This window comes from Desmodus rotundus, chromosome 4 (genome assembly GCF_022682495.2).
Source record: "Desmodus rotundus isolate HL8 chromosome 4, HLdesRot8A.1, whole genome shotgun sequence".
Classification (NCBI taxonomy): domain Eukaryota; kingdom Metazoa; phylum Chordata; class Mammalia; order Chiroptera; family Phyllostomidae; genus Desmodus; species Desmodus rotundus.
Window position 1 is genome coordinate 101,790,609 of NC_071390.1, and position 140,906 is coordinate 101,931,514.

Consider the following 140,906-nt stretch of genomic DNA (forward strand, 5'->3'; position numbering starts at 1 on the left):
ATATAAATGGTTATTTTTATCTGTACCAGGTCTCTGCCATATGACACACCAGAAGGACCAAATATTTCTATAGCAATAAGGTTGGCTTCAACCTTACGAATACTTTCAAAGTATAATAGTAATTTTCAGTGCATATTATAAACAAAGTCCAGGAAAAAGCTTAATTTGGATTTTATGCTTGTTAATTTCTAATGAAAACATTAAACATTATTTACATACTCAGGAGAAATTCTCAGTTTTTACTCAAGATGAGTCCAGACCTATGGGATAGACTTTGAGCATTGGTGAAATGACAGAACATACTACAGGGAAAGCATAAGGACATAGAGATTTATTTCTTTTAAGTTTGAAAAAAAGGAGTCTTTGACTCAAATGGAGCTTCTGTTTGTTACATACATCACCATAACCAAATGATTGTAAGTTACAATTTAACTAAAAACCAGAAGGATAAAAATAGCAAAGACTAAACATATAATATCCTTCTTTCTCCACCCTTGCTTCTGGAAGGTGTGTCTTTCCTGAACTATGAGTCACCGCCACAGACCTTGCAAATTTGTTCCATAAGAGGGAAGTACCAGAGCAGCAGTAATGGTCTCATTGTGAGCTTCGCTGCCCAGGAGGGAACAGCTCACAGCCTGCAGTTTGCGTGACTCTCTTTCCCCATAGGTTGCAAAAATCAAAAACTGATGTTAAATTTTTTCCTTTATTGATTTGAGAGAGAGAGAGAGAGTGACAGACAGACAGACATCGACTCGTTGTTCCACTTATTTTTGCATTCACTGGTCGATTCTTGTATGTGCCCTGTCCATCAAACCCACAACGTTGGTGTATCAGGACAACACTCTGAGCAACTGAGCCACTCAGCCAGGGCTGGAAAGTAATGTTAAAAGAGATACATTCCACATTGTTTCATCTTAACCTTTCTATATCACTGTGGTGACTGTATCAATATAAGGCAAGATCCTGCTGCCTCCTAACCTTCTTGGACTAGCCTCGGGTACTGCCAGAGCCAACACGACCACTGAATTTTCGACATGTCAACCCTAAAAGGTAATTGAAAGCATGGTTCATAAAACTTGAAGCTTCTACTTGATATTTTGGCAAATAGCACCTTTCTGTAAGCCTGAAAATAAAATGAATAAGGCTTGAATTTTGAACCAGAATCAAAATTAAGTGTTTTACTTTCCTTTAAGACTTAGCTTGATAGTTACAGAATTTTACCAAATTTCCAGATTAATAATTATTATATAAACCAGAACTTGTTTAATATTGTTAAAAGCATAACATTGTCAAATGTGTATGTGAGCACTTCATCTCTGGTATTTTTTCATTCCTTAAATATTCTATTTTTATATATTCCTTTTGGTTGTTTGATTTAAAAATAAAAATTAGTATTGATTTTTTAGCTTTTCTCCTAAGACATTTTTCTTTCCATATATGAAACAAAAGTTGCAAATGACATTGTCTTCAAAATTATATAATAATAAGTTATGTACCACTTATTTTCTTATTTGCCTTTCCAATAAAAATTGCTTAAACAATTATGATAATGACTTTGTGGGTGGAATTAGTGTTACTTTTTAAGCACTTTTGGCTAATTCAGTGTACAGCAGCAACACCTAGTGGACATTCTTGTACTTCTCAAGGAAGAATCATTTAATTGCCTTTCAAAATATGAAATTGTCTTGTGTATAAGAATGGAAATTGTATGGATATTATTGATGATTATATATCTTAATATTACTCTGTAAGTAAAAGTGTGTATTTACAGTTCTTCTAACATAAAGAATGATAATCAGCCTCAATTATTGAGTATTTAAAGCGAAGAGTATTTGAAGTAAGTGTAAATGTATAGCCTGTGCTTCCAATTCAGTATGCCATATTAATTATTTTCATTTTTAAAATAATATACTTTATTGATTATGCTATTAGTTGTCCCATTTCCCCCCTCTATTCCCCTCCGTCCTGCACACCCCCTCCCACCTACATTCCCCCCCTTTAGTTCATGTCCATGGGTCATACAGATAAGTTCTTTGGCTTCTACATTTCCTATACTATTCTTAACCTCCCCCTGTCTATTTTTTACCTACCATTTATGCTACTTATTCTCTGTGCCTTTTTCCCCTCTCTCCCCCTCCCACTCCCCTGCTGATAACCCTCCATGTGATCTCCATTTCTGTAATTCTTTCCTGTTCTAGTTGTTTGCTTAGTTTGCTTTTGTTTTTGTTTTCAGTGTGGTTGTTAATAACTGTGAGTTTGCTGTCATTTTTACTGTTCATATTTTTTATCTTCTTTTTCTTAGGTAACTCCCTTTAACATTTCCTATAATAAGGGCTTGGTGATGATGAACTCCTTTAGCTTGACCTTATCTGGGAAGCACTTTATCTGCCCTTTCATTCTAAAGGAAAGCTTTGCTAGACAGAGCAATCTTGGATGTAGGTCCTTGCCTTTCACGACTTGGAATACTTCTTTCCAGCCCCTTCTTGCCTGTAAGGTCTCTTTGGAGAAAGCAGCTGACAGTCCTATGGGAACTCCCTTGTAGGTAACTGTCTCCTTTTCTCTTGTGGCTTTTAAGATTCTCTCCTTACCTTTAATCTTGGGTAATGTAATTATGATGTGCCTTGGTATGTTCCTCTTTGGGTCCAGCTTCTTTGGGACTCTCTGAGCTTCCTGGACTTCCTGGAAGTCTATTTCCTTTGCCAGATTGGGGAAGTTCTCCTTCATTATTTGTTCAAATAAGTTTTCAATTTGTTGTTCTTCCTCTTCTCCTTCTGGTACCCCTATGATGAGGATGTTGGAATGTTTCAAGATGTCCTGGAGGTTCCTAAGCCTCTTCTCATTTTTTTGAATTCTTGTTTCTTCATTCTTTTCTGGTTGGATGTTTCTTTCTTCCTTCTGGTCCACACCATTGATTTGAGTCCCAGTTTCCTTCCCATCACTATTGGTTCCCTGTACATTTTCCTTTATTTCACTCAGCATAGCCTTCATTTTTTCATCTAATTTGCGACCAAATTCAACCAATTCTGTGAGCTTCCTGATTACCAGTGTTTTGAACTGTGCATCTGATAGGTTGACGATCTCTTCGTGGCTTAGTTGTATTTTTTCTGGAGCTTTGATCTGTTCTTTCATTTGGACCATTTTTTTTTTTTGTCTCGGGGTGCCTGAGCCACGAAAGGTTAAGTGCCTAAGGCAGGTTCTGCTGAAAGGACCGATGCGCCGGACTGTCTCTGAACGTGCAGGTAAAAATGCTGGAAGCACTTGTCCCCGTGTAAAAAGTGTACCCGCATCCACACAACTGCAGTTCCTTGGAAAAAAGTACGTTCTCGGTGGGAGGGATCACTGCTCTTTTCTTTCCAAGTTTTCCACCTGCCGCATTCCTTCCCTCCCATATATTAATTATTTTCTAAAATAGACATTTTCAGGGAAGCAGAACCAATGCCTGAATTGTCAGTGATAAACTTGCTCACAGTTAAGCCATTCATTCTCACTTTCATTGTCGTGTACCTGTGGAAAGGTACCTCACAGAGATCATTCATTGATGCTGTTGTGATGCTGTCCCAGGAGCTGATATGTAGAAGCAGTGAGCAAGGGAGAAAAGCTATGCTAATACAACCATTCTCATTTTCTTTTGCTACAATAAGGTTGGATCTGTCAGACATCCAGTTAAAGCCAGTGTGGGAGAGAGAACCTTACACAGCCGTGGAAAAACATAAATAGCTCCCTTCTAAATGCAATAGTGTTTAATATTGCTCTAATACTCTCGCCACTCTCTTCCCTGGAGTGATCTAACCTCACTGACTGTGTACAGCTCCCTTGCTGGATTGGATTAGAGATGATCTGCCAACCCAGACAGGCACAGCTGGGTGAAGGGGCAACTCACCGCTGGCTCCCTGCTTTGGGGCTTCATCCAGCTTGTTGTAGGATCAGACACACTGGAAATGTTCTGGACTCTGAGTGGTGCAGGAGGGAAGGGTGCAAACCGGAGTCATTTGTAAAAGGTAAAAAAGAACGGAGGCACTCAAGAGAAATTAATCTTGTAACCACTCATTAATTAATCACAGAACTTCTCAATTAACTTCTATGACCCATGAAGCACTGACTTGGGCACTGTGAACTACGCAGCAGAGGTCTGCAAACTGCAGCCAGTCTACGGTCTGTTTTTGCATGGCCTGTGAGCTAGGGATGAATCTGAACATTTTCAGAGGTTACTAAAAGAGAAAAAATAAAAGCAAAACAAAAGAAAAAGAAGAAAATGTCAGTATTTGAAAAAACTCCATTCTTTACTTCTGAGTCCTCTTTACATTCACACTATTACCACACTCAACACTTCTGGCACCAAGAGTGTGGATATTTCTCCACACCAAACAATTCTCTGCAGAGAACTGGCTGGTGTCCTACAATTTAACTCAGTTTTGACTCTCTTGACCCAGAGATAGTGTCAGATCCCATAGGCTAAGGGCTCAGTTAGTGAGACTGCCTTCCACTCTGGATGCCAATCACAAGCAAAACCCACCTAGGTTACCCACAATATTTATCTGGTTTGGCTACAAATCGAAAATTTCCACAATCCCTCCTCATGTTTGTTTTATTTGTTAGAGAAACCCAAAGAACTCAGAAAAGTGCTTCCTTACATTAGTTTATGAAAGTATATGATAAAGGACACAGGTGAACAGCCAGGTGAAGAGAGACACAGGGCGAGGTCTGGGAGGGTCCTGAGCACAGGAGCATCTATCCCTGTGGAGTTGGGGTGTGTCACCCTCCTGCTGTGGCTGTGGTCGCCAGCCTGGGAGCTCTCTGAAGCCTGTAGTGTTGGGATTTTATGACAGTTTCTTCATGTAGATATAATCAGTTATTAACTCAATTTCCATCCCCTCTCCCATCTCTGGAGGGTGCAGGGGCACAGCAAATTCCAAGCTTCTAATCTGGTGACCAGCCCCATCCAGAAGCCCACCCAGAGTTGCTTCATTAGAACAGGAGACACTTATATCCCCCAAGAATTTACAAGGGTTTTAGTAGCTTTGTGTCAGGAGTTGGGGTCAAAAAACAAATGTTGGAATAAGAGGTGTTGCTAGAGCTCTTACCTGTTAAGAAACTACAGCAGTATTAGTAGCCCTGTGCCAGGAACCAGGGAGAAGGAAGGAAGCAGAGATCAATATATACTTTTGTCCTGTTATTCCACTATATGCTACTGAGATATATGTTGCCTGCAAAACCTAAAATACTGACTGTCTGGTCTTTTGCAGAAAGGGTTTGCTGATGCTTGCTATACATAGAAGTAACCCTCAAATAAGTTAGAGTCTAGGAAGGAAATTAAAACAATAAAAATAATAAGCACAATACCATCCTTTTGCCATTTCCTATGTAATAAGCACAGAGGTAAGTGTATTACATTCATTGTCTCATTTAATCTTCCTCAGAAAAACCTATGAGGAAGTTACAGTTATTATCAATTTACCAAGGAAGATCCCAAGACTTAAAAAGGTTAATCACCAAGACCACATTAATGACCAGACCTGACATTAAAGTCCACGCTGGCTGACCCAGAGCATTAAAGCACTCATTTTGGGCACACAATTGAGAGTGACAAAAGATAGGAAGTGGTAGGTATCTCAGAGAACACAAAAACACCACATGCTGTAGACAACACAGAGGCAGCAGATAGCACTCCCAGAGGGGTGTTCAGGGAAGAGTCCATGGGCAAGGCAGCTTTTAAAGTGGGCCTGGAAAGATGGGCGTGATGTAGACGTGTGGCCTGATTGTGTAGGACAAGCAGCTATGGGACAGGCTGGAGGTAGAAGCATTTGAGGGGTGTTGGGGAGCAGGGATTCCCATTCAACAGGAAGAGAGTGTGCAGGAAGGGAGGCCTGAGGGAAACCTAGAGTAGGGGGAGATCCTAGGCAGTGCTGAATGCTGAAGGGAAAAGAGGGAATTTAGATAAACGAGACTGAACATTTATGACTAAACAGTTGGCACAATCAGTGTGATGTTCTGGGGAGATTACTCTAACAGGAACGTGTTGGGTGAATTGGAGGAAGGAGAAATAGAGGCAGAAAAGTGAATTAGGAGACTACGAACAGTAATCCAGATCCAGGACTAGTAGAGAAATAACACAACGTGAGAGAGAGATGGAAGGAGTGTTGTTAAGGTCTCTACCTACCTTTTGTCCAAAATCAATACGTGACGCGAGAGGGAAGTGTAAATGGCCTGGCAATGACCCCCTTTCGGGCTAAATAGTGCTTTTTCATGGCATCATCACTCTAATTCTCCAGCCTGGGGCCGACACACGCACGTACACACCAGTTTTACTAACTAAAGGTTCCGGTGTTGGTTCTCTTGATAAAGTCATTACTCGATATTTGTTTTCATGGAATTTTACCTGACTAAAAAGTCAGTGGTCTGGGGTTAGGTGGGGGGTGCAGGCATTAACGCCCACACAGTGTGATTTACCAAGTCTACAACCCACAGGGATCGTCCTCTGAAGGGCGGTGACATCTGTAACAGATCAACAGCTCACACTACCTGACTTGGAAGTCAAAACTCGAGTTTTAACTCGTATTTTGAAGCTCCTATGCCAGACCTCCTTTTCTATTGTGAACGCAAATGGCCCAATCGCCAACAGCAAGCTTGGGCTCCTTTCCGCCCTATTGTGCCTTTGGATCCCAAGTCCCACCACCCTCAACACCTGAGCCACCAATGAGCCCAAGAGGAAAGACTTGAGTAGAGGAAGCAAGCAGGGTTGTCAGAGGAGCTATTCTGGGCCTTCTTGTTATTCACTGGGCACCGCTCATTCCGTTTGTGATTCACAGTGCAGCAGCTGTGTTTCGGTTTCTCCTGTAAGGCGAGCTGCGGAGAACTCTCGCTAATTAAAATGGACAAAAGAGACCACAAATGACTTTACCAGTTACCACCAGGTTGACAGTCGATAGATTACAACTAAATCTCGGTCAACTGCATCATGCTGTAGCTCTTCAGTGTCTATTTGAGGACCTAAAGCAGGTGATGTTTTCAGCCCAGATCCAGAGTTTAAAACTTGTGTAATATAATGTAAGCCTACCTACAGTTTTATGAGAATTTCTGTTAAGTTTTGGGGGGCTTGGCCAGAATGCTGTCATATTTCATTTTCAAAGAATATATTTTTGGGGGGAATGGTGTTTCCTATATATACTCCCCATCATCAGCAACATCCATATGAGTTATTTATAAACTGCTGCCAAACTCTCAAAACTTTTGGACTTATGGCATAATGAAGTTGATTCTTTCCCCTCTCTTTCAGTCTCACTGTGGATGGAGGAACAGGTAATCACAAAGCTTCGAGAGGCCCTTGGTGGGTTTGTGTGGTAGGAGAGAGCTTGTGAGAAGAAAGGAAAAACTGGAAAGTTGAGAAATAAAAACAGTTCCTGGCAAAATGGCTGAGAACAGGAGTCACTCCATCATGTGGTGATTCTGTGCAGGCCTGTAGGGAGGGAGGGCTGGCAGCGCACCCCACCACAGGGCTGGTCACTGGGAAAGAGCGATGGTTCCTCAGGCTGTCACAGGACTGCGCCCTGCCTCTTCAGTATGCTGTCAGGACACTTACTGGCCCACGAAGGCGTCCTTGGGCCACTGAAGAAGAAGTGAATGCACATGTACGACTTCAGGTAAGAGGCACAGAAAAAAGGTTTGTTTTCTTTCCCCTGTATGTTGGAGACCTGGGCTCTAGTTTTGATCTTAACTAGCAACTAGATGTGTGGCCCAGGATGAAATCACTTAGCATCTATGAATTCCAGTTATGTTTTAGGAATAAAGAGGGAATCTGAGGAAGACATTCCCCCTGGCCTTAAACTTCCCTGGGCCTATAAGCTACCAGTGTATCTGGTAGCAGCGATAGATGGGGAAGTCTGGGGCAGTGGTTCTTCTAAAGTTTCTCCTGTCTAGTCATGTCTATAATCGGGCCAAGTCTTGTAGCCTGTGGTATTAACACGAGGCACAAAATAACTGTGTGTCATCAGAAACAGTTTGGAAAAGACATTTCCCCTAACTAAATTAAATTTCACTGCTCAAAAATAATAAAATGCTATAGAAAGAAAATATCAACGCCACCACAAATCAGCATTGGAGGAACAGCTCCAGAAAACATCTGGAAAATAGCCTTAAGTTAACAAACCACTAGATAAAATGTTTGATTTCCCAGTCACTGATGCTACTAACTGCAAAAGCAGTTAAAAGGTTTTATGAGGAATAATATCTTGGCACTGGATGAACAGCGAGAAAGCCAGCTGTTTGCACTTGCTGAGGAACAAGTGCCAATGTACATGCTATAATCCACACTGTGTGCAGAGGATGGACTGGCCAAGCGGACAACGTCAGGGCAAGTCCCGACTGGGCAGGAGTGATCAGACCGCTGGGACTAAATAACAGGCAAATGCCTCTTTTTACAACAATAGCTCACTTCCAGGGCAACTTCCTTGTGAAATGTTGTTTCTTGCTATATATTCGTTCATTTGCTTTTACTAGAAATTTATATCACTACCTGGAAAGAACTTCTATTTCCAGGCAACAGTCCCTCTAAACCATAACAGATGTTGGAAACCCTCTGAGACCAGCCTAATGAGAAAAGAAGGGGGTGGGGGGGGGTATCAGCAAGGACTGTATTAGTGACAGACAGAAAAGGGACCCAGAGGTGAGTGATGTGAAGAGAGATAAGCTGATAAACACACTAAAGCAAGATAACATTAAGCCTTCAAACTTCTCACCTTAAAGAACTGGAGGGTTATATCCTTCCAAAAGACATTTTGAAGGAGACTAAGGTAAATTTGCAAACAAAGGGAAAAAGAAGGAGTGTTCAGACATCAGGACAGCATGCTGTTTGCAACGCTACTTGGGCACTCATTGGAATCAGCACTTCCGTGGCATTTAAAAGGAAAAGTCTGATCAAGTTTGCCATCATTCATTCAATGATTATTTTTGAGCTCCTTAGTATGTTTTAGGAAAGCTTTTCCCTTTTTTTTTTTAATTTTATTTATTTATTTTTAGAAAGAGGGGAAAGGAGGGAGAAAGAGAGGGAGAGAAACATCGATCGGTTGCCTCTCATACAGGGATCTGAACCCACAACCCAGGCGTGTGCCCTGACCAGGAATTAAACCAGTGAACTTTTGCTTTGAGGGACGATGCCCAACCCACTGAGCCACACTGGTCAGGAGCCTTTCCTTCTCTTAATGGTGACCTTCAAAGACCAGAAGTCTTTAATTTTCACAAAGTCAAATCATTTAATTCTTCTATGTTACTACTTGTGCTTTTTGTAGTCACCCCAACGCCTCCCTCTACCTCATTATATTGGCCAGGTCCAACCAGGAAACAAAAACCACACCAGTTTATTTAAACAGAAAAGGGTACTAGAAACTATTTTAAGTAGTAAAATGTGGTGAACCAGTAAGAGAGATAAAAGAGGATTCTGAGAGGTATACAGAGCCACTACTCCCGCTAAAGCCAATGGAGAATGAACAAGGAAGGACGATCTGAAATTTAGAGGAGGCATCTCCCCACCAAGGATGATTTTTCAGACCTCCAAGGAGATGTGTGACTGCCACTGGAACCTTCAGCCTGCTGGTGAAAATGGGACTGCTGGGGGACACCAGCCACAGTAGCCCACTGCTGGGGGACAGAGACATGTGGCAGAGGTCACTGACCTCAGCTCAAGTCTCAAGATATGTGCTTGTAGTTAAAACACTCTTAGCAAAGGATGCTCTGAGTAGTGTAGTGCAGTGGGTTGGGCATCACCCCACAAACCAAAAGGTCACCTGTTCAATTCTCTGTCAAGAGCACATGCCTGGGCTGTGGGCTTGGTCCTGGTTGGGGGCGTGTCAGAGGCTCCCAACCGGGACCAGAGAAACATAGATGTTCCTCTCCCTCTCTTTTTCCCTCCCTTCCCCTCTCTCTAAAATTAAATACATAAAATCTTTTAAAAAAAAGAAAAAAAAAAAAAAGGAAAAGAAGAACACTCCTAGCAAGGGAATGAGGAAAGGGAAGGGAAGGGAATTCAGGACCAAGAAGACAGAAAGAGCCCAACAGGTAGGAGGTAAAACAGAAAAGCAGAGTAACAGAACCTGAGTGCTAATGTCTAATGGGACTAAGAGAACTGCCTTGGTCCTGGATTTTTACAATATATTTGCAGTTTCCTCTATGAGATTTTTTTCTTCTAGCCCATCCTCATCTAATCCCATTTAACCTTTATACCTCTTTTTTAATCAATTTGTAGTTTTGGGTTTTTTTTCTTTTTTTATTGTTATTCAATTACAGTTGCCCTAATTTTCTCCCATTGTTCTCCCCTGCCCCGCCCTCACCCCAGTCAGCCTCCACCTTGTTGTCCATTACCGTGGGTCCTTTATACATGTTCCTTGACTAAACCCTTCCCCTTCTTTCCCTGTTATCCCCCTTCCCCATGCCCTCTAGTCACTGTCCGTTTCTTCTTTATTTCCACGTCTCCGGTTCTGTGTTGCTCACTTGTTTGTTTTGTTGATTAGGTTCCATTTATAGGTGAGATCATATGGTATTTGTCTTTCACTGACTGGCTTACCTCACTTAGCTTAATATTCTCCAGTTCTATCCATGCTGTTGTGAAGGGTAGGAGCTCCTTCTGTCTTTCTCCTGCATAGTATTCCATTCTGTAAATGTCCCACAGCTTTTTGATCAACTCATTAACTGATGCACACTTAGGCTGTTTCCAGCACTTGGTTATTATAAATAACATTACTGTGAACACTGGGGTGCATAGGTTCTTTTGAATTGGTGTTTCAGAATTCTTAGGGTATAATCCCAGCAGTGGGATTGCTGGATCAAAAGGCAGTTCCTGGAATTTCTGAGGAAATTCCATACTGTTTTCCGCAGTGGCTGTACCAGTCTGCATTCCCACCAACAGTGTACTAGGGTTCTCTTTTCTCCACATCCTCTCCAGAAGGTGTTTGTTGATTTGTTCATGTTGGCCATTCTAATTGGTATGAAGTGGTATCTCATTGTGTTGTAACTTGCATCTCTCTGACGTCTTGTGATGCTGAGCATCCTTTCATATGTCTCTGGGCCCTCTGTATGTCCTCCTTGGAGAAGTGTCTGTTCAGGTCCTTTACCTATTTTTTAATTGGATTCTTTGTCTTCCTGAAGTGGAGTTATGTGAGTTCTTTATATATTTTGGAGATCAAACCCTTGTCTGAGTTGTCATTGGCAAATATATTTTCCCATACAATTGGTTCCCTTTTCACTTTCCTGATGTTTTCTTTAGTGGTACAGAAGCTTTCAAATTTGATGTAGTCCCATTTGTTTATTCTTTCCTTTATATCCCTTGCCCTAGGAGACATATTGGCAAAGATATTACTGCATGGGATATCTGACATTTTCCTGCATATGTTCTCCTCTAGGACTTTTACGGTGTCACGACTCATATCTATCTGGAGTTTATTTTTGTGTATGGTTTGAGTTGGTGGTCTGGTTTCTTTTTATTTGGTTGGTTTTTTGCATATAACTGTCCAGATCTCCCAGCACCATTTATTGAAGAGGCTATTTTTACTCCATTTTATGCTCCTGCCCCCTTTGTCAAATATTAATTGACCATAGAGCCATGGGTTCTCTATTCTGTTCCATTGATCCATGTGTCTGTTCTTATGCCAGTACCAGACTGTTTTGATTACAGTGGTCTTGTAGTATAGTTTGATATTAGGTATTGTGATCCCTCCTACTTTGTTCTTCTTTCTCAAAATTGCTGAAACTATTCAGAGTCATTTATGATTCCATATAATTTTTTGAAATATTTGTTCTATATCTGTGAAATATATCATTGGTATATTGTTAGGGATTGCATTGAATCTATAGACTGCTTTGGGTAGTATGAATATTTTAATATTAATTCTTCCAATCCATGAACATGGTGTATGCTTCCCTTTATTTGCGTCTTCCTTACTTTCTTTCTTCAGTGTTGTGTAGTTTTCTGAGTATAGGTCTTTTACCTCCTTGGTTAAGTTTATTCCTAGGTACTTTAGCTGTCTTGTTGCTATAGTAAATAGGACTTTTTTTCCCTAGCTTCTGTTTCTGATATTTCATTGTTGGTGTACAAAAATGCCTTCAATTTCTGAATATTGTATCCCACTGCTTTGCCAAATTCATTTATTAGGTCGAGTAGTTTCTGGTGGATCCTATGGGGTTTTCCATGTACACTATCATGTCATCTGCAAACAATGAGTTCTACACCTTTCAATATCAGTTTAGCTATATCCCCTTCTGGGTGCCTTCTCACATCTGCCACCTTCCACTCCTGCCACCAGCACATAGTCAGGGGTTCCTTTGACTGCCAAATGTACTTGCACTTAACCTTGTGATCAAACCTGAGGTCCTTAGAGATTATGTTTTGTTCTGCACCGTGCCTCCGGATCATAACACAGTTCTCAGAATGCTGTTAGCATTTCAGCAATTGATAAAGTTGTTTTTTTTTAATCTAAGTCCATTGCTCTCTTTTCTGTATTCCAAACCACTTTACTCATACTTCTGCCATGGAATTTATTACTTATTCTCATTTTTGTATGTTGTTTCCTTTCCCAAAGAAACTATTAGCTCTTACTAATCTTTGCATTCCTATGGTTGACAAGTGTCATGCATTGCACAGAGTAAGAACATTTTTAATATTTGCTATATTAAAGGCCACCAAACTCGTAAAAGGTGGTGATAATATAATAAAACTATTTTGGCTTATGAACTGGTTCCAAAGACATTTCCTTTTATAACTTTGTCAGAAAGCATGCAGGAATCTTGGGGATATTGGTTTAAAGTCATTTGGCTGCAAGAAACAAATTAGTTTAAATAGAAAACAGAAGCGTTTCTTACTATAAGGAGTAAGACTGCTGTTGAAACTCTGGAATGGGTTAGACTCTGGCACTCAGTGGACCCCCAGTCTCTTGCAGAAACAGCCTGTGTCACTCCTGTCTACTTCCTCTCTGCTTCAGCCTCCCACTCACCATGATCTTCCATTCTTTCCTTCATCCTTTTCCTTCTTTTCTTTGCTCATAACAACGATGACATTACAAGGCGTAGGAGGGAAATGCTGTTGATAGGCATTCCCTAAGGTTGAAGATGGCCTCCTACAGCTCCAGAATTTGCAGCTCCCCCGTTCAAGAGAGATTCCACACTGAGACTGGATTATGTTATTCAATCCCAAATTGAGAGTAAAGGGACTCTGATTTATGCAGTTTGTGTTGAGTGCCTACTCCTTGTTCAATCAACTAGAGGGTCATGCAGCAAAAGTGTAGCTAAGGGTCATCCCTGTAAATATGGGGTGGGGAGTAGGGACCAGAGGTTAGGAAGGAAAGGAAACTAAATGGAACTAGATAGAAGGAGGCTAATACATTATCCACTATACCAAGCCCCCCCAGGAGGAATCCAGGTCAGTGGCAGGGGGTGGGGGATTAGGTGGGGAGGGAGGATCCCATACAACTATAGGGCTGGCCTTAAGTTTAATAGTCAGCGATACAATGTAGGTAGGGTAGTGTCAGGTTTGATGCGACTTGGCAAACATGAAGGGCCTAGAACTCACCCCTAATTGCATCAGATACGACCATTTATGGGTCTGGGCTCCTTTGGCAGATCCAATATTGCTCAGTGGTAGCTTGTTAAAGGGTGAGGTTTGGCCAGCAGGTGAAGGTATTGGGGCTGGGGAAAACGGAGGCTCATGACTTCTAGTGTTTTGTGTACCAGCTGAGTATCATCACCCAAATTGACTGCTTGGAAAGGCAGCACTTATTTATGTAGTTAAATGTGTTTTGGTATTAAAAAAATGAATTTCATTATATTCTATCACATTCATACCACTTGTCATGTATTTATTATAGAAGATGACATTGAGCAAGCTGTACATTCAATGTCTTGTTTGCTTTACTAATGGAAAAATGACAAAGGAAATCAACAACAACAGCAAAAAAACTCTACATGTTCTTATCTACCCTGCTGCCCATTGTCAATAGTTAACTACCTTTCTAGAGTCGTGTGGACTTTTCTAATTTGAACTCACAACTCATTGACCAGAAGGGGTCCCACGGCCGATCTAACCGTGTGCTGAAAGGCGGTGTTAGGACTACTTAGTGACCGGCACTACAGACTGCTTGTCTTCTGTCACACCTGTCCCCCAGCCACATCTCTGCCTCAACACTAATGGTGTGTTATATCCATAAGATATTTTGAAATTAAAGCAGATAGGATAGTCTTATCAGAAAAAGTAAACACTTAATACTGAAATTTTAGGTGTAGGAGAAGTGGGATCATAGAAACAGAAATGGATGTAGATACAGAACTTCCTGTCCTCTCAAATGAGAATGCTAGATAAACATCTTTATTTAAGTTGGCACATTGTGCTGAAATTCTTTTTGAAGTGTTGGGTACTACGGAATGTGGATGAGAAAAGGGGTTCTATGGAAAGTAACCGCACAGAATCATAAATTCCTAACTGGGCAGGTCCTGGTGGGTAGGCATGCCCCAGGCATACAAGTCTTTTTTTTTTTTTTTTTTAACTAAAAGGCTTATCTTTGCCTTAAGCTCCCTCTGCCCACTGTTTCTGTGTATCTAGGTTAACAAACCTCTGAAATGCACCCTTTCAGACCCCTTAAGAGAGCACTAATCTTAACTATCCTGTAATCCCATCCCTACTGCTTCCTCCCAACTCCCTGTAATCTTTCGTACATTCCCTCTGTAATCTCAAATGCATCTCACAACTGTTCTTTTCCAGAGTGTTTGAGATCTTGCTTCCTGGCATGTGTAGTCAGTTTAGTTCAAATAAACTTTTATAAAAATTCTCTAGGGGTCTGGACTTTTCTTACGTCAACAGGGATGTAAAGTTGAAGGATTGTAGCAAAATTAGTTAAGAAATATTTTAATAACTTTGGTTCCATATCCAACACCTAAAATTTTTTCCCTTCTAATTACCAAGAAATAAACTATTCTTTATCCATTTAGTTTTTAAATTCCCATGCATTCCTCTCAGATTAATTGCATGACTATTAAACTCTTCCTAAGCACACTCCTCTCCTAGCCGGGTAGTCTTCTGCAGTCAGAGCGCAGCTACCGTCCACAAGATGGCAGTGAAAGCCCACCGACACGTCCCACCACAGCAGAGAAAAATTAGTCCAGAGAGATGGGGGAGGTGGAACTTTCTAATCTGGGGCTGTTATATTTTAGAGCCTCAGAAATTGGGCTTTGTAAAAAGCTCAATTAAAAAAATTTAAAGATGTATTAATGACAAAGTATTTTCAGTAATCTAACTAGATTACATTTTCTGGGGATCTCTCCCCCCCTCCCCCAATTACAAGAGAAACTTTATTTAGATCAGAAGTAGTACAATAGAAGTGAGCCAGCGGGGCTGTGTATGCTCAGGAAACAAGTTACAAGCAAAAGAAGGGCCCTTGGAGCTCAGGAGAGAAAAAGGCAAAGCTAACAACGCACCTGGGGGAAGATGAGGGGGACGGCAAAGCCACGGGGCGTGCTCCAGACAGGGAGAGTGCACTCTGGTGATTCTTTTGATAAAACAGCATCATTCTGAACACCACTGCCTGGGTGAAGCTTGCTAAGATATGTTTAAAAGTTCTCAGTCCCCTGGTTGGTGTGGCTCAGTGGACCGATTGTTGGCCTGTGAACCAAAAGGTTGCTGGTTCGATTCCCAGTCAGGGCACATGCCTGGGGTGCGGGCCAAGTCCCCAGCAGGGGGTGTGCAAGAGGTAAGTACACATTGATGCTTCTCTCCCTCTCTTTCTCCCTCCTTTCCCCTCTCTCTAAAAATAAATAAAACTTTTAAAGAATTAAATAAAGTAAAAGAAGTTCTCAGTAGTCTTTTTAGTGAAGTTTCTTGCCTGGGAAGGGAATAGAAAGTGAAATTCCTCAATATGCTTGAAAACCCATACTGTTCCATACCCAACGAAGGCATACAAGAGAAAGTCCTCTCAATGCACATGGTCAGCTGCTGGCAAACGGATCAGCTTTCTGCCTTTGCACCTGGATACTGGACTCCTACCGGCGACCCTCTCTTCCTCTAGGACCTCCTCCACTTCTCAGCCCACTCCCTGATTATTGAGATAATTGTGATCTTAATCTTTTGGAGTTTCTGATTTCTCAGGCATACATTTTTTAAATTTTGATTATTTTATGGAAATAATGTGTTAATTTACTCAAAACAATGCCTGCTATGTAATAGGTGTTCAAAATATCAATACTCTTACCTCCAGCTGTTACTTTATTTTGAAAGTGAATATGTGGTTGAATTGCAGTGATTTGTGTCCTGTTCTCATCATTTGTGCCAAATCATCACGGAACAAAATTATATCTATGACTATTGTTTATATACATGCAGAAACTATCAAAATTTCTATATTTTGTGTCTAAAACTCATGTAATTTCAGCCATTACAATTTTTGTTGGTTTAGCCTTGTTGGCTGGTTACAACATAAAACACACATACAATACATATTCACAAAAAAACAAATGTTACCTAAGTCCACAGGGTGTCTGAATGCACCCAGTTTTCCAAACTTTGGTTGAGGGGGAAATGAGGATACCACACCTGCTGACTTCCTCTGTCCTTTCTTATGGAGAAAGTACATGGATTATATACCTGGTTTTAGCTATACATCTTATAGCTCCTTTGCAGTTCCATGGAAAACAAACTAAGATCTCCTTTTGTCTTGGAAAGTAGACAAGAAATCCCTACTTCACTCATATATCATAGATCTAGACCTAGGAAATACAAAGAGCCAGGCCTAGAAATGCCTTCTGAATTAAGTTTGTACAAACAGTCACTGGGTACCATGTGATACAGCATCTGTGGGAGTCTCATTGAAAGATAGTGAGACTACAAATAAAATCAGAAATGAAAGAGTAGGAGTTACAATGGACACCACAGAAATACAAAGGATTATACAAGAATACTATGAAAGGCTATATGACATCAAATGGGATAATCTGGAAGCAATAGACAAATTCTTAGAAATCTGTGATTTTTCTAGACTGAATCATGAAGAAATTGGAAAACATAAATAGACCAATCAATAGTAGGAAATTGAAACAGCAATGAAAAACCTTCCAAAAAAAAAAAAAGACCAGGATCAGATGGCTTTACTGGTGAATTCTACCAAACATTCAAAGACAGTATCACAAACTCTTCAAAATCAGTAGAAACTTGCTAGAATTAATTCGTTCTGGAAGGCTGTACAAGAAATGATTTGTTCGAAAACCAAATCACACCCGAGAGACGTGGGACTGATTGTACAGGTATCAGCATGAAAGGGTGGTCAGGACGAGAACTGAAGTTTTGCTGAGGACCAGGTCATTTTGTCCATGAACAGCTTGGCTGAGAATCAAGTTGTTTGATATGGGAGCCATTCCAGAACCAAGGCTTGACTGTAAAATGAAGACCAGGAAATACTTCCTAATTCATTTTATAAGGCCAACATTATCCTGATACCAAAACCTCGCATGGACAACCCAAAAAAAAGAAAATTACAGACCAATATACTAATGAACATGGATGCATCAACAAAATATTAGCAAATCAAGTACACAGCAACTGTGTGCAGGAATCTGTTGGATACATCTACTTTGCATTAGTGAAGAAGATTTTACAAGAGAAAATATTTTTGAAATAGATTATAAACCAAAAAATTCTACTTCCATCCTTGTATAAAGTACAGAGGAAAGTAAGGATCCCACAGGAAGGGCAATTTATTAGTTTGCTGGAGCTGCATAACCAAATACTACTGACTGGGTGGTGTAAATAATAGAAATTTATTTTCTCAGTTATGGAGGCTAAAAGTCCAAGATCAAGGTTTCATCAGGTTTGCTTTCTTCCGAGGCCTCCCTCCTTGGCTTGCAGATGGCTGCCTCTGACTGTGTCCTCACACAGCTCTCCCTATGTGTACACATCTGTGTCCTAATATCCTCTTCTTATAAGGACAGCAGGCATATTGGACTAGGGTCCACTCATCTGACCTCATTGTACCTTAATTACCTCTTCAAAGACCTTATCTCCAAATATAGTCACATTATGAAGTATTGGGGGTAGGGTTTTCACATATGAATTATATAAGAGGACACAATTCAGCCTATAACACAGACAATTATATTGGGATTATAGTTGGGTACACCTTTGAGGACTTTAAGGAGAGTAATAGTAGTTTTTGTAATTACTGAAGATACTGAGCTAAATGAAATCCCAATGGCAAACAGAATGACAGGTTTGGAATCTCGGGTTGGGAGAAAGCTTAGAGTACAGGAAGTTGAGCTTCCTTCTCAATCTGGGGATACCTTTTTCAGGATTCCCAGCTCCTTCTGTTTGAACATAACTCATCTATCAAAATCCAATCAGTTGTCCTTGTTCTGCCATCTGAAGGAACATAGTTACCACTCTTCAGAGACCAGCATTCAAATATTTTAGGACATTTGTCATTTTCCCAGGACCTTATCTTCTGTAGTCCAACTTCCCCCAAGAATGCCTTGACATTTTTTATATGCCAAGATATTTAAACATCTTGCCATGACAGTGGTTTTTAAAAGTGTATCCTCTCTAACTGAATTCATACGTTCAATGTTTTTTTGACTTGGCATTTTTTGAAAAGAGAATTGTGTTTCACACAATTGATTTTTTCCATGTACTTAAAGGTTATCATCAACTAGTAAAAATATATATATATATATATGTGTGTGTGTATATATGTATATATACACACACACATATATATATAACTAAATTCTCTATAGTACAGAAACACTCCATTCTTAGGACATTTTAACTTACAGTTTCATAAATAAAAATAAATGCCATATGGATGGACAGTGTGTAAACTTCGCCTGCCTCCAACAGATGGCACTGAAGATGTACACAGAAATGTTAGTGTAAATTAGAGCTTTCCAGCTCTTTGTGCCATTTCTGGCACAGGGAGAAAGTGAGAGTATTTTTGTGGGGTAAGTAAACAAGGCTGCAGTGGCTGAAGACTAGCCTGGGGGTCACCCGAAGGGTACCCCTGGCTGTCCCAAAGTCTGAGGAGGACTAATATTTTGATACATGATTTAATGCACTTCAGCCCACAGTGTGCCCTGGTATCTTGGTCAGGAATTTCTGATCTAGGTTATTTTTTTTTACTAATTTGGAATCTATAATAGTTTTATGTTTTTTAAATGTATTTTATTAGGTTTTTAAAAGATTTTATTTATTTATTTATAGAGAGAGGGGAAGGGAAGGAGAAAGAAAGGGAGAGAAACATCTACCGGTTGTCTCTCACACACCCCCAACCAGGCCCCTGACCCACAACCCAGGCGCGTGCTCTGACCGGGAATTGAACTGGTGACCATTCAGTTCCCAGGCCAGTGCTCAATCCACTGAGCCACACTAGCCAGGGCTTTAAAATGTATTTATAAATATTAATCCGAACATTTATGTTAGTGCAAGAACAGTAAGAATTTTGAAGATATTTTGAGCAAGAAAGATTTAAAGATGATGATAAAAGCAGTGATTTAAAAATGGAAACTCATAAATATACAGTGAAATGGGAAAAACACTTGAAAGTAGAAACAATTCGAAAGTGCAAAAAATAAATCATGCCATTGAGTAAATGCCATTTACAATGGACTGAGGCGTGTTACCCCCAAATTTCGTATGAAGCCCTGATTCCTCATCTGACTATATTGGACATGAGGCCTTTAAGGAGCTAACTGAGGTTAAATGAGGTTATAGGAGTGGAGCCTTGGTCTGACAGATCTTATAAGAGACACCAGAGAGAGACACATCACTCCCTACCATGTGATGACATAGTGAGAGGGTGGTCATCTGCAAGCCAGGGAGACAGCTCTCTCCAGAACCTGACCGTGTCGGTACCCTGACCTTGAACTTCCAGTATCCAGAACTGTGAGAAATAAATGTTGTTTAAGCCACCCTGTCTGCGGTATTTTGTTTTGGCAGTCCAAGCTAATACACCATTTTTATACAACAAACAATAATCAAAGTAATTCACAAAACGGAAACACTGCTGAATGTGTCAAGATGACCAGTGTCAATATCCACCTCCCATTAACCCATTAGGAGGTGGTTCAGTATCTTAAAGTCCTAAGAAAGCACCGCTACTGTAGGAAGCTAGGGCAATGGCAGGCCCATTCTCACCTGTACCGCATCGACACCAGCGGTGGTGGGGTTTGGGAATACACTGCAGCAGCTAAGAGGCTCCCTTATGATCATCAAGAAGAGGCATTTCTTTCTCAATAGACTTTCATATATAAATAAAAGTATGCCATTGGGGCCCTTGCTACTCAGAGTTTGGTCATGGACTAGAAGCAGCAGCATTAGAAATGCAGAATCCCAGGCCTTTCCAAACCTATGAAATCAGAATCTGTATTTTAATAAGATACTCAAGTGATTCATATGCACATTAAAGTTTGAGAGACACCCCTTTACAACTTATATCAGAAAGAAAAAAAAAGGGAGTAAGCTTGGTTTTAAAGCTGCAGAGAACTGGTTCGTCTTTCTGTTTGGTAGAAATGCAGATGTGGCCTAGGAAGGTAACTTCAACTTACTCTAGACTCGTGAATATTGGGACTTGTAAACAACGGAGCTTTCGGAACCTAAACTATTCATAAGTAAAAGTGTCTAAGTTTCAAAAAATAGGTTGTACAGCCCTGCTATCTTCCGAAAACAGAGTGCAGAGCATAATTTAGTTTCTCTTTGTAATTAAGGGCCAAAGCTATACATATCTGTGTATTGTTTGTATGGAAAAGAATACAATAATTAATAAATAATAAAGCAAGAATAAACTCTGTTTTGCTTACAACTATAAATTATTTTGCCACCCTGTAATTGGTGCTCGGTAAATATGCATTCCCTTCACTCAATTCCCTTCAAATACCAGTTAGAAATCCTCAGCTGGCAGGGGCTTTGCCCTGTTTATCATATTCCCCGTGGAATACATAGGGTTGTTCAACTCGATTGCTTCAGACTGCTGTGCATTTTCAGTTCTTCCATTTTTCCAATTTTGTTTTCTTTCTTGTACTTATTCTGCTAATAGTGACTATGGCTCTCAACGTGTTTACATCAACAGCATTTTCTTCCCCTGCGTTGTGATTTATTCCTAACCTGCTGTGAGCTGTGTAAGTGGATGACTAAGGAAATTACAGTATATTTAAAATAACAGCCAAATATTGTGAAAACTTTAGATAATGTCCTGTAAGTGCATGCATTATTGTGCAGAGGTTGGCTCTGTGGTAACTATTTGCCTAATAATCCCATCCTTTCTTTTTTTCTTTTAGGATCTTAGTTGTGTCATAGACAACTGAGACTTAAATGTCATCAACATAAGTGATCAAATTATTTCTTCGCATCATAATGTAAATGGCGAAACTCAACTTAGAATGCCTCACTGAAAAATCAAAGATTCACAATGAACAGGAAAAAAAATAATATAGCAAGTTTGTAGGAATAAAAATCAAGAAAAACAAATATAAGATGCAGAAATGTATCCTCATAGGATCTTTGGGGACAGATATCTTATTTATTGTTGTAACCCTAACCCCTGGCCCAGTAAAAATGCAATGTGTAAATAGAACGGATAAAGGAGATGAAAGACGAAAATTATTCCCTCTCAATGGGAGAGGGAAACCTAATAGGGAATACCACTGAAAGGTATGAGGTGCAACAAAGGTTGAATGCGCAAGCGCAGCTCTGCTCCCTCACTAGCAGTCTGCGTGCAGGTGGGCGTGCCCAGGACACACATGCCACGAGCATCTCCACGTTACCTGGCTGGCAGGCGCCTAGAGAGGACCACCCGCCACCATCCCTCAATGTGTGGCCTCCTGAGAAAGTGCTCGTCTAGCCAATACAAGTGTTGACACAAAAAATTACCCGTTGGGTATACACATTGCACAAGAACAAGAATGTTTCCCTTGGAGTGAAACGCGGAAAGGCTGGTCAGGTTAGAGCAGACATGTGAGGTGCTGGGTGAAGCAGGCACTGTTATGGCTACCGCTGAGTCCGCTCTGAGCCGTGGGTCCTTTCAGGTAGGAGATCCTGGATGACTGGGCATCCGCTCACCCCCCATGGACCAGCTACCTATGCCGGGCCCTGCAGTTTAGTGTTTCTCTGCTTCTGAGCCCTCTGCTGCAGTCATCCTTCGCCTGATCTTCAGTCAGGCCAAGAAGTATCCAAGCGTGATCCTCTTCGTTGTATTTATTGGAGCAGGAGGTACTAGGGCAGCGCTCAATTCTTACACCTGGCATTGTTCAATACAGATGTCTGTTGGGACAGAGAGAATAAACCAGAACCCTGGAACGAACTGGGTCCCAATGATCAATATAAGTTCTACTCAGTGAATGTAAATGACAGCAAACTGAAGAAAGAAGGTCCAGACTTTTAAATGCAATGTTGCACTATCAAGATGCTTGGAATGAGGTCTTCCAGAAGCCATTCGCTCAATTGTCCACTTTACTAGGATATATTTCTCCTCCAAATGCATGAAATCATGTTGGTTATTGTGTTGGGGTTTACACCAATTAATAAGTATGTTAAACTTGAAAAACAAAAGGTCAAACGTAACTTAAAAACTAGATAATTTAAAAACTGGCTGAGAAAGATGTGAAGCAAGGTTACAACAGAATAAGAACTGGACTACCATTTTTTGAGATAGAGATGGGTGTTCAGTTGTCTGAGTCTTCCACAACTTATGTTACAGAGAATGTGTCCTAAGTTGGGGATGACATAGTGGCATGCGGTCACAAGTTGACACAGAAGAATGTCCCTCCTGCACCTGTGGCAGGAATTAATTTCGAAGATTTCACTTTCCCATTGAACACAGACTTGGTCTTGCCATTTGCCTCAATATTGCCTGTCAATCAGAATTGACACAGGAATGATTATATTTGACATTGTTGGTACTTTAATCACACATCTACAAACTATCACTTTCAATGACCAGCAAAAGATTGGAGAGACATCCTGAAGAAAAGGACCACCATGTTTCAATATTAAAAAAAAAAAAAAAAAGGAAGCAATTGAGCTTAACTTTGCTATTCAAAAGCAGTGGCTCTCAAAGTTTCCCGTGGATCAGAATCCTCTGGAAAGCTGTTGGGTCCCACCTCCAGTGTTCAGTAGATCTGGCGTGGCACCTGAGAATTTGCATTTCAGACACTCTGAGATCCACCATTCTGAAGAACACTGGATCATATTCTAACTACGTAAAACTGAAAATCCTTTGAAGCAAAATAGTACATCATGTAAATTAACCCACTATAGTTTGTAATGAATAGAGCAATGGTTTGGGAGCTAAATAGAGCTTGGTTTGATCTCTGGTTCTGCCATTACAGGTTCATGATTTTTACTAAGATTACTTGAACTCTATAAGCCTTAGTTTCCTCACTGGTAAAATGGAGATAAGAAAAAAATCCCAGTTATTGTGAGGACTAAATGGGAAAAAAACATTACCTAAAATGACTAGCACAGTGCCTGGTACGTGGTAAGCATTGGATCCTTCATCCATTTCCTCTTTTTCTTCACTTACGGTAGTCATGGAACGTAAAGCAATAGAGTGAAATAACATTTTCATAAAGGTTGTGGGATCTGTCAGGCAAATCATTTTTATAAACTTGCTAGAACAATACAAGGGCCAATTAGTGGACTAGTGGAAGCAGTTAAAGTGATAAAGATTGTGGGGAAGATCTGTTAATACTGTCTCAGTCCTTCTCTTTAGGAGTCTCTCCAAAAGAGATGGGAGGCTCACCTTCCCTCCACACATCTCTAATTAAAATGGGTTTCTTACACTCAGGAGGATACATTCCAGGGGCAGAAAACCAATTGTCTAGGCACTTCCTTATGCCCGTAAGGGCAGCCAAAGCTTTTTTTCTTAACTATTTTTTCAAAGGACTCCTGGAAAGTGTTGGAATTTGTAATTGTGTAATCTTGATGAAGCAGAGTGTGATCTTTGGTTTATACGGGCTTAGGTTTCCGTGAATCTGGAAAGCCTGTGGGAAAGGGCTTGCCCTTTTTGTATATATGGAGCATGATGTAGTGTTGAAATCCTAAAACTCAAATGTTTTCCAACCACTGAAATCCTTTTGTAATTCAACCAAAAGGAAGCTTTGAGTTATTCTAAGATGATCAACACACTGTGTTTTGCATAGTCATTCGGTTATTTAGACTTATCATTCCAGAAGTATCATTTCGCTAGATCCCATTCTGAATGCGATGTTTCTGAGCAATCTCGTTTCTAATACAGAATAATGATGGCACTCTCCAAGATTCCAAGACTGCAAAACCACTTGGGTAATTGTAGTCCAGAGGTTGCTTGCAAGTTAGCATGCAGGACTGGCCAGAGATTCAAAGACTTCACTAGTGTAGACAAAGCAAACCGACTTCTGGCTTTAAATGTTACGTCTTCTGAACACCAAACCAATGAGCCAACCCTTGACAAAAACCATGAGGAAGATAAGTTTGTCTTCTAGTTTCCCTTACTCCATTTTCCCCTTTCCTTTCCCTAGAGTTATGTCAGTGGGAAAAGTTTTGAATAATGCTGTTCTGATTGAGATTTCTGTTTATCAATTTTCTGTTTATCAAACCAGGGTAGCTCCACTGAGTAAGGGTGGGTGAGGTCAATCTGGTCTGGGCTCCGGATGTCACCCCGCAGCCGGCCTCCGCCCCCGGATATAGCCTGCCCCAGTCCCCTGGTCCTACCGAGCTCCATCCCTCCAGTCCCGGGCCGGTTGCGAGGCCGAGGCCCGGCCCCGTCTCGGGCGTGGGCTCGCGGGCTCCGGCCTGCAGGGGGCGTGGCGGCGACGGGGCTGGCGCAGAGCCCACGGGGAGTCGCCGGGTGTGGGAGTCCCGCGGCTTGGGGCTCGGGCCGGGCGTGGTGGGCCAGGTTCCCCGCGCCCGCGGTGGCTAGCAGATCTTGGCGGCGGAGCAGGACCCCTAGCCGCGGTCTGGGGCGACTCCCTCGGTGACGCCGGCACGTTCCTTCCTCTTCCTCTCGCCTCTCCGGCCCCGCCTTCCCTTCCCTCCGCCCACCTCCCCGCAGCGGAGCCGCCGCCGCCGCCGCCGCCGCCGCCAGCAGCGCCGTCATGTCGGCCCCCGCCGGGTCCCCTCATCCCGCCGCCAGCGCCCGCATCCAGCCCAAGCTTGGGGGAGCCGCCGCCTCGGGAGCCGCCGCGGGCCTGGCTGCGGGCCCGGCGCCGCACCAGCAGAACGGTGAGGCAGGTGGTCGTGCGGGGCGCAGGGCCTAGGCCGGCTGGGCGGCCTGCGCGGCCGCATCCGTCGCCCCGGGCGGGGCGGGCCGGGGTGTCCCGGTCCGGGCTGTGGAGTCGGGGGCACGGGGCGGGGACCAGCAGGAGGAGGGGCGCCCTGCGCGGGGGAGGGGCCGCCCGGAATGCCGGGGACGGGACTGTTTACGTAATGTAACCCTAGGCCCGAAGCCGCTGGGGGCCTGGCGTTGCCTGGTGCGGGCGACCCTTCCCTGAATCCCGCCCGGGCACAGCGAGTTGCCTAGAGCGACCCCAGCCCGGAAAGACCCGGTCGGAGCCGAGGCTGCCGAGTGCGCGGTCTGGGGAATTCTGGGGTGGCCACCGAGCTGGGGGGACTGTGCCCTTCCCGACTCAGGAAAACTCTGATTTCTGCGGCCTGGCGAGCACGCTGCCTTGAAAGGAGCTGCAGTTAGAGCTCAAGTTTGTGGACAAAAGGGTGTAAATATGCAACCTAAGTGTAACCGTAAGCCTGACCCAATTTGGCCTCTAGATCAGTCCTTGCTGCTGCGGCTGCTGCTCCAGAGGTTGGAGTTCGCTCGTCATCGTGTTTGAAAGCGAGCAGGTGTCAAACGGGTTTAAACGAATGCCCTTAGATTGGGTGGGCTTCCCCCCCCTCCCCCAGTTGCACTTTCAGAAATACAAAAGCGTGCCGGAGTTGGCCCTGCTTTGAGGCCAGGCCTTCTTACAGGCGGCAGCCAAAGCAATGTGAAAGCCGCTTTCACACTGAGGTCGTAGGCGGTGAGAGTGCAGGAGTTTCAAGTGAAGACTCGTCACGTCTAGGATATCCATTTCCTAGTTTTGAGATGTGGAATGTTCATGGATGGGGCAGGGAAAGGCGAGACTCTCTTTATAGACTTGGTAATATTTCAGAAGAGAACCCTCCAAAGTAATTGACTGAAAACTTTGGAAAGATATCTGTCCTGTGAAAACAAAGCTACACCGGTACTCTTGAAAGAATTGTAGGACCCACCTATTTTATCCCAGTTGTTAGTGAAAATTTGCTGGGCTTTATAAATCAGTTCAGCCAACCCTTAATTTTTATAACAGATGCTTTTCAAACGTGAAGTGTATCGATTATCCTGGGAATTAGAGGTTAAATTTTTTTTTTCGTAAGTCAAAAATGATGGCTTAGCCTTAATATCTTTTGGGTCAGCTATACTTGTCAATATCGCATGCTTTACCTCCAGTTGCTGTTTAATGGGTTTGAATGTGAATAGTGCTGTAGGTTTTGTACCACTCTCTGGAATATGCATAAAGATATTTGTGAGCGGTTTTTGTTTTTTGTAAACTTGATGTAAATTATTGTTTTTGTTTCTAAAATAGCTTTGTGTATGAAGGAACTGAAACACGATAATTTAAGAAGAGATCCCAAGTCTTTTAGAATATTGTAAACCCATGTGATCTGAGGATGGTGTCTTTTCTTGATTTTTTGAATATACATTATTGTCTTAATGAAAAATTTAAAACATTTTATTGAATTTATTGGGGTGATATTGGCTAATAATGAATGATCTTTTAAGTGGCAAATATTTACCTTAGCCTTACAAATTTTATGAATGCTCATGGGATGCCAGGATATTAATTGTAATTGAGATATTAAATCTGTAAGAACAAATCAATTAATATATTTAGAAGTCAAATATAGATGATGCTTGATTTCTGCTGTTGATATAATCATTCCATTAAGGTAATCAATCCATTCCAACATTTTTGCCTGTTTACCAGTTGTGAACTCAAGATTAGCCTAGTAGTTAGGACAGAATCTCTGCCTTTTTCCTAAATTGACCCGTATTTTGGTGACAGTTGAGTTGGTTACGATCTTGAGGGATTTGATGGGTAGGGCTAGGAGGGCAAGTATTATCTCCACAGAGTTACAACATGAACAAAATGGAAATATGAAAGTGCAAGGCAAGTATAGAAACCTAGCATTCAAGAAGCGAAAAGGGTGTGGTGCTGAGTGGTAGGGAAAACCCAAGGCATTGGAGTTTAAAGGAATACTTTAAAGGGACCAGATTGAAGAAAGACCTTAAATTTTATTGTACAGAATTTGAAATTAAGATAAAGAACTAGTGTCAACTTTTTGTTGTCTTTCTGGTGGAAGAAAGTAGTTTTACCCCAGAAATAAGAAGATCAAGTCTGTTTTTGTTTTGTTTGCTAATCTTAGAAAAAAAGAGTTTTTGCTACTTAATATTGGCATCTGTAGATAATGATTAAGCAGTTATTTGCGTTGTGATTTCTTCTTTACCCTACATAAACTAGTTTGGCTTTTCATGTATATCTCTATGGAATTCCAGACTTGGTGAAAAACAAATAGGTCAGAAGTATGAGCACGAAATATCATAGAAAACAGAATTATAAAACTGGAAAGGTACCTAGAGAGCACTTAACTGGTTATCAAACCTTTTAAAACGTTTGTTTTCCCAAAGGAAATTGGGTATAGAGCCCTGACTGAGAAAGCAATAAAAAGCAGAACTGATGTGGTTAAAATAGAGGTGGAAGTCCAGGTGTTCTTGGAATGCAATCTGAAAAACACCTAGTCCACTTCCCTGATTTTACAGATTAAAATCATGACCCTGAGCCCTGACTGGTGTGGCTCAGTGGATTGAGTGCGAGCCTGCAAACCAAAAGGTCACCGGTTTGATTCCCAGTCAGGGCACATGCCTGGGTTGCTGGCCAGGTCCCCAGGTTGCACACATGTGAGAGGCAACCAATTGATGTATCCCTCTCACACCGATGTTTTTCTACCTCTCTTTCTCCCTTCCCTTCCCTCTAAAAGTAAGTAAATAAAGTCTTTAAAAAAACCATCACCCAGAAAGGTTAGTGATTTTTTCCTGTGTAAGCTGCATGAAAGAAGCAGTTTTGTCTGTCTCTTGTTCACTGCTGTATATTCAGGACCTTGAACAAATTCTAGGTGTTCATTAAACATTCGTTTTATGAAGACTAATTTTCATCCTAATTCCAAGTCCAGATCTCTTTCGCTCCTTGAAGTTTCTTTTTAGAACTTTGACATTGGAAATGTAGGGAATAGAGAGGCAGAAAACTGAGACTTCATTATAACTTTTACTTGTTTTCCAGGTTTAACTGTTAAACATGCTTTTCCCACTTATTTGAAGATAAAAGTTGACTTCTTTGAATCTATTAAATATTTCTCATAAACATTGTTCCTTGGAGTTGTATTTCTATACTTTAGTTTTCATTTAGCAGAATATAAGCTTTGGAATTATGTGTATTTCCCTATGAAGTATTAGGTGAGTATTTTTTCAGCTTTTACTCTTACTCTGACTTTTGAGAATCCTTCCAAAGCTGAGTCCTCAAACAAGGGAAGATTGTGAAATAATATCCTGGTAATGATGATGTAACTCAAAATTTCTTCCAATAGACTTGAATTGAAAGGGCCTTTAAAATTTGGTGGGGTGGTGGCTGATGGGCCAGCCAAATTTAACGATAAACCATCACTGTTTAATTTTACTTTTAGGAAGTAAATGGTGTTCATTTCTTCCTTCCATATGCCTTTTCTAAGAATGATATAGGCAGCTATCTTTTTTTAAAGTTTGTATTTATTTACTTTTAGAGAGAAGGCGAGGGAGGGAGGGAGAAAGAGAGGGAGAGGAACATCAATGTGTGAGAGATACATTGATCCTTTGCCTCTCACACACCCCCACCTGAGGACCTGTCCTGCAACCCAGGCATGTGCTCTCACTGGGAATTGAACCTGCAACCCTTTTGTTCTCAGGTGGCTGCTCAATCTACTGAGCTACATCAGCCAGGGCACTGGCAGTTATCCTTTTGTCAGTAACGAAAGAAAGATGAGATAGTAGTGGGAGTTATTTGAATTCTTTAGGAGAGATATAAATAAACATCCCATTCACTCAGCAACACTACCTGGTCAGTTAATAGGAAACCCTTCAACTTTGAGAGCACATGCAAAATTTAAAATGATATAAATCTCCCTAGTGTGTCTGAGGTAAAGTGCCTTTTGATCAGAGAGACACTTGTGTCTCAGGTTTCCAGTCTTCCTTTACAGCTAACAAGAGCAAGAGCATTGGGTCCCCTCTTGAAGATATTGCCGTGGTATTATGTAACTATCTGCATACGTAATTTCCTTCTAGGTTGATTAATAGATAGCTATCTCAAGGGACTTAAAAAATGTTCACTCCCTATGTAAACAAGTGTCTTTTGTCTAAGTTTAATCTTTTTGACTGTTGCTATACATATTTGCAGTCTTTTCATTCCCACCTCACCTCTTCTCCCAAAGGTTTCTGAGATTATATCTGTAATAGTGTTTGTAAACCACATTGATTGCGACTGGTCCCAGTATATCAGCTAACTTCATCTTTCTAATTTCATGTACAAACCCTGAAGTGTTGGATTCTAAAGATAGTGAAATAGAACAGATTCTGAGCCAATCTTCAATGGACTTCCCTGGAAATGAGAGCCATCCTCAGTCAGCAGTGTGTGTTAGCACAAATCATGTTAGATTCAGCTCTGGGGAAGCTAGTGTTTCCCATAGGCTGGGCATACTCAGGATTGTCGGAATGTGTGGGCTAGTGAAAAGGTTGTAGGCTTTGATTCAGCCTGGAGAAGATTATATAACATCTTTGAGCTTTCTTGTTGGGTTGAGGGGATTACGATAATTGAAATACTATTTTTAAAGTACCTGGTGCTTAGTAAATGAGAGTCCCTTCATTCAGTTTCCTTCAGAACACCAGGATATAAATTGTTCAGATGGCAGAGACCTTGCGAGTTTTCCTCAACATATTCCCAGTGGAAGCATGCAGTAGGAAATCAAGCGAGCAAGTGAACTTGGCTTCGTATTTATTACTGCTTCTGAAAACTGGCCATTGAACGGATGTGTGTATGGTTACCTCTCCCTACCCTTTTCTTTTGTATTTAAGGTTCAATCACTATTTTAGTCTTTCTGTTATTTTCTGCCCTCCCTTCCTCCCCCTAATCTACTCTTGGGAGGTTTCCTTTAAATAGACCATCTACCTCAGCTAGCTGGCTTGCTGGAAGTTTTCTGAAGTTGTGTACTAAACCCTGCTCGTATTAGAACTGAGCAAAATCAGAATGAAGTAAGGAGGGGAGAGGGTGTAGTAAAATGCTTTGCCTACCCCGTGGCCAAGTCTTAACTCGCTTGTTTTTTCTAGTGTTTCTGAGACACAGGTATTGTGAAATGAGCTTTGGAACCTGCAGTGCTTGGTTTCTGCACTACTTACCAGCTTTTTGAATTTGTATGAATTAGTGAGCTTTCTTTGTCTGTTTGTCTCTAAAATGGCAGTAGTGATACTTCACAGGATTGTCGTGAGAATTATATGGAGTGGTATATAGACGAGCAAGTAGTATTGTCCCTGGCGCGTAGTATTGCAGGAAAGACTATACTTAATGCAGTGAGATTTCATCCAAACAATTGCAGAGGCTGTGTCTGTAGACTGACTGCCAGCGGTGACTGTGACAGTTACCTTCGTAACCATTAGTCTTCCTTTAGAAAGAACGATCCGAGGTATGCAGATGTGATTGGGACTCCCCATTTTTTAAATCACCAAGGTTTCTAATTGCAGATCATTTTCAGTGGTGTGTATATATGTGTGTGTACACACGTGTTTCTTACGCTTGTAAAAAAATCTGTGCTTTAGCAATATTATTGATACTTTATTGGAAGGCGTAGTATACTTCAAAATATTCAATAATCAGTACTACATGTATCGTCAGGATTCTGTAAGCCTGTGACGTGCCAGGCACTCATCCTGTGGTTGCTGGATCATGAGGAGGTCTTAGGAGCAGGGGGCCAGCGTGGCACGGCATAACAAAGAAGCAGGGTCAGTCAGGGCTGACTGTTTACCGACTGGCTCAGAAGTATTTTAGTATTTTATCAGGGATGATTGTTAAAATGTATACTGACTAAATATTGACCTACTTCTTGATAGTTCAGTGATGAATGAATTATTGGGTGGGCCAAAAAATCCGTTTAGTTTTTTCCATAAAATAAAAGACACATTTTTAATTTCCACCAATAACTTTATTGATTTGGATATTTTGAGTGTGTCAGCGACTTCCCGCTATTGGTTCCTAGTGGGTAGTGGCCAGGGGTGCTGCTAACCATCTTCCAATGCATAAGACACCCCCACAGCAAAGAATTATTTGGTCAAAATGTCAATAATACCAGGAAATTTCGCAAACCACTTTTGACACATTCTATCAGTCACAGCTCCTTCTCCACATACTGCACAAATCTTTTTTTGCATTTTGGTTGCGTTTTTACTTTTCTTGAAATAATAAAGCATAATACACTAAGAAGCTGTATTTTCCTCCATCTTCAATATTAAAATGGCTGCACAAAAATTCAACAATTTTGATAAGATTTTTTTAATGCATGCTGATGTGACAGCTGTCACAATAGTCTAACAAAATTGTTTCAAATGAAGTTAAAGACAACTAAGCACTATGAACTTTTTGGCCAACCTAATACATTCTTAGATCTGATTCTGCCTCTCCAAATACAGGAGCTTGTACCTTGCTGACTTTGATATTCTTTTACAGATAATTAAAACCCTTAATCTGACTTTTAAAAAAAGTACTGAAATTTGATTCAGGGAAAAGCTGATGAAACAAATATTCTTGATATTTACAATGTTGCATCTCTGTTAAGTGGTGGTAGGAGTGAGGAAACTCATTGATTTAAAGAAAGCCTGTGACTAATTTTTTGTATAGTGCCTCAGTGTTCCATAAAATACTTGCTTTGTAAATTTTGATATTCATGTCAAGTTTGCTTAAAGCAGGAATAGAATCAGTTTTCCTTTGATATGAACCTAGTCTCTGGAAGGAGATCATGCCACCGAGGCAGACATAACTTTGGGTAGATCTTGTGATTTTAGTCTCGCTAAGCAGACCCATTGAAAAGGTATATAGACTATTTATGAAACAAATTTTTGTTTACTTCTTAAGTCATTTTGGCACCAGTGAGTAGATGCATTAGAACAATCTATTTCCCTCTGTTATACAGACATACCTCCTTTGAAAGCTAAGAATTTAAAATTCTTTCAGAGCGTGTAAATAAGATGACATTCTGTTTTTCAATGATTCTGAGACTTTTTTTCCCTCACATTTTTACCTCTGAAATTGTGGTGCGTGTTAGAATTGATGCATTTTGAAAGTTGGTTTCACTGAAGTGCAAGTCATGATACAGTGTTGTGAAAACCTGCCATTGGCAACACGGCGTGGAGGCTGAATAATGCCCCCTCCCCCATATGACCCCATTCTAATCTCTGAAACCTTTGCAGCTGTGATTTTGAGCTGGGAGATTATCCCGCTTCTGGGTGGGCCTGATAACATCACAACAGTCCTTATTAGAGGGAAACCAGAGGATCACCAGCCAGCAGAGACAGTAACGTGACCACAGGAGCAGAGGCTGGAGTGAATAGCGCTGAAGATAGGGCCTCGAGCTCAGGAATGCAGTGGCCACCAGAAGCTAAAAAAAAGGCGAGGAAATGGATTCTCTTCTCAGAGCCTTAAAAGGAGCCAGCTCGGCTCATGACACCTTGACTTTAGCCCAGTGAAACTGACTTTGAATTTCTGACCTCCAGAACTGTAAAAGAATAAATTTATGTTGTTTCAAGCCACTAAGTTTGTGGTAATTTGTCACAGTAGCAGTAGGGAACTATTGTACTACACCTGGTAAGATTTAGAAGGAGAAAAAAAATGGCAGTGTCAAAACACCTTAGATGTAATGAAATAGATTTTTCTTTTCTTTTGTTTCAGACTTTTTTATACTTGAACTTCTGCGGAGTAAAATGTGTCAAATGCCAAAGTAGAAATACTAGGGTGTAAATTACATAGTGAAAGCTCTTTTAAGTTTTGTGTTCTTTCTGTTTTAGGGGTGTCCAACCTGCAGCCCAACACAAAATCGTAAATTTACTTAAAACATTTTGAGATTTTTTTGTGATTACATGTCACAGTGCATTTAATGTGTGGCCTGAGACAACTCTTCTTCTTCCATTGTGGCCCAGAGACGCCAAAGGTTGGACACCTCTGGATCATACCGTTCTTGTTGGTACGTTGTGATAAGGAAAATGCCTGGTGTAGAGGTATTTGATGATGTTTTACTAGGCTTCTTTTTCAAAAATATAGTAATGGTTTCCATGAGCCAGGCACTGTGCTAAGCCTTAGGGGTATGATAGAGCTGAGAGCAAACTAGACCCACGTTTTATACTTCCAGAGTTTACAATTAGGCAATTATAGTTCATGAGAAAAGTTACCCATAGTGGCTCAAGATACTGCAGATCAGGGCCCCCAACCTCCCTCCTCCTGGCCGGGAGCTCATTACTACCTGAGCTCTGCCTCCTGTCTCCCCCCACCCCCATCAACCCTGGTCCATGGAAAACTTGTCTGCCAAAAAGGTTGGGACTGCTACTACAGATGCAGCATTAAGCGAGCATCCACTTACAGGGGTAGGGAATGTTTTCTAAAAGAAGAGCTGAGCTGATGTCTGAAGAATGGGTAGAAGTTGGTCAGATGAAGGGAAAAGAGGGTTTTTGAAGATTCCAGGGAAGAGCCTGCGTGCAGGATCAGAGGTGAACCAGCATGCCTTGGGAAAGTGTGGTAAGAATGTGTACACCAATGACACACAGCCTTTTCATACTTATGGCTACTGTAGTGCTAACATTTTTGGTGGCTTCCTTGAAAGAATTAAACTTTGAACACCTCTGTTTTAAAAAAAGCAAGTTTTAGAAAAGTACCACATATTTACTGACCCCCTCAGAAGCCTTTACGTGGCAACTTAACTATCTTGTGCCCTAACCAACCTCTTAGATGGCCTCGTGAGGCAGAGTCTAGCATCCACTCTTACCTTTGTGCTGTGTGCATGCGTGTGTGTGTGTGTGTGTATGGGGGTTGTTTGGCAGTTACACCTCTTCTTATCAGGTCAGCATTCTATCACTTTACCATAACAATAGACATCCTGAATTGTAGCAAAATTACATTTCATTTATTGATCGAACTTTGGTAGACTCATGTGAAGGATTTGTAGTATCCATTGTATTAAGGCATACCTGTTGAAAATCTTTGTGGGAAGGAGTGGTGAGGATGAAGCAGGAGAGGTAAGAAGGGGTCAGATCATGAAGGCCTTTTTGCAGTTGTTTTCTCTTTTCAGCTGTAACAAATTACAACAGATTGGTGGCTTAAACCGCCATGAATTCATCCTCTGTGGGTTACAAGTCCGACTGGGCTAAATAAAGTCAAGGTGTCAGTAGGGCTGCATTCCCTTCTAGAAGCTGTAGGATAGGCCCATGTCTTTGCTTTTTCCAGCTTTTAGAGGCTGCCCACATTCCTCCACTTACCCCCTCTTTCCATCTTCAAAGCCAGCAACATTGCATCTCTGAGTTGTCTTCTGTCCCATCTCCATCTTCCACTTGTAAGGACTCTTGTGATTACATTGAGCTCACCTGGATACTTGAAGATACTCTCCCTATTTTAAGGTTAGCTTATTAACAACCCTAATAATGGTCTGCAACCTTAACTCCCCTGTGCCATCTAACCTAACACATTCACAGGCGCCAAGGATTAGGACATGGACATATGGGATGGAGGAGAGGTTATTGTGTCTTCCACTGTCTTAGGCCATGCTAAAGAATTAGAATTAGAAATTCTTTTCTTGATAGCAAGAGCAACCATTAGAAAACTTTAAACAAGGAAGTAAAAATCATATTTGCTTTGTAAAAAACACTCTATGTTTGGTGTAGCCATTTGTCTAAAAAACTCTGATACAATCGATTTAGTAGTTAATTTCCAGCTCTTTTCTGATGTTTTAAAAGCTTATGTTGCAATAATTTTAGATTTGCAGAAGTGATGCAAAAATAGTACAGAAAATGCAATACCCTCACTCAGCTTCCTCTGAAGTCTTATATCTTCCTCTCGTGTCTTTCTCCTTAGTCTGCTCTGGTCTGTGACAGGGTCTTAGTCTTTTTTTGTTTTTTAGGACCTGACAGGACTGGTTAGTTATTTTGGAGACAGTCCCTCACTTTGGGCTGGCTGATGCTTTGTGATGATGATTAGCTTGGATTTACGAATTTTTAGGAAGAATACCACAGAGGTGAAGTGTCCTTCTTATCACCTGATATCAGGGGGCTACCTGACATTAACTTGTTTTATTATTAGTCATGTTAGCCATGGGCACTTGACTGAGGGAATTCCTAATCAACTTGGGCTGCTATGACAACCTACCATAGATTGGGTGGCCTATACCATAGACATCTGTGGAAACTGGAGTCCAAGGTCAGGATGCCACCAGCATGGTTGGGTTCTGCTGAAGACCCTTTCTTGGCTTGCAGATGACTCTCTTCTCTATGCTCATTTGGCTTTTCCTTGGTTCATGCATGTGGGGAAGAGAGCTCTTCTCTTTTATAAGGACACTAAGTCCATCATGAGGATACTACCCTAATGACCTAATTAAAGCCCTAACCCCCGATTGATGGTATTGTATTAAGAGGTGGGGCCTTGGGAGGGGGTAAAAAATTTTTGACAGAAGAGATTGAGGTGGCACATTCACTCCATCTGCCATCTGGGTTCCCTCACTGTAAAGTTGCCATTTTTTTCTACCATTTCCTATTGTGTTTGTTAAGAGTAAGTAACTCACTTAACTCCAATCTACATTTAGCAGAAAAGAATTCAGCTCTACCTCCTAGAGTGTATCCAGTAATTTGTGGGCATATGTTAAAATCACTACAGTATTAATAAATATTTGTGGGGAGAAGCTTTGAAGCCACTATTCCTGTTTCTCCTTAAGTTTTTACTCATAATTTTACCAATTTTCAGTGGCTCTTGGCTGCAGTAATTATTAGTGTGGAATTCTAATGGTGACTTCTCTTTTTCCCTCATTCCTTCTACATTTATTATTTGGAATTTTTCCGTAAGGAAGATTTGTCCCTTTTCTCCCATTTTAAAGTTTATTCAGTCATTTATTTATATTATTATGAACTCATGTATATTTATTTTATTCTTTGGATTATAATCCAATACTGTCATTATTTTTATATGTTGCTCAAATTGTTATCAGCTCTGACCATTGGGAGCTTTTTCAGGTTGGCTGCTGTGTATGTCTGCCCCCGTCCTTTTGGTTTTTGAGCACTTCTTTACTTTCTGGCACAAAAATTCTGCATCTTCTACTTGCCCTACATTAGCACTAGAGTCAGCTCTTTGTCCAAGGAGTCCTACTCCCTTTTGTCGGGGCATGGTATTTAGAAACCAAGAACTGTGCCTGGATGTGCTCGTTGCTATGGGGTGTCACTGCTTCTAGGCTCTCTAGGCAGACAACTAGGAGATACATGTGTGTCTATATACATGTATCTCATATATATATCTCATAACTCATATATGTAAACATGTCTTTAATTATATTTCTGCCTTCCATCTGTATGCATTTTACCTCAATATCTTTCAGGTAGGTTGTCATACTGATTTGTCAGAGTCTGCAGTCCATTCTAGATTTTCTTGGAATCCTGGTTGATTTTTTTAATAAAAATTTGCATATAATAAATTTGCACTTATTCTTTGTAGTGTACAGGCCTGGGGTTTTGGCAATGCACTCAGTCAAGTATCCAGTACTACAGTTTTATCATCATAAAAAAAGTCCTCATGTAGTCGCCTTATAGCACAGGTGGCAAACACAAGGCCCGAGAGCCAAATCCAGCCCTCCCCCTTGTTTTCCTCCCTGGCACCTTGTTTCTACCCGGCAGCAGCACCAAGCTCTTGCCCCTAGTTAAGGGGTAGTTACATTTATACAGTCCTATAATTACATTTGGCCCTTTGAAGGCAAACTCGAGGCTGATGTGGCCCCCGGTGAAAATGACTTTGACACCCCTGCCTTATAGTCCCCCACTTTCTTCCCCACCAGCCCCAGCAACTGTTGTTCTTTTTTCCATCCCTGTTGTTCCACCTTTCCCAGAATGTCATATAAATTGGACCATAAAATTTGTAGTCTTTTTAAAGAGAGAGAGAAACATAATATGTTGTTCCATTTATTTCTGCATTCATTGGTTGATTCTTTTATGTGCCCTGTCTGGGGATTGAACCCCCAATCTTAATGTATCAGGATGATGCCCTAACGAACTGAGCTACCCAGCCAGGGTCAATATGTAGTCTTTTGTGTCTTTTTTTTTTTTTTTTTTCACTTCGCTACATTTATCCATGCATGAATCAATGTCTGTTCCCTTTTATTGCTATGTAGTATTGTTTGGCTATGTAGTAATTTTTTAAAGATTTTATTTATTTATTTCTTTAGAGAACAGAAGGGAGAAAGAAAGAGAAGGAGAGAAACATCATTGTGTGTCCCCCACTGGGGACCTGGCCTAGAGCCCAGGCGTGTGCCCTAGGTTGGGAATGGAATTGTGAGCCCTTGTTTTGCAGGCCAGGGGTCATCCACTGAGCCACACCAGCCAGATCTCTTTTTTTAAATTGGATCATTTCATTGACCAGTCTTCCAGCTTATTGATTCTTTCTTGCCATACCGTTGAGGCCCTCTAACACATTTATTTCAGTTTCATTTTAAATATTCCAATTTTTAAAATAATTTTAGTTTCTCTATTGATATTATCTATTCATTTACTGATTTTTTAAAATTCTTTGAACACATATTTTTTTCTTTTTTTGAACATATTATAATAGCTCATTTGAAGCCTTTGAATGTTAAATTCAACTTCTGGGCCCACTCTGATCCTCGTCTCTCCCTGCCTGTTTTTATGCTGAGCATCTGGTGACTCTCCTGTGTTTGCACAGTTAAGGTGCCAACTATAGGAACCTGACCCAACAATTGTAACTGATAGATTACTTTTAGAAAAGTAAAGTATCAATACATATGATAAATCTACATAATAGAATACTACTTAGACATTTAAAATGATGATGGAAAGATATTTAAGTAATGCTAAATTAAAAAATCATATATAAGTTCATTATAAGCCCACTTTTCTTAACTAAATTAGGCAGTTACACACAAAAAGAAAATATTGGGTACATAAATATCAAAATGTTAATCACAGTTGATTTTTATTTGATCATTTTCTATACTTGTTTCTGAATGACGATCACTTTTGTAATAAGAAAAATACTTTGAGTTATTTTTCAAAAATTTAACTCTCCACCTATGTAACTAATTTATTCTCTCCCATACAACCTTCGTTGCTATTTTAGAAGTTATTAAAATACCAGCTGTCTTTTCATATAGGCTGCAGAATCATTTTAAATCCAAAGAAATATCTGCATCTAAATTATCCAGAAAGCCAGTTACTTTCCCCTTTTCCTTAGAAATTAGTAGCATTAATGAAATTTGGAAATATCTCAAAATACTTTTTAATTAGTGTCTCTGCTAATGTCTAATTTAAATATTTAGGTCTAGGTTGAAAACTGTCTTAATTCCCTTTTCCAATTTATGTTTTTCTGTCTTACAGCAGCATTCTATAGGAAGTTAATGCAAGCTTCATGTGTAATTTTAAATCCTCTGAAAGTTTCATTAAAAAAAAGTAAAATCAATTTGACTTTATCCAATTATCCCACTGTGTAGAAAATGTTATCATCTTAACATATATTCAATATTTAAAATTACTGCGGTCCTTACCCTTTTACATGCTATTTCTTCAAAATCCATTGTGTATTTTATACTTATAACACTTCTCAGTTCAGATTAACTGTATTTCAAGTGCTCAACAGCCACATGTGGCTCGTGTGGGTCTCTAGCACGTCTATGATTTTGCTTGCTGTCGCCTGTCATCATAGACCCAGTTTTCAGCCCTGATTTGTTCATTTCTTTTTTAGTGTATGTACTTCAACTCTTCCCATATTTTACTTACGCTTTATGCTCTCAAATACTATATTCTAGGGAGGAACTAGCATATTTTGCCATGTACAGTGAGCAGCCACGTTACTGTGTGCTTTATGCACGGGATTATTATACTCATTCTAACCATGATATGCAATCATCATACCCATGTATATGTGCATTGTCTTTCCATCAAAAATTTGGGCAAAAAATATGCATTATACAGGGCAAAATACAGTTTTTTCCTAATAGAATAGAACAAGTTCTATTCTGTGTGTGTACTCTGTCTGTATGTATATACACACACGTTATATTTAACTTATTTGAAGATATCATTTTCTTTGGTAATAATTATTAGAATTGTGATATCTAGATTTGTAAGAATATAATGCATTTTTATGCTAGGTAAAGATGGCTGTATTTTAATTTTGGAATCTGAATTCAGATTTTTTTAAAAATTGTAACTAATTGCTGTTCAGGTACTATTGCTACATAACAAATTACTCCAAAACATGATGGTTTAAAATGGCAATTTTATTATGCTCACAGATTCTGTTAATCAAGAATTTGGACAGGGCACAGTAGAGATGGGTCTTCTCTGCTTTAGGGTGTCTAGGGCCTGAGGTGGGAAGAGTCAAAGGTGATTCAGTGGCTGGAGACTGGAATGATTTGGAAGGCACCTGGGCTAGAATCAAAAACTCTGGATTTCACACCAGAGCACGTACCCCTGACCTCTCCAAGTGGTTTGACTTCTTCAGACTGTGGCAGCTGTGGAGTAAATGGACTTCTTACATAGCTGCTCAGGGATCCCCATGCGGATGTTCCATCAACCAGTGTAGGAGCTGAGTTTCTATGCCTGAGTCTGGGAAGAACCACAGCTTTGCCTCTGCCATTCTTTATTGGTGGAAACTGAGTGTCTGCTCATATTCAAAATGAGTAGACATAGACCCCGCCTTTACCCAGCAGAGTATCAAAGAATTGGGGAGTCATGTTTTAAAGTTGCCACAGTTGCTAAGGGAATTATAGGAAATATAGGCAAATGAAAATGTTAACATTATTAAAATTTCCATAATTTCCTCTGCAGACTGTGTATTTTTTAAAATCCTCACTTGAGGATACATTTATTAATTTTAGAAAGAAGAAGAGTGACAGAGAGGAAGATAGAAACATCTATTAGTTGCTTCCTGTATGTGCCACAGCTGGGAATTGAACCCACAACGTAGGGTATGTGCTCTGGTCAAGAATTGAACCCACAACATTTTGGTATACGAGACAGTACTCCAACCAACTGACCCACCTGGCCAGGGCTCTGGGACTGTTCTTTAAAAAGCATATAGGTCTATGTAAACTATTGTAATATTTGTCAGAGTCATCTTTTAGTACAGGCAGAAGAAATAAAACTTGAATATTAGTTTGGTATATTCCCTGAGAGGAAATTAGGAGAGTTATCTAATTTTATTTTATTTTTTTATTTTTAAAAGTAGTTTTATTTTTTTTAAGATTTTATTTATTTATTTTTAGAGAGAGGGGAGGAGAAGGAGAAAGAGAGGGAGAGAAACATCAGTGTGTGGTTGCCTCTTGTGCACCCCCTACTGGGGACCTGGCTGGGAACCCAGGCATGTGCCCTGACTGGGAATTGTACCAGCGACTGTTTGGTTCACTGGCCCGCGCTCAATACACTTGAGCCACACCAGCCAGGGCATCTAATATATTTTAAAGTTGAAGAAAAGAAAACACATTTCTTACTAGGTCACAGTAAGACAAAATTTTTAAAGATACTGTATTTTACTTGTTATGGATACGATTTTCTTTCCATTCAGACTGATTTTTTTATTTTTAGTGCAGGCTTTTAAAAATTGACTTAAAATATTTCAAAGGAAACATTTTGCTTTCAAAGGCGTCTTGATTCATTTATCATTTTTGAGGAAATTATTTTCAGACCCTTCATGCTATTGGAACATTTAGATGTGTAAGCATTGACATACAATGAACTCCTTCACCTTTCCCCTTATCCTCCAGCCAAAGTACGTTTCTTTTCCTTGATGGACTGAAAGTACGCCTCCTCTGATGGATAATTCACTTCTGATGAATTTCAGCAAATAGAACATTTCTGTTATTTTTAGAAGAATGACATTTGAGTAGCTTGGACATGATGATTATTTTCCTGTTCTCAGACATGTAGCATGGATGAGCCAACTAAATTATTAACTAAGTGGGAAGATACTTGAACAGACTCATCCCCTCTGACTTGGATCTTCTCTTGATTGATAAACTTATAATGGCACAATTTTCTGAGACTGTAGTGAATAGTAGCAAATGTATTTTTTAATATATTTAAGTAAAGGGGGAGGGAAAACATTTCGTATTTTGCCATGCTAATGAAAGATTCCTATTACACTTGTTTCTTTTTAAGTAAATAAAGTCTTTCAGGTAAACCATGACCATGTAAAATATACTGCAAGAAAAGTAAATTGGACACCTGTTAGAACAGTTTTGTCTTAGTTTTGGTTTTCTACATCTTAGAATTATAGAAGTGTAGATATTTTTTCCTTATAACTTGATTGTGTAAGTTATCTTTGTGTCTGCCCTGGAATATGTATTTGCATAATCAAAGATCAGGTTCCACTACATTATTTAGTAGATATTGAAAACAGAATGAGGAAATGTTGAGCTTTATTCATACGTCTTTTATAAACAAATATTTTTATATTTTTATACATTGTGGCAAGGAGTACAGTGCCTTGTAAATAATTGTTTTTGTTATCTTTCCATTTGAAATATGACACAGATACCTATGTCCTTTCACAATATTCGAATATTTGACTTTAGGATAAAGTTTGCCCTTAGCTGGAACCAAGTCTAGAATTTCACTGTTTGGGACAATTGACAGATATTTACTAGGCTAAAGAAAGCCAGCAAATTTGAGTGTTGTGAGGGGCTGCAGATTATTGTTTAAAAGTATGGACTTAGCTACATTACTTGATGCAAATCCCAGCCCAGTTACTTTCTATGATTGTGACTGTTAAATGACTTAATGTTTGTGCCTCATTTACCAAGTTTATAAAGTAGGTGTAATGACTCTATTTACTTCTAGAGGCTGTGAGGGAAATTAAAGAAATTAATATATGTATAGCATTTAGAACAGTGAGTGCCACATAGTATGAAATGTTTAATATTAGACATTTAACAAAATTAATGATTAATGTTAATTTTTTAAAAATAGTATTTATTTTTAGAGAGAGGGAAAGGGAGGGAGAAAGAGAGGGGGAGAAATATCAGTGTCTGGTTGCCTCTTGTGTGGCCACCACTGGAGACCTGGCCTGCAACCCAGGCATGTGCTCTGACTAGGAATCAAACCAACAACTGTTAGGTCTACAGCCCGCGCTCAATCCACTGAGCTACAGCAGCCAGGGCAATTACTGTTAGTTTTAATAATGATAAAATAACTACCTTCTGTGGTGATCAAAGATATAAAAATATAAGTGGGAAACTATTAAAAGCATCAGAGGAAAACATGGGTATATAGTTTTATAATACTAGAATGAGGAAGGTTCTACTAAGAATGATTTTAAAATTTATCAAGCACAAAAGACATTACTACAGAATCAAGATACTGTAACAAAAGATACCATGTATAAAGTCAAAAGACAGACAATAACCTGAGGGAAAATATATATAGCAAATAAAAATAACAGGTTAAGGGCAAATAACAGAGGAAGACACGGAATGACTAAGAAATATTTGAAAAGATTTTCAGCATCACTCAAAGTTAGGTACTGCACACTAAAATGTTTTTCACTTATCGGAATGGCAAAGATTAAAATGCCACTCAAGCCCTGGCTGGTGTGACTCAGTGGATTGAGCACCAGACTGCGAACCAAAGGGTCGCAGGTTTCATTCCCAGTCAGGACACATGTCTGGGATCCCAGCCAGGTCCCCAGTAGGGGGCGCACGAGAGGCAACCACACATTGGTGTTTCTCTCCATCTCTCTCCCTCCCTTCCCCCTCTCTAAAAATAAAAAATAAATTTTTAAAAACTTTTAAAAAATAAAATAAAATGCCACTCAATCTTGGGAAGATGAGACATTCTTAACCATTATTGATGGGGAGTACATATTGATAGATATTTTGGAGAGAGATTTTGGCAATAATGGTCAATTTTAAAAGCACAAACTTTGAATCTCCAATTGACCTCATAGATAAATATTAATTAGTTCACTCCCTGAAATAAATATCCATCAATGGGGGTTTAGTAAATAATATATATCTACAATGAAATGCTACATAGATTTTTTAGGAGAATAATGAAAATTTATTTATGCAAACAATGATAGCTAGGATAAGTTATAAACAGGTTACAGAACTGTAGTATAAAACATGTGTGTTTAAAAATATATGTATGCTTATATATACACTACATATTATACATACATAGGTAGGCCTACAAAGGATACACAAGAAACCATTAGCTGTAGTTACTGCTGGGAAGTAGGATATCAAATACCAGGGAGAGAAGGGGACTTGAACTTTCCACTTTGGGGTAATCGTGTTTGAGGGTTTTTTTACACTGGGTATATTGTTACTTTTATAGTGTTTTTATAAAGCTGATAGAAAAGGTTTGAACTTTTTCCATGCTAGGTATGTTAGTTATCAATTGCTGCATAACAATATACCCAAAACTTAGCAACTTAAAACCGCAAATATTTACTCTCATAGTTTCTGAGGGATGTGAGCTTGGAAACGGCCTAGCTGGGTGGCTTTGGCTTAGGGCCTCATGAGATTGTAGTGGTCACCTGGGACTGTAGTTATCTCTAGACTGCTACGTAGGAAGGATCTGCGTCCGAGCTCATTCATGTGGTTGTTGGCAGGCCTCAGTGTCTCCTTGGCTGGTTGGTCAGAGTTTAGTTCCTTACTGCATGGACTTCTCTGTAGGGCTCTTCACAGTTTGACAGGTTCATTCTACCACACTGTGTGATCTAAGAGAGAGAGCCAACACCTGCGGCTGGGCAAACCTTGGAAGTGTTGTATTACTTACTACCTTTGCTACCTTTGCTATATGCCAGTGGTCCCCAGTCCTGGGCCATGGACCAGTACCCACTGTGCCCTGTTAGGAACCGGGCCACCTAGCAGGTGGTGAGCTGTGGGGGGAGCCAGCGAAGCTCTACTCCCTTTACCGCCTGAGCTCTGCTCCTGTGTCATCTCCCCAAATCCCCCACACCCCTCCTTCTCTGGTGCCAAGAAGGCTGGGGACCGCTGCTATGCTCTTGGTCACACAGACCAATTCTGGTACGGTGTAGGAGGGTGTGAATACCAGGATGTCGGGGTCGTTGGAGGCTATCTTGGAGACTGGCTACCATATTGGGTCCAAAACAGTATATATCTTTTCTAATAATTTGTGATTATGGGGAAGTAAATTAATTAGGCAATATTTAGGTAGGAACTGTGCTTTGAAATGATCTCCTTAACAATCTTTATTTGCTTTTCTTTTCAGGCCCAGCACAGAATCAAATGCAGGTTCCATCTGGGTATGGATTGTTTCCCCAAAACTATAGCACTCCCTCAGGACGTTACTCTCAAGGACCTGAGAAAATGACCTCATTGCCATTGGATGGCCAGTGTGGCGACTACTACTCTGGTCTCTACACAGTACCAGCGCAAAATGTGGTGACTTCTAAAACAGCGAACCAACAACCAGGAGCACAGCAGATATATGGCAGGGGTCCTCCTGCCCCTCACATTGTGGGGTCCACTCCAGAATATTTCCAAGGTGCCACATCATCAGCATCTCATTTGCATACGAGTGCCTCCCAGCCATACTCCTCTTTTGTGAATCACTACAATAGTCCAGCCATGTACTCTGCCAACTCTCCTGCTGTTTCTCAGGGATTTCCCTCTACTTGTGGTCACTATGCTGTGTCAACTGTTTCTACTGCTGCATATCCTAGTGTTTCATATCCCTCTCTGCCTGCTGATGATCCATATGGGCGACAAATGTTTACCTCACAGAATGCTTCAACTATCAGACCGGTTAGAGATAATTCATTTTCTGGTCCAAATACCACTCTCAGCCGTCCATCACCACTTCCGCCTCCACCATCACAACAGTACCACCAGCAGCAGAGTCTTTCAGGATACAGTCCTGTCTCATGGTCAGCTTCAGGCCTTCCATCAGCTCAAGACAATCTCATCCGAAACCACACCGGCTCCCTGGCTACAGCCAACAATAACCCAGTAGACACCGGTAGGTTAAATGAAAAGTTCGCCAAAGCATGGCTGAAAATCAGTGCATTTCTGTTCAGGTTTTTATTTGTATAAAAGTTAAAGATGATATTGCCTAATAGAAAAATTGGAAATTAGCTCACCTCTGTAATTAATTTGCTTTATTTCTTGTGGTATTTTACAGCATCTCCCTGGGCCCTTCCCCTTTACCTAGTCACACTTAGCCACCCAACCATCTGTATCATGCAGCCTGACTCCTTGCTGTGATTGGGATTTCATCAATATTTATTGATTTTTTTATGCCTCTGCAGTAGTTATCTTTAATATGAGGTATAGGGCAAATGGACTGGTCCATTTGGGGATATGCTTTGTTAGCCACTACTTTTTTTTTTTTTTTTTAAACACTAGTTCAACTTTGGGACAGTTACTGTCCCAGGCAGAGCTTAATTCACTGTAGGAAAGTTAATGGGGGACAGATGCATAAAGAATACCCTTGTAGTTAGTCTTTCTGACCTTCCTAGACCAAGATCTGGTTAAATTAATAGTTTAAAAATTATGAATGTAAATATGTAGTCTTTTTAGTGTGGGGTTTCCATAGGATATACTCATTTTAATTCAACTTGTGAACTTTAACCTAACAACGTGCTCTTGAACTGAATGAAAATGTACAGAAAGAATGGGACTTGGTAAAGTTGCAGTAGACTTCTGAATGATGTCTTCTGATTGTACTTCAAAGTCTGAATGAATGATAGCTATACGTCAGGGCTGTTGTAGAAGAGTATTCTTTCCTGGGCAATTGTTTATTTAAAGTCAGTGCTTTAGAATATTAGATCTGAACTATATGTTTGAGATCATCTGGTCTTTCATTGCTTTATCATTTAGAAACACTTTCCAGCATCAAGCAACTAGAAGTGATTTAAACGAAGAAGGAGCTGGTGTTTTTCTCACATCACAAGCAGTCTGGGGGAATCCAGTAGATCCAAATCTCCTCAGTGTCTCTCTTCTTCTGTCTTGCCACTCTGCCATTCTTGGCGAGTTTGTTTATAGAAGAACAAGATAGCTTCTGTACCTGTGGGCATCAAGTCAGAGTTAAAAGCATTGACTGACTCTTGCATAAGTCAACTTGAAGCATTGTCCCAGTTCCCGGACCTGGGAATCATACCAGAATCACTTGCACAGATTGTGATCATCAACCCCAGCCTATTGAGCTAGACCAGAATCTCCAGAGTAGTTTCGGAAATCTGTATCTCTGACTTGATCTCAAGGGCTGTGTAGTAACAGATCCAAATTCTGCCCTAGTCCTTTCCTTTTGTTTTACAAATGAGGAAAGCTATCCAAGTTGGGTTGCTTGGGTTCAGTAATGTTAGAAACAGCTTGTCCTGGAGCTCGGTTTCTTCTGACTCTTAGTCAGCCCTTCTCAGGACCAGGGCTTTCCGTCCCCTAGAAATTCTCTTTTCTTTCTCTCTTTTTTTAGCAGTCCTTTTACAGATCAGCTTATCCAGAGGCCCTTCTGACTTAAGGATTTTGTGAGTTTTGTGATAAATGAAGAAGTACAGGCAATTTTGTCTTATTTCTGAGGTGGGAATGGGACCCTGGATGGAACCAATTTATACTGACATGTAGGGTCAGGGAAATATGGGGCCACTTGGCTAATGTACAGAAAACCTAATTAGAAAGAGCTTATTCTTGAAAAAATATTGAAGAGTAGGAATAATTACAAAATTACCTTCTGCTTGAATAACTGTAGTAATTGGTTCTTTAGGCAGAGAGATGAGATATATTTTTACTCTTAATCCCAGTACTGTACTGTGAAAATCATAATAAATACAATTTTAGAAGTTAATTTATGTTAAGTGTTTTTATTTTTTACCTTCAGATTGTTAAGTTACTTTTATAGAAAGAGGTTGAGAAATACATCTGAGGTTAGTGTGACACTTGCACCGTACCATTTCGAAAGAAATAAAGAAATTACTTAAAATCTTTACAATTAAATACTACAGAAGTTCCCAAATTTTGTCAGCTGGTGTATCTCAATATTTTTTTAATAGTACCCCAAGCAACGTAGTAGTAATAGTTCATTAAGTATTTGACAGATGGCATTGTGTTTCTATTGAATATTTAAAACTTCCCTTCAAACTCTGTGAATTTGTTGCAGGTGCAACTTGAGTGCCTGGGTACAAAGTTTGGGAACCATGGGAGTATTGATTTTAATTTTCTAGAAAAATAGGCAACTCAGTTGCTTTGGAACTCTTAAATTACATTGTCATTAAAATTAGAATTTTAGGTATTAAACATAGTTTTGTGTGAATTTTAACTTTTGAGTAATTGACAAAATGATTGCACATTTTAATTACTTGATTATACTCATTTTATTGTCAAGTACAGTAACAGTTCTTAAGCCTTGGCCAGGTAGTTCAGTTAGAGTATTGTCCTGGTACACTAAGGTTACAGGTTCAATCCCCTGGTCAGGGCACAGACAAGAATCAACCAATGAATGCATAAGGAAGTGGAACAACAAATCGATGTTTCTCTCCCTTCTCTCTCTGTAAATCAATAAATAAAAATTAAAAAAAAAAGCTTCTTAAGCAATTTGTAAAGGTTTGAGATCCAAAAGCATACACCTGAGTTAAGTGATTATCAAAAACAAGCCGTTATTGTTTAGTCCATTGGTGAATTCATGTGCAGAAACATGGAATAAAAAGATCTTTAAATGTTATCTCATTTAATAAGACCTTCAAATGTTATTTTCCTCTGTATTTTATTTTTTTAAAGATTATTTATTTATTTATTTTTAGAGAGGGGAAAGGAGGGAGGAAGAGAGGGAGAGAAACATCAATGTGTGGTTGCCTCTCACACGCCCTCCACTGGGGACCTGGCCCACAACCCAGGCATGTGTCCTAGATTGGGAATTGAACTGGCAACCCCTTGCTTCACAGGTTGGCACTCAATCCCACTGAGCTACACCAGCCAGGCCAGCGAGGACTGCCTCTATTTTACAAAAGCATATTAGCACTAGAGCTTCAGGTTGTTTTGTTAAAATCTATCCCAAGAATATATGTTTTGGTTGCTATGTCTGATACTTAACTTAGGGTAAAATTCTGGCTAGTGTTTAAAAGGTGTCATTTCATTTGGCCATTTAAAAATTTTTAAACTGTTGTTATAGTTCTCTCAAGGTTCAGAAGCTCTTTTTAAATTTTAGATGAAGTTAGTTGAGTGTGTGACTTTGGGATATAAATGTGCCCATATTTGACAGCAAGATGAGTGTTGAAACTCTGTAGATTAATTTAAAGCCATTTTCTTAATTTTTTTACTGCCCTTTGTTTTGAAAAGTATATACTTTTTTTTAAAAAAGACTTTTTATTTATTTATTTTTAGAGAGGAGAAGGGAGGCAGAAAGAGAGGGAGAGAAATATCAATGTATGGTTGCTTCTTATGTGCCCTCTACAGGGGACCTGGCCTACAACCCAGGCATGTGCCCTAGATTGGGAATTGAACCAGTGACCCTTCGATTTGCAGGCTGGCGCTCATTCAACTGAGCCACACCAGCCAGGGCAAAAAAACAAAAAAAGCACATACTTTTTTTTTTGCTTTTTTTCAATTTTTTTTTTCTTTTCAATTTTAGTTGGCATTCAATATTATCTTATATTAGTTTTAGTTGTACAACTTAGTGGTTAGACATTTATAAATTTTACTAAATGATTCCCCCGGTAAGTCTAGTACCTACCTGGCACCATACATTGTTATTACAATATTATTGTCTATAGTCCCTGTGCTGTACTTTACATACTCGTGACTGTTTTGTAACTTATCAATTTGTATTTATTAATCCCTTTACCTTTTTCACCTAGTCCTGAAACCCGCCTCACATCTGACAGCCATCAGTTTGTCCTCTGTATCTGAGTCTGTTTCTGTTTTTTGTTTATTTTGTTCTTTAGATTCCATATGGTATTTGTCTTTTTCTGTCTGACTTATTTCACTTAGTGTAATACCTTTTAAGTCTATCCATATTGTTGCAAATGATAAGATTTCATTTGTGTTTATTATGTACCATATTATCTAATCATCTACTGATGGGCACTTAGGTTGGCTATTGTAAATAGTGCTGCAGTGAACATTGGGGTGCATGTATCTTTTCAAATTACTCCTTTGGATTTCTTCAGATAAATGCCCAGAAGTGGAATTGGTGGGTCATAAGGTGGTTCTGCTTTTAATTTTTTGAGGAATCTCTATACTGTTTTCCACAATGGCTGCACCAATTTGCCATCCCACCAACAATGACAAGCGTTCCCTTTGTTCCACATCCTTGCCATACTGCTTTTTGATTTATTGACGATAGCCATTCTGAAAGGTGTGAGGTGATACTGATGGTGGTTTTTAATTTGCATTGCTGATGGTTAGCCATATTGAGCATCTTTCCATATGTCTATTGGCCATCTGTATGTCCTCTTTGGAGAAATGTCTTTTCAGGTCTTCTGCCCATTTTTAAATTGGATTGTTTATTTTTTGGTGGTAAGTTTTATGAGTTCCTTTTAAAATTTTGGACATTAACCCTTTATTGGTTGTATCACTGGTGAGTATCTTCTCTCACTTGGTAGGCATTTATTTTCTTGATGGTTTCCTTTGCTGTGCAAATACTCTTTAGTTTGATGTAGTTCCATTTGTTTATATTTCTTTTGTTTCCCCTGCCCAAGGAGATATATCAGAAAAAAAATGTTACTAGGAGTAATGTGACAGAGTTTACTGGCTATGTTTTCTTCTAGGAGTTTTATGGTTTGAGGCCTTACATTTGAGTCTTTAATCGGTTTTTTACTTTATTCTTGTATCAGGTATAAGAAAGTGATCTAGGTTCTTTTTCTTTCCTTTCTCTCTCTTTTTCTCTTTCTTTTTTTTTTCTTTCTTCATATATCTGTCCAGTTTTCCCAATGCCATTTATTGAATAGACTATCCCATTGTATATTCTGACCCCCTTTGTCATAGACTAATTGACCTTATAGCCTTGGACTTATTTCTAGGCTCTCTATTCTGTTGCATTGCCATTTTGATTACTATAGCCTTATATAGTATAGTTTGATATCAGGTAGCGTGATACCTCCAACTTTGTTCTTTCTCAAGATTGCTGTGGTTATTAGGGAGTCTTTTGTGATTGCATATAAAGTTTAGAATTATTTGTTTTATTTCTGTGAAAAATGCCATTTGTTATATATTAAAGAGATAGGGATATGATAGGGATATATATTAAATCTATAAATTGCTTTGGGTAGAATGTACATTTTAATGATGTTAATTCTTCCTGTCCATGAGTGTATTACACGAAAAGCACATAATTTTAAAAATTAGGAAGATAAATCTTGTTGCCAACAGCTAGAATTTTTCAAGAAAGTAATATCTTTACTAAAATTATTTTTTACTAATTATTGCTTAATAACGATCACATTGATAGCATATCACAAAATAGTACTGTGATTAATGTATAATTTTTTTTAATGTATGTATTTATTTTTTGAGAGAGAGGGGAAAGGAGGGAGAAAGAGACAGAGAGAAACATCAATCAGTTGCCTCTCATACACTCCCCAACCAGACTGCAGTAGGGAACCTTTCGCTGTGTAGGACAAGGCCCAACTGACTGAGTCACACCAGTCAGGGCTAACAATTTCATAAAACAATAAGCAGTTAAAAAGCCACTCATATAAAAAAAATAATAATGACATTTATATAATCATTGTATAAAATCTATAGCATACCTGAAACTAGCTTATAATCACTGATAAGTTAATATTTATATCTGTATTCTCAGGGTGCTGATGTGCCTGAGGAAAAGCAAAATAAATACCCTGTGGGGTATAATTTCTGTACAAAGAAATCCAAGTTAGAAATAAATTAGAAAACTACTTTGGAGGTTTAATAGTACAGTAAAGAGAATATTTTCTGCTTTGAACACTTGTGAGGTTGCAGAGTTGTGACGTGGGGGTAACAATTTTGCTCCTTTACACTCTTCTTCAGTTTTTCCAAAGCTGCCCTTAAACCTTACCATCTTTTCTTACCTTTATATCTACCGCTTGTAAATATTTTCTACTTTCACTCCTTCTCTAAGCTCGGAAGATGAAATGATTATCTTCGGGAACACTTCCTTCAGACCTTGGGTTTTTGGTTATCTCTTTTCCTCTGTGTCAGTTTCCTAGGTTCTAGTGGTCTGTGCCATTACAAAGGTGAGAGGACTTGATGAGGAAAGCATAAGCTTGGTTTTGTACGGTCCAGGACCCATCACCAGTTTTAAGCAAGGTGGTGACACTATCAGACTTATGTTTCAGAAGCTTCTGTGCGTAGTGTGGTAGGTAGACTGGAAGAGGAAGAACTTGAAGACAGACAAGTGAGGAAAGAATTACTGAAATTGTCTAGATGAAGGATAATTTGTGCCGGGACTTGTTTAGACATAAGACAGATGACAGAGGATGATTTTAAGGACTTATTGATGTAGTTTATGAAGAAAATGGAAGAATAAAAGATGCCTTTTAAATTTTCTGGGTTGAACAACTTGAATGGGCAGTGGTGTGTTAGCTGGGAATTATTTAATCTCCCTAGTATTGAAAGAATTGTATCCACAATTACTAAAGTGATACAAGAGCTAACTAGGGAACTACCTTAATAGCCCCCCTCCAAAAAACGTGTATTATTCTTGAATCATGAGTTGTCTCTGAGCATCCCATACACTAACCAGTAGTATTGCATTTCATTTTTCATAGTGCCAGTTGTGTGTTATTTTTCTGTCAAATTCTGTCGTGCAAGGGACACTTTCTGTCTTGACTGGCATGCCTATATGGTCCTTAATGTCCGTAGAATTTTTCTCCATTCATTTGGCAAATATTTGAAACCCAACTATCTGACAGGCATTGTTTTAATGCTGGCTGGGAGATAAAACAGTGAATAAAAACACTTGATTCTTACCCTCATGATTTTTGCACATCTACGTGAGGAAGCAAACAGTATCCAAATAAACAGAAATGAATGTAAAATTGCTGTTATTTAAATATCGTGAAGCAGAGATATATGGTGCTTAGCAAGCATACTTTATGTTACTCTGGCCTGTTAGTCATGAAGCGTAGGGAAGTTTTCCCTCATATTTGACATTTGAGCTACAGTCTAAGGGATGAATTCTCTGCATGTAAAATAAATATTTGAAATACAAAAAGGCAACACTTTAAAATATAGGAAGCTGCCTCCTGAACTTACAAACAAACACAATGCTAGCTATAAAGAATAAGCATGATAAGCTTGAGTAATTCCTAAGTAAGAACTTTTCATCATAGAAAGACAATATAAAGCAAACAAAAAGGCAAACCATTAGCTGGAAGGGAAAAAAATACAGTATTTGTCGAGAATACACAAATAACATATACAAATTAATAAGGAAAAGACCAACAAGCCAAGAATAAAAATACATGAACAACTATTTCACAGAAAATTAAATATATTCAACCTCATTAATAGAGAAAAGCAAATTAAAACCAGAAAGGGATATCTTTATCTAACATCAGAATGGTAAAAATTTAAAAGTCTAACCATACCAAAGGATGACAAAGATGTGTTGAACAGGAACTCTTAGACACTGTTTGTGGAAGGGCTTATTGGTTCAGTATTTTAGAAGAATTTGGCATTCATCTAAGTGAAGTAACCACACCCTAAAATGCAGCCATGCCATTTCTGTACGCTCTAACTTTGTGCGTGAGTCACCTGGGATCTTGTTAAAATGCAGGTTCTGATTCACCGGGTCCAGTACGGCCTAGCCTCAGATACTACATTTTTATCAAGTTTCTGCATAGGTGTTGCTGGCTGGTAGACTGCACTTGACTAGAAAGGCCCAGGAGCACCCTCTCCTGTTTTTGATATGTAGCACTTACAGCAAATGATGACATTTCTGTGGGACGCGGAGCTAAAGGGACTAGTCTGCTCTCTAGGCCAATTCATTTCCCACAGGCTGCTGCAGGGCTAAGAGGATTGCTCAACCCTTCGCTCATACCTACACCTATTCGAGCTGTGTGTGGCACACACATTGAGAAGCTCTTCCCGAGAGAAACCTGCACATTTGCACCAGGGCAATTGTGCAGTATTCATAGCAGTACTGTTGGGGAACACAAAAAATTGGAAATCCACAAGTCCGTTTATAGTAGAATGGATGAATAAAGTTTGTCCTTCCAGTGGACTCCTGAAGAGCAGTGAAAATGATGAAAGAAAACTCTGGAAATGTGACATAAGAAGCCATGGAAGAATACATACAGTGTATTTTTATAAAATTTTAAAAAATAATGTTTAGGGATACCTATATATGTGGTAAACTTTAAAAACAAAAGCAAGGGAATACTAAACAATTTAGGAGAGAGGTAGGGGAACATCAAGAGCTTCAACAGTATTGGAAATATTGGATGCTGAGTTCATGAGTATTTCATTTATTATGCTTTTATAGGTGTATATATACATATGTTCATACACGTATGTATCACATATCCTTTTATTTGTATTATTTTATTCAAGAAAACAGTTTGTAATAGCAAGGGGAGAGTTTTTAAATTATATTCCCCTTTAATAGGAAGGAGCATGGGCAAGTTCAAGGGCTTGAAAAAAGACTGGTGAACCTAGAGGAGAACCGTGTTGAGAAGTTTTATCTTTATCCTCAAGCACTGGCAGAATAGTGCAGGATTACAAGCTAGATAATGCTGTATATCAGATTGGGGACTGGCTGTGACGGGCCACAACAGAGAAAGGGCCTGTTCAGAACTAATCTTACCTTTGACTTTGTGCTTGAAATTGTTTTGGAAAAATCACTTGTGGGAATAATTTGAGGCCTAGGATGATGGAATTGTTCTCCAGAAAGGTTTTGTGTTTCCTCTGCCAGTTGCCTTCAGGTACTTTTAGATGTGATCACATTAATCCAAGTTCAAAACTCTAGATTTACTGGACTGTGTGCGTATGTGTTCTGAACCAAAGCTGCTGGCATTTGTAAGGATTAGTTTCCTAGTTTATACTTCTCCTGACATTAATAACCCTTCCCAGTACTATCTTAAAAGTGGACAAATAGGGTATCTTGCCAGGTACCCTGTCTTTGGTGTGTCTAGCAGTGTGTCTTCTGTTGGCCAGGCCCTGCAAGGCTACGGCAAACAGTGGGTCAGGTTTGCAGCCGACGTCCACAGGGTGAAAGCCGCTTTGAGTGTTGGGCTTTTCTCTCTGAGTTTTCAATTTCTTACAGATTTTGGCCCTAGTATTTGTTATTATCATGTTTGGGTTTTGATGATTTTAAGAAGATATTTTTAAACTTAGTTTTTAAAGTTCTCTTTAGTAGAGCTAGTAGAACTAGTAGATCTAGCCATTATTACCAGAGGCAGAAATATTCTCTATGTTTTCACATCGTACCTTTTAATTTGTGTTGTAAGCAAAGGTACAATTAGTATATATTTATTTTCCACCCTCTCACTTTTCTTCCACCCAATTTTAAATGATTATATCTTTCTTAGTTTTCACTTTGTACTGTTAAATATACTTATCACTCTGTTACTTGAGCAGTTTTAATGATTCTATCATTTAGCTAATGCTGATTTAAAACAAAAGTAACGTGTTATTTTTCATGGTGCTGTGGATTTGTTGGGCAGTCCCTCTGTCCTTTTTTCCCAGACACTCAGTGTGACCTCATTTAGCTGGGAAGATGGCTGAGTAGGAAGATCGCAGGGCTTCCCCCACATGTCTAGCGGTTGATGCAGACCGTTCACTGGGTACCTCAGTTGACTCTCCACTTGACTAAACGTCCTTCCGTGATGGTGTCAGGGCCACATTAGACGAGTGGAAAGACGTAAGACTGCAAGACTAATGAGACTTAAGGGCCAGAACTTGCACACCATTACTTCTGCCGCATCCTGTTTACTAAAGCCGGCCAAGGTCAGCCCTGATTTAGGGGGTGGGGAAATAAACTCCTCTTCTTATTTTTTAATCCTCACTACAGGACATTTTTTTTTTCATTGCTTTTAAATAGAGAGAAACATCTGTATGAGAGAGAAACATTGATTGGCGGCCTTCTTGTACGCACCCCAACTAGGGATTGAACCCTCAATCTGGGTATGTGCCTTGACAGGGAATCAAACCTATGACCTTCCCATCTAAGGGACCAACTAAGCCACACCAGCCAGGATAGACTCCACTTCTTAGTGAGAAGAACAGCAAAATAATGTGACTGTGTTTTTAGTCTCCCTCAGTGTTTGTTCCTCCTAAAAATGATGAAGCAATCAGCATATTTAGGCTACCTTCAACCTTCTTTCCCCATTCTCCATATTTATACCATTTGTACACTATTGGGACACGTTTTATTCTACCACCATAGTCCTACATTTGTTTCAGGCTTAGGCCTAAGTTATACACATAAATATGTATCGTACATATATACATGTGTTTGTGTATGAATGTATGTGCACATACAAGCTTGGGCAAAAGTAGGTTTACAGTTGTGAGTGTGTGAAACAGTTTATTCTTATTATTTATTAATTATATTATTTTACATATGAACAACTGTAAACCTACTTTTACCTCACCCTGTATATGTAAATGTTCAGTATATATTAATGTTTGCTAGTCTTTTGCCTTAGGTTTTTTACTCAGATTTATTGAGCTACAATTAACATACAAGTTCGAGACATACAGCATGGTAATTTGATACACATATATATTATAAAATGGTGTCACAGTAGAATTAATTGATACATCCATTACCTCATGTAATTACGCTTTGTGTATGTATAGTGAGAATATTTAAGATCTATTCTTTTAGCAGCTTTCGACTATATAACACAGTATTGTTAACTATAGTCAACCATGCTCTACATTAGATCCTGAGAACTTACTCGTCCTGTAACTGAAAGTTTGTATCCTTTGACTGACATCTACCCATTTCCCCCACTCCCCAGTTCCTGGCAACCACCATTCGACTCTCTTTCTCTAAGTCCAGCTTTTTAAAATTCTACATATAAGTTAGATCATACACTGTTGTCTTTTTGTCTGACTTATCTCACTTAGCATAATACCCTCAAGATCCATCCATGTTGTTGTCAAGTGGCAGGATTTCCTTCTTTTGTCATGACTGAGTAATATTCTCTGTGTGTGTGCGTGCACCACATTTTCTCTTTATCCATTTATCTATTATATGTTCACACATATACACACTGTGTGTGCGTGTGTGTGCGTGCGTGTGTCTAGCTCATGTTTTCTTTAATCATCCCTCCGTAGACACTTACGTTGTTATCTCTTGGTTAACTGAAGATTGTCCTCTGGGTCAGGCAGTTTGAGCTATCATAAAGGCCCAATGTGAACCACATGTACTTTTTTTTAGAAATCCAACCTAGTTTTACCATCAGACCCTAACTTAGTTATACGTGAAATAAGGCATCTGATTAGAAATAGCAAATAAGAAATGTTTACACTGCACCGATGCAGTTTACACTACAACGTGAGGTCTGAGCTGGATACTAGGAACGATTGTAGAGTTCATGAACCACATTACTGCAGAAGCAAATACTTCTGTTCATCTTCTCATCTGAGGTACCATTGCACAGTACAGTAATTAATAATAGTGATCAGTAGTTAGTTAAGAAACACTGTTCTGGATTTACTTTGTTGAAGAAGGTAAGGAAGCTTGTGAAATGTTTTAGGAAGTTTTCCATAAAGATTATTAAAATATTTGATGAGTCTTCAGTTTTCTTGAAAATTTCTTTGGACCACCTTATTTTCTATATATAGATATACGAGATAAATGTGATGCTACCGAAGTTTTAAGAACTCCAAATTATCTGTGTTCTTTTAGTATTTTACTATATTTTTATAAATTTTATATATTTATGTTAAACTTATATTTAATATAAGTTTATTGCTGTGGATGAAATAGACTGTTTTCCACCCTCTACTTTTTATTTTATTTTTTAATTATATTTTATTGATTATGCTATTACAGTTACCCCAATTTTCCCCCTTGCCCCTCCACCCAGCACCTGCCAGTCACCTGGGCAGTTCCCCACACTATTGTTCATGTCAGTGAGTCATCTGTGGAAGTTCTTTGGCTACTCCATTTCCTATTCTGTACTTTATCCCAATGGCTATTCTGTAACTACCTATTTGTACTTTTTAATCTACTCACCTCTTCACAGATTCCCCCCAAACACCCCCTTCCATCTGGCAACCATCAAAATGCTGTCTATATCCATGATTTTCTCTCTGTTCTTCTTGTTTGCTTAGTTTGTTTTTTAGATTCAATTGTTGATAGATAAGTATTTGTTGCCATTTTATTGTTGATACTTTTGATCTTTTTCTTAAATCCCTTTAACATTTCATGTAATAATAGTTTGGTAATGATGAGCTCTTTTAGTTTTTTTTTCTTTTCTGGGAGCTCTTTACCTGTCCTTTGATTCCTATGATATCTTTGCAGGGTAGAGCAATCTTGGCTGTAGGTCTCTGCTTTTTATGACTTTGAATATTTCTTGCCAGTCCCTTTTAGCCTGCAAAGTTTCTTTTGAGAAATCAACTGACAGTCTTATGGGAACTCCCCTGTAGGTAACTAACTGCTTTTCTCTTGCTGCTTTTAAGATTCTCTCTTTATCTTTAACCTTTGGCATTTTAATTATGATGTGTCTTGGAGTGATCATCTTTGCAACTATCTTGTATGGGACTCTGCTTCCTGGACTTATATGTCTATTTCCTTCACCAAATTAGGGAATTTTTCTTTCATTATATTTTCAAATAGATTTCCAATTTCTTGCTCTTTCTCTTCTCCATCTGGCACCCCTATGATGTGAATGTTTGAACACTTGAAGTTGTCCCAGAAGCTGCTTACACTATCCTCGTTTTTTTAATTATTTTTTTTTCTTCTAGTTCTGATGGGTTGTTTTTTAGTTCTTTATGTTCAAATCATTGATTTGATTCTCAGCCTCATCTACTCTACTGTTGTTTTCCTGTAAATTGTTCAATTAGTGAATTCTTAATTTCTGACTGGACCTTTTCCATGCTCTTGAGGTCTTCACTAAGTTCCTTTAGCATCCTTATAACCAGTGTTTTGAACTCTGCTCTTGATAGATTGCTTGTCCCTGTTTTATTTAGGTCTTTTTCTGGAGTTTTGATCTTTTCTCTCATTTGGGTCATGTTTCTTTTTACCACATTTTATCAGTCTCCCTGTGTTTTGTTTGTTTCTATGTGTTAGGTAGAGCTGCTATGACTCCCAGATTTGGTAGTATGGCCTAATGCAGTAGGTGTCCTGTAGGGTACAGTGGCACAGCCTCCCCTATCACTCAGGCTGGGTACTCAAGGTGCGCTCTTTGTGTGGACTGAGTACACCCTCCTCTTGTAGTTGAGCCTTGATTGCTGTTGGCAGATCAATGGGAGGGATTTACCCAGGCCAGTCAGCTGCAAGGACTGGCTGTGACCACTGACCACCAACCTCCACCCTCCATGGAGGATCAGTTGTGAATGGGCAGGGTGGTGGTGCCCCGATGTGGTCTTTAGCTGTCCACTGGAGTTTCCAGGGTGATGCAGGCCAAGGTCAGCCCCCACCTATGTTTGTCCCAGGCTACTCTGACTTGTCTATAAAGCAATCTGAGGTGGTTGCTACTTGTGCTGGGCTTGGAGATTCCCAAGTAAAGCCAAACTGTGAATCTAGGCTGGGTGCTATTAGTGCCACTTAGCAAGATGTATGGGGCCTGGTGGCTCACTGAGGCCAGCTGTTGCTTGTTTGAGAGAATTTAGGAAGTTGGCAAAGCGTGAGCCAGGACCAGCCATTCATATTGAAAAGTCTCTGTTAACAGCATGGTTGGGCCTGTGAGGTGGATGGGACAGAGATTCAGGGGATCTCCAGGGAAGGGCAAACAGCGTTAGCCAGGTTGATAGAGTCCAAGATATGGCACCAGCCTGCCAGCTCTGTGGCTCTGTGGACCTCTGCCCACCATTCTGTGTAAGAGAAAGCTGTTCCCAGTTTTTGCCTTGATGCCAGACACTTCAGTTTCTCCCTGTATGCCACTGGTGCCTTTCAGGCTGCAACCTCAGTGCTGAAGCTCAGAGGAAGTGAGTCTGAGTAGGTGATCCATGTGCTGGTTCTTTAAGAGGAACTGCTTGGGACACCAGAAGGTTCTTCCACTGAGTCCCTGCCGGGTTTTGCAGCCAGAAGTTATGGCGACTTATCTTTATGTCACTGGGACCCTGGGCTCGAGGACCTGGTGTGGGGCTGGGACTCCTCACTCCCGAGATATCCCTTCTGAATTTTTATCCACCACATGTGGATGTGGGACCAGCCCATTCTGTATCTCTACCCCTCCTACCAGTCTGGATGGATATCGTTTGTTTAATTCTGTAGTTGTAGGACTTCCATTCAACTTGGTTTCTGACTGTTCTGAGTGATGGTTGTTCTGTAATTTAGTTATAATTTTGATGTGGTTGTGTGAGGAGATAAGCCATGTTTGCCTATACCACCATTTTGACTGGAAGTCTGAAACAGCTTCTTATCTTCAGTTGCAGATTCTTTATCCTGTCCTGTTACGCAAAATGCTCAGCCTCCCAAGTCCAGCCCAGTGGTACCCACTGTTGTGTCAGGAGCCTCATCAGTGAGAACTCCTCCTGCTGCAGACCACTTCTCCGAGCCTGTGGCCTCAGTCACACGGCCATCAGAGCTGCCACAACAGAAAGGTATTGGAGAAACTCATTATGTATGCAGCTCACATACACACACGATTCAAATAGGTGATTTTTAAAAGTAAAACTGTATAACCATAATTTTTAGGAAATATGAAAATAGTAATATATAATCTCAGTTCAAATATAACTATTTTGTTTTTCATATATTAACTTTCAGTCTCTCTGACTTTATGTTTTACATAATTGCAATCAGTTTAAATACTGTTTTGTATTTTGCTTTTACATTTACTAAATTATTCACACTTCTTCATCTATCTACAGTCTTTGTAGTCATTTTTCCGGCTAATAATTCATTGAGTCAATGTCGTATAATTATTAGTCCATCCCTCTAATAAATCATGGAACATTTATTGCCTACTTTTAAAAGTTATTATTGTTTCTTTTATAGTAAGTACCCAGGATTCCCTTATTTCATGTATTTCCACATCCTATTTGATGATCTCTATGCTTTGTCATTATTATTACTGGAAAAAGTAGCTTTTGACCCAATTTGGTGAATGAGAGGAGCAAAAATGAAATTGTATCTCACTTTGGAGCATTGACAAATGATACATTTTGTTTGTGTGCTTGTAATAAGTGGCAGGCAACTAAAATGTGTTGTTTTGACCCTGTTTTCCCACATTTTCTTTCCTTTTGGAAGTATTAATGATTATTTTCTGTCTGGCTAAAATTCCAAATCTATCAGTATTTCAGGTTAATATATTGTAGTTTTCATTTGATGAGAGATAACAGAACTGCTTTTAGAAATCTACAATTTGTATTTCCAAATCAACAATCAGTAATAATTTTAGGGACTGCATGCACTAGGTAATGACAACTTCTGACTGCGTAGGAAGAGCTCTCTCATATTCTGAAACTCAGGAAAAAAGCATCATAAATCCTTAGGCTGATTTCACTGCCTATGTCTGCTGAGTATTTATGTAGTCTACAGTGCCTTTCTATCATTTGATCAGATTATACATTACAAATTTTTTATTTGGTTTTATAGGAAAACCAACTCCAGCACCAAGGAGTGTCCATTGATTTCTAACCATCCAGTGGATATATTAGGAACAGAATCTAGTTTTTTTAAGTGTTTGCCTTCAAAGTGAAGGGCTGATAGGAAAGTTTTGCTTATCCTGAGTAAGGGTAGGTCAAAGCCCTAACTGAATGAATGCTGTCTTTTTTGTGTTTTTCCTCTGCATTGATGACTCATTCCATTTCTTAACTATCTTGCTTGTTTGGGCTTTTTAAATTACCTCTACTAATCTTTTTCCTATCATATTTTCTTTTTGATTTTACTTTAAATGCCATGTTGTTATTTTACTGTGTCATTTTGTAAACCACTTTCCTGCTAAACAATCACAAGTGTGTTTCCTTTTTTCCTTACTAAGTAGATTTGAAAAGAGACTTACTGAGCACTTACAATGTGCCAATTACTTTATATTTATTATTTCATTTAATCCCCATATCAATCCTATGATGTAGATATTACTTGTTTTACAAGTGAAAAAAGTGAGATTCACAAAAATTTGGTAACCTGCCCAAGTTATAAATTTAAGCAGAGGAGTGAAAGATTTCTAACTCAGACCTTTCTATCATTATGCTCTTCTATAAAATGAGGCTGAATATTTTTGTTATTGGGTGATAAACTCTTGATTTATTGAATAAGTAACAGAAAAGATAATACTGGAGACATTTGAATTATAGCTTTTCATATTCCTTTTTCTTAAGTAGGAGATCAGGTTCTTAGTGGCCTCTGCCTTTGGATAGTCTGGGGTACACAGCTGATTGTTGGTGTGAGTTAGGGCTACCATGTATATGTTGTACAAGTTGTAGTTTGTGTGAATGGTGCCTCTTGTAGTTGTGCAGTGTGCCGCCTGCATAGGACCTGGTGTGGGTCTGATATGGCTACTAAAATAGCACTACCTAAAGGAGATGAGCCTTTTTCTCCCAGCTTCGGAGATACCCTTGCTTAGTTATTCTCTCTAGGACTCAGCAATTTTTACTGGGTTTTAGAGGAGAGGCTTCATATTTTCACTCCTAATATTTTTTTTTTTTTTAAACTCTGAACCAAGATGGCGGCGTAGGTAGACACACGGCGTCTCCTCCCACAACTAGAACTGACAGAAAATCGAACAGCAAGGAAGTCTGACACCAAGGAAATAAAAAATAAACATTCATCCAGACCGGTAGGAGGGGCAGAGACGGGCACCAGGGCGGAGAGGACTTGGTTGCCGTGGCAGGACCAAGACTGGCGGAGTGTGGGAGGAACAGGGCAGGCAGTCTGACCACTGGCAGACCCTGCGGCCCCACATTCATGCACAGATAAACCGAGAGGGCCGGACTCAGAGTGGCGGAGAACGGGGCGGGCAGAGCGGCAGGTAGCACCCCGCGGCCCCACATTCGCACACAGATAAACCAGACAAACAGCAGGGAGCAAAGCAGACCGCGCAACCCAGGGCTCCAGCTCAGGGAAATAAAGCCTCAAACCTCTGATTGAAAACGCCCTTGGGGGTTGGGGCAGCAGCAGGAGAGACTCCCAGCCTCACAGGAGAGGTCGTTGGAGAGACCCACAGGAGCCTAGAGTGTGCACAGGCCCACCTACTTGGGAACCAACACCAGGGGGGCCCAGTTTGACTGTGGGTAGCGGAGTGAAAGACTGAAATCCGGTGGAGAGGGGAGTGGGTGCCAATGCTCCCTCTTGGCCCCTCCCCCACGTACAGCGCAGCGACCAGCGTTACCCCACCCCAGGGAACACCTAAGGCTCCGCCCCTTAAAGTAACAGACGAGCCAAGACAAAAAAAAAAAAAAATGGCCCAAATGACAGAACACTTCAAAGCTCCAGAAAAAATACAACTAAGCGACGAAGAGATAGCCAACCTATCGGATGCACAGTTCAAAACACTGGTTATCAAGATGCTCACAGAATTGGTTGAATCTGTTCAAAAACCAGATGAAAAAAGAAACAAAGGAAAATGTACAGGGAACCAATAGTGATGTGAAGGAAACTGGGACTCAAATCAATGGTGTGGACCAGAAGGAAGAAAGAAACATCCAACCAGAAAAGAATGAAGAAACAAGAATTCGGAAAAATGAGGAGAGGCTTAGGAACCTCCAGGACATCTTGAAACGTTCCAACATCCGAATTATAGGGGTGCCAGAAGGAGAAGAGGAAGAACAAAAAATTGAAAACTTACTTGAACCAATAATGAAGGAGAACTTCCCTCATCTGGCAAAGGAAATAGACTTCCAGGAAGTCCAGGAAACTCAGAGAGTCCCAAAGAAGCTGGACCCAAGGAGGAACACACCAAGGCACATCATAATTACATTACCCAAGATGAAACAGAAGGAGAGAATCTTAGAAGCACCAAGAGAAAAGGACACAGTTACCTACAAAAGACTTCCCATAAGACTGTCAGCTGATTTCTCCAAAGAGACCTTACAGGCAAGAAGGGGCTGGCAAGAAGTATTCCAAGTCATGAACGGCAAGGACCTACATCCAAGATTACTGTATCCAGCAAAGCTATCATTTAGAATGGAAGGGAAGATGAAGTGCTTCTCAGATAAGATCAAGTTAAAGAAGTTCATCATCACCAAGCCCTTATTATATGAAATGTTAAAGGGAGTTACCTAAGAAAAAGAAGATCAAAAATAGGAACAGTAAAAATGACAGCAAACTCACAGTTATTAATGACCATACCTAAAACAAAAACAAGAGCAAACTAGGCAAACAACTAGAACAGGAACAGAACCATAGAGATGGAGATCACATGGAGGGTTGTCAATAGGGGAGTGGAAGGGGGAGGGGGGGGGAAAGGTACAGAGAATAAGTAGCATAAATGGTAGGTAGAAAATAGACGGGGAGGGTAAGAATAGTGTAGGAAATGTAGAAGCCAAAGAACTTATAAGTATGACCCATGGACATGAATTATAGGGAGGGAATTTGGGAGGGAGGGGGTGGGCAGGATGGAGTGGAGTGAGGGGGAGGGAATGGGACAACTGTAATAGCATAATCAATAAATATATTTAAAAAAGAAAAGAAAATATATATTTCATTGGGCTGAATCCCTCTCCCTTCTCCCCAGCTTAACTTTGTATATCTGAGTTGTATATGATTCATTGTTAGAGTAAGATAAACTTTAGCTAAACGTTATTCGTTGTTATTTTTATACATATAATAGAAGCTTTGTTAATATAATGTAGATAAGAATGATATTTGAAGGGTTTTATTAAAGCAGTGTTTATTCTTTTGGGTTTTTAACCTTCTGAGTTGCATGTCAGAAATTTTTATTGTTGTTTATTAATTTTATTTTCCAGATAGTCACTGACATTATTATTACTTTAATGTAGCGGTTTACAGTTCGAAAATACCTTTCACCTGTCACTGGATCATCATGTGAAGCAGGCATATCGTACTTCATATCCCTTTACAGATGAGGAAATTGTGGTTTAGACAGGTAGACCTCTTACCCAAAGATACACAGACTACCAAGGAGGGGCAAGACCTACTGCCGGTCTCTTGCCACAAAACCCAGTGCTCATTTTACCGATTCAGCAGTTATTCAAAATATTGTGAATTTCATTATGCCATTGCCAGTATCTTAATCCTTTCAATGTATTTTTATCAAAACTTCAAGCTGTGATGTAGGTCATTTATTTTATGGATGATATCTCCATATAACGTAATTGGTAAAGGCAACCCTTATTTTTAAACCAGTGAGACAAATTTTATTCTTTATGAGAAAGTCTGATTTAACTTTTTATTCCAAGGAAATGTTTTCATAGAATTGCAATGGGTATCATAAACTCCTCTGAGAAATAAATTGCAGCATATATCTCTTAAGCCAAGTTACTGTATACAATCAAATTTAAATGTGGAAGATCTAATATGGTAGTCTATAAAACCTAGGCACTGAGTAAATACACTGTTTCTCATTACCAAATTTGAAATAAAGTGGTGTAATGTGTACCTAATATTAAGCTATTTATGAAGAAATGGTTATCTTGAAAAGCATTGTATTCCTGTAGTAAATATATGTATTGTGTGTATCAAACTCTGGTTATTTGACTTTTTACAAATATTTACATTAGGGATCAAGTATAAATATCAGAAGTAACTTAATTTCATCAGTCATCATCATAAAAAAAGGATGTTCCCATTTATATAATAAAAAGAAAGATACACATTGCTAAGTAGTAATAGGTTTATCTGCTAGTAAATATTTGTTAAAAGGAGGTAGAAAGAATTAAATATTGTATAACATGAGGTGGGAAATGATAATAATCATAAATATGTTATAAATGATAAAATAGGTTGAAAAGTACTTTATTGAATATCTCATATTGACTTTGAAAGAAATCACGTAGAATTCTTATCTGAATTTTATCCATTGTATCTTGAAAAAGTCAGTAGTCCTAGAAAACATTCTACTTGTTTTTAGAAGAATAAGCATTACTGAGGATACTCAGGTTAGTGAAGTTTCTTTTTTCTAACTAATGACTTGCCTGAGGAATAAGTATTAACAATAGATGAAAGTAATTGTTTTAAATTAAGTATACACAAATATATTTTTAGATAATAATTAATATTTATATATTAGTATATTTCAGGTACCATTCTAAGCTTTGTACTATGGATATTAATTCATTTAGTCCTCAAAACACTATTTGAGGTAGCTATTACTACCTCACAGATGACGTGGTGAAGAACAGAAAGGTTAGTAACTTGCTCAGGGACACACAACTAATAAGGGGTACTCCTAGAGTTGAACCCACAGTCCCCGTCTTTACCTACAGCATCAGGCTGCTTGTCAGTCAGTATTTCTTAGTGTTTTTGCTTTGTTCTCATCGGGACTTCCAAAAGCAGTGAGTTGTTTGACAGCAGTGATTGGAGACCACATACATGCAGAATTATTAAATAAATATATCACCCTACTTCTCAATACTTCCGAATTATTCAGTGAGAACCAACCCTATTTCTAACATGCTGCATCTTTAACTGTAACACGAATGGCAAGGTAAAATAAAGTCTATAGATGTACAATGCCTTGATTAATTATTTAAGGAAGGAGGACATTTTCCCTTTTGCCTGAGATTTTTGTACCTCAGGGCAATGTGTTACAGTAAGATTTAGGTTAAGTTAAGAATAGGTGTTTCTTTTGTGAAGTGAGGGAAAGAAACACTGTTGTTAACACCAGCGCTTTCCTAAGTAGGTAAGTTTTAGGAAACAGAGTACTATGGAAATTGACTCCCTTAAAACCATTCTTTTTTGAGAACCCTTGGAAATTTTTCTAGTATGTGTATCTAGTTTGAAGACCAACTTAGGATAAGATAACAGTTGCTCATAAGTCAGAACGCTTGAATTTGAAAAAGCTAACCTCCACAAAGGATTTGTTCTCTTAAGACTAGTTTTATTTATTTCCAATGTAGCTGTATCTAGGGAGCAGTGAAGAAACCTTTTATTAAGTAGCCCCAAGGACATGGTCTCCTGGAGAGTTTTGCCTGAAGGTACTTTAATGATGGGTACTTCAAATCAAATGTCCTTTGTAAATTATTGGAGCCCTGTTGGTTGCAAAACTCCTAATAATGTTAAATTCTATGGTTTTATGGTTTCTTGCCTCTTGGTTCAATATAGTCATACCTTTGAAGTTCGAATTAAGACAGAATAAGTTAGGATATAGCATTTCCTCCCCATTTGGTGTTGGTCGTGATTGGGATGGAAGGTACTCCATGTACATTTTTGCAGTGGGTTTTGGGTTAAGCTCTGGAAGACACGTCATGTTCTACCGCCTTACAAATGCAGTCTGTGTTTGTTGTACATAGGTCCTGGCTGTGGAAGTGGATCTCAGTAAAGGCACTTGGGAGGTTCTCAAACCATTCATGTACAACGGAGCAGTAACTTGGCTGAAAGCTCCTTTCTGACTGCAACTCCGCATTTGTTGCAGTTTGTATGTACTGGACCCGGTCTAGAACAGGGCGCTTAAATATGGATTGATTGTTATTCTGGAGCTCTTACTATTCCTCTCTGGATTAACTAAAATGGCATATCCTTGTGCCGTTAGTATTACCAGACTTTCAACAAAGTTTACTTGAACAAGCAAAGGAAGGCTAAAATCTGAACATATTGTCACAATTGAGGAAGGGCTTAAATCTTGATACTTTCATATGCAGCACTTCTTTAAAAAAAATTGCATCTTTTTTCAGGAAAATAAGTTTTGAGTATTTGGGGTGACATTCTGGTAATATAGTACATTGACAAGTATAGTATAATCTGAAATGATATAATAAATAGTAATTACTTTATGCTTTCTTATTCATAAATTGCTTCTAGTGCATTGAGTAGTTCTATAAATCTTTTTGTCATTGTACAGCCATCTCATATGCTTCCAATTAAGCATTGGATATTTTTCTGATAACTGAAAAAGTCCATTTTTATTCATTAAATCTGGAGAAACAGAGGAAAATACTTCTTATAATACATATGGTGTTCCTTTGATTATAGAGTCAACAGCCTGCATATTCATTCAGTCATGAAAAGAATGGACTCTCTTCGGATTTTTTTCCTCATTATTGACCTGTGCTAGCTCAGCACAGTAAATGGAATTTCCTCCTGTTTCTTCTTTCTCTTGTTTCCTTGTATCGTATATATGCATACACATATAGGGTGGGGCAAAAGTAGGTTTACAGTTTTGACTACGTGAAACATGGAGTTTATTTTTGTATTATTTATTTTTATCTTTTATTTTCCAATTACAGTTGACATACAATATTATATTAATTTCAGGTATACACCCTAGGGATTAGACATTATGTAACATACTAAGTGATCATCCCAATAAATCTTGTACCAGTCTAACACCACACATAGTTATTATAGTATTATTGACTATATTCTCTATGCTGTGCTTTACACCCTCATGACTGACTATTCTGTAACTACCAATTTGTACTTCTATTCCCTTCACCTTTTTTGCCCATCCCCCCAAATCCCCTCCCATCTGGCAACCATCAAAATGTTCTCTATATCTGTGAGTCTGTTTGTTCTGCTTTTTCATTGATTTTTTGTTTTTTAGATTCAGTTATTGACAGATATGTATTTATTTCTATTTTATTTTTATTTTTTTATCTTTTTCTTCTTCTTAAAGAAGATCCTTTAACATTTCATGTAATACTAGTTTGGTGGTAATGAATTGTTAGCTTTTTCTTCTCTGGGAAGCTCTTTATCTGTCCTTCAATTCTAAATGATACCCTTTGCCCTTTGCTGGGTACAGTAATTTTGAATGTAGGTTCTTCCATTTCATCACTCTGAATATTTCTTGCCAGTCCCTTCTAGCCTACAAAGTTGTTTTTTGTTTTTTCTTTTTTTTCTTTTTTTTGGAAATCAGCTGGCAGTCTTATGGGGGCTCCCTTGTAGGTAACTAACTGCTTTTCTCTCGCTGCTTTTAAGATACTCTCTTTGTCTTTAGCTTTTTGCATTTTAATTATGATATGTTTGGTGTGAACTCTTTGGGTTCATCTTGTTTGGGACTCTGTGCTTCCTGGATTTGTATTTCTGTTTTCTTCATCAGGTTAGGGACATTTTCTGTCATTATTTTTCCAAATAGGTTTTCAGGTTCTTGCTCCATCTCTTCTCTTTCTGGTACCCCTGTGATGCGAATGTTGTTACGCTTGAAGTTGTCCCAGAGGCTCCTTACACTGTTGGGCACTGTTAGGGTTTTTTTTTCTTTTTTCTTCTTGCTGTTCTGCTTGGGTGTTTTTTGCTTCCTTATAGTTCAAATTGCTAATTTGATTCTTAGTTTCATCTACTCTACTGTTGATTCCCTATTAATTATCCTTAATTTCAGTTAGTTTATCCTTCATTTCTTACTGGTTCTTTTTTATGGTTTCTATGTCTTTTTCATGCTTTTGAAGTTCTCACCAAGTTCCTTGAGCATTATTATAACTATTGTTTTGAACTCTGTATCCAGTAGTTTGCATGCCTCCATTTCATTTGGTTCTTTTTATGGAGATTTCTCCTGTTCCTTCATTTGGGACCTGTTTCTTTGTCTTTACATTTTGCCTGCTTCCCTACGTTTCTTTCTATGTATTTGATTAGAGCTGCTATGTCTCCTGCCCTTGGTAGAGAGACCTTTTGTAGTAGGTGTCCTGTAGGGCCCAGTGGTACAGCCTCCTCAGGCACCTGACTTGGTGCTCCAGGTACACCCCTTTGTGGGCTGTGTGCACTTTCCTGTTGTAGTTGAGCCTTGATCACTATTGGCATTAATGGGAGGCATTAACCCTGGGGCCAAGCTGCTAACCAAGACTGTCTGCCACTAGTGTCAGGCCTGAGGCCACTTAGCATGAGGTACAGGTTACACAGAGGCCAGATGCTATTTGTTTGAGAGATTTGGGGAGAGTCTGAAGCATGAAGGAAGACAGGCCATTTATATGGAAAAGCCACTGGAAACAGCTTGCGTGGGCCTGCAAGGCTGGTGGGGAAGAATCACCAGCTCAGGGCAAAGAGTGATAGCCAGGTTGATTCAGATATCTCACCCACCTACCATCTCTGTGAGGGGAGGGCTCATCAAAGGAACAGTGGCTTCTGCCAGCGTTTTTGTCTGGGAGAAAGCTGCCTATCACCCCACCTCTCACTGATGCCCAGCAATTCAGTTCTTCCCTGTATGCCCTTGGTGCCTTCAAGTGGCCGCCCCAGCACTAGAGCTCTCAGAGAGAGTGAGTCCAAGTAAGTCTATGCATGGGCCCTTTGAGAGGAACTGCCAAGGACCCCAGAAGTACTCCATCTCACTCAGCCTTAATCCCTGCTGGTTTTTTACAGCCAGAAGTTATGGGGACTTCTCTTCCTGGAACTGGAAGCCTGGGCTTGGGGTCCTGGTTTAGGGCTGGGACCTCTATTTCCTCAGGGGGGACCTCCGCAGCTGAGATATTTCTCTCGATATTTATCCAGCACTCATAGGTGTGGAACCAGCCCGTTCCATTTCTCCACCCGTCTTACCAGTCTTGATGTGGCTTCTTTAATTCTCTAGTTGTAGGACTTCATTCAGCCAGATGTCGGCAGTTCTGAATGATGTTAGTTCTCTAGTTCAGTTGTAATCTTGATGTGGTTGTGGGAGGGCGCGAATACTGCATTTACCTATGCTGCCATCTTGACCTGAAGTTATTATTTATTATTATTGTATTATTTTCCGTATGAACAACTGTAAACCTGCTTTTGCTCCATTCTCTATGTGTACTTTTTAAAGTACAATGCTAATTGCATTTTAAGGAAGTACTTCATTTTTAAGGAAGTCCTTAAATGAAATATTTCTTTTCTATAAAAATCTTTTTACTGTACACTTATGTTTAATTGTAAACTTCTTAGTATATTTAACCTCAGGTCTAATATTAGTCAAATTTTCATTTTAACTAGGCTTTCATTAGAGGAACATGATCCTCAGAATTTGGTCTTTCAAGGTATCAAGTTTATTTCTTGTATTTTCTGGAATTGTTTAAATTGATTTTTATTTTGTCAAATGAATTTGTAATAACTGCCACTTTATCTATATTTAGATGTTTCAGTGAAGCTAGCAGATTTTTTCATGACTTTTTCAGTGAGTCAGAGTGTGGAGATTGCAGCTTCACTCCTGTGTAGTTTAAACTTTCTTCCCTTCTAAGCTCAAATTTCACTCTTTAATAGCTTTTTTCTTATTATAGACATAGTTACATTTATCCATGCTATTTTAAAAGATCACCTAAAAAGACAATGAAGAGTGCATCAAGGGACTACCATGTGACTTTGGAGAGGTCGGACTTTATTGTGCTTCCAATTTTGTGAAATGTTCTTGAAAATTCACGCTATGTTCCTGGGTTTTGCTTTTTTAAAGCTGATCTATAAGATTTTCCTTACAGGTGGTTTATTCTTATTTATAAAGTGTTTTCATTAAGATTATTTTATTTTCCCTCTTAAAATTTCTGTGGATGTTAATTTTTTAAGTATTGATTTTACCACATTAATTAAATAATAAAAATTCCCAATCAGATTTATAAAGGGAAGTATTAAACCGTTACCAGCTGCTGTGCCTTTTCTACAGAATCTCCCTTCTTGTGGTGTATCTCAGCGAGGACCACTTCTTCTCCTACTTCAGACTCAACATGCGGGCCCTAGACTGAAGCTGGGATGATTGGCCATCTCAGAAAATACACTTTTCTGTAATTGCCACACTTACAGGGTCACAATTAATAACCCCCCTCCCTTTTTTTTTTTTAAACCATCTACTATGAGCAGAGAACTATGCCGAATACAGTTCTTTTCTTTAACTGTCATTCTTTTTCCGTTATGAGAACTGAGTTACCATCAAGGTGGCATTAGCAGAAGGAAGGTATCAAATATCTGTCTACCTGTGCTGTGTGCTGTATACATTCATTTCAGTATAATGATCACTGCTCACCAAGAAAGCACAGTCCCAAAGGAAGTATACCACAATGGCCCTAAGGTTAAAGAAGGTAAACATTTGTAGAGCTCAGAAGGATTCTCAGAGATTGTCGTTGCAGTTTCCTAGCTATTACCAGTGTAATTACATGGTACTTTTTTCACACTTAAGTCAGCTAGTTCATATTAAAGCTGCTTTTACTAAACTGCTTCCAGAGATTTTCTAACAGTTTCAGTTGTGATAATAAATTTGCTGATATTAATATGCATGCTGGGGTGCTCTTTGGAATGTCAGAGTTCTTTCTCACTTTTAATGCAATGTCAAATTTTATTTCTCATCTTTCCTGTTGGTTTGACTCTTGTGTTTGTGCTTTCCACTTTACAGGCATGCAGTATGGTGAATATGTTAATAATCAAGCTAGCTCCGCACCAACTCCCTTGTCATCAACTTCCGATGATGAGGAAGAGGAGGAGGAGGATGAGGAAGCAGGTCTGCTTTAGCTTTACACCAGTTCTTAATCTTTTCCTACTCAAGGTTTTCTTTGGGGTTTATTTTTTTTTTTTATTTTTTTGTTTTTTATGTCCACAGTCTTATTAGCCTCTTAAAAAACTATCTTTGCAGATTTAGCTCAACGAACATGCTTGGTTATAGAAGGTTGGGATCACTTAAAATGAAGCATTTGCTTGTTTGTTTGTTTTGTTTTTCCTCCTTTAGGCATTGTGCCATTTTTGTTAAATAACAATACCTCTTTCATGGTGGTAGAGTGCTTTCTTCTTTTAGAAATGCATTTCCTCATATCATGCGAAAGAGTGAGTAGTGACTGAAGCCTTTGACTGCTGATTGCTCTAACACCCTTTTAGCAGTAGCATTTTACTTTCTGCTTTGCATGCTACTGTAGTCTAATCAAAATGACCATTTGGATTTCATAACAATGACAGAGAAATAGGACAGTGGTTTCTTTTGAGGCCCTTTTGGCACATATTATATATTTAGAAAGCCCCAAATTTGTAGTTATTTTCCTGCTTCATGTAGTAGTTCACATCTTGTTAGTTGAGGAAATTATGTATATGATTATGTGTTGCAGCCTGTTTAATTTTCCTTCTGCCTTTAATAGAACAGTGCTGAATGTTAAGCAGTATAGTTTCTCCGTTAATTCTAATAGTTTAAGACTGAACCAGTAAGTGGTGACCTTTTGAAGTTATTGTATGTGTGACCATGATCCTCCCTCTGTCACCTTTACTATTGAATGGAAGGGTTTGTTCTGTATGCAGTCCATGAACTGTTTCAATTTCTTATGCATTGAGAGTTCCAGATGAGGAGTAATTTTTCTTACTCTAAATATATAAATGCTCATCTATCTGAACTTTACATAATTTTTATCTTACACAACTTCAATCTTACAGAAAAGTTGGAAAATGAGCAAAAGAAACTCCCATATATATTTTCCCTAGATAGATATTTTTGACCCATTTATTTTATAATATTCTATATATACAGTTCTTCCTACATCATTTGAAAGTAAGTTGGGGATACCATGAACCTTTGCCTCTAAAATCTTCAGTATAATGTTTTTTTTAATCATTGTAGTTTTTTTATGAAATAAAAACATTTATTTGAGCAATAAGAACTGCAGCCCAGGAGAGAGAGATCAGGTAGCAACCTAAATTGTACTCCAAATGAGAGGTCACCTCTTATAGAGAATTTGCCTGCCCGTGGTTCCCACTTTAATCCATTTCTTGTAAATGAGGCTTCCAAATTGTGTGGTTCTGACTTGTTTACATCATGCAGTTCTGATTGGTCAGCATAAATGCAGATGAGGATATAATTTGCATAGTTTTGATTGGAGAGGGCATGTCTCAATCTGTTGATCAAAAGATGAAAACCATGGCTTCCCTACAATATTCAATAACAAGCTGGGCATAATGTGGGAAGCAAAAAGGTCAATCTGAGGTTCTTTCCGGTATACAGAGTAGACAAGGAACCCATCAGCAAATGGCCAATGGACTTTTATTATTCATTAAATTTGGACCTTTGGTTGACCATGGGGAGTCCCCTGTAAATTACTTCACAGGGTAAGATAATGTTTTAAGTAACATAAACAAAATACAGTTGTCAGGAAACTGAACACTGATACAGTAATGTCTGGTACATAGTACATAGGCAAATTGCAACAGTTGTCTCAGTAAGATCTTTTGTACCTCTTTTCATGGCCAAAGGATTCAATCCAAGGTCGTGCATTGAATTTAGTATTCATTTCTGTTTAGACTATAAAGGAACAGTCCTCAACTTTTCTTTCTCTTTTCTTCACTTTGATATTTTTGAAGAATATAGGGAAGTTATTTTGTATAGTGACCCTTAGTGTGGGTTTATCTGATGTACCTTATGATTCGGTTCCAATCATGTGTTTTTGGCAGGATTTTCACTGACGTAATGTCCCATGAGTGCATTCTGTCGGAGGCACATGGTATCAATTTGTTCCCACATTAATGATGTTAATTTTGATGTGTTGATTAAGATGGTATCTGCTTAGGTTCTTCAATTTGTCCTACTTTTCACTCTTGAAATTAAAAATTAATTTGATGCTACGTAAATATTCTGTTCTTTATTAAACATTTATTAAACGTCACTAGTTTTCGCATTCGTTAATGATTTTCTAATTCCAGTATTCTTTATTTATTAGTCAAGGTTTCATTATGGAAGAACTTTTCCTTTTCCCTTATTGATTTCTTTGAGTTCATATTGACTCATGGATTCTTATTTTACACAGTGGGTTATAATTCATTATTGTCATTAGTTATTTTGGTAACAGCTTATCCTAGACTTGGCCAGTGGCATCTCCTTGACACTGTCTTTTTAAATGTTCCCATGAATCTTTAAGCATTTATTTAAATACCTTAGGCCTCAGTAAGGTGTTCCCAGCTAGTCTTGTACTTACACTGCTGCATCCCTGGAGAATGAGACATTTCTCCAAGCAGTCCTGGTTCCTTTAGAGGAGAAGGGTATTTTAGAAACCAAGATTTGATTGTAATGTATGATCATTACTACCATTGGCCCTGAGATGAGATCATGTTCTTATCTCAGTTTATTCTTCTCCACAATTTTAGAAGGCAGAGATAATTGGCTCCATTTTACAGATGAGTTGACTGTGGTCTGAACAAGTTAGGTACCATTTGTCTGGTGGTACAATACTAAGTAGCACAGTGGTGATGCACACTGAGTTCTCTGTCTCCAGAAAGGTATGAAAAGAAAGGCTTCTCCTAGTGAGAACACAGCCCTGGAGTAGGAGGGAAGGAAAGGACGGGTGGCGGTATGTAGTCACTACAGTATATTCACATGTTGCCATCCTCCTCTGCCTTTTTTATTTTGCTGCAAAATAGTACGACTGTACTTTGCACATTTTTTGCTAGAATCCTGGTGTTCTCCATGCATGGTTTCTAAAAAGAAAATCATTTCTGTTGATTGAAAAATGAAAGATTATTCTCAGGGAGGAGAATGAAAAATGGAAAGAAAACCTAGCTTTAAAATGAAATTTAGTTGTTTTTTTTTTTAAATTCTACTCAGTTACAATAATTTTTTATATGAAAAGAGATAAAATAAAGTGGCTTGCATTGGTTTGGGGATTACATATGAGTATTTCGTTTTTAATCTTTTTATAGGTTTTAAATTTATTTTTTAGTTATAGTTGACATGAAATACTAATTTCAGGTGTACAACACAGTGATTATACTTTTATATGTGCCAGATGGGTTACATGGAAGTATTTCTATAAAGTAGAGATTTGGAGTGCTCTCATTTTTAAGCATTTCAGTGTTAATTAATTTTCTATAGTCATGAGATTTTTGTGTGTTTAGGTTATGTCGAATTTTTCTCCAATTTTGAAAAAATTTACTGAGCAGTAATGAAATATCAACTGGCAGGTGTGGAAATCAGTACCACTGCTCTTCAGAGTTACTGTGTACTGACTGTAGCTTTTCACTTACTCAGGTGCCCGGTTTCTTTGACAGCAGGTCTGTCCAGCAGCCAAGATCAGGAATATTTATTTTAAACTTTCAGTTTTAAAAGAAAACTATTTTATTTCAGTTCTGATTTTATATTAAAACCATCTAATTATATTTTTTAAATTACATGCTGTAACTAGGCTTCCTTTTTAAACTTTCCTCATTAAATTCATATTTGGAAGCTAAAATAGGATTTTGTACTAGGGACAGACATATTTTGTTAGAAATGTCTAAAAATTCAGAATTGTTGGAAAATAAATTTAACATTAAAGAAAATGGTTTTTATTTTAAATTCTCTCCTTTTTGAACTTACTCAGCCCACTACTATCCACTCCTTCAGTCAGTGCTAGAGTAGAATTTCCATTAGTTTTAGCCACAATAATGCAGACAAGTACTGTCATACTCCTAATGGTAAGGAATACTAACTTCAAAATGGGAGTGAAAGGGAATACACAGTGAAAGAAAAATTAAGAAGTGAAATCAAGTAAAAGAGAAGGAGGGAAAAAAAACAAAGTCTGATTCAGACTCCAGGCTTTGGCCCGCTCTTGTCCCTAGATCAGCTAATGTTCTGTTGTGACCTGCCCTTTAGGGAATATTCAGGTTGGGAAGGGGTCAAACAACAGGAAGCTCTCTCCTGTGGTTCTGGGAATGCTACATTTTGGAAGTGATGTTGGAAAAAAACATTTTGTATTTTTCATATGCTAGTTTTAAGATGCTAGTCAGTTTTTGTTTGACTTTCACACAAGCTAATAGTAATTATTCAGTGCCAAGCACTGCATCAGAGATAATGTTTATGGTTTGCTCAGATATGTTAAAGGCAATGTAATTTGATACAGAACAAGTTAAGTTGACTCCTGTAGATAATCAGACAATATTGGCCTACTTAGCTCTAAATTCCAAAGAGAATTTTTTTTAAGTAAGTAATACAGGATTATTAACTATAATCACCATGCTATGCTGTAAATTAGATTCTCCCATGCTTATTCATCTTTTTTTTAATACTTTTTTAAGTTTTATTTTTTTGATATTTTTTAAGAGAGAGAAACATCAATTTGTTGTTCCTCTTATTTATGCATTCATTATGATTTTCTTGTATGTTCCCTGACCAGGGATCAAACCCGCAACTTTGGTATATGGGGACAACACTCTAACCAACTGAGCTACCTGGCCAGGGCCCAAACTTACTAATCTTATGACTGGGAGAATGTACTTTTTAACCAACATCTCCCCTTTCCTCCCCACCAGGAGAATTTTTTTAAGTGTTCAACCCTATCTTTCCCTTTAATGGATGTACTATTTTATTATTTAAACAAGCAAACATCTTTGCTTAAATAAGCAAAGATGCATTGAATTCAATGCATATTTAATATATTTTTTTAATTTTATAAATTTAAGCCAGTTCCTGAGTCTGTAAAGGATATAAAAGGATATTCATGCTATCAAGAAAAGTATTAGTTTGAGGGGTTTTGGTATTTATCTACATTAAACAGAAAATGTGGTACTGTATTTGCAGGTAGACCTGTTACATGAACATCCACTTTGCAAACATACTGTATGTGTGATTGCTGTAGCTAGCTGGAAGCCCCATCTTTCCACCCGGTGAGAGAGGGCAAAGTGTTGGAGCTAAAATGGCAGGGGATTTGGTACCAGTGTCTGGAGTAGAATTCAAAAGGTACTTTCAAATAGAAATTGTGTTCAAATGGTGATTGGGTGTCTAGGCTAGCTGTAAACTAATGAACTAAAGTACTAAACATTTGCAAATGCTCTATTATTGCCAGCCTGCTACAGATGTATAGTATTTAATCAGTAATATGGAGTATGTCTTTATGGAAGACATATAAAACAAAATTATAGTGAGTCCTATGTTAATGATAGTGTTTTATAGAAATATATAGGAGAATCTGGAACCAGATGTAGGGTAGGATGACTCGGAAGATTCTCAGGGGTGTTAGTAGGGGATATCTGAGCTGAATCTAAAAGAGAAGTTGTAATTAGGCAGGTGAGGGATCTGGGGAGAGACAGAGATACTTCTTAAAGCAAGAAGATTGAGAGAAGATGGCCCATTTGGGGAACTTTAGTGAGTTTGGGACCTATGGTCTGCAAAGGACAGTGACCAGAAGAATTGTATGAGTCCAGGTGGGATGGCTGGGGAGATCTTTGAGAACCTTGTACAGCAGATCCTTGAGTAATATCATTTTATTATAAAGTTAATGAGATACCAAAGGAGCTTAACTCTTGTTTATATCCATTAGCCTGTGGTCAAATTGATTTCATTATACACTGTTTCACTTAAAGTCACAGAAAATAATGTTAAGTAAGGACTAACTGTCCTTATTACTGTCCTCATATTAAGGTGTTTGGATTTTATCTTGAAGGTAGTGAGGAGTCACTGAAGGCGTTTACTGGGAAAACAACAGCCAAATTTGCATTTTAGAAATATCCCTTACAAAAGAATTCGTTGGGTCATATTGAAACTATAGGCTCTTAGATTAATCTGGTGACAAAAATGAGTTCTTGGGCTAAGGTAGCAGGAAGGCTGAAGAGGGAGATTTTTACAAATCCGGAGTAATTTGGTTAGCAGTGATAAGTGTTAAGGGATGTTTGGTTGAAGCCTGAGAAAAAACAATTGGCTTTATCGGTCAGGTGGTTCCTGTCTTGTTTTTCGTTTTCCTCCCATTTGTAGTACTGTTTGGGGGGGGGGGGGCGGAGGAAAGAGAGAAAATGAAGAACATTTCCTGAGTCTGGCAAACATCTGTTTAATGTTTACAGTAGCCCTGTGGAGGGGTTGTTAATTTAAAATCTGTTGTTGTTACAAATAAGAAGTGTCTCAGAAGTGTTAGGTGTCTTGTCCATTACCTCTCAAATGATAAATGGGGAAGATGGAATTTGACTTAGACTTTTTCCATGTTTTATGTAAGTTATGAGGAAATACAATTTCAAACCATCTGGTTAAGTTAAAGTTGAGCAACACTAGACAGTACGTTGGACATCTTTGACCCATGTTGCTTGTGTTTTAGGGAGAAACAGCTTAAGTCTTTTTATTTTTTATTTTATTTTCAATTTACTGATTTTAGAGATAAAAATGTCAATTTTTTGTTCCACTCATTTATGCAGTCATTGGTTGCTTCTTGTATGATCTCTGACTGGGGATGGGACCCGCAACCTTGGTGTATCAAACCACCTCAGCTCCCTGGCCAGGGCCTAAGCGTTTTTTAAAAGGCTTAAAAGCACCCTGATACTTTCCCCCCCACTTAAAGGATTCTGAGCTACTAAGATCTGTTCTCCTTACTTCCTCAGATTTCAGCTCTTCCTGTCTTCCTCCTCCTCCTTTTCTTCTTTCAGTGTGTGACAGGGAGCCAGTGAAAGAAAGAGGGAAAGTTCTCCCCAAGTACTACATTCAAATCCCCATTTGTTCTCAGAGAGTTTATCATCAGTAGTTGCAGTGCGAAGTGGCTGAGGTGAATTGGGCCTACGTGAGGTTTAAGGGTGAGGACAGTACCAAAGCCTTTGTTCCACTGGATCAGCTGGTACGGAGAAAGCAGTACTTTGCTTGGTATAATTGTTCCAAAGATCGGTACTCCTCTGCTCGAAGAGTTTTATAGTTTTAGTGCTTACATCTTGGTCTGTGATCCACTTTAAGTTAATTTAGTGTAAAGTGGAAGGAAGGGTTCTAACTTTATTCTTGTGCATGTGGATATCTGGTTGTTCCAGAACTATTTGTGGAAAAGAATATTCTTTCCCCATTAAAATATCTTGGCATATTGTTTTGTTTTAGGGTGAAATTCACATAATAATAAAACTAACCATTTTTAAGTGTACAATTCTGTGCTATTCAGCACATTCACAATGTGCGCAACCGCCAGTCAGCTCTATCTGATTGTATCGTTTTGGTTTTTGTGCAATTCTATTTAGCTCTAACTTACGAATGTACTAACTAAACATTTCATTATCCCAAAGGAAAACTGTAACCATTAAGTAGCAACTTCCCATTTCCCCTCCTCTCAGCTTCTGGAAACCACCAATTTACTTTCTATCTCTAAATTTGCCTATTCTGGATGTTTCATATAAATGAAATCATGTAATGTGTGACCTTCTATGTCTTACTTGTTTCATTCACTTAGCATGTTTCAATGGTTATTCATATTGTAGGACGTATTTGGACTTCATTCTTTTTTATAGATGAATATCATCCCATTGTATAGATATACCATCTTTTGTTCATCCATTCATCTACTGATAAAGATGGATATTTGTGTGTAGGTGTGTTGTTTTTAATGCTCTTTCAGATTTTGGCCTTATTCTTTAGTTATAAATTCACAAGTATAAAGAACAAAAAGGAAGAGCCATTTCTTCCCATTCTTCCAAGTGATGGCATATGTACACCATTTTTCTAGTTATCACAAAGAAAGCACTTCGTGTCTTCCGCTTACTACTTTGTAGTCCTCATAATTTGTCTAGGTTACTGTATATCCAGTGTCTCGTCTAAGCCTCACAAGAACATTTAAAAAGGAACAGAGGGTATTTTTTTAATTGTTCTCGTTTTACAGAAGAGAGTACTGATGATTGTCACTCACCCAAAGTTATATAGCAAGTAAAAGACAGAATCTAATGTAATTGCAGTCTTTTGCTCCAAATCTGTTCTTTGCTGGTAGTAAAATCATCCTACGCAAAAAGCTTTCGCTATTATGCCATGAGTCAACATATTTAATTCACATGGTTTTCCCACATTATTTAATAAGGTAATTATGCATACCTATGCTTTTTATATCACAGTTGAAAATTAACTTAAACTGTGGTTTACACCCCATTTATAATACTGTTGTTAAGAGCTAGGAATCAGCCCTGGCTGGTGGGTCTCAGTGTATTGAGCATTGGGTTGCAGGCCAGGTGCTCATGGATGCGAGAGGCAACCAATCAATGTATCTCTCACACATCAATGTCTCTCTCCACCTTTTTCTTCCTCCTTTCCCCTCTCTAAAATAAATAAAAATGAAGAGCTAGGGATCATCTCTGTACCACAGAATTTTGTCTTACAGTGAAAAAGACCAGTATCTCTGACACAAGAGTCAAACCATGTGCATTTTTGGTTTCATTCTTCACTATATACTCTAGCATATTTGCCTACGATAACTGTAGGCTCTCAATAAATTATTTCTGTGTTGAGTGAATGAAAGAAATGTATTGTATGTTCTATTATCTGTGTGACCCATAACTAAATCTTATCACAAATTGCCACTGACCATTTCTCTTAATCTTGCAGATTGACTGAACACACATAATAAAAATTCTTATAGTCCAACCGATTGAGTAGAGTGCCTTTCGTATGTATTACCATATTAAATATGGCAGGCACTATGTAATCTCCATTCTGCAGATGAATAAACTGAGGCATAGAAAAGTTTAGTAACAGGCTAGGTAGCAACCCAACCCATAGACTTCTCTTTTATGAGGGTTTTATTCAGCTGTGCTATTAGAAAAGTCATTAAAATGTAATTATCTCAAAATATCCTAATACTGATAAAATATATTTAATAGCTTGCAGTTTTGTAGATGAAGTTTTTGAGATGTAACTGTATGAACATTTCTATCATTCTAATATTTATATTTGAGTAGTTTGACATCTGTTCTCTATGATGTTATCACATGTGTTTGATCCAGTTTTATTCCACTCATCAGCTCTGTATTCTCCCTACTCATTTCATATCCTTATATCAGAAATTTATGTCTTTTAAAATGTCTCTAAACGTCAGTCATCTTACATTTTCACTAGAGTCAGCAAAGCTGCTTCTTTAAAAGTGCCAGAGGCTGCTCTAAGAGACATTGTCATTGTAAACTTAGTGACATTTGGTTTTGCTTCTAGGTGTTGACAGCTCTTCCACTACAAGCAGTGCTTCTCCACTGCCCAACAGTTACGATGCCCTAGAAGGAGGCAGCTACCCAGGTAACTGGCTCTGTGCTTGTTCAATGTTTATTTGGAAAGTTAGCCTCAACTGCTTTCAAACATGAACGTATGTTATACATAATTACAAGGTATTTTTTTACAGGACAAAAAGATACTTTTCTGCTATTTCTCAGCCTTAATAGAGTTAATTATTAATATAACTATGAATGTTTTTTCTGGAAGGCCTAAGTAAATTTATTATTTTATTTTTGTTATTATGCCCTTTATCTTTTTCCTCTTTCTAAAAGTCTTTTATAGCGAATAATTTTTCTCTCCTTTTCCCTTTTTTTTTAATGCTAATAACACCTTAAATATTTATATTTCTGTTCTCATGCTTAGGTCCCTGAATTCCTTCCCACTAGCCTCTGAATATAGTAGGTCTTTGACTTTTTATTCCCCCTATGGCTCCTGGCCACCTCCACCAGGTAAATAGATTAAACAACTTGGATGTAGTTTTTGGAGGCATTACTTTTAACCATATCTGGAAATAACTCTGCTCATTACATAGAAATAAGAGTGGTGGATAATATTGAAAGAAAAAATACAAACTTAACTTTTATAATTAAAGTCATTTTTACTATAATATCTTGTACGGTGATTTTCCTAGTTGGCCTGTCTCCTGTCACCTGACCACCACACCTGCTCTCCCTCTCTTTCTCTCTCTCTTTCTCATGAGTCCAAATGTCAGGACTAACAGAACGAGTAATTTTGCCCTTCTCTTTATTTCTTACCACTCTGGTAATAACTCAGCATTAACGTTGGAGTACCTTGCTGTCATTGTCCTATGATTCAGTAGAAAACTTTAATCTGTTCAGCTCAGTATAGAATCACCCTTTAATATTTCAAGAATAATTAAAGAAGCAACTTAGTCTTTCATGGTTAACAGATTTTTTCCCCTAGGAACCACTGTTTGTGTGTGTTTGTAAGAAGTGGACCATTCCAAAAGCAGTTGCTATCATCAAAATATTCCAAAAGAGTTACTTCATTCACTTGAAAGTTAAATACTTTAACTGTACAGTATTTCGTGAACTTCAAAGTAACCTAAGTGAAATGTGCAGTGTGGTGTAGTTAAAAGATCAGGGTCTTGGAGTTAGACCTTGGTTTGTTTGTATTCGTTTATCAACAGATCTTAATCTTGTTATGAACTGTGCTTTGACAATGAGTGAGCTACAGCAAGTTTTCTAGCTGTTTAAATTGCACCAAAATTAAGGAAAATGTGCGCATGGTAGCAGTAAGTTTAAATGAATTGAACGTTTACTATATGTCAGGTACTAGGATAGATGTTATAACTGTAGAAATGTATAAAATATCATACATTTCTTAAAAATGAGGAAAAGTTTTTGACCTCTGTGTTTATGACTCTAGTTATTTATTTCTTACACTGATGTCACGTTAGGAGACCTTGTAGTCCCATCACCGTGAGGAGAGACCAGCAGCAGATTTAAGGATGATACTGTGTTGACACTCTTGTCCTTCTAAGAGGTCTGGGAGGTGACTAGAAAGCCAGTGAGCCAAGCCTTGCCTGATTAGCACGTGATGATAGATGAGCACGTGATGATAGACGGCAGAACATCCAGGAATGGGTGTTTAAAGTTAGAGCCAACAGAGGCAGTAGAAAGATGTGATTCCTCAAGAAACTTTTAAAAAGTAAGTTTTATTAAGTCAGATGTTTTTGAGAACATATTTTTGACAGTCTTATTCCTGGTGAAGAACATAATTTTTTTACATGAAAGACAGATTTAAATATATCTGTATTATAGATTTGACTCGAAAAAAAAATAACAGGCCCTGGCCATGTAGCTCTGTTGATGAGGGCATTGTCTGATACACCAAGGTTGCAGGTTCGATCTGTGGTCGGGACACATTTAAGAATCAAATTTTTGTTTTAAGTTTAAATGAAGGCACAATTTCAATTAACTAATTACGTTTTGCTGGCCATCTATTACACACCATTGTTTTAGGAGCTAGACACTATTCCCGATACTGTCTTTCATACTTTCACAATTTTACCCCTACAAATAATACAGATTTTTAGAGATTATAGAAATATGCCACTTTTTTCATGGACTTTTTTTTGTTATAAATAGCAGTGTCAAATAAATAGGCAAGTTAGTAAAAAGTGGTCGACACCCTTTTTATTGCTTTGCTTTGTTTTCTGTTTTTAGCCCCATTCCTGCTGAGAGAATAAAAGAAAAAACAACTGTATTTTATATGTATGATGAAACATAAAGGCATTATCTATTAGAAATAACAGCTGAATGAAATACCATATTTTTCAGGCTATAAGACGCACCCCCCCCAATTTGAGAGGAAATGGGAGTGCATCTTATAATCCAAATGTAGCTTACCTGGCTCCCGGGGGAGGGGTGGTGGAATGGGGTTTTTCCCCATATTTCATATTTTCCTCCTCTAAAACCTAGGTGTGTCATATAGTCTGAAAAATACGGTATTTGTCATAAAATTATACAAAATGATGTTTACTTGTAAATAACTTCTGTAAGAAATAAAAGATGGCGTGGGAACATATAAAACAAGATTAGCGAAATATTGATGATTACTAAGGCTGAGTGATGAGTGTGTGGGGTTTATTATTCTACTCTACTTTTGTATGTGTTCAAAATTTCTCATACTAAAAAGTTAAAGCGAAATGCTAAAGATAATGGCTCTCCCTGGAGCCAAGTCTTTATACAGTCGTGTTTTCGGTTGTTAACACCATGTTTTTCCCTTTCTTAGATATGCTTTCCTCATCAGCAAGCAGTCCTGCTCCTGATCCTGCTCCCGAACCTGACCCTATTCCAGCTCAAGTGCCAGCTGCCTCTCAGCCTTCAAAAATGTCTAAACCATTTGGATACGGTTATCCTATTCTTCAGCCTGGTTACCAGAATGCTGCCGCACCACTGAGTTCTGGAGGACCGCCCAGTAGCCCAGCGTATTCTGGGTTCCAGCAGTATGCTCAAGTATGTATTAGTCGTGGAAAGACACTGCCTTTCTACAAATTGTGAAGCTGTTACCAATTCTGACAAATCCCTGGTGATACAAATGGATCGTAGATGCAATACAGATATGCCTGGATCAAACAGGTAGAATTTGATTCCAGTTTTTATGTGTGTGCATAAATAGAAAAAGATAAAAGGAACTATAAATATTAACTTGTTAAAGAGGTTAAATTTGGATCACGACCATTAGCTATGATTTTTCTTCATTGTACTTTTTTCAGAGTCTCTGGTAATGTGCATTATATTAATTTTATAATCAGGAAATTAAAGTAAACGTTAAGCTTTTTTAAAAAATTCTGTACTACTAAGCTGGTTCCCTCCTCAAAAAGAATGATACGGTGTAAATACAGTTTACGATTTTGGTTCCACCTATTAGCTGTAACATATAACTGGTGAGAGCCACCCCATACAGAAGTGCTTCGTTATCTACTACTGTGACCCGTTCTGACGTGACCTTGTTTAGATTCACCTCTTAAATACCATCCCAATTTAATACAGAACAGTAAGTATTTTACATTTATATTTATTGAGAAAAAATAAAATATAAGGAAATGATTGAAATGGCAACAGCATTCTACTTACAATTTTTAGGAAACTGCAAACTGCTCTTAGTAGATTAACCTTACAGAAATATCATCTTAGGTGAACTAAGAATAAAAATTAGTAATAGTAAAATCAGCCCTGGTTGGTATGGCTCAGTGGATTGAGTGTCAACCTGCAAGCCAAAGGGCCTCCGGTTCGATTCCCAGTCAGGGCACATAGAGGTTGCAGACCAGGTCCCCAGTGGGGGCCACATGAGAGGCAACCACACATTGATGCTTCTCTCCCTTTCTCTCCCTACCATCCCCTTTCTCTAAAAATAAATAAATACAGTCTTTAAAAAAAGAAAGAGAGAAAGAGGTAGTAAAACCATTTGTTTCTGGAATCGAATCATAGAATTAAGGCTCAGAAGGAAGAAGAAAACTGGGAGAGGCACTGGAGAAATACAGTTAGTACAGACTCCCCTGACTACCTTTTTGTTAGGTTTTCTTTATGGCTTTATTGGTCCAGATGAAGCATCTTTTTTTAGTCATTCTAGTCTGACTTGTGCACTTTAGGCAAATTGCTATTTGGGGTCATAATATATCATTTACTTGTACATTTTAATGAGAAGAAAACTAAGTACAAAGAAAGAATTTGGCTCTTAAAGGAAGTGTTGGACAAGGAAAAAAAATATTGTTCTGAAATAGAAAGTGGTCTTTCACAATGACGTAGGAAAAAGTTCTTTAGCCAAATCTGGCCTGCTGCCTACTTTGGTAAATAAATTTTTTTTTTATGTATTACCTATGGCAACTTTTGTACTGCAGTGGTACAGTTGAGTAGTTGCCAAAGAGACCATGTGACTCTTAAATTTTAAAATATTTATTATCTAAGCCTCAGCAGAAAAAGTTTGCCAGCTTTTGACACAGGAGAATGGGAAATATCATTCTTGGAAGGCAGCTATGCTCACCACTATACCACCAACGCCACGGAAATATCATTCTTATCCCATGGTTTTTGGGTGGTTATTTTGGAAAGGTTAAGAGATTGTCTTTGGAATAAAAATAAAAATTTATATTTAATATACTAGATTTTAAAATACAGCTTCATTCTATTCTGTAATCACAATCCCTTTCATACTCTAGCTTTATATCAGAGAAGTTTGAATAAAGGGACAAAGACAGACTGAAAAATAACTTGAGTTATTAATCACATTGGAAATGAGCATGCTAAAAAGCCAAAGCTTTAGAAATAGGCAGTTAGAGATCATCCTACTCCCAACTTTTTATTTTTTAAACGTTTTTACTGAAATGTAATCCCTACTATGTAAAAGTACATAAAATAACAGCATGCAGCTCCATACATTTCTACAAATTGTTCACTCCCAGAACCGACAGCCAGAGGCCTCCCGTGCCTTTTCTAGTCACTAACCCTCCAAACAAGAATTGACATGTGTCTTGACTTTTAATAACCAGGTTAGTTACTTGCTTTTAAACTTTATGTAAGTGGAATCATACTCTATATACTCTTAGCTACAATTTTTTGCTCAACAGTATGCTTGTTGCACACTTATGGTTTATTCATTTCATCATTATATGGTACTCTATTATGTAAATATACCACAACTTTTTTATAGTTGAGGGGAATTAGGGTAAATTTACAGTTGGGTGCTATTGTTAATAGTACTATTGTAAATATTTCTGTTCGTATCTTTACAGTGAATGTGTGTATATCTGGAAGTGGGGTTTCTGTATGTTCAGACTCAGTGGTTACTGCCCAACGGTTTTCCAAAGCGGGTGTTCAGATTTATGCCTTCATTAGCAGTGTGTGAGAGTTCCAGTTATATCCCATCATTGGCACTGCTTGGAATTTTGATGTTTTTTATTAGACAGTCACCTTCTTTCATCATTTAAGTGAAGAGGTGGAGAGTCAGATAAGTGAAATCATTTGTCCAAGACCAGGTTTAGTTCTGAGTATACTAAAGTCCTCGTGGTTCAGAATTAAACACCTTTTGCTGTTTGTTTGTTTTTTTTTTACCTCTTTTAGTACCACCAGCCCTCCCCACCCCCACACCCCGGCCCCTCTTCCCACACCTTTTCTTGCTGAGGATTTAAAAGCTAATCCTGGGGAAGGGATTGGGGGGAGATGGAAAAAGAGCATTTCTTGCATAACCACATTATCATATTCAACAAAATTAACAATAATTTCTAAATATTGTTTAAAATTCAGTTCACTTTCAGATTAGCTTGATTGTTTCAGAATTGATTTTTTTTCATTGGTTTGTTCAAATTAAGATCCAAACAAGATTTACCAATTGTATTTGTTTATGTCTCTTAATTTAAAAAATTTTTTAAACCTCTACCTCATTTTTTATGCCTTTTATCTTTTAAAAAATGTGGGTCTGTTTTCCCACTTTTTAGAATAGAGTGTCCCACGTTCTGAATCTGACTGATTATCTCTTGTGGTGTCGTGTAACTTCTTCACTCTGTTCCTTTTTCTATAGACTGGATAGTAGATCTACTGGCTTAATTATATTCTGATTTATTACTTCATTTATCTATTTACCTAAGCCAAAATATGATCTGTTTTGGTTCTGCTTACCTCATAATAATATCCGGTTGTCTCACTTTTCGTGGTGCTAGGATTGATGAGTGGATTCTTCCCGTGACAGCCTGATCCCTTCGTTCCGTAGTTCCTCATTAAGCTTTTGCCTAGTGGCTTCACCATCTGTTGATGTCTGTTTATCATCCGGTCCTGATGACCATTACCTCAGTTGTTTATTTCAGTATGAGTTCTAAAATAGTGATTTTTCTGAATTTATCATTCTGCATTTGGCTGGAATTCTGTGGTACATTCATATAATGGAGTACTCAGTAACTGTAAAAAAGAATGGGTATGGAGAATCTCTGTGTACAAACAGAGAATTATTGCCCCACTTTTTTTTAAGGTAAAAATGGGGTCATATTTAGAGTAGTGTATGTATTAGTTTATATTTATAAATAGAAACAATGGAAGGATGAAACCAAAAATAATAAAAATAGTTAACTATTGGAGGAGAAATCAGGGCGAAACAAGATGTTTTGGAATATACCTTACTGTAAAGTTTTGACATTAGAATTACAGAAATGTTATATTTACTCAAAAACCCTTAAGTCAAAAAAGATAAAATGCAATCTTTATAATTAAAAGCAAACAAAAACAACTGATCTTGCTTATCAAGTTGATACAGTCTAATACTGATAAAAGGATTGTTTTAGTTAATGTTGAAACCCTGTATTTTGTATGTTCTCAGTGAAATATAATCTAAGGATAAAAGAACTACAAAGAAATCGTACATCTAATTTAATAACTTTACATTTATAATAATATAGTTGTTATTTTGAGACTATTTTAGTATATAATAGGATAAAACAAATAAGTAATGATGTTGTTACCATGAAGATTTTCAGCAAAAGATAAGAGAGATATAGGTATAAAATGAGTTTATTTTTTTTTTTCATTTTCTTTCTTTTTCTTTGAAAGAATTTAAATTAAAATATCCATATCTTGGGAAATGTCAGTGTGAACTTATTATTTTCACCCTATTTTAAAATGTATGTTTTGTATCTCTACCTATTGTAAAAATTGAAAGAAATAAATAGCACACTACCATTGAACATTACCTAGATTACATTCTTCAGGTACCATCTCTGCTTAAAAAAAACCAAGATTCTTTTTTGTATAAATGATTAACTTGAAGTCAGAAGGAGGAATAGTAGAAAATGTTATGCTGGAAAGCAAGGGAGCTGCCAGAGATTAATTGGCCCATATCAAATGGACACTGGGGCCAGCGCTCACTTGCCAAAGTTGGACAGTTTGCGCATCAAAATGAATAGCTGAAATTCATTACATCACTTTGACTTAATAAAAAGTCATGAACTCATAATACTAAAAATATAATACCAAGCCCTTATTATATGAAATGTTAAAGGGACTTATCTAAGAAATTGAAGATCAAAAACTATGAACAGTAAAATGTCAACAAACTCACAACTATCAACAACTGAACCTAAAAAAAACCCAAAACAAAATGAAAACAAATACTAACCAAACAACTAGAACAGGAGCAGAATCACAGAAATGGACATCACATAGAGGGTTTTCAGTGGGGAGGGGGAGAGGAAGAATGGGGGGGTCCAGGGAATAAGAAGCATAATTGGTAGGTACAAAATAGATGAGGAGAGGTTAAGAATAGTGTAGGAAATAGAGAAGCCAAAGAACTTATATGTATGACCCATGGACATGAACTAAGGGTAGAGGGGAATGCTAGATGTTTGGGGGGGTGCAGGGCGGAGGGGGGATAAAGGGGGAAAATTGGGAAAACTGTAATAGCATAATCAATAAAATATACTTAAAAATAAAAAATTAAAATATGACAAAAGTAATACAGAAAAATAAGCAAAGCAAATCTCATTGAACATCATTATACATTTCTATGACAATTATGCTCATTATCCTGAACAATTTAATGGAAAAAACTTGAAAATATAAGCATTATGCTGCTGTTCCGGTAGGAACTGTATTCAGAGAAACCAAATTCTTTTTTTTTTTTTTTCTTAAGATTGTATTTATTTATTTTTAGAGAAAGGGGATGGTAGGGAGAGAAAGGGAGAGAAGCATCAATATGTGGTTGCCTCTCATGTGCCCCAACTGGGGACCTGCCCGCAACTCAGGCATGTGCCCTGACTGGGAATCGAACCAGTGACCCTTTGGTTCACAGGCCAGAGCTCAATCCACTGAGCCATACCAGCCAGGGCATGAGAAACCCAGTTCTTGATGTTGAAAACCATTGTTGCTGAAATTTTGTTTTGTGATGTTTAACCATGCTAATTAGATTTTAACTTATTTAGTATTTTTACTTTGAGGCTTTTTTCAAGAATGCTTTAAATTGAACTGCCCTATTAAGTCATTCTTATATTACCGAGTTTATATTTTTTTCCCTTTATATTAAAATCCTTTCTATAGTACAGTACACTTTATTCATGTTTGTTGTATTGCTCCTGTGTTTTCTTTTGAACTGATCTCTCAGCAGTACCCTGGGATGAACCAGCTGTCCGCCAGTCTGGGAGGGCTGAGTCTGCAGAGTTCTGTGCAACCAGAGAGCCTAAGACCTGTGAACCTCACACAGGAGAGGAATATTTTGCCCGTGACTCCTGTTTGGGCTCCTGTACCTAACTTGAATTTAGACCTCAAAAAATTAAACTGTAGCCCAGAGTAAGTATTTATTTCATAATCTTAGTAAGTAATATACTTTGTCAAAAAGATTGTATGTCCCGTAAAAATAACAAAAATAATGTGATGTTAATTCCTTGACTGGACGTTTTGTTAATGTGAACACTTCTGTTTTAGTTTGAATAGACATTCTGGATGTAAATTGAGTTTAGGTTGTCTGTTCCTGTTCCATCTCTGTCTTCATGCAGTTCCATTTCCATCACCTACTGTCTGGGGATTTTCTTTTCTTTTCGAGTGAGGAGTATCAGAAACCCAAATCTAACTATGTTCTTGTTGTCTTAAAATTTTTCTCACTTTTCACCAGTAACAATTTCTGATGTCTTTTAAATAAGGTGGAATCTTTGCGACTTCATGACCTTCAATCTTTGCTTGAAAAGGACACAAAGTTATGTAATTCTAAGACAGGCTTAGATAAATGGTTTACCTCTGAATTTTCTTTTCCCACTTGGTATAGAATATGAAGACCAGTACCCCCAGGCTTATTGATCCAGCCTGAATTTAGATTTGGATTTCCTTTTTTGGAGTATTTCCTCACCTCATGGGGATGTTCAGCTGGCTGCCTTGCTTCTGGTGGCCAAGCCCTGGCATAGCCTCTGAGTGCGAGCTGTTACTTACCTCCCAGTGCCTCCAAGACAGAAAGTTCTCTGTTCTTGCTGCTTTCAGTACTTTTGTGTCGTGTAGGATATTTACTTCTCTGCACCCAAAAGACATCCTCCTGCTCCTAGAGTCTCTCCTCAAAAAGTAAACTCTTGATTCACAGAACAACATTACTTCTTCCTTGTATTAAGAGAGTTGGTATTCTTCTTTAGAGCCAATATTTTCCCTTTTTAAGGCAATAGGTTGCTGTCTCTTAAAAAAAAAACCCTATAATGAGCTTCTCTTTTTTTTCAACCAAAATCTTACATAGTTTCCAGTACAGAAAACAGAAAATGGAGCTGCTCTGAGGGTTCCCTCTCTTCTGCCAGTTGACTACCAACCTTCCATCAGTGCCTAAGGCAGTGCCAAGGTCATCGTTACAAAAATGTTTAATCATTGATTCTAGGTTGAAAATAGCTGCCCATCCTTCTGAGTGTAAGCTGCTATGAGGTCTGTAAATATGTAGATTATGGCCTTGTATTTTGAATGGTTAGGCATTCCCTAAGTAGGTGAATGTAGTATGTGTATATGTGTAAAAGCATCCATAGGTAAGGAATGCTGTGTACATTTCTACTTAGTTATGTGTTTTCTGTGAAAAAACCTCTCGTCAAAATAGCAAAGCAGAATAATTTAGTACAGGCTTGAGTTGGACATACCTAGGTTCTTACTGTAGCTCCCTGATAAGTAGCTGTGAGACTTTATGCCAGTTACATAACATCTCAAATTCTTAGTATGATGAACTGGAAAACAAGAATAATAATTGTGCCTACAAATTAAGAGAAATCATTCATTCAATAAATACATACTGAATGCCTTCTAAGTTAGGTGCCAGGCACTGTTTTTGGTGCTGAGAATAAACCAGTAAACAGAACAGTTCCCAATCTCCTGCAACCTATATCCTGTTAAGGAAGGCATACTTTGAACCATCAAACTAATAAGTATATACTGAAAATGTCAGAGTATTACTATGAAGAAGGGGGTACTAAAAGTGGAGGGCGATTCTTTTTAATTGAGGAGTCAGGACAGGTTTCTTCAAAGACTCAACAGTAGAGTGGAGTTCTGAATGAAGTTAGAGAGCAAGCCATGTGACTCTCTGGGAAGGGTGTGCCAAGCTGCCTGAACAGCAATGCAGAGGTCCCAGAGCAGGGACCAACTTGATGTGTTCAAGGAACAGCACCAGCCTGGACCAGGGCGTATCTGGCTATCTCTGCATGCTATCAACCACTCTAATTAAAATTCCTTTCCTGGTTCTCCATACGTCTGCTTTTTACTTCATTGGTTTTGTGTCTACTGACCTTAACTTACAACTTCATAAGTCATAAGCACTTACTGTATGAGACAAACAGTGCTACCATGTCCTGACACAGTGATCTCTGATCTGAGGTAGAAAAGACAGAGAAGGTACACCACCAACTAAGCTGGTCAGACTAATTGATACCATAGAACACAGGTGGCAAACACAAGGCCCACGGCCTGAATCCGGCCCTCCACCTTGTTTTATCTGGCCGGGCACCTTGTTTCTACCCAGAGGCAGCGCTGAGCTCTCGCTTAACTGTTACGGACTAGTTACATTTATACGGTCCTAAAGTTACATTCGGCCCTTTGAAGGCAACCTCGAGGCTGATGTGGCCCCGGTAAAAATGAGTTTGACACCCCTGCTGTAGAAACATAAACAGATCTCAGAGCACAGAGGGAGAAGTCATTCCTTCCGACTTGTGATCAAGGGTGAGGGTGGTTTCAAAAGAAGCAATAACTTTGATGAGTCTCAGAGTAGGAATTCAACGGGTAAAAATGGGGAGTTAAAAAGGAACAAATTATTAAAGTTGCAGAGGTATGCCCTTTCACTCAAGTTTTCTGCTCCCTCCTGTGCATGCTGTATGTACATCCTAGTCATAATGGAGTAAGCAGCTACCTGCTTCAGGATGGTTTGTTTTTTCTGGTAACTAATTAGTCCATGTTGTTTATATTTTTTGCAGTTCGTTTCGGTGCACTTTGACAAATATTCCACAGACACAGGTTTTACTGAATAAAGCTAAGCTTCCTTTAGGATTGTTGTTACATCCCTTCAGAGACCTAACGGTAAAGTAACATGTTTTAAAATATATGTGGGTACTGACATAGGTTTTTATGTGCGAAGTATTTAGATTGTATATTTTCTTATACTTTTTTCATCTTTTATTTGAAGTTACAATAATTTTTTGTCAAATTCAATTCAGCGAACATTTTCTGAGCACCAGCTTTGTGACAGGCCCTAAACTAAGCAGTGGTAAATACAGAGGTGATGAAGGCATTGGCCTTGCCCCTAAGAAATTCCTCTCTAACAGGGAACAAAGATGTAAGAGCAAATAATTACATCCAGGATAAGTAATGCATGCAGCTAATCAAATTCTGTAAGGCATTTAGGTAGTGAGTACAGTATGGGAAGTAACTTCCTCAGGGAACAGTAACAAATTTTCTATGAGTGATGAGGTCTGAGCTGGATTTTGAAAGATTAGTTTTTCAAAAGGAAAGGCCATAGAAGATAAACTTGATGAGTCCTTTACTAAACATAAAGGAAGCACCAGCAATGATGTACAGTTCCTAACTGTATTAAACAAATAACCTTCGTACAAGTAAAGTTCAGACACTTCAAGTCTATTGAATTAAAACACTGCTTGTTTAAGTTCCCACAGTCTCTGTGGTTTAATACCTAGCTTACTGGATTTTTACACATACTTCTGGTATTTCATGCAAATATGTTGTATTTAAACTAAAATTTCTAAACTTGGGATACATTTTATTTATACTTTGCAAGCTGCATTTCTCCCTCACGCTTTTTCACTCCTGTGGCTTTCTACCTCTGTTACTGCTACTGAGTCTCTTTTGCTCTTATTCATCCATACAGTATTAACTTGCCTACCATTCATGCTATGTGCCGAGGATACAAAGGTCAGTAAGCCGCTTCACGGGGCTTACTTTATACTAAGATGTACAGAAAGGAGCAAAGTGAATAGGAAATAAAATAATTATGCTATGTAAAAAGGATCTTGAATTCATGCAGAAAATACTATTTGATAACCTGTAATATTGTTACAACCTTTATCTCTGAACCAATATAGTTAATTTCCCATATGTACAGGTGAGGATTTTTATCTAAATACAGAGTCTATGTGATACCTTCTGGGAGTATATACACTGAATGGGCAATAGTGGCTTCCTTTGGGGTAGAGACTTCTGAGTAGTTTTTAATTTTCTAATTTTCGTTAACTATATTTATTCACAAGTGACATGTAGTTATTTATATAATAAAAACTGTATATGTGAAAAAATACAAAGATGCAAATATTTGTGTATAGACAAAAAACAAAGAAATATACTAAGATGTTATCAGGGTTAATTCAAGGAGACAATACTATATTCTATATTAATATTTAATAGCTTTAAATATTAGTATAAATTTAATATTTTTAAATCTTGTTTCATATTTTCTAAATTTCTTAAATTGAATATGAAGTTCTTTTCTCAAACTAAGCATGAAGAGATGTGTTTTTTAGAAGGCACATCGTGTTTGTTTTCTTGTGGCCTCGGTTCCCACCAGGATTTTGGTGGCTGTCTAATGAACGAGCAGCGCCTGATAGCACCAGATGCAAAGACGAAGTGTTTTTATATGGTGTATGTTGCATCCTCACTGCTATTTCTTGAGTCTAGCTAATGAGCTCTGAGCTACATTTTCTTGACCAACCAGGCTTTTTTGGTCACCTATTAACTTTTAGTGCATTTGGTTTGACTTTATTTTGGTGTTATTTTATGGAAGTTTATGACAAAAGAGGGAAAAAACTTGATAGTTGCTTGTGTTACTCAGCCCATCACTGGATTTTACTAAAATGATTCATTAATTTGCAAACACAATTATGGTTTTGTGCTGAATATGAGCACAGTAGCATGTGTTCCATTTGTCCTGGGGTGTTTCTCTGCTACAACATCTTTATTTTTCTTCCTAGCAATTACCAGTGATAACATCAAATACCATTGTAAGGTGCCGATCTTGTCGGACATATATCAACCCTTTTGTATCCTTCATCGATCAGCGTCGATGGAAATGCAATTTGTGCTATAGAGTCAACGATGGTGAGTTTCAGATTTTTTTTAATTTATGGATTTTTAGAGTCAGAGAGAAAAACATCAATTTGTTGTTCCACTTACTTATGCATTCATTTATTGATTTTGTATGTGCCTCACTGGGGATCTGTCAGCCTTAAGTATCAGGACAATGCCCTAACCAGCTGAGCTGCCCAGCCAGGGAGGGATGCTTAAAATAAGTGTGTTTAATATTATTTTAAACATTTTGACATTTTTGTCATTTTCCGGTCTCCTCCTCACTGCTTTCAAAACTTTCATACCTCTTTTAATGGAGAGAATGCAGGCTAGCAACACTTCATTTTAGCCAGCCAAGGGGATAACTGCTAACGAGGAGAGGCCTCGTTCAGTCTGTCAGCAAGGTCAAACTAAAAAGTCTTCATAAAACAAGCAGTGAAGGTTGTGCAGTGAAGGTTGTGCAGGTAAGGTCATGCCGACTGATCGTGCTTGACCCTGACAAGTTAAAATTGTATTCTGTTGATACATTATGTTCATTCAACTCAGCGCGTGTGTGTGTTTTCCCCTTTAGTCATTTCTTAGGGCGTCTTAGTATGATTGCTTTCAAATTTGTGTTTCTGTGTGATTTTTTTTCATGACGTGAGATGTAATAAATAGAACCCAAACCTGAAATGCAAGGTCATCCATGTTCCAGTTTCTAACCTAATTTCAGAAAAAAAGTTTTTTAATCCTTCTAATATATATATGTATTTTTTAAAAGAGGTTAAGGAATTAGTTTTTATCATTAGATGCTCATAGAACTATTTGTAAACCTTATATAAATACCAATGATAGAAATAAACACTTTCTAGGAGTTTATATGTGTGTTTAGTTACAGATTGTGTTACTAAATTTGTAATGGATTCCTAATTCTTATCTAGTTCCTGAAGAATTTATGTATAACCCCCTTACCCGATCTTATGGAGAGCCTCATAAACGACCAGAAGTTCAGAATTCAACCGTGGAGTTCATTGCTTCTTCTGATTACATGGTAACTATTCAGCGTTAAGGCTAGTCTCGGGATATGTATTAGTCATTTGTAATTTGCTGTTAATTGAATTCTTGACCTAATTTTGAAATTTTAAAAATGCATTTTTAAAAATAATGCTGAAAGTTTATACTTAACAAATAGAAAACTCTTTGTAAAGGTTACTTTACAATTATTAAGAGATGTTAGTAATGTTTTACGATGAGCACTAACATCTACACTATGTTGTCTTTCTGATTATATTACTTACATGGAATAAATATAAATATTCTTTTATCATTTAATATGTAAGGCCTTCCAACAGAAGAACTCATGTTTTTGTCAAAAACTGCAGTTTTCAAGCTCTTAAAGAAACGATCTTACTGCTTCACCTACTACAGATGTCAAAATAAATGAATATTGACTTCACTATAATTTTTCTTTTCAGTTCATCATAACATTTTACCTGCTCTTTAATTATACTAACTCTAATCTCCCATTCTAATTTTCTACTTACAAAAACAAATTCTTGACCTAAATTCTGCTCATCTTAATTATCATATCTACTCGTTCTAAATATGTTTATAACTTGTTTCTTCCATACCCTTATTTTTAATTTTTGTTGGGTGCAAAAATGTAAAGTGGTGAAGAGGAACAGCTAATGTGCATTATATTCCTAATGCTTGACCCATTTCTTTATTTTTATAATTTTTATGGTTCCTTTTGTCCATTACAGCATCTGCCTTCTTAACTACTATTTTCTTGTCTGTTTTTATATTAACTGTAGTAAACTTGGTCACTATTACTCTCAACTTCTTACATTCTTTACAACTTATTCTGTTCCCAACTCTGCCCTGGCTCTTTAGGAACTTTAATCTGAGTGGTACAGCAAAAAATAATCTTTAATTTTTGCCATATGACCCATGTGATCCCTGGGTGATTTTTTGTTATTTTTTTTATTTTTAATATTTTTTTTATTTTTAAAGAGTAGGGAAATGAGGAGAAAAAGAGGGAGACAAACATTGATGTGAGAGGGAGAGAAAGATCGATCAGTTGCCTCTTGTACATGCCCCAACTGGGGACCAAACCCATAACCCAGGCACGTGCCCTGACTGGGAATCAAACTGACAACCTTTCATTTTTCAGGCTGACATCCAACCAACCGAGCCACACTGGTCAGGGCCCTGCTTAATGATTTTTTAAAAAAACGGATGTTATATATCCTTTTATTTTAACTTCCTACAACAGTAGTTTTCAAGCATACTTTAAAGAAGAAAACATAGTATAATGAGTCATCATTTACCCATCAGTGAGCTTCAATAATTATTAACATTGTGTTGTATATATTTCATCTATCCCCAGTCTACTCCAGTCCCTCCTCCCCTCACCCACCCTGGAGTTTATTAAATGCTAATCCTACATTTATTTTATTCTATTTAATCCTCACCTGAGGATATGTTGTTGTTTTTTTAAATTGTTTTTTGTAGAAAGAGGAAGGGAGAGAGAGACAAACATTGATGTGAGACAGCAATATCAGTCAGTCAGTTGCCTCCTATACACACCCCTACTGGGGACCAAATCCACAACCCAGGTGTGTGCCCTGACCTGGAATCGAACCTGCAACCTTTTGGTGTATGGGATGATGCTCCAAGCAACTGAGCTACTGGTCAGGGCACTAAACCTACACTTAACCCATTAATATTTCAGTGTACTGTATACCTCCAGCAGAGCAGGACTAAGCATACTTGGAATGCCATCACAAGGACTCTGCTTAGCACTTAACCCTTGGGGTTTGACCACCACCGGGTGACCCATAGCTAATGCTAATAATGGTTATCGAGGTAAAGAAAATACATTTTAAAAATGTTTTTAGGGGTAAGGAAGGAATATAGAGGTTGATATTAAATAATAAGTTTAATTTTCATTGGACAGATATCTCAGCCAAGACTCTATCAGGAAAATATTTAGCCCATCCTTTTAATCATTACTATGTAATGGCAGCCTTATGCTTAATTCACAACCAACTTTCAAATAAGGAAAGAAGTTAAAGGAATGTCATTTTTTTTTCATTTTATTTTTTAACCTCACCCGAGTACATTTTTTTATTGCTTTTAGAAAGAGGGGAAGAGAAAGAAAGAAAGAGAGAGATATTGATGGGTTGCCTTCTTATACACACCCTGAGGGGAATTGAACCCACAACCCAAATATGTGCCCTGACTGGGGTATTGGACCCGCGACCTTTCAGTCTATGGGATGACACTCCAACCAACTGAGCCACACCGGTTTGGGCTGAAGAATGTCATTTTCATTTGCTCATAAGGTCTTACAAAACATCTTCTGTGTATTTTTTATATAGTATACTCCATAAATATCCAGTAGTTATGGTGATATAAAAAGAGTAAGTTGTACCTACTAAATAAGTAAATTACATCATTTTTATTTCTTTCAGCTTCGTCCTCCTCAACCTGCAGTTTACTTGTTTGTTTTAGATGTGTCTCATAACGCAGTGGAAGCCGGGTATTTGACAGTTCTGTGCCAGTCACTCTTAGAAAATCTAGACAAGTAAGTATGTGTGTGTATAATAATATGTGTATATATAAATGTGAAGTGTCTATTAGCAGTTCATAGTGTTGGTTTTTAATAAGTTTGATTTTATTTATCTATCACTAAGATAGGATATGGATCCTGCTACTTGGACTATTATAACTTATGAATTGGCGTCTGAGTCACAAAATCATAAAATTTTTAATACTTAGTAAGGAATATAGATCTCATCTAACTATCTCTGTGACTTAGTAGATCTGGCCAGAGAACTCGACTTGGTCAGGGTGTGAAGAATCTGGATGAGGCAAATGTAGCTGTAACTTATGTCTGAGCAAGGAGTTTTTTATAAAGTAGTTTTTATTGATTGATTGATTTTAGAGAGAGAGAGGGAGAGAGAGAAACATTGACTTGTTGTTCCACTTATTTATGCGTTCCTTGGTTGCTTCTTGTATGTGCCCTGACTGTAGATCAAACCCACAACCTTGGTATATTGGGACAACACTCTAACCAACTGAGTTACCCAGCCAGGGATTCATACGGTGGTTTTAAATGTGCTAATAAAAGGATGAGCCAGATAAAGGGAAAAATGGAATTGATTTTCTGCTGAATATTTTCCAGGAAGCCAGAAACTGAGCTCTTCATTTTGGCACATTAGTAATAAACCGTGTTGTCCAAGTGGAACAGTATTGAATAGGTTGCTTATACCTGGCTTTAATTCCTTTCTGTGTGTCTACAGATTGTAGTCATGAAGGAGACCCTCAACTAGCTTTAATAATGAACCTTCCAGGTCCTGCGAAAACAAAGTTGTTTGTACACTTCTTTTTCTACTACAACACGCACGAGAGCTAAGACTTACGGTTGTTAGTAAGAGTGGCTCACAGCTGCAGTGGTTTTTCGTATGTGCAACAGTGTAGGTGGTTATGTATGAATACTTTGTCAGAAGGACTCTTGGTGATTCCAGGAGGTTCTCCCCCCATCTTCCATTGAGTTCGAGAGTCCTTGCTCTGTTGGGTGCTAGCTCTAGTAATCATAATCTGCATATCACTGATCTTGGCCTGTGAATAACAATGTAATGTTATGTTATCACAATGGCACCTGCAAGATGAAAAAGAAATCCAGAGATACTAAATGATTTGCTCTTAGTTTCATAGTAACTTAGAGTTTTCATATTTTTCTCCTTGATTGAAGCATTTGCCCTATTTTTAGTCACAAGCACTTACTTCATATACAGCTTTAGCAGTGAGTGGCAGTGGAAGACCCTCTGCAAAGAAATCGTTTTAAGACTGAAGAATGAACGTACTGGAAAAGACTGAGGATATAGCCCTAGGAATAGGAGCAAGTGCAACATGCAAAACCAAAAGGATAAAATTGGGAATGGAAAATAATTTTATATATATATAATTTTATAATATATAACTTTATACATACTATATAGAATAGTTTTACTTATATGCTATATATAATAGTTTTACATACATATATAATTACAGTGAAAGATGGAAGCATTGGGAAAGTTAAAAAAGTAAAGATAATAGAATAGCAACAGTATAGTAATATGTTTTTGGAAAGAGCTATGGAAGTAACTTTGAGAAAGAGGAATTCGATGCTGGAGCAGGTCCAGCTCAACTCCCTGTTTTTTGAGTTTGGGGCAGAGCAGCAGGTAAAGTCTCCATTCTGTTTGGTAGCAAACAACCCTACTATTCAGTGACTTTTGAAATCTCGAAGAGGTGAAGATTAGTCTGCAGAAACATCATAAATCGTGACCCATATTGGTAATCCAAACACCCACATAACCTGTTGCATTGTGTTCTATGAAATACTTTTAGACATAGCTTGCAGACTATATCTCGGTGGCCTGATCGATCATGCATAGTGGTGATGACTCTTTCTCATGCACCCTGTTTTGACATTCTGTGATACTCAAAAATATTTTAAAAGCTTTACTAAAACAATAAATTACATACCAGTAGTTAACATAGTTCGTGGTACTTAGAAATACACTTCTGTAAGATTCAGCATTTATTTTATTCATAAGAAAATCTCGATGAGCAATGAAGTGTTAATTTATTCTTTTATGCTGTGGCATTGACTTGAATATATTGAGATCTGGCAGAAAATTTTAAAAGATAGATAAATAAAATATTTCGATCTTTTTAAATGTGGTTTCTATTTAAAACTTTATACACTAAAATCTGATATGCATTACATTCAGTCTTGTCTAGGAAAGTACTTGTCATTCTGCCCTTAAAATGTTTAAACAAGATACACTGTTTTTGTAATATTAGAATGGAAAATATGAGTAATTTTTTACTTGAAAAGAATGTGTTTCATTCTTTTGTTAGCAAAGTTAGCAAGAAGTCTTTGTTTTTTTTAAATAATGTAAATTCTTTTTTTTTATTTTATTTATTTACTTTTAGAGAGAGGGGAAAGGAGGGAGAAAGAGAGGGATAGAAACATTAACACTAACACGTGGTTGCCTCTCTCACACCCCCTACTGGGGACCTGGCCTGCAGCCCGGGCATGTGCCCTAGATTGGGAATGGAACCAGGAACCCTTTGGTTCTTGGGCCACTACACAACCCAGTGAGCCACACAAGCCAGAGCTGGTTTTTTAAATCATGTCATTCTTATGTTTGGTTTATTATTTGAATATAGTTCAGTTTTCTGACTTATGAACTCGAAACGTGTCAGTGTTTTATCTGAAGGTGGAGTGTTTCAGCTTTGCTTTTCTTTGATTATTTAGATAGGGATGGCTTTTCTGTCCTCCATAAAAAAACCTACGTTAAAAAAAAAAAAAAAAACCTATGTAATTATTCTTAGACTTAGTTTATTATTTCATTATTTATTTAAATAAAATATATTACTGAGCACTTTAAATTTAAAATTGTCATTTTTACCTTTAGGCTTCCTGGAGATTCACGAACAAGAATAGGATTTGTGACCTTTGATAGCACTATTCATTTCTACAATTTGCAGGAAGGGTTATCTCAGCCTCAGATGTTGATTGTGTCTGATATCGATGGTAAGCAGTGAGTAAAATAAAAATCTTAACTGCAGAATTTGGAGTTGATGCTACTTTATTTGACAGTGCATTGTACCATAATGCTATAAGGGTAATTTGGTGCACTTAGATATTTGTTTAAAAACAATTTTCCCTAGAAAATACTTGATTCTAAGTTTTTTTACACCTGTGTATGTATATTTTTGCATGTGTAAACACATGTGTATAACACATACAGAGAATATATATTTAATAAAGCAGTATTATAGTACCCATTACATGGATGGCCTGATGAAAACTAAGATCTTTTATATTATAATCTTTAGTCTTGATTTATCTGTTGATTAAAATATGTTTTCCCTATAGATGTTTTTCTACCTACTCCGGATAGCTTACTCGTGAATCTACATGAAAGTAAAGAGGTGAGATTGATTTTTTTCTTCAAAGTATTAAAATATTTGTTATTTCAACTGTTTACTGAAATGTTTAACATTTACGTGGTGTGTTAGCATTTCAGTAGACAGTGTGGTAACATGTCCATTCACTCCTCAGCTTACAGCCTCCCAGAATGGAGTGGTACATGCTACACTCTGGGGTGTTTTGAAGAAGAATATTGCCTTGCCCTCTCAGTAATTTAACTTTTAATCTTTGTTTTCCCAGCTTATAAAAGACTTACTGAATGCATTGCCAAATATGTTCACCAGTACAAGAGAGACACACAGTGCCCTTGGCCCTGCGCTTCAGGCTGCCTTTAAATTAATGTCTCCAACAGGTGGCCGTGTGTCTGTGTTTCAGACACAGTTACCTTCCTTGGGTGCAGGACTTCTGCGGTCCAGAGAAGATCCTAATCAGAGATCAAGCACAAAGGTATTTTATATTTCATCTTTCTGTCATATTCAAGGTGCTCTTTTCTGCCTTTAGAGACTGTGTACTTACTTGTTTATACCACTTCATTAATAGTAATGGTGAAAATGGGGCTTGGTATTCTGACTCCAGTGCCCTTTTCTGTCACACAAGTGATAGGCTCACCAAATCTGAGATACTATAATGCAACATGCTCATACTAATAAACTTTTAATATGAAGGTAATACAAATCATGGTATAAAACTTGGAAAGTAGAAACAATGTAAGTCAATAATCTCATTATCAAGATATACAAACACACACAAATAAACATAACTGAATATCATACATATATACTATATTTTTTAACTAATCTTTTAATCAGAGAGTATATTGGGAGCATTTTCTGAGACCCCCTAAAAATTATCTTAATTTAAGAAATCTTTTTTAGTAAGTGTGGAAGTACTCGATTTAATTCACTGCCTCCTGACTATTGAAAAGTTGTCTGCAGTATATGTAACTAAATACATATATATCCAGGCTGAATATTACATGAATATTTTATTAGAGTATTTTAATCTCTATTTTAAATAATAAAATAACTAACAGTCATTTTTGTTCTGTACATAAGTCTTGTCTGGCTTCAACTTATGTATGAGAAAATGCCATTACAACTAATGCTGGATATAAACCAAATACCTTTAGTAGTGTCATAAATATTTAATGTTATGTTCAGTTTTTCCTTGGGATAAATTCTAAGAAGTAAAATTATGTGGTAAAAGCATATACACTTTATTTATGTAATCATTAATGTATTTTCTGATTGGGCTTTTTATTTATCTTTTTAAAGATTTTTAAAAATTTATTCACTTATTTATTTATTTTTAGGGGGGGGAGGGAGGGAGACAAAGAGGGAAAGAAACACTGATGTGAGAGAGAACATCAAACCATTGCCTCTTGTATGCACCCCGACCAGGGGACCAAACCCAGGCATGCGCTCCAACTGGGAATCAATCGTCAGCCTTTCACTTTGCAAAGTGATGTCCAACCAACTGAGCCACACTGGTCAGGGCTACTTACTGGGCTTTTTTTTTTTTAATTAACCTGTACTCTTCATGACTCTCATCATCCAGCCACTACTAAATATTGTTGCTTCTCTAGTTTTTACCAATTTGCTAGAGAAAAATAGCACCATATTTTAATATTTTTTAAAGTTGATTTTAGAGATAGACAAAGACAGAGAAACATATATCAGTTTGGTGTTTGACTTATTTATGTATTGATTGGTTGCTTCTTGTATGTGCCCTGACTGGGGATCAAACCTGCAAGCTGGCATATCCAGATGACGCTCTAACCAAATAAGCTGCCTGGCCAGGGCCCATATTTTACTTTTTAAAGAAATTGTGTTTTTTAATTGCTTTTATGAAAGAAGCTAATTTTAAAATAAATCGAAGCAAAGAGATTTCTTAAGCTCACCAGCAGGTGCAGCTAACATTGAGTTCAGTGTGCCATTGCAGCCTATTATAGAATACTGAGGTGTTTTGAACACAGGAAGGTGTTTTGTATTTACTGAATTATTTGATACAGTTTTGTTTTTTTCTCATTTAACTTTCAGAAATATTCTCTACCTTCCCAAGAACCAAAAACTTTTTAACTTTTTTTAAAGAGAGGGGAAGGGAGGGCCAAAGAAGAAGAGAAACATCAATCAGTTGCCTCTCGCATGCCCCCAATTAGGGACCTGTCCCACAGCCCAGGCATGTGCCCTGCCTGGGAATCAAACTGGCGACATTTCGGTTTGCAGGCTGGTGCTCAACCCACTAAGCCACACCAGCCCTGCAAAGCTTTAAATGTCTGTTCTGGTTTATATATTCCTTCACATCTGAGTGAACTCTAATGTAATAACCATACACTACATATGATTGAGAGGATTGAAGTATTTGGTTAAGCAGTATAGCATAGTAATTAAGAACTTGGAGCCTGGCTCTGGCACTTGCAACTCTTTCTCTGGTGCCATCTCAGCTCGAACCCTCCCACCAATAGGAAACCCCTTCCTTAATCGAGTACACTGTCTTGTTGTTATGTACTGTGTAATAACAGCACTCAATCTGCAGCCCAGACTTCCTGGGTTCATACTCCAGCATCTGCTACTCAATAACTATGTAATTGGTCAAGTTACTTAATCATTTTTTTGCCTCAGTTTTCTCATCTCTAAAATGTAGATAACCGTATGAAATATATGTTATCATAAGGGTTAAATAATTTATACAAACCATCTTGAGCAGTGCTGGCATGTAAATGCTTTATAAATGTTAGCAATTGTTAGGCTTACAGGAAATCTGGGCCAACTGCATAGACATTTGTTAAAAAAACTTTAGTTTGCTGGAGGTGTGGGGAAAGGATATTCTCTGCCTTACTGTAAGAAAGACATAGAAATATGTGCATGATTTAAGGGTTCTAGCTCTTACTTTATGACCTGTTGACTTAGGTTGTACAGCACCTTGGTCCTGCAACTGATTTTTATAAGAAACTCGCTTTAGATTGCTCAGGGCAGCAGACTGCAGTGGATCTCTTCCTTTTAAGTTCACAGTATTCTGACCTGTCTTCTCTAGGTAAGGAGTATCATTGTGTTTATCTGTTTACATAAACAGTTTTCGCATGTAAATTAAATACACACTCTTCAGTAAGAGTTCTCAGTATTTTGGAGAGAGAGAGAGACATGTGGATTAGATAGACGAAACTTATAAAAATTACCAGTAAACTTTAAAGCACTATACAAATATCAATTGCTGTTAGAATTTTGTTTTTAAAATATGATTTCTTTACCATTCTGCTCAATAATAAAACATATATGTTACATTTCACAAATGTTTGTGTTTTCTCAGAATTATATATTATCCTTATTTTGTCAACTTTGATAGTCTCATTATGACTTAGATTTCTTGATAATGTAGAATACACTACTGTTGGACAATTAGGATGTTATTGTTTCTGTAGTTAATACTTTTTATATTTCTCCTTAAAGCTTGCATGTCCAAGTATTCAGCAGGGTGCATCTATTATTATCCATCTTTCCATTGTACTCACAATCCTTCACAAGCAGAAAAGTTGCAGAAAGAACTAAAACGTTATCTCACGAGAAAAATTGGATTTGAAGCTGTTATGAGAATAAGGTGTACGAAAGGTATGAAGTTAGAAAAACTATGCTTTATTGTTAAAGTAATAAGCATTTATGTATTGACTCCTTCTGACTACTTAAAATGGTTGTTCATCATGAAAGACTTCACACTTGATCCAGCTAGTTGTACCGTGCTTTCTATATATAGTTACTGAATAATCATTACCCAATTCTTTAAATTATTTGAATAAGTGGGTAAAAGTTATGTTTTGCTTTATTAGGAAGAACTTAAAAGAAAGCTCATATTGGGGTGATTTTAGAAGGAGAATTGGAGAAATCGGGAAGATCCGAAGTGAAAATGGTCAAACTGAGGATCTTTCCCTTCGTGATCACTCACATAGTCTTCAACTTGCATTACCTTGGTTTCCTGTGAACGTTTGCAGGAGGGATATGGTCCCTTATTTTAATTCTTAAATGAGTTTTACGGTGACCCTCACTTTTAAAATTTTATACATTGGATCTTTTGTATAACCTACATTGATTCTTTGAATTGGTGTTTTTGAACTCTACCAACACTTCAGTCCTGCCCCCTAGTTATCCTTTTGATTCAAAATCAGAGACTTTTTTTTACTTTGTAAGGTAGGTTTAGCCTGAGATAAAGATAACTACTGTTACTTCATCTTTTATAACACGTTTTCTCTTTTCTAGGTCTTTCAATGCACACTTTCCATGGAAACTTCTTTGTTCGTTCCACTGACTTGCTGTCCCTTGCCAACATCAATCCTGATGCTGGCTTTGCAGTACAGCTGTCAATTGAAGAGAGTTTGACAGATACTTCCTTAGTGTGCTTTCAGACAGCGCTGTTATATACTTCAAGCAAAGGTAATATTAAGAGAAATGAAATAGAACCTGCAGCAGTAATTCTTCCCCCTTTCACATGCTTGGGAGAATGGGGAGAAAGAACAAACATACAGCGGAAAGTAATGGGATTTCCATCAGTTAATCAAATATATGTTCTGTTCTTTTTTGAATCTTTAAATGGTATCTCGTTTGACTTGTGGAAGACTTGTATTCCCAGGATCGTGTGTGTCTGGTGAACATTCAGCCATGCCGCTTTTAGCAGTACTTCTTGTCCCGTAAAATAAAAAACTCGGCCCACCACTTATGGCCCACATTTGTTAATTGACGGTCTTAATGAGTTTTTTGACATTTTACTCTGCTGGATATAATTTAGAATGTATATATTAAAATAAAAACTAAACCCTAATACTCGACTATATTCAAATATAGTATGTGTTCATAGTACAAGTATATCTTCAGGTTTAGAGAATGTTTAATTTTCTTTAGAACGTGTTCACTGCAGAACTTTGTTTTTACATCCCGATATCCTGTTGGTGATTTAATACAGTCAAAACAATAGTTTGGTTAATATTTTGACATGTTTTCCTTGTCTCCTGGTCTGATGTGTTTTGCATTGTCCATCACTTTGTCCAGGTGAGCGGAGAATTAGAGTGCACACACTTTGTTTGCCTGTGGTAAGCTCACTGGCAGACGTGTGTGCGGGAGTGGACGTGCAAGCTGCCGTCTGCCTTCTGGCAAACATGGGTGAGTAAAAAAGTGAGGGAGATGCATTTTTCCATCCTAAAAACTGAAGCTTGGGCTTTTTTTTTTTTTTAACCCTAGAAATCCCTTATTTAAAAAGTGTATGTTTTACATTTTCATTTACAGCAGTGTAAACTGGACTGTTCTGATGTTTCTCATTATTTCTTTGGGTTAAAAATCTTTTGGGGGATTCATAATCACTAAAAGTTGGTAACAACCCAGCTTTCGTTCAGCTGGTGAATGTATGCACAAACTGTGATACGTTCAGGCAGTGGACTGCAACTCCGCAAAAAAAAGGGAGAGAACTGTCGATACATAAATAGACATGGATGACTCTCACAGGCATTATGCTAAGTGAAAGAAGCAAAACACTGCCTACATGGGATTCCACTTACAGGACATTCTAGCAAGGAAGTAATCGCAGGGATGAAGAGTAGATCGGAGATTATCGGGGTCGGGGCTCGGGGAGCGTCTCACTACAAAGGGCAGCACAAGGAGACACTGGGGGCGGTGGCACTGTCGTGTGTCTTGACTGGCGGTGACTGCACGGCTTTGCACTCGACATACAACCACCATGGAACTGTACTTGAGAATGTAAATTTCATTGTGTGTCGGTTACAAAAGTCCTTTAGGGAATTAATATAACATTGAGTGTTTGTTTTTAATGAATTTATCTTTTAGCTGACTTTAGACATAAAATGAACCTGGTTATTGCCCATGAATATAACTGTATTTTTAATACTCAGGCATATGTGTAGGTTATTCCTATTTTAATAAAATATGTACTTGGAGTTTCACACTAATATCTAGCTTTTCAGCATGTGCATGAGGACCTATGTCCAGTGGTCTTTTTTTTTGTCGACCTGGGAATGCTGTGACAGACATTTTAGAGGATCACAGGGGTAACTCAGATTGCAGAACTTATGTTGTTTATTCTTTTCAGTTCTTTTTTTTTTATTGAAACTTAACATTGTTTGGCCAGGAAAACAAAATATACATGTGACTTTATTGGAGTAATGGAAATATCCCCAGAGCTATCTTAAAAGTGGATGGATTATACATGTTTTCTAATACCCATCGTGGTTACGTATTTTTATAAAAGAGATTAAAACAAAAAGTCCAGAACAATCTACATTTGTTCTGATTGTCAGATTTAGGACAGAAAAATTGTGTAATGAGCAGATACTTTAAAAATGAGGATGCAGGTGAAATGTATTTTTTTATCCCAGAAACAAAATTGATGGTTTCTTAAATAATGAATGTAAATCTTATCTCTAACAGCATTCATTGGAATCTAATGGCTACGTACCTTTTCCTTTTGGTTGCCCTCTAGCTGTGGACCGATCCATTTCATCAAGCCTGTCAGATGCAAGAGATGCCTTAGTGAACGCTGTGGTGGATTCACTGTCTGCGTATGGCTCTACGGTCTCGAACTTACAGCACGCTGGGCTGATCGCACCCGGTTCCCTCAAATTGTTCCCTCTCTATGTTCTGGCCCTTCTCAAACAGGTACCTCTCTGTACACTGTGACATTTAATGAAGGCTTAAAATCCTGGATACATACCCAGTGTGGATATCCCCAAGCCGTCACTCTCCCTGGCCTTGTCCAGGTGCCGCAGGGGAGCACAGGGCTCTGACTGTGAGACGCAGCCCCTTTCCACAGCGTTGGAGAGAACGCCAGGCCTTGAGTCTGACTGCATTTTCCTGTGGCTTTTCAGAGTCCTCTGGACAGTGACTGAGGAGACAGACCATAAAGGGAACTAAAAAAAAATTGATACATAGGTGAAGAAATGATATCTAGCTTTTCTAGATTTAAAAAGTATATATTTAACTAGAGGATTATGCCGTGTAGCATTGGAAGAGTTTTGAAGAACAGGCAAAGATGAGTGGAAGGCATAGGCGTACAAATACAGGGTGACGGTTGTGAAACCCTGCGCCCCCACTCTCTAAGATGTGGGAGCCGCTTGCATACTGGGGTGGTTACAGCACACTGTGGATGTGCTTCTGGAAAGAGACTGTGGAAAGGATTAATATTCCCTGCACATCTTTCCATGCCTCTGGCACCATCGTATGTGTCATATATACATCATCACCTTAATTAACTCGCACAGCAACTAGAGAGCTGGGCGTTATTTTCCCTGTTTTTTTATGAGGACAGTATAGCTTTGAGAAGCTCACTCACTCGCTCACATACCCGTCTATTAAATGTCAGAGCTGAGAATTGAATTTAGGTCAGTCTGATTCGAAGGCCATGCTTTTTCTATGATAATGTTGTCTATTTGTTTTAATGATTGTCCACTGTATTTATGTTTTACGTGCAATTTTTGTGTCTTTTGTTAATGTAGAAAGCATTCAGAACTGGCACGAGCACACGCCTGGACGACCGCGTGTATGCCATGTGTCAGATAAAGTGCCAGCCCCTTGTGCATCTGATGAAGATGGTGCACCCCAACCTGTACAGGATAGACAGATTGATGGACGAGGTACAGTTTCTTCCAGTGCGTTTGCAATTTTTAATTTAAGTGCATTTGAATGTCTTGATTCTGTAAGTAAGGTAGCAGTGTATTAATTAACAATTTTTTAACCCACTTTAATACCACTTTTCCCTGTGGTATTAATACATTAAATAGGGACATTAGGACTATCAAATACTATCTGTGGTTACGGAGTTTGCAAAATAATGGCCTTGTGGGTTTGCTTATAATATTTATTACAAAGCCAAGTGGTAGAGCGGACATTCTGTCTGTACTTTATAGATACAGACGGCTTCTGATGTGGTCGGAGCGCAGTTTTCATTACATTGTAGACTGGACCCGGTGTCCGTCAGTGCTGTTAATATGCACATATGCAGTGCGTGTTTTCCTCCTTGCATTAAAACTTTACTTTTTTGGAATCTGCTTGGTATAATGTTCATAGAGAAAGGTAAAAAAGTAACTTGCTTTACAGCAGATTTATTAGTCATACTTTTAATATACCTGGATTCCAAAAGGAAATAATGGACAGATTGTTTTACATATTCATGTTTTTATCTTTTCAATTTGAATATATCTGAGTGTCTTGATTCAATAGCAAGGTTATCAATAATTTTTGGCATCCTACAAAATCCTCAGGTGTTATTTTTCAGGATTTCATAAAGAGCCAGTGGCCATTCGCTTCCAGACTGTGATGATGGCGATGTAAGCGTGCTCACATTCCTTCTGTTTCTGTTTCAGGGTGCAATACATGTTAATGACAGGGTCGTACCTCAGCCACCTCTTCAAAAACTGTCTGCAGAGAAGCTGACGAGAGAGGGTGCTTTCCTCATGGACTGTGGCTCTGTAAGCACCCTCTACTGACAAAGCCTAACGCTGATCCAACAAAAGGAGAGACACTTACAGGGTCCAGCTCTGTTATCACAGATCAGTCAGTGAAAGGTGGATTAGGAGCTGAGAGGCAACATATTGGTAACTGGCACAAGGGGTTAATTCATTTTAGACTTTTCTAGTTGAATATTATTTTATTATAGATTAATAAATTTTGTTATCATGGATTATTTACTGTTCTAGATTATGTATACTTGATAAAGAGAAAAGTTCCTGTCTTTAAGGATTTTATCATCTAGACAGTGGTATGAAACTCATTTTTACCAGGGACCACATCAGCCTCAGGTTATCTTCAAAGGGCCAAATATAATTTTAGAACTATATAAATGTAACTACTCCTTAACTAGGGGCAAGGAGTTCTATATTCAGCCCTTTTAAGGCAACTGCGAGGCTGATATGGCCCCCAGTAAAAATGAGTTTGACACCCCTGATCTAGAATCATAAAATTCAAACGGACCTTGAGTTTTTCTAGTTCAACTTATATCTGTTGTCGGAAATGCCATTAATGATTAGAAGTTCAGGGGAAGTCGCTGGGCAGGGTGCTGGGGAGGGGCGTCAGAATGGGCACAGTGGCTTCATAAATGATACCTTACTGGCAGGAAAAGGATTCCAGTAGTTGTAGGGAGAGTATGTCAGTGAAAAATAATGGAGACAGTCATTGAAATAGTGGATAGGAAATATACTGTGAGTCAGGTATCCTGGTTAAAACATTACATTCCCATTGGGGAAAAAGGAAGAAGGTAAAATATATTTTATGGGAAGTCTTGAAATTTAAGAAAAGAAGATATGAAGCACTATCGATTCCTGGATGTAGACTGTGAATGTGCCAGTTACATTTCCTTTTTACTTTTATGTTCCTGCTTTATTTGAAATAGTATATTTTACCTCTCTTATGCTTCATAATTTTGAGAAAATGAGCCATAGTGGGCTAATTAAGGAGGTATTTTAATATATTTTTTTTGTTTTTAGGATTTTTATATTTGGGTTGGGAAAAACTGTGACAACAACTTCATAGAGGAAGTGCTTGGGTACCCTAATTTTGCATCAGTACCACAGAAAATGGTGAGTGGGTTTTTATACAGTTTTAACTTTCTGTGTGCTTATTTATTTTTAATTGTTTTTACTGACATAAGATTCACAGTTTCACAAAATTCACATAAAATTCACGTAAGATTCATTAGTTTTTAGGATATTCATATAATGTTGTACAATCATCACCAGCATCTAATTCAGAGCCCCAAAAAGAAACCCATTTATCCCAGTTCCCCCCTCCTTACCCCAGCAAGCGCTGACCTCCATTCCAAAGCTGTGGGTCTGCCAGTTTCGGACATTCATATAAATGGAATCACACAGTATGTGGCCTTTTGTGTCTGACTTCCTTCACTTCTCCCAGTGTTTCAAGGTCACCCATGTTGTAGCATGCATCAGTATTTCATTCTTTTTATGACTAAATACTCCATTGTTTAGATACACCATATTTTGTGTATCCAATCATTCATCCATGGACATTGGGTTGTTTCCACTTTGGGGCTGTTGTGAATAGTGCTTCCATGAATAGTACATATGTTCGTGCAAACATGTTTTCAGTTCTCTTGGGTACATAACCCAGGCTTGGAATTGCTGGATCGTATGGTATACTCTGTATTTAACTTCTTCAGGAACTGCCACCCTGTTTTCCAAGAACTTTACCTTCTGATTTAAATTATTGTGCTCATGCGCTGGCCAGGTAGTTCGGGTGGTTAGAGCATCATCTTGATACGCCAAGGTTGCACGTTCAGTCCCCAGCCAGGGCACATATGAGAAGCAACCGATGAATGCATGAATCAGTAGAACAACAAGTTGAGTTTCTCTCTCCCTCCTTTCTTCTCTCTAGTCAATAAACAAGAACTTTTAGAATTATTTTGCTGATAGTAAATATAAATTTCTCAGATGACCTTTACTGTATGTATGTTAACCAATACCAAAGAAATATGATTCCAAAAGCAGTTCTCTATGTTTAATAGAAAAAGGTCTACCTTATTTTTGGATATCATAACCACATCATTTCTCCTGAAATTAATGTAATGTCAGAGCAATTTTTATCATACTCTGTTGTTGTATGACTCCACAAGTGAGGATAATTAGGAAAAGTTTCAAAAAATAGTAACAGTGAAGGGAAGAGCATATGGAAAATAAATCCCACTAAACAGAATAATAAGCTTCATTTTAAAGTGGCAGTTTATTAGGCAGTACAATACTTGCATAATAAACGTACCAGTGTAACAGAACAGAATTCAGAAATGGTTCTAATTCCCAAAAAACAGAATGTGGCAACGGTTACATTTCAAATCACTACAGACAAAAATGGAATATTAGAACAAGAATCTTTATTACATTAAAATGGTCAAGGCCTATGTAAGTCAGTGATGAGAAAAGATTAATAAATCTGAGAGCATAAAAATAAAACATCTCTATATGGCAAAATAAATAATTAAAACCAAAAGACAAACAACAAAATTGGAAAATTATCTGTACCTCAAATGACTGAAAAAGGAGTGATTCCTCCAGTATATAAAGTTCTCTTACAATCCTTTAAGAAGAAACCCGTCTCATAAAAACAAAAGAAAAATTTTAAAATGGGCAAAGGATTTGAACAGCCAATTCATAGAAATGTTTTCTGTTCTTTTACTTTTTAAATGTTGGCATAAATTACAAATATAACGAACCCAAACGTTTCCATTTAAATTTTTTACAAACTATATACTTTGAATTTCTTGGTTTACTATTAAGTTGACCTTGGGAGGAGGAGAACTCAGTGTGTGTGTAAAAGAACAGACTTTTGGGGTCTTAGCATCCACATAAAATGTCAGTGATGTAATTGCCATGAAATATGTTTTGTTAACTTATCCAGAACAATGTAAACAAACTTCTCAGGAATCTAAATTTTATTTGTTTAGCTGCTGCTATTGGGGCTGGGAATAGAGCACTGGCATTTGGTTGGTGATAGTGGAAATTATGAGTTGATTCTAAATTGTACTAAAGTCTATGAGAAAGAAAATAACTTCCTAGTTATATTTCCTTTACCAGACACATCTTCCAGAGCTAGACACCCTTTCATCAGAAAGAACCAGGTCCTTCATAACTTGGCTTAGAGACAGCAGACCGTTGAGCCCAGTTCTTCATGTGGTAAAGTATGTACTTCTGTACCTTAACTGTAAAATTCCCTTATCCCATGCGGTCTGTAAAATGGCTTGTCCTCAAGGCAAATTTAAAATAATATTATCGAAATATATTCTAGTGGTAGAATGTTATTTGAATAATATCCCCTATGTTCCATTTTCCCAAAGTCCTCACGTATTGTACATTTTTAAAATGTGTAATCAGTCTTGTTAATAATGTGAATTTTTAGTTAAATACCCTTTTCTCTTTTTCAGAGATGAGAGTCCAGCCAAAGCGGAATTTTTTCAGCATTTGATTGAAGACCGGACAGAAGCTGCATTCTCTTACTATGAATTTTTGCTTCACATTCAGCAGCAGATTTGTAAGTGAAGTGGGATGAAGTTGAATCTAAGAAAAAGACCTCGGTAAAGCATGATCTGTCCGAGAAGCACAGTGGACATTGGAAATGAAGGCATTGGTTGTCACAAGGCATGACGCATAGCATCGCCCTTGTCTGAGGCAGAAGGTAAAGAGAAAGAAGCTGACAGATTTTCTTCAGCCCAAATTGGTGGTAATGATGATGCTGTTTCACCAAGTACATTTTGAATCGGTTTCAACACATTTCCAGTAGTGCAGCCGTGCAGTGCAAGCCAGCAAACTTACGTAGCTAGTGTGGAATGATGTGTGATGTAAAATTAGATAAATCCTTTTTTCTCGTAGTTAATACGACATTTCTGGACCGGAACTCTGACAAGAGATGCCAAAAGGCAGTGGGTACTGTGTTATTTATATGAATTACTTTTTAACAAGGAGTGATTCGTATTCATTAAATGAATTCAATATTTTCCCTGTAAAAACAATAGAATTTCAGTACATGAACTATAGAAAAAATATATATAATGTACATAAAAGTTACATTTGTAAAGAAAATGTAAAAATGTAACTACAGAATATGACTTGCTTAAACCGTGTTGCGTTGTTGGATGACAGGTCTTTGTCGTGCTTAGAGAACGGGGTTGACTAATGCGTATTATGAATTGAGTCCGCAGAGGAAACACAAAACTCTTTATAATTCTGTTAAATCTTTTATGTGGATTTATTTATGATCAGCCTACTAATTAAAAATATTTTGCTTGACAGTATGGTTTGGTGTTTGGTTTTTTTCTGAGGGAGATGGGAGTTGGTGAGTGTCTAGGTGGGGTTGGTTGGTTTGTCGTTGTTTTCACATAGGATGTCCTGAATTTACTCCTTGGGTAAAATGCAATGGTATTGAATCCGTAAGGTTTTAGTTTGGGACTTTACCAAGTACTTACCTCGTTTATATTATGAAAAGGAATGCTGCTCTCAGTGTACATAGGATTTATCAACTTAGTCTAATCTTAATTTGTCTTTCTCACTTAGGCATTTTTTTCTGCACATTCATATCAAGAAAATTTTAATAATATATGTGACTACGCCATTTAATTGACTTCAAGATCACGATCTTGAATTTTGAGAGATTTTATTCTGATGGGAAAAAAATCTCTAATTTACTAATAGTTTATTTACTATAAAAACTGTGAAGGACCCATTAGACTGTGGGGGCGCCCCCACCCCCACCCCCAGGACTGTACTTGTTCCTATACCGTGCTGCCCCTGGCAAGAGGAACCCTACTGAACACTAGGAACACCTGCAGCACCCTAAGGGCAACTAAATGCTGTGACTTTATAATGGGAAGTACAATGTTTCTACTTGAAGAAAGACAAAAGTCTTTGTATATTTCATTTTTCATTCAATAAATATTTATAAGCACTTAACACCTATCTATTGTTCTAGGCATAAACAGGTCAAACTCTGCTTCCACAGTGCTTGCAGTCACGAGTGGGAGAGCCCAGGGAAGGACAGTACGCTTATGCGTGTCAGCTCTGCTGAATACTGTGAAGCAGCAGCTGGATAAAGGAATTAAGAATGCTCTTTTGGGACAGTAACCAGAGAAGGCCCTCTGAAAAGGTGACAGTTGAGCAGAGAGTAAAGCCACCTGGACATCTGGAGGAGCCATCCGAGTAGGGGAACTTGGTGATAGTTGCTTCTGACTGCCGCTGTTTCCCTGTGAAAGAAGCAGAATTATCCACCGAGAAAAGGGGAAGAGTGCGAGAGGGTTCGTGAAGTGGTCCCCTAGGAGGGGGAGACATTGAACTAACTGGTGGCACATACTAGGTTGTCAAGCAGCACTGAGGGCCCGTCTTGGGATGTGAGTCGTGCCAGTTAACTGTGCCTCTTTCGTCTAGCCACATTTGGCACCTGGGTGGAAAGTTGGATTTAAACAGCATTGGTACAAAGAACAGAAGAGCGTGGGAGTTAAGGACATATACAAGGGAGTGACTCATTTAAGTGAAAGGAACACAAAATAAATGATGGATAGAGAAAAGACAGCAGTCCTGTTGAGGTCAAAGAGCTCAGGAAGTGGAGGTTGGGATATGGGGTGCTCAAAATTGCGATTTGGGGGAAATGTAGATAGTGGTGATGACGAGATGTAGGGTCTGTCCTTGGGAGTGGGTAGTTAAGGTAGTGTAAGACATGACTAGAGGTGAGGAGGTCAGAAATTAGAATCAGGGTTTTCAATGGATCATTTCTTTGAGCATTAAAATTGCCAAGAAAAATGACTGGAGTAGTAGTGGAGAGATGGGGACTGTACATGAGGAGAAGCTGGGGATATGCTGAGGTCCATGGTATGAATTCAGAGGACCTGGGGTAGGGAAGAATAAAATAGTCTAGATGTCTACAAATGAGGAACAGAGGGATTCCTGCCTCGAGTCTAAATCATAAGTAGCCAACCTTCAAAGGTTTGCAAGGGAAGTAGTGTTCGTAGAAGCTACGTGGCAGAGTATGTGGAGACCAACATCAGTAGGAACGTGGGCATGATGAGATTAATCCTGATGGGTGATGGATAATCACCCACAGCCTCCTTATGGGACAAGTCTCCAGTCCTGTGCTTTGCGGCACAGAGTGACCAGAGGAAGGGGTGTGCTTCCCAGGAGTCCTGTGAGTCTGCTTTCAATTAATTGAGATTGTCATTAAAGTCACTGGTTCTTTTTTTCTTGTTTTAATTATATTTTATTGATCATGCTAATACTGTTGTCCCAGTTTTTCCCCCATGGTCCCCCTCCACTCAATTCCCCACCACGCTCCCTCAGGCAACCCCCACACTGTGGTCCACGTCCATGGGTCATGCATATGTGTTCTTTGGCTGCTCTCCTTCCTATGCTGTACTCTACATCCCCGTGACTCTTCTGTGACTACCTGTTTGTACTTCTTAATCCCCTCATCTTTTCTCATCCATCCTTCGAACCCCTTCCCTTCTGACAACTATCAAAATATTCTCTGTATCTATAATTCTGTTTCTGTTTTACTTGTTTGCTTATTTTGTTTCTTAGATTCAATTGTTGATTGGTATGTACTTATTGCCATTTTATTGTTCATATTTTTTATCTTCTTCTTAAAGAACACTTTAACACTTCATATGATACTGGTTTGATGGTGAAGAACTCCTTAGTTTTTTCTTGTCTAAAGGGAAGCTCTTTATCTGCTGTTTGATTCTAAATGATAGCTTTGCTGGGTAGAGCAATCTTGGTTGTAAGTCCTTGCTTTTAATCACTTTGAATATTTCCTGCCAGTCCCTTCTAGCCTGCAGTTTCATTTGAGAAATCAACTGACAGTCTTAAGGGAACTCCCCTGTAGGTAACGATTTGCTTTTCTCTTGCTGCTTTTAAAATTATCTCTTTGTCTTTAACCTTTGGCATTTGAATTATGATGTGTCTTGGAGTGGGCCTGTTTGCATCCATCTTGTTTGGGAATGTCTGTGCTTCCTGGACTTGTATGTCTATTTCCTTCACCAAGTTAGGGAAGTTTTCTGTAATTATTTTTTCAAATAGGTTTCCAATTTCTTGCTCTCTCTCTCTTCTCCTCCCAGCACCCACGTGATATGAATGTTGGAAAGCTTAAAGTTGTCTCAGAGGCTCCTAACACTATTCTCGTTTTTTTGGATTATTTTTCTTCTCGTTGTTCTGATTGGTTTTTGATTACTTGTATTCCAAATCGCTGATTTGATTCTTGACTTCATCCACTCTACTGTTGATTCCTTGTAAATTGGTCTTTATTTTAATTAGTGTATCCTTCATTTCCGACTGGATCTTTTTTTTTTTTTTTTTTTTTTTGCAGTTGAGGTCCTCACTAAGTTGCTTGAGCATCCTTATAACCAGTGTTAATGGTTTTGACCATTAAACTCTGCATCTGATAGATTGCTTGTCTCCATTTTGTTTAGTTCTTTTCCTGGAGTGTTGATCTATTCTTTCATGTGGGCCATGTTTCTTTGTCTCCTCATTTTGGCAGCCTCGCTGCATTTGTTTCTATGTATTAGGTTGAGCTGCTACATCTCCCAGGCTCATGGCACAGCCTCCCCTATGACCCAAACTGGATACTCGAGGTGCGCCCTTTGTGTGGGCTGAGTACACCCTCCTCTTAGAGTTGAGTCTTGATTGCTGTTGGCACGTCCAAGGTGAGCCACCACCTGTGTTCTCTCTGGGATCACACAGCATTAATTACAGAATGACCTACAGATGGCTGCTATTTGTGCTGGTCTTGGAGGTGCCCAGGTGAGCAAGCAGTGAACCAAGGCTGGATGCTGCTAGTGACAGGCCTGGGGCCACTTAGCAAGAAGTATGGGGCTCACTGAAGCCGGACGCTGCTTGTTTGAGAGAGTTTAGGAAAATCTGAAGCATGGGCCAGGACAAGCCATTCATGTGAGAAAGCCACTGGAAAGAGCTTGCGTGGGCCCGAAAGTTGGGTGAGTCAGAGCCTTAGGGAGTCACCAGGATGGGGCAAACAGTATGAGCCAGGTTGATGGAGTCTCAGATATGGTGCCCCCCTGCCAGCTCTGTAGCTCTGTCAGGGGAAGGCTCAGAAAAGAGTGGCCTCTGCCAGCACATCTGTCTGGGAGAAAGCTGTCCCCACTCACCCTGATGCCAGAAAATTCAGTTCCTCCCCATATGTCTCTGGTGCCCTTCAAGCTGCTGCCCCAATGCTGGAGCATAGGCGGAGTGAGTCTGAGTAAGTCTGTGTGTAGTAAGAAGAACAGTCAGGGAGTCCAGCAGTTTCTGTCTTCCAGAGCATCAATTCCCGCTGGTTGTTATATCCAGAAATGGTGACTTCCCTTTCTGGCACTGGAACCCTGGGCTGGGGGGCCTAGTGTAAGGCTGGGTCCCTTCGCTCCTGAGATATGCCTCTGATTTTCTGTCACTTGGGTGTGGGTCCAGACTGTTCCAGTCTGCCCCTTCTTCCAGTCTGGATATAGTTTCTTTAATTCCGTAGTTGTGGACATCATTCAGCTTGATTTCTGATGGTTCTGAATGATGATTGCTCTACAGTTGTAATTTTGATGTGGTTGTGCGAGGAAGTGAGCTGGGTTTACCTACGCTGCCATCTTAACTAGAGGTCCTTCGTCAGTGGGTCTTAGTGTTCATTGTGGGGATGGGTGAAGATTTCCTTTCTGATGCACAGCTGTTCCTCCTCAAATCTGACAGTCACCACCTAGGGGCAGGGTCAGCCAGAGACATGTGTTTTGAAAGAGTATCCCTGGTGATCCGAAAACCTCCTATTAGCGAAGTGTTATGTTAAGAAAACCATGAGTCCTATTCAAAGTAACTTTTGAAGACATTAAAAATAGTTTTATACAGGAACTACTATAAAGGACACATGGACAAAATCAAGGGGGAGGGTAGAGGTGGGGGAGGGAGGGATGGGGAGAAAAGGCAGACAACTAATTGAATAACAAATTTTATTGTTATTCAATTACAGTTGTCTGCCTTTTCTCCCCATCCCTTCACCTCACCCCAGCCAAACACCCCTCCCTCCCCCATCTCCACCCTCCCCCTTGATTTTGTCCATGTGTCCTTTATAGTAGCTCCTGTAAGCCCCTCTCCCCACTGCCCCCTCCCCACTCCCCCCTGGCTATTGTTAGGTTGTTCTTAACTTCAATGTCTCTGGTTATATTTTGTTTGCTTTTTTCTTCTGTTGATTAGGTTCCAGTTAAAGGTGAGATCATACGATATTTGTCCCTCACCGCCTGACTTAGCATAATGCTTTCCAGTTCCATCCATGCTGTTGCAAAGGGTATAAGCTCCTTCTTTCCAAGTACTGGAAGCAACCTAAGTGCCCATCAGCAAATGAGTGGATCAAAAAACTATGGTATATTTACACAGTGAATAACAATAAAAATTTTTTTAAATAGTTTTAAAGGTCAAAAAAAACCCCTAAAAACAACACTGCAGGCATTATTTAGGTGAAAGCACTAATAACTGAAAGAAGACAGACTTAAAAAAAACAAAAAAAAGACAAGCTTTGGCACATGAAACAGAGACCTGAAAAATAAAAATGGTGGTAGATATTTTATGCTTTATCTTTTGCCTCTGAATTTAGAGACAATCCGTATCAACCAGAAAACTGGGAATCTTCCTCCTCTCTGCCTACTTATAATACCTGTGAGAACTGGCACTTCACATGAAACACGTGAGCGGGACGTGTACGTCTGTTTGGCTGGAGGGGGACGCAGCCAAGACCAGGGCGCACGAGAGGCCCTTAACGCATTGCCTCCCACTGTGTCGTAAACCCATCCAAAAATGAAGGCCCTTTCTTTCATTACTGAAAAAAAAACAGTTTGGTCTACTCTTGTTTTTTCCCTTACTCTCACATTACTACCACACAACCCTGAAGACACCAGATACGAAGTAGAGACCCCCCAAACCCTGGAATTTATTAAAAATTGTGTACTTATCCTTACATGTTTAAACTTCAGTCACCTTCAAATTACTCTGCATTTGATGCAATACCAAATGCCATACACTATCAAGACTTTTTCCCACTGCTCATAACAGTTTTTGAGCTCGTTGATTTTGATGTCTTTTAGTGCTTCTGCCATTTTTTGTCTTACCTCTTCCGCTTTAGCAAAATGTTTCCCTTTGAGGACTTTTTCATCTGGGGAAACAGAAAAAGGTTGCTTGGGGTAAGAGCAGATGAATAGGGAGGGTAGGACACAGAGGTCATGCCATTTTGGATCAAACCTGCTGAACACTGAGCACAGCAGGGTAGGTGCGCTTGTAAATCGCCCATCATGAAATGGGCAAACAGTCTTCAAGAAAATTCACTGGAGTCTTACTCAGCCTCTCACAACAATGCCAGCTGCTACACTAATACAGATGGGATCCTAGAACACTCGCCTACTGGGAGAAGTAGGCCCACCCCCAGGGGGATGGGGCCCACCCCCAGGAAGATAATTCCAGGTTTTGGGGTCCCCCTCATAGGTGTGGGTTTTCCCCACACTAAGCAATACTCTGTGACACCAGCTGGGTCTTACAGTTCAATTCCGACACTACCTAAACATTAGATCCCACAGGCCAAGGGCTCATTCCCACAAGACTGCCCCTCACTTCAGGTGCCAATTGCAAGAGCAGGTTGGTTGTTACCTGTGCTTCTGGCCCACCACCATTGCCCAGAGGTTTCAGGGCCCCCCACCTCAGGCTGGATTAATTTACTAGGATATTAAAGGACATGATAAAGGATACAGATGAACAGCCAGGTGAAGAGAGACACTGGGAAGGTCCCAAGTGCAGGAGTTTCTGTCCCTGTGGAGTTCAGTGTGTCACCCTTCTTGGTGTGGCTGTGTTCACCAGCCTGGAAGCTCTCTGAACCCTGAACATCTGGGGTTTTATAGAGGCTTCCCCTCGCATAGGTACAATCAATTATTAACTCAGCTTTCTTCCCCTTTTCCCTCTCTGGAGGATGGGGGCAGGTAAGACTGAAAATTCCAGGCTTCTAACCATGGCTTGGTCTTTCTGGGACCACCCCCATCCTGGAGCCCACCCAGAGTTGCCACACTAGAACAAGAGATGCTGCTAGAGCTCTTATCACTTAGGAATTCCAAGGGTTTAGGGGCTCTGCAGGAACCAGGGGCAGAAACATTATATATATATTTCTATTATCTTACAGTAACCATTAGTAAATAATGCACAATTCTGTCAGTTATCATTGTGGGGGCCAAAAAGCATTACTTAGTAGTAACCCACCAAATGAGTTGTTAAGGATTGCAAAAATTTGCATTCATAAATGAGAATCATTGTTTTATTAGAGTTTATTAGGTTAGAAATTTAGAAATTTAGATTAAAAATAATTAGAAAACTATTGTTTTATTGGAGCCTCCCGTAGTGACCTGCCCTTTGCCCTGCAGTTGCCAGTTTTCATTTGCCTCTGAGCCACCAGATTCTGCCTTCACGGAAATTCTTCCCTGCTTGAGAGCAAGAACTAAAGGTTTTAATGCTGGCTACTGCCATCTTGACTTCCTTTTTCTCTGATTGATTTATTAACCACACTTGTATATTTTTAAAGAAAGAGAAAGGAGAGAAAAACATCAATTAGCTGCCTCCCATATGCACCCTGACCAGGGATTGAACCCGCAACCTAGGTATTTGCCCTGACTGGGAACCAAACCCATGACCTTTTTGGTTTACAAGATGACGCTCCAACCAACTGAGCCACCTGGCCAGTGCCAACCACACTAACATTTGCATCAGACCATCTGGTACTGCTGGACATACAGACACAAGCAGTCTTAGTCCATGATATCCACACACCATCAGACTTCAAAACTCCATGCCCATCAGTGGGCTACAATTGTTTTGCTAAGTTTTTATTGAGACCAAGTTTTAACTTGCCACCTGATAATCTATTAGTAGAGAGTTACGAACTCTTATACCTCTGGACCTTTGAACATGCTGTCCTCTGGGCTACAAACACATCTTCACCTCTTCTCTTGGCTTGTTCCCTTTCCTTCTTCTGTTAATAGCGGGTACTGATGGCAGCTTGCCTCTTACCCGGAACCTCGGTGGGATCTCCCTGCTGTACTGCCGGTAAGACCTGGTACCTTTCCTATTACAACATTTATTCCACTTGGTTTAATTACTTGTTCTGTTTAACTTCCTCACTATGTTCTGAACAGGCAAGAAACTCATCTTATTAAATCATCATTCTGTCCTTAGAGCCCTGAACAATATCTGGCACACCCCCTCCCACACATGTGTTTGTGTTATTTTTAAAGGTGGTTGCAGTCTAAACTTAGAAGTTCTGTTTTATTTTTCATCCTTTCATTCATTCATTCATTCATCTAATATTTAAGATCCTACTATGTGACAGGCACTGTTAGGTGATGGTTTCAGAGCGGTGAACAAACCAGACAAGGTCCCTTGCAGCTTGCAGAGAAAAATAAAACAGCATGACGACTACAGGTAGGGAGGAGGAGTTAATGTGGCTGAGCTCCGCTTTTAGGGCCTTTGCAGGCTACGGTGAGGCCTGTGGATTTCACTCCAAAGGTGGCGCAGAGCCTGTGAAGGGCTTTGAAAGGAGCAGTGAAGTGATCTGGCCCTGAAGTGAGTCCAGCCAACCTTCTGTAGGCAGCTGAAGAGGGTGGGGTGGGGACAGTGTACAGTTAATGAAGAAACCGGCCCCTCGGCATAGTTCAGATGGGACATGTTTGGATTAAGAGACTGTGAAATTTGGGACTTGGCCCTGGCAGTGTGGAATAATTCTACTTGATCATTCTGTTACACTACTGAGTTCCGTTTGTCAATATTTTATTTAGGATCTGTTTTACTAACTTTTATAGGGTTGGTCTGTCATTTGCTTTTATAATGTTTACTTAATTTTAATGTCAGCATTATGCTAGTTTTATAAAATGAGTTGGATAGCTTCCCTTCCGTTTTGATACTTTGGAACAATTTATAGAACCTAGCTAAAATTTTTGTATATAAAATAAGTATTATCTATTTTTGAAGCTTTGGTTGAACTGGCCCACTTAGCCTCAGGGCTTGAGATGTTTTTCCAGGTACATCATTAACCAATGTTTCAATCTCTGAATATTGATCTATTCAGGTTCTCTTTGTGGAGCCAAGTTTGGTCTTTATCATTTAAAAGATTGATGTAAGCAATTATTATCACAGGCTAATTTTTTCTGTCCTTTCTGTTATGCGTATGGATTCCTTCTTTCTTTTTCTTGATCATTCTTGTTTCAGGTTTGCCTGTCTTTATGCTTAAAAGAAAAAATTCTGGTTTTATTGACTCACTCTGTTTGGGGAGGTATAGGGGTGTCCGACCTGCAGCCTGCGGGCCGCATGCAGCCCAGGATGGCTGTGAACGTGGCCCAACACAAAATCGTAAATTTACTTAAAATATTTTGAGAATTTTTTGTGATTACTTGTCACAATGTATTTAATGTGTGGCCCAAGACAAGTCTTCCTCTTCCAGTGTGGCCCAGAGACGCCAAAGGCTGGACACCCCTGCTAGAAGACATGTTGAGGAAGTGGCTCTTTCTCTGCCTTTACCTTCCCACTGTTGCCTTTAGGTTTATTTTTGCTCCTGTGTTTCTAGTTGCTTGGATTATAAACTTAGTTTATTTTCAAGCTTTCCTGTTTTTTAATAAATGCTTTTTCTTGAGTAATGAAGTTTTTAGTAGTAAGTGCTTTCATTGCTATTCAGTTTAAAATAGTCTTCCATTTCTACTTATTTGCTCTTTAATCCATGAGTATTTATATGTGTGGTTTAAATTCCATTGGTAGTGATGCTTTTATCCTTTTGTTAATTTCTAATTGCATGAACATAGCTTATATGTTAATAAGTTTAAAACATTTTTTTGATATTTCCTTAGAGGCCTAATATATGGTCATTATATTGTGAATCTTACGTATACGTATTTGAAAATAATATGTATTCTCATTTGGGTACAAAGCACTGTATGACTCTAATTGTTAAAAATGCAGGCCTAGGACCTGGAGGCAGAATAGGGGAAAGGAATATCCTTCTCTAATTGCCAGTAAAATTCAGAGTGGGGGCCTCCAAATAAGATACCTGAGGGGAGCCCTCAGGTGTCTGCCTGTGCCCCTTAGACCCCAGTGCTGCTGGCCTCTGCAGAGGGTGTACGAGAGGTTGCTCAGCTCAGATGACTTCACAGGTAATGCCAGGTGACATAAATGTAAATTCTGTTAGTAAACTAACTGTCCTTCTACCCTTGCCCAGGCTAGGGTACCAATGCCAGTGTTGGGCAGCTTATCTGTGAGAAACCGAGTTCTGCATATAGAAGGATGTTTGAGGACATCAGTGAATAACGTCTTTAAAGTCAATAGATGAAATTTGGAAGCTGCCTTTATTAGAAGTTTAAGCACAAATTTGACTGCTGGCGTCCTAATTGAGGATGTGACACAGGGCCAGAACTACTGTGAGGCCAGTACACCCTTGGCACAAAACTTAGAGGAGCCCCAAAAACTCAGTCATTAAATGTTATATTTTAATGTAATACTTTTAAAAATCAAATTTTTAATGCAAAACATCTACAATAAACGGCATATCAAAGTTTTAAATAAAGAAAAAACTTGACCCTGCACATCAGGGTCTCACCGCACTTCCCCTTTACCCTAAACCCTAGCCGTGCCTATGGGAAGGTCAAGTAGTTGGCTGATGACGGAAGACTTAGGCGAGGCCCTGCCACCGGGCTCCATGACCTGGTTTCCGCACCCAATTTGGTGGCTGGGAGGCAGGTTGTGGGAGGGAAGAGGAGAGGAGAAGAGAGGAGGCGCGCGGGGCTGAAGGCGCAGGGGGACCTAAAACGGCCTTGAGGGCGCAGAAGGGCTGCTCGCTAGCATCCCCGGTCCCTGGGCTGAGAACCCGGGAGGCTGCGTCCTGCCCTCAGGCAATGGGACTCAGCTCTGTGGCAGGGCTGCACGGCGCTGCTGAAGGCCGTGTGGACTGCGAAGACTCAGCAAGTTCTTCAAACAGAAAGCCTTCCTCGGTTCTTGGAACCACTGTTAAACCAACCGAGTATACCCCACCTGTGCCTTTCAGCCATAAAAATTGACCTTTCAAAAGCACTGTGAAGCATTACAATTCAGTTTCCTTAGTGACAGTCATCACAACAAAACCATCAACAACTCCACCTTCCTCACGATCAAAAAATGTGACAGTCACCACTGTGAAACCCAAAGCAACATGTAAAATGACACCACCAGGGGTCTCAACAAATATGATTCCCACCACCTTAAAGTCTACACCCAAAATAACGAGTGTTTCACAACACACAACCCAGATGTCAACATCCACAATGACCACAACCCACAATAGTTTGGTGACATCTGTTTCTTCAGCAGTAACAATCACATCAACTATAAATTCTAAAGAAAATGAAGGATGAAAATTTGATATTGGCAGCTTTGTTGGTTAGGTATTGCATTGACGCTTGGAATTTTATCTACCTATGTTTTTTCTTTTCTTTTTTTTTTAGAGAGGGTAAGGGAGAAGGAAAGAGAGGGAGAGAAACGTCAATGTGAGGTTGCCTCTCGTGTGCCCCCTACTGGGGACCTGGTGGGCAACCCAGGCATGTGCCCTGACTGGAAATTGAACTGGCGACACTTTGATTTACAGGCCAGCACTCAATCCACTGAGCCACACCAGCCAGGGCTTTACCTATATTCTTAATATTGGACGCAAAATGTATTCAGGAAAAGGCATTTGGTATAGAACCATTGATGAACATGATGCAGTCATGTAAGGAAATCCAAGGACTAGTGAAAAGAAGACTGGTGCAGCTCTCTCCATTCGTTTATGACAGGATACTCCTTTTCAGGATAGTATAAACAGGCCGTGCGTATAATGTACACCTACAAAAATATGTAAAAATTCCTCTTTCTTTCTAAAAGTGAAAAGGGTTTGCTATGGGTTTTTAATGAACATTTGGAACATACCGCTAATGCAATCGTTATACTTACTTTTAGAAAATAAGTAGAAAAACACGTCCCATTTTCTTGTGGCATTGTCCACAAGGGCCAGTAACTGGAACCCTTCAGTGAAGGGCACAGTGTCATCTGGGCAAACAAATAAGGAGCTCACCACAGAGCTCAGGGTGGTGATAGTTTCTGTTGCTCACACAGAGAACGTCAGTGCTATTTGGAGCTGCATATATCCTACTTACCAATGTCTCACAGCAGAGCTTTAATGAGGAAACCAGGTGGTTTTTTTCTTTTGAGAATTTTGAGTTTTTCTGAGCCAAACTGATGACACATGCAGGGAAGCACATCTCAAAAGCTCAAAGCCAGGTCTTAAGCACAATTTTAGCGTAAATGTCTCTTCAGAGCACATCAGTATTTTACGTTTTAAAGCTCAGTACTTGGTGTAGAAACAAAAGGCACACGCCCCCCATCCAAAAACAATGCCAGCCCGCACCGGAAACAGTATCCGGGCTCAGCCCTGTTACAGAGCCACTGGAGAGCTGTGTTTTTATTAAAAACGTCTTCCTAGCTTTCAGTGGCAGTTGATATGATTATCTTTTTCCTCGCTGATTTTATTAAATTGCAGTGTTTATCATGATAATTTTAGACTTAGTTGTTGGTAATTAATAAGCTATATTATTTGCTAGATTATTTGCTCTGTGAGAATATGGTCACCACTGGAAGTTGGTTTATTTCATATGAAGCTATTAATTCTATATTTATTGAATTTTTCAAGAGATGTAGGATTGCTTTTAATATCTACAAATGTTTAAGGTAATGAAAATGTACCTAACTTGAAAAAAAAGCCCACCTTATAAGATGTCCAAAACAATATTAAGAATTCTATGTAGGCGAACTTCAGGTCAAGATGGCAGCATAGATGAACATGGCTCACCGCCTCACAGAACCACATTAAAATTTCAACTAATATATAGAACAACCATCACTCAGAACCATCAGAAATCAAGTTGAATGGATGCCTGACAACTACAGAATTAAAGAAACCACATCCATCCACACTGGTAGGAGGGGCAGAGAAGTATGGAATGGACTGGTCATACATTCACCTGTGGTGTATAAAAATTCGGGAGGGATATCTCAGGAGTGAGAAGTCCCAGCCCCACACCAGGCCGCCCAGTCCAGGGTTCCAGCGCCAGAAAGATAAGTCCCCATAACTTCTGGCTGCAAAAAAACAGTGGGCATTGAGTCAGTGGAAGAAAATGTCGGAGTCCAGAACAGTTCCTCTTGAGGAACCCACTCAGACTTACTCAAACTAATTCTTTCGGAGCTCCAGCACCAGGGTAGCAGCTTGAAAGGTACAGTGGCATACAGGGAAGAAGTGAAGTGACTAGCATCAAGGCAAGAGCTAGAGGACAGAAAGGCAGGCAGAGGCCATTGTCCCTTTTCTGAATCCTCCCCCCATGGAGCTACAGAGCTGGTAGGTTGGTGTCATATCTGAGACTCCATCAACCTGGCTGACACAGTTTGCCCCTCCTTGGAGATCCCCAGAGATTCTGTCCCACCCAACTTATGGGCCCATCCAAATTGCTTTTCCATATGATGGCTGGTCTTGGCTCATGCTTCACAATTTCCTAAATCCTCTCAAACAAGCAACAGCTGTCCTCAGTGAGTCCCCAGCCCCTGTACCTATTGCTAAGTGGCCCCAGGCCCAGCACTAGCAGCAGCCAGCCTAGGTTCAGTTTGACTTGACTGGGAATCTCCAAGCCCAGCATAGTCGCAGCCATCTCAGATTGCTTTATAGCTCAGTCAGGGTGGCCCTGGACAAAACACAGGCGGGGGCTGACCTTAGCCTGCACCACTTGGGAAACCCCTGAGTTTGTGCACCCAGTGGACAGCTACAGACCATGTCAGAGCACCAACACCCTGCCCCCACACTGCTGATCCTCCACAGAAGGTGGAGGTTGGTGGTCAGTGGACACAGCCAGTCCTTAGTCACAGGTGACTAACCTGGGTAAATCCCTTCCAGTAACCTGCCAACAGCAATCAAGGCTCAACTACAAGAGAAGGGTGTACTCAGCCCACCTGAAGGGAACACCTCAAGTACCCAGCTTGGGTGATAGGAGAGGCTGTGCCACTGTACCCTGCAGGACACCTACTACATCAGGCCACACTACAAAGACAGGGAGTTATAGCAGTTCTACCTAATACAAAGAAACAAACACAGGGAGGCTGCCAAAACAAGCAGACAAAGAAACATGGCCCAAATAAAATAACAGATCGAAACCCAGAAAAAGAACTAAACAAAATCGAGATAAGCAAATCTATCAGACACAGATTTCAAAACATTGGTTATAAGGATGTTCAAGGAACTTAGTGAGGACCTCAACAGCATAAAAAACATCCAGTCAGAAACAAAGGATACACTAACTGAAATAAAGAACACTTTACAGGGAAACAACAGTAGAATGGACGAAGCCTAGAATCAAATCAATGATCTGAACATAAAGAAACAAAAAGCAGCCAATCAGAACAACAAAAATAAGAAAGAATCCTAAAAAACAAGGATAGTGTAAGCAGCCTATGGGACAACTTCAAGCTTTCCAATATTCACATCATAGGGGTGCCAGAAGAGAAAGAGCAAGAAATTGGAAATCAATTTGAAAAAATAACAAAAGAAAACTTCCCTAATTTTGTGAAGGAAATACACATACATGTCCAGGAAGCACTGAGTCCCAGACAAGATGGATGCAAAGAGGCCCACTCCTAGACACATCATAATCAAAATGCCAAAGGTTAAAGATAAAGAATCCTAAAAAAAGCAGTTAGTTACCTACAGGGGAATTCCCATAAGACTGTCAGCTGATTTCTCAAAAGAAACTTTGCAGGCTAGAAGGGATTGGCAAGAAATATTCAAAGTCATGAAAAGCAGGGACCTACAGCTAAGATTGCTCTACCCAGCAAAGCTGTCATTCAGAATCAAAGGGCAGATAAAGAGCTTTCGAGACAAGAAAAAACTAAAGGAGCTCATCATCACCAAACCATTATTATATGAAATGTTAAAGGGAGTTATTTAAGAAAAAGAAGATCAAAACTATGAATAAAACAGCAATAAATACTCATCTATCAACAATTGAATCAAACAAGTCTAAACAAACAAGAACAGAAACAGAATCATGGATATAGAAAGCATTTTGATGGTTGCCAAATGGGAGGGCGGTGGAGGAATGGGTGAAGAGGTGAGAGCATTAAGAAGTACAAATGGGTAGGTAATTAATTACAGAATAGCCATGGGGATGTAAAGTACAGTATAGGAAAGGGAGTAGCCAAAGAACTTTACCCATGATCCATGGACATGAACAATGGTGTGGGGATTGCTCATGGGGGGGGGGGGGGTGCTGGGTAGAGGTGGACAAAGGGAAATAAATTGGGACAACTATAATGTTATAATGAATAAAATATAACTAAAATTAAGAAAAGAACTCTATGTAGTCAGAACTAGAGACTAACGTTCTATCTATCAAGCCAAGGATTTTGGAGTTCCCCTCAAGCTACTAAACTACAAGAGGAAAATGCTGCATTTTTCTGTATTGTTGATTTTATTAAAAAATTGGGGAAACAGCACTTTTTTCACTAAAATACTACTGTATTTTGGAATAAAGTATTATGAAATTTTAAAACAAGAATTTTATAATAGGAAACTTGCTGCTTCCTTATTTGGGTAATCTTTAGACTACTCTTCTTCCTCCCCTGCTGAAGGGGAGGCACTTTCACATGTATTATGTTATTAGACAGAAAATGCACAATATTGTAGGTACAACAATATTAGCCAACATATTTGGGAGTGTTTTCAGTTTTACCGTTTATATTCCAGCACTCAAAACTCAGGGTCAAGTTTTTCTTCATGTATTTTATTTCTTTAGATTGTATTTATCTTTAGAGAGAGGGGAAGGGAGGGAGAAAGAGAGGGAGAGAAACATCAGTGTGCAAGAGATACATGGATCTGCTACCTCTCACACACCTCCAACCAGGGACCTCGCCTACAAACCAGGCATGTGCCCTGACTGGGAAACGAACCAGCGACCCTTTGGTTTGCAGACTGGCACTCAGTCCACTGAGCCACACCAGCAAGGGCTCGGGGTTAAGTTTTGACAAAAGAGGTATTTTGTCATTCTAAATACTAAGACACTAATTCTATCTTAGATTGGTCAAAGTAAATCACACCAATTTCTAATATTCTAAAAATGGGCCAAGATGTCCTAATAAACATGCACCTACATTTAATAGGATTTAAATTACCTTTTGTGATTGTGATCAGCATTTGATTTATAGAGAATATCATACATCAAGAATTTTTATATAAAATGATCATTTCTACTCACTGTGCATTATGGTCAATTGATACAATGAATATGGATAATAAAAATTATCCAAAATATGGACGTGACAGGGTGTGTGTGACACATGCAGTGTGGAGAAAATTTATAAAACACATGTATTTACATGAGTTTGCAAAAAGATGTGGGATGATAGTTAAGCTGTTGGTTACTAACTCAGCCCTACCTGGTCTTTCAACTGCTCTCATATCTCTGCCAAATACACCTGAAGATATATTTTACAGTAATGGGGGCATTTCACATTTAAGTCGTTTGGTCCTCTGAATTCTTGGTATTTCATTACTTCAACTCAGTCAGAACTTTGTAAATTGGCCTGAAATTTTCTTGAGTACTTGTTTCTGTAGCACTTTGAAGACATAAAACCACTTTTTAAGTACAAAATATCATTATATGCCTTTAAAATTTCCTGTGCTTTAGGTTTGAAATAATTTAGTTATGTCTTTTCTGTGTATATATATTCCTAATTTGTACTTTTATATACCAGTACATCGATGCGGTCACTTTTTTGTTTTGTGGGGGTTTTTTATTTGTTTTGGTTAGGTGCAGAAAATTGAGGGACAAGGATGCAAATCAGCATTTTGCTTTGGAGCGCATTTCCTAAGCATAAATATATCTTCCTAATTATGTCTACTTCAGCAAATGTCCAACTGTTTACATTCCTGGAGAATGTATTTACTTGAATATAAAAGCAATCCAGATGTATATTTATATTAGGTAGAATCCAATCAATGATTTAAAATTTTCCTTGGATAATCCACAAAATGAATAATTTAAATACACATAAATGAAAGTTGACAGTATATTACAGTGATAATTTTGTATTTTTCAGAAAAAAATTAAAGCAAATTTCTCTTTTTCCTTTTTATTATAATGACCAACTTCTGGTACTTCATTGTTATCAAGATCTATTTTTAGAATAAAATATTATTCTCTAAGACAAAAAGAATGAGGAGATAGGCAATGTAAGGTCAAGGCTAAAACCTTGGGGTCATAGCTATATCATTCCAGGCTTGAATTCTGACTATATAAGTAACTTAGATAAGTTACTTAACCTACTAACATACAGCTTTTTCATCTTTAATAGAGAACTAATAACATAAGGTTTTTGTATTGATTAACAAGATAACACAGAGTGCTTATGCCTGACTCCCAGAGGCAGGCCCAGGTTTTATGGACCCTGAAGTTTACATTACTTGGGGGACCCTTTTTAAGAAAAAAAATTTTAAATTAAGAATACAAAATTGGCATGGCAATGATATTTAGAGTGAGAAAATAAGTCATAAATAACAAATTTTATAGAGGCACAAACCCATAAAAATAAAATATTTTAAAGGATTGGTTGCCCCTACATGTCACTGTGATAATTTTTTTCTGACAATTTTTTAAAAATAGTTTATTTTTTATTGTATTCTTCCCATTACCAGTCATCCCCCTTATACTTTCTTCCAGCTTCATCTACCCCCCTCGCCCCCACCATCACCACACTGTTGTCCGTGTCCATGAGTCCTTTTTCTTTTGTGCTATATCCCACCACCCCTCAATCCCTCTCCTAGAGCTGTCAGCCTGCTCCCTGTCTATGATGCTGTTTCTATTTTCCTTGTTAGTTCAATTTGTTCATTAGATTCCACATATGAGTTGAATCATATGGTATTTGTCTTTCTCTGTCTGACTTATTTCACTTAGCATAATATTCTCCAGGTCCATTCATGCTTTCAAAAGGTAAAATTTTCTTTTTTGTATGGCTGATTAATAGTATTATCTATGATAGGATTCTTATAATAATTAAATGAATTAATACATGAACAGTACTTAAAACTGTACCTGACACAACAGGCAACAGTGATGATTATATGAGGTGTGTCCAGATAAACTCCAGCCATTGTCAATATAACGACAATGGTTTGTGTGACATCGATGTAACCTGGCAGCCAAGGAGAGTGGACTGGAATGAGCATGTGTGGACAATGACGACTTCACTGTACTAGTCAGTCAGGCAGTATACACCAGTGAGTGAGCATGTGTACAGTGTGGCCATCACATTCAAAATGACTGAGCAAGTAGAGCAACGAATCTGCATCAAATTTTGCATGAAGCTTGAACATTCCTCTGTAGAAGCTATTTGGATGATTCAGAAGGCCACAGCTATGGGCAACTGGTGATTGGCAGCTTCAACACAACATGCTACTAGTGCAGCATGCCTCTAGCAGAGTTTTTTGGCAAAACATCAAATCACCCAGGTCACTCAGCCCCACTGCAGCCCAGATTTAGCACCCTGTGACTTATGGCTTTTCCCAAAACTAAAATCACCTTTGAAAGGGAAGAGATTTCAGAAAAGATGACAGAGCAGCTGATGGCACTTGAGAGAACTGTGTGAGGTCCCAAGGTGCCTACTTTGAAGGGGACTGAGGCATCATTGTCCTATGTACAGTGTTTCTTGTATATTCTTCAGTAAATGTCTCTATTTCTCATATTACATGGCTAGATACCTTCTGGACAGACCTCTTTCAAATTAAACTTTGGTTTTCTTCAGATAAATTTCCAGAAGTTGTATTCCTGGGTCAAAAGACAGATCTATTTTTAATTTAGTGAGGAAACTCTGTACTGTTTTCCACAATGGCTGCATTGGTCTGCATTCCCACCAATAGTACAAAAGGATTCCTTTTTCTCCACATCCTCACCAGCACTTGTTTGTTGATTTATTGATGATAGCCATTCTGACCAGTGTGAGATGATGCCTCATTGTGGTTTTAATTTGCATCTCTCTGGTGATTAGTGATGTTGAGCATCTTTTCATATGTACTTTGGCCATCTGTATGTCCTCTTTCGGGAAGTGTCAATTCCTTCCTGCTTTTATTAATTGGATTATTTGGAGGTTTTTTTAGTGTTGAGTGTTATAAGTTCTTTATGAATGTTGGATATTACCTTTATCAGATGTTTTGGTGAATATGTTCTTCCATTTAGTGAGTTGTCTTTTCATTTTGTTGATGGTTTCCTTTGTTTTGCAAAAACTTTTTAGTTTATTGTAGTCCCATTTATTTTTTCTCTTGTTTCCCTTGCCTGGGGAGATATACCTGAAAAAAATATTTCCAATGAACAGTGTCTAAAACTTTATTACCTATGTTTTCTTCTAGGCTTCTTATGGTTTCAAGTCCAACATTTAAGTCTTTGATCAATTTTGAATTTATTCTTCTGTGTGGTGTAAGAAGGTAGTCTAGTTTCATTTTTCTGCATGTATCTGTCCAATTTTCCCAACACTATTTATTGAAGAGACGACCTTTAGCCCATTGTATGTGCTTGCTTCCTCTGTCAAATATTAATTGACTGTAAAAGCATGGGCTTTTTTTCTGGGCTCTCTATTCTGTTCCATGCATCTATGTGTCTCTTTTTATGACAGTATCATGCTGTTTTGACTATTATGGCCTTACAGTATAGTTTGATATTAGTGTTATCCCTCCAAATTTGTTCCTCCTTCTCAATATCACAGTTGCTATTCTGGGTCTTTTGTGGTTCCATATAAATTTTTGGAATATTTGTTACAGTTCTGTGAAATACATCATTGGTATATTGATAAGAATTTCATTTAATCTATAGATTGCTTTGGGTAGTATGGACATTTTAGTGATGTTAATTTTACTTACCCATGAACATGGTATATGGCTCCACTTGTATATTTCGAAATTTCTTTCTTCTGTGTCTCCTAATTTTTCTGGGCACATGTCTTTTACATTCTTGTTTAAACATATTCTTAGGTATTTTATTCTCTTTGAAGCAACTGTGAATGGAATTGTTCTCTTAATTTCTGATAGTTTATTATTGGCATATAAAAATACACCTGATTTCTGAACATTTATTTCATATCCTGCTACTTTACTAAATTAACTTACCAGTTCTAGTATTTTTTGGTGGATTCTTTAGTGTTCTCCATGTACAGTATCATGTCATCTGCAAATACTCATAGTTTTACTTCTTCCTTCCCAATTTGGATGCTTTTTATTTCTTCTTCTTGTCTAATTGCTATTGCTAGTACTTCTAGTACTATGTTCAATAAGAGATCCTAAAATAGACATCCCTGTGTTGTTCTCAATTTCAAGGGGAACAGTTCTGGGTTTTGCCCATTGAGTATGATGCTGGCAGTAGGTTTTTCATACATGGCTTTTATTATGTTTAGCAATGTTCTGTCTATTCTTACTTTGCTGAGCATTTTTATAATAAATGGGCGCTGGATTTTATTAAATGCCTTTTCTGAATTTCTTGATAGGATCATGGGGTTTTTATCCTCCATTTTGTTTATGTGGTGTATCACATTATTGATTCACAAGTATTATACCAATGTTGCATCCCTGGAATAAATCCCACTTGATCATGTTGGATGATCTTTTTGATGTATTGCTGTATTTGGTTTGCTAATATTTTGTTGAGGATTTTAGTATCTATGTTCATCAAGGATATTGGCTTATAATTTTCTTTCTTTGTTGTGTCTTTATCTGGTTTTAGAATTAGAATAATGCTGGCCTTGTAAAACAAGCTTGGGAGTCTTCCCTCATCTTGTTTTTTTTTTTTTTTTCATAGTTTGATATGAAAAGGTGTTCCAAGATGTTTGTTCTTCTCAAAATAAATCCATCTGGCCCAGAGCTTTTTTGTTGGGAGTATTTGATTACTGCTTCAATTTCACTAGCTGTTATCTGTCTATTCAAATTCTCTGATTCTTCTTGCTGATTTAGTTTTGGAAAATTGTATGTTTCTAGGAATTTATCCATTTCATCCGTGTTATTCAGTTCATTGGTATATAGTTGTTTATAATACTTTCTTACAATCCTTTGTATTCCTTCAGTGTCAGTTTTTATTTCTCTTCTTTTATTTCTGATTTTATTTATTTGGGTCCTCTCTCACATTTTCTTGATGAGTCTGGTTAAAAGTTTATCAATTTATTTATCTTTTAAAAGAACCATATTGTGGATTCATTGATCTTTTATATATATTTTTTACTCTGTTTTGTTTATTTCTGCTCTGATCATTAATATTCCCTTCCTTCTACTCACTTTGGGCTTTGTTGCTTTTTTTCAAGTTTCTTTAAGTGTAAAGTTAGATTGCTTATTTTAGCTTTTTTGTTTGTTTGTTTTTTGAGATGGGCTGGTAAAGCTATGAATTTCCCTCTTAGCATTGCTTTCCCACTGTCCCACAGATTTTGGATTGCTGTGTTCTCACTTTCATGTTTCAAGGTATCCTTGGATTTCTTCCTTGATCTCATTATTGACCCATTCATTGTTTAGTAACATGTCATTTAGACATGTCTTCTATGTCTTTGTGTGTTTGTTTCAGTTTTCTTCTTGTGATTGGTTTCTAAATTCATGACATTGTGGTCAGAGAAGCTGCTTGATATGATTTTGATCTACTTAAATTTTTTGAGACTTGCTTTGTGTCCTAACATCTGGTCAATCCTAGAAAATGTTCCATGTACACTTGAAGAGAATGTATAATCTGCTACTTTGGGATAAAATGCTGTGAAAATAACAATTAAATCTATTTGATCTAGTGTGTTGTTTAAGGCTGCTGTCTCTTTGTTGATTTTCTATCTAGAAGATCTATCCATTGAAGTCAAAGGGGTGTTAAAAGTCCTGACTATGACTGTATTTCTGTCATCCTCTCCCTTTATTTCCATCAAGATTTGCTTTATGTACTTACGTCCTCCCATGTTGAGTGCATAAATGTTCACTAGCATTATATGATCTTGTTGAAATATTCCTTTTATCATTATGTAGTATCTCTTACTTTAGCCTTGGTTTTAAAGTCTATTTTGTCAGATATAAGTATTGCTACCCTAGCTGTTTTCTCCTTCCCATTTCCGTGAAATATTTTTTTTTCCATCCCTTTTAGTCAGTGTGCATCTTTCATTTTAAGGTGGGTCTCTTGGAGGTAGCATATATGGGTCTTGTTTTCTTATCCATTCTGCTACCGTATCTCTTTTGATAGGCCATTTAAGCCATTTACATTTAAAGTGATTATAGATAGACAAGTATTTATTGCCATTTTATTTTTTACTATTTTCCTCTTTTTCTTCTTTTAAAACAACTCTTTAACATTGGTTGTGATACTGGTTTTGTGGTAACAAACTCTTTATTTAGCTTTTTTTGCCTGGGAAGCTCTTTATTTCTCCTTCACTTTTAAATGATGATCTTGCTGGGTAAAGTAACCTGGGTTATAGGTCCTGACTTTTCATCACCTTCAATATTTCGTATCAATCCCTTCTGGCCTGAAATGTTTCTGGTGAGAAATAAGATGACAGTCTTATGGAAGCTTCCTTTTAGGTAACTAACTGCTTTTCTTTTGTGGTTTTTAAGATTCCCTCCTTTTCTTTAAGCTTACCATTTTAATTATGATTTGTTTTGGTGTGGGCCTCTTTGGGTCCATCTTGTTGGAACTCTTGAACTTCATGGACTAGTGTGTCTTCTTCTTCACCAGTTTAGGGAAGGTTTTTGGTCATTATTCCTTCAAATAGGTTCTTGATCCCTTGTTCTGTCTTGTCCTCTTCTGGTGTCCCTATGATGTGAATGTTTTTATGCTTCTATGCATTTATAGTCTAGTTGGAGAGCCAGACATGAGTGCAAATAAACAAAATGTGATATACGCTATGAAATAGGCAGGTACTAAGTGTCGTGGAACAGTTCGGAGTACCAATAATAGCATTTATTGAGGAATTATGTGTCAGCAAAGATGATTTAGCTTAAGCTTCAGGGCTCTTCACTGCAGGGCACAAGCCTCCTCAAAGGCACTTGGAGGGGGTGTTCCCAGCATTGTGTTCACTTGGTGACATATATTTTTTAATATTTTGAAAAGTAAGATATTTTAACTGAAATCAATTAAGACCCCAGTCTTTCTTATGCTACCATCCCTCTGCCAAACCCACCCCATGTATCAGGTGGCTGAGTGGCCATGGCCATTTTCAAGATCCCACAGAGAAAGTTGAGCTGGAGATACATTTAGTTTGGGTTTAGTGGCATATTTTATGAGGCTGACTGTCATTTTCGTGTATTATTAAATTATTGGTAGCCATGCCCATGTTGGAGTCGCCTCCAAGAATAATCCTATCACCTATTGGACCAACTTACCAAGTGTTGTCACCCAAAAGTACAGGGCCAGAGACTGTACTGCAATATGAACGTGACATATAGTGCCAAGTTACCAGAAGTATGTGGCTAGTGACAATGTGATGATGTTTGCCCTGGCCAGTATGGCTCAGTTGGTTGGGCACTGTCCTGCAAACTGAAAGGTCGCCGGCTTGATTCCCAGTCAGGGCACAGCCTGGGCTGTGGGTTTGGTCCCTGGTTGGGGTGTGTATTGAAGGCAAGCAATCGATGTTTCTCACTTGCATAGATGTTTCTCTCCCTCTTTTTCTCCCTCCCTTCCTCTTCTCTAAAATCAAAACTAAAATAAATTCTTTTAAAAGAAGTGACATTTGAAATGAAAGGACCCTGAAACTAGCTTGTGGAATATTCTTTCAAATATTACTACTCAAATATGAAAAACACTTGATGGAAGTTTCCCCAAATTTAAGAACAGTCATCAGAACAACACAACATTGCCAATTATGAGTGATAATGCTTAGAAACACTTTTCTAAACTATCAATCACATAAAATAAATCAACATGTTTCAGAAAAGACAGTATTCTTTTCTATTTCTTCTACAAAAAGTATTACAAAATTGTTGTCCTGTGAAAAGGCAATTAAAGGGAATGTAGCCAAAAAAAAAAAAAAACCCCAAAAAAACACAGTGATGTGTAGGGGCCAATTCTGTGTTCCAAAATGGACATTTTCTCCTCCTCTTCACTTCCTTTCTAATAAAATGCTTTTCTTTCTGTACCCCCAGCTCTACTGAGGTATACTTGACAAATAAAAAGTGTATATATTTAGTCTACGGCCATCCCACCCTGAACGCGCCCAATCTCATCTGATCTCGGAAAAAGTGTATATATTTAAAGTGTACAATGTGATACCTTCATATGATAGATACATAGATAGATAGATGGTGAATAATTACTACAACTAAGTTAATTAACACTTCTATCACCTCACATATATTTTTGGGGGGTGTAGTAAGTGCAGTTTATATATACTCTCTTAGCAGGTTTTAAATATATTTTACAGTATTATTCACTTAGTCACAATGCTGTGCGTTAGATCCCCAGAATTTATTCATCTTATAACTGAAAATGTGTATCCCTTGACCAAACTTTCCCCATTTTTCTCATCTCCCAGCCTCTGGCAACCATTGCTCTATTCTCTGGTTGTATGAGTTTGACTTATTTATATTCTACATAAAAGTGAGATCATAGTATTTGCCTTTCTCTGATTGATTTATTTCACTTAGCATACTGACTTCCAGGTTCATGCATGTTTTCTATCACAAATGGCAGGATTTCCGCTTTTATTTTTAAAGATTTTATTCATTTCTTTTTAGAGAGAGCAGGGAAGGGAGGGAGAAAAGAGAGGGAGAGAAACATCAATGTGTGATTGCCTCTCATGCGCCCCTTACTGGAGACCTGGCCCAAAACTGAGGCCTGTGATCTGACTGGGAATCCAACCAGCAACCCTTTTAGTTCAAAGGCTGGAACTCAGTACACTGAGCCACACCAGCCAGGGCAGGGTTTCCTTCTTCTATGGCTGAATAATGTTCCATGGTATATATATGCTTGGTATATAATAGCATATAATATGATAATAGAGAATATATAACATATAAAGGATATATGGTTATATATCACATTTTCTTTTTGTTTGTTTGTTATCTTCACGGACGTAGAGGAAGTGAGCCAGCTGGGCTGCGTGGACTCAGAAAACAAGTTACAGAGGTAGAAGAGGGGCCCTTGGAGCTTAGAAGAGAGGAAGAAAAGGTACGTGCCTGAGGAAAGGAAGGGGGGAAGAAGGCATGTAGGCAGAGGGTGAGAGAGGGTGAGAGAGGGTGAGAGAGGGTGAGAGAGATTGAGAGAGAGAGAGTGCAAGGGAGCTATCTCACATTTTCCTTATCCATTTTTCTCGATGGACACGTAGGCTGTTTCCATATCTTGGCTATTAGAGAAAAGGGAACCCTGTACACTGTTGGTAGGAATGTAAATTGCAGCAACCACATAAAAAACACTATGGGGGTTCTTCAAAAAATTAAAAATAGATCTACCATAGATCCAGCAATCCCACTCCTGGGTATATATCCAAAGGAAGTGAAATCGGTATCTTATAAATATATCTGTGCTCCCACTGTTCATTTCAGAATTATTCACAATAGTCAACATAAAACTCATTTCTTTCATTTGGAGCACTAGCTAAAATAGAAGGAAAGTACTCTGGTAAATTACCTTCCCATGTGGACTTAATGTTTACCATGTCACTATCTGCCCAGGGCAATTGTATTTTGAAACGCAAATGCTAGTTAACACATGTGTCTCTGTCTTTGAGTTGACAAAGTTTTTGCTGTCATAGAAATCGCCATCTTTTTTCAAGAAAAGATCATCATCGGGAGATATCTGCTACTTGTTGCAGTGTTTGCCAGCTTTGAATTATAGATAAGCAACAAATATTTTAGTATATCACAAATATTTCGTATTTCTTTTCAAAAAGAGTGTGACCCATGCAATATTTGGGACATACTTACAAAAAAATTATTAGTTGTTGATCTAAAATTCAAATATAACCGGGCCTTGTGTGTTTTATCTAACATCTTACTGTAAGTAAACTATGTGATAGCTTGATTAGGTTGCTCTTAAATGGTTGATGCATATTTGTTTTTATGAACAAAAAGTCTCCAAGACGACCTGGCCAAATGGCTCCGTTAGTTGGAGCTTCCTCACGTATCCCAAAAGGTCCTGAGTTCCATTTCGATCAGGGCACACACCTGGGTTGCGGTTTCAACGCCTCACCGAGGTTACTCTCTCACGTGGATGTCTGTCTGTCTCTGTCTGTCTGTCTCTCTCTCTCTCATCAATGAAAACATATCCTCAGGTGAGGATCTTAAAAAAAAAAAGTGTCTAAAACAAAGCATTACATTTCCCAGGTGTTGGGAAGACTAAGTTCCAGTTCTTTAGCAATTAAAAGCGTGCTTCAAAAGAGAAGCCAGTTAGGTTGTGGGACGGTCTCAAAGAGCTATGGGCGGGCCACCATCTGGTGGGTAGGACACCTCAGGCCAGGCAGAGATGGACCTCGGGCTTACGGTGAGAGCGACCCCCAGCGGTCACCAGCAGCATGGATCAGCAAGGGGCCCAGAGGCCCAAACTCGACAGAACTGTGACGTCCCCCGCCCCCTTTT

General features: G+C 38.5%; 1 protein-coding gene and 1 non-coding gene across 8 annotated transcripts; both read left to right on the forward strand.

Annotated features, from left to right (window-relative positions):
* The first annotated feature begins 24,963 nt into the window (after nucleotides 1-24,963).
* On the forward strand, nucleotides 24,964-114,558 carry SEC24B (SEC24 homolog B, COPII coat complex component). 7 transcript variants are annotated; one of them, XM_053922420.1, is made up of 24 exons: nucleotides 24,964-25,207; nucleotides 44,556-45,305; nucleotides 59,804-59,977; nucleotides 71,758-71,862; nucleotides 81,232-81,312; nucleotides 84,046-84,269; nucleotides 89,896-90,080; nucleotides 92,711-92,813; nucleotides 94,715-94,841; nucleotides 95,729-95,838; nucleotides 98,264-98,376; nucleotides 101,261-101,379; nucleotides 101,725-101,780; nucleotides 102,019-102,225; nucleotides 104,688-104,811; nucleotides 105,225-105,383; nucleotides 106,026-106,199; nucleotides 106,812-106,922; nucleotides 108,253-108,428; nucleotides 109,265-109,402; nucleotides 110,132-110,236; nucleotides 111,251-111,343; nucleotides 113,348-113,451; nucleotides 113,695-114,558. In XM_053922420.1, the coding sequence occupies exons 1-24, from the start codon at nucleotides 25,081-25,083 to the stop codon at nucleotides 113,807-113,809; spliced, it is 3,780 nt and encodes a 1,259-aa protein (XP_053778395.1). In that variant the 5' UTR covers nucleotides 24,964-25,080; the 3' UTR covers nucleotides 113,810-114,558. The 7 variants fall into 7 exon arrangements, with proteins under 7 accessions (XP_053778395.1, XP_053778390.1, XP_053778391.1 ...); XM_053922415.1 differs by having other exon boundaries at nucleotides 25,057-25,207; nucleotides 89,899-90,080; XM_024551141.4 differs by lacking the exon at nucleotides 24,964-25,207 and adding an exon at nucleotides 25,456-25,822.
* LOC112296471 (small nucleolar RNA SNORA73 family) lies at nucleotides 108,484-108,684 on the forward strand. The gene has a single exon (XR_002973914.2). It is a non-coding gene; the product is annotated as a small nucleolar RNA SNORA73 family (small nucleolar RNA).
* Nucleotides 114,559-140,906: the final 26,348 nt, after the last annotated feature.

Bases quoted from the DNA above. Each gene is read 5' to 3' on its own strand.
- SEC24B (XM_053922420.1), top strand. From the start codon at position 25,081: ATGTCGGCCCCCGCCGGGTCCCCTCATCCCGCCGCCAGCGCCCGCATC. The intron at 102,226-104,687 runs GTATTTTATATT...CTGTTGACTTAG, and splicing joins ATCAGAGATCAAGCACAAAG to GTTGTACAGCACCTTGGTCC. The intron at 111,344-113,347 runs GTGAGTGGGTTT...TTCCTTTACCAG, and splicing joins CATCAGTACCACAGAAAATG to ACACATCTTCCAGAGCTAGA.